Source organism: Amblyraja radiata, chromosome 16, assembly GCF_010909765.2.
Source record: "Amblyraja radiata isolate CabotCenter1 chromosome 16, sAmbRad1.1.pri, whole genome shotgun sequence".
Classification (NCBI taxonomy): domain Eukaryota; kingdom Metazoa; phylum Chordata; class Chondrichthyes; order Rajiformes; family Rajidae; genus Amblyraja; species Amblyraja radiata.
Genome location: NC_045971.1, coordinates 480,840 through 625,018, shown reverse-complemented (window position 1 = coordinate 625,018; position 144,179 = coordinate 480,840). Strand labels below are relative to the sequence as shown.

At 45.7% G+C, this 144,179-nt stretch overlaps 4 protein-coding genes and 2 long non-coding RNA genes across 6 annotated transcripts in view; 2 read left to right on the top strand and 4 right to left on the bottom strand.

The window, feature by feature from the left end:
* The window catches only part of ikzf3 (IKAROS family zinc finger 3), a 66,803-nt gene extending 17,347 nt beyond the window's left edge, over positions 1 to 49,456 (bottom strand). The window contains exons 1-5 of the mRNA XM_033034767.1: positions 49,064 to 49,456; positions 48,779 to 48,959; positions 31,848 to 32,105; positions 28,856 to 29,023; positions 17,857 to 17,973 (exon numbers count right to left, since the gene is read on the bottom strand). Coding sequence (XP_032890658.1) covers positions 17,857 to 17,973; positions 28,856 to 29,023; positions 31,848 to 32,105; positions 48,779 to 48,959; positions 49,064 to 49,456 — 1,117 coding nt within the window. The remainder of the gene's footprint in view (positions 1 to 17,856; positions 17,974 to 28,855; positions 29,024 to 31,847; positions 32,106 to 48,778; positions 48,960 to 49,063) is intronic.
* A 6,100-nt stretch (positions 49,457 to 55,556) lies between these two features.
* On the top strand, positions 55,557 to 76,468 carry LOC116981764. Its single transcript, XR_004414288.1, has 3 exons — positions 55,557 to 55,665; positions 70,432 to 70,436; positions 76,455 to 76,468. It is a non-coding gene; the product is annotated as an uncharacterized LOC116981764 (long non-coding RNA).
* On the bottom strand, positions 62,660 to 86,241 carry LOC116981765. The gene is made up of 3 exons (XR_004414289.1): positions 86,144 to 86,241; positions 63,153 to 63,204; positions 62,660 to 62,785 (listed from the first exon to the last, which is right to left on the bottom strand). It is a non-coding gene; the product is annotated as an uncharacterized LOC116981765 (long non-coding RNA).
* A 124-nt stretch (positions 86,242 to 86,365) lies between these two features.
* On the top strand, positions 86,366 to 105,203 carry zpbp2 (zona pellucida binding protein 2). Its single transcript, XM_033034819.1, has 8 exons — positions 86,366 to 86,836; positions 88,692 to 88,787; positions 91,884 to 92,009; positions 95,060 to 95,209; positions 96,315 to 96,533; positions 98,583 to 98,668; positions 100,404 to 100,581; positions 104,328 to 105,203. Exons 1-8 carry the CDS (start codon positions 86,686 to 86,688, stop codon positions 104,423 to 104,425), a joined length of 1,104 nt encoding a protein of 367 aa, XP_032890710.1. The 5' UTR covers positions 86,366 to 86,685; the 3' UTR covers positions 104,426 to 105,203.
* A 105-nt stretch (positions 105,204 to 105,308) lies between these two features.
* On the bottom strand, positions 105,309 to 114,556 carry LOC116981763 (von Willebrand factor C domain-containing protein 2-like). The gene is made up of 3 exons (XM_033034824.1): positions 113,209 to 114,556; positions 106,771 to 106,900; positions 105,309 to 105,973 (listed from the first exon to the last, which is right to left on the bottom strand). Exons 1-3 carry the CDS (start codon positions 113,575 to 113,577, stop codon positions 105,792 to 105,794), a joined length of 681 nt encoding a protein of 226 aa, XP_032890715.1. The 5' UTR covers positions 113,578 to 114,556; the 3' UTR covers positions 105,309 to 105,791.
* An 11,399-nt stretch (positions 114,557 to 125,955) lies between these two features.
* Positions 125,956 to 144,179, bottom strand: part of erbb2 (erb-b2 receptor tyrosine kinase 2) — a 37,117-nt gene continuing 18,893 nt past the window's right edge. Inside the window, exons 4-16 of the mRNA XM_033034818.1 lie at positions 143,523 to 143,706; positions 139,617 to 139,754; positions 139,408 to 139,470; positions 137,105 to 137,223; positions 134,796 to 134,937; positions 134,252 to 134,368; positions 133,124 to 133,250; positions 130,372 to 130,547; positions 129,930 to 130,020; positions 129,584 to 129,783; positions 127,960 to 128,092; positions 127,781 to 127,871; positions 125,956 to 126,105 (exon numbers count right to left, since the gene is read on the bottom strand). Coding sequence (XP_032890709.1) covers positions 125,956 to 126,105; positions 127,781 to 127,871; positions 127,960 to 128,092; positions 129,584 to 129,783; positions 129,930 to 130,020; positions 130,372 to 130,547; positions 133,124 to 133,250; positions 134,252 to 134,368; positions 134,796 to 134,937; positions 137,105 to 137,223; positions 139,408 to 139,470; positions 139,617 to 139,754; positions 143,523 to 143,706 — 1,731 coding nt within the window. The remainder of the gene's footprint in view (positions 126,106 to 127,780; positions 127,872 to 127,959; positions 128,093 to 129,583; positions 129,784 to 129,929; positions 130,021 to 130,371; positions 130,548 to 133,123; positions 133,251 to 134,251; positions 134,369 to 134,795; positions 134,938 to 137,104; positions 137,224 to 139,407; positions 139,471 to 139,616; positions 139,755 to 143,522; positions 143,707 to 144,179) is intronic.

Sequence of the window (144,179 nt, the reverse complement as noted above, 5' to 3'; positions counted from 1 at the left end):
GGGGGGCAGTGTTAGCTGTGAGGAGGGTGCTAGGAGACTGCAAGGTGACTTGGATAGGCTGGGTGAGTGGGCAAATGTTTGGCAGATGCAGTATAATGTGGATAAATGTGAGGTTATCCATTTTGGTGGCAAAAACAGGAAAGCAGACTATTATCTAAATGGTGGCCGACTAGGAAAAGGGGAGATGCAGCGAGACCTGGGTGTCATGGTACACCAGTCATTGAAAGTGGGCATGCAGGTGCAGCAGGCAGTGAAGAAAGCGAATGGTATGTTAGCTTTCATAGCAAAAGGATTTGAGTATAGGAGCAGGGAGGTTCTACTGCAGTTGTACAGGGTCTTGGTGAGACCACACCTGGAGTATTGCGTACAGTTTTGGTCTTCAAATCTGAGGAAGGACATTATTGCCATAGAGGGAGTGCAGAGAAGGTTCATCAGACTGATTCCTGGGATGTCAGGACTGTCTTATGAAGAAAGATTGGATAGACTTGGTTTATACTCTCTAGAATTTAGGAGATTGAGAGGGGATCTTATAGAAACTTACAAAATTCTTAAGGGGTTGGACAGGCTAGATGCAGGAAGATTGCTCCCGATGTTGGGGAAGTCCAGGACAAGGGGTCACAGCTTAAGGATAAGGGGGAAATCCTTTAAAACCGAGATGAGAAGAATTTTTTTCACACAGAGAGTGGTGAGTCTCTGGAACTCCCTGCCACAGAGGGTAGTCGAGGCCAGTTCATTGGCTATATTTAAGAGGGAGTTAGATGTGGCCCTTGTGGCTAAGGGGATCAGAGGGTATGGAGAGAAGGCAGGTACGGGATACTGAGTTGGATGATCAGCCATGATCATATTGAATGGCGGTGCAGGCTCGAAGGGCCGAATGGCCTACTCCTGCACCTAATTTCTATGTTTCTATGTTTCTATGTTATCACCGCTTCCACAGCCTACAATGGACCATTGTGAACTCCACATTACCTAGGTCATTGGTGTCAGCTGATTTCTTCTGTTCCTTTTCATGTCTCTAGTTTCCCTCTCCCTTGACGCTCTGTCTGAAGAAGGGTCTTGACCTGACACATCACCTATTTCTTTTCTCCTGAGACGCTGCCTGACCCCAGTATTTACTCCAGCATTTTGTGCCTCTCTACGGTGTAAACCAGCATCTGCAGTTATAGAGTCAGAGAGTGATACAGCGTGGAAACAGGCCCTTCGGCCCAACTTGTCCACACTGGCCAACATGTCCCAGCTACACTAGTCCCACCTGTCTGCGTTTGGTCCATATCCCTCCAAACCTGTTCTATCCATGTACCTGTCTAACTGTTTCTTAAACGTTGGGATAGTCCCAGCCTCAACTACCTCCTCTGGCAGCATGTTCCATACACTCACCACCCTTTGTGTGAAAAAGTTACCCCTCAGATTCCTATTAAATCTTTTCCCCTTCACCTTAAACCTATGTCCTCTGGTCCTCGATTCCCCCACTCTGGGCAAGAGATTCTGTGCATCTACCCAATCTATTCCTCTCATGATTTTGCACACCTCTATAAGATCACCCCTCATCCTCCTGCACTCTAGGAAATAGAGTCCCAGACTACTCAACCTCTCCCTATAGCTCACACCATCTAGTCCTGACAACATCCTCATAAATCTTCTCCGTACCCTTTCCAGTTTGACAACATCTTTCATATAACATGGTGCCCAGAACTGAACACAATACTCTAAATGCGGTCTCACCAACGTCTCATACAACTGCAACATGACCACCAAACTTCTATACTCAATACTCTGACTGATGAAGGCCAATATACCAAAAGCCTTTTTGACCACCTTATCTACCTGCGACTCGAGCTTCAAGGAACCATGCACCTGCACGCCAAGATCCATATGCTCTACAACACTCCCTGGAGCCCTACCATTCACTGTGTAGGTCCTGCCCACGTTAGAGTTCCTTCATACGAACTTTGAATTATTTCTATTGTAAAGTAAGAGTGTTCTAACTTGGTATAAAGGCACCAACAGGGCAGGATAACTGTTCTATAATTGACACTTCTGCAGAAGAATCACAAGCTTAGAAGCTGTACAACAGACAGAACTCATGTGAATATATTCAACTCATCTTTTGAACCGGGGAGTTTATGTGATTAATGCCAAAATGTTATAAAGAAGAATACATCTGTTAATTAACTGGAAGAACCTCGGTGACAAGTAGAAAGAATTCTGCTACTGAAATCGCTCTAAAAAATAAAGTGGCTTATTTTCCATTTATTTTATTGATGATTCAAAATAGTACTTTCAGTGATGTGGGGCGGGAACTAGTGACAGGTAGATATTTCTCCATAAGTGCAGGAAAGAGTAAAGTCAGCCTCTTTATGCCTTTCTTTATTAGACATTTCCAGCATTTGGAGATTTGACTTTAAATTGCTACTTGCTAATATTGTGTCTTCACAGTTGCAAGATGCCCAAATTAGATCGCCTATTTATTATCCCCATGTCTGCAAATATTCCCATACAACTGAGTTTAGTTTAGCCTATTATTGTCAGGTGTACCAAAGTACAGTGAAAAACTTTTGTTTGCATGTTAACCAGTCAAAAAAAAAGGTTATATATGATTACAATCAAGCTGTCCACAGTGCACAGACAACGGATACAATATTTAGTGTAAGATAAAGTCTGATTAAAGATAGTTCAAAGGTCTCCAATGAGGTAGATGGGAGGTCAGTTTCACATTCTATCTGATGAGAGACGGTTCAGTTGTCCCTGAATCTGGAGGTGTGCGTTTTCAAACCTCTGTACCTCTTGCCTGATGGGAGATGGGAAAAGTGGGAGTGACCGGGGTGAGACTGGTCTTTAATAATGCTGCTGGTCTTGCCAAGGCAGTGTGAAGTGTAGATGGTGTCAATGGAAGGGAGGTAGGTTTGTGTGATGGTCTGGACAATGTCCACACCTCTCTGACATATCTTGCTGTCTTGCCTGGAGCTGTTCTTAAACCATGCTGTGATTCATTTGTATAAAATGCTTTCTATGGCTCCTGTGCAGAACCTGGTGAGAACATGCCTTCTGAGGAAGTATTGCTTTCTTGGCCATAGGTTCGATGTGGCTGGTGATAAAGTGATAGTCATACAGCGTGGAAACAGGCTCTTTGGCCCACCATGCCCATGCCGACCAGCATGTCCTATCTACACTAATCCCACCTGCCTGCGTTCGGCCCATATCGCTTTAACCCTGTCCTATCCATGTACCTATCTAAATGTTTCTAAAATGTTGCAATAGTACCTGCCTCAACTACCTCCTCCAGCAGCTCGTTCCAAAACACCTACCACTCTTTGTGTAAAAAAATGACCCCTCAGATTTCTATTAAATCTTTCCCCTCTCACCTTAAACCTATGTCTGTTTTTTGATTCCCCAGCTCTGGGCAAAAGACTCTGTGCATTTATTCGATCTATTCCTCTCACAATTTTGTACACCTCTATAAAATCACCCTTCATCCTCCTGCGTTCCAAGGGATAGAGTCCTAGACTGCTCAACTTCTCCCTATACCTCAGGTTCACGAGTCTTGGCAACATCCTCGTAAATCTTCTCAGCACCCTTTCCAGCTTGACAGCATCTTTCCTATCATAATATGGTGTCCAAACTGCACATAATACTTTAAATGTGGCCCCACCATGTATTATATAACTGTAACATAACCTCCTAAGTTCTATACTCAATACTGATGAAGGCCGATGTACCAAAAGCCTCTTCACCTGTGACGCCACATTCACGGAACTATATTCCTGCACTTCTAGATCCCAGAAGCCAATCACTATCTCCTTTGTCTTGCTGGCACCAGAATACATGGTTCTCAACCTCTTTTCTATACTTCCTCTCATCATTATTTGATAACCAGTCCACTCCAGTGGTGTCGTCTGAGAAATTGTATTTGTACTTGTACAAATTTCCATGTAGCTGTAAGACTATTACTGTTCTGCACTCTGGTATTCTTCTCGTTGCACTATCTATTGTACTTCTGTACGGCTTGATTGTATTCATCTGCAGTATGATTTGACTGGATAGCACACAAAGTCAATAATAAAGCAATACAAATGCCAATCTTTGCCAATATGTTATCTCCAGCACATGGAGGTTTAATTGTTTGCAAGAATGAATAATGCAGCACCTGTGATGCCTGTCTCACTACTGACTTTACATCCAGACAAGGGCATTCATGGAATCCCCCACTTCTACCTCAATCTTCTAAATTACACTCATGACATACAATTGAAATACATGTTCCATGTTGTGCTCTTCCAACGTTAGTTGATGCCAGAGTTAAAAACATAAAATGGTGGAAGTACTGATCTGTGAAGAGAATCCCAGGATGACTATCCATGTTGATAGTCTTTCGTCAGTACCAGAATGAAGGGTCATTGACCTGAAATAATCCACTGTTTCCCTCATTACAGATGCTTCTGAACAGCTGAGTATGTTCTGCTTTATTTCAGATTTTCAGCATTTCGATTCATTCCTTGTGTAAACGTGCAGATACGTAAAATTGATTAAGGACGTATTAAGATTACATTATAAGCTCAAAACAAATAATAAGCCTTTGACCTCTGATTAGTATGCAGGAAGACCCATCTCAGAACAGCATGGAGCAAGCAATACTTTTCAATACTACAGAAGTATGTTTAATTACTGGAGAACTGCTGCGACGATAAACTTTAAACTGAAAAATAAAAATAATCTAACAGCATGTTAAAATGTAACAGCCTATCAGATGCTGTGACCTATATAGAGGAATGTGATGTGATCATATCTGAATGTAGTGCCCTATTTAATAAAATGGAAATTTTACATAAAGGGAAATAAAATCACATTTTTAACCTTTAGATTAATGGTAGGTACAGAGAAATGAAAGGCTGACTGGTCCAGTTAGTCATTTACTCAAATTTCAACTACACAGTCTGATGATGAAATTCATTAAGTAAGAAATCTGTTATCGGCATCAACTGATGAGATGGTTATTGCAAAAGATCGTCTTTTCCGAGAACAATACGCTGTTGGCATCACCATTTTACGATCCACACGTAGTCGAGCCATCTGCACTGAGACTGACAGGTGACAAAATGAGATGATCAGGAGCTAGCAAGAGTTTGTGAAAGGTATAGAAAAGTTAAGTAAGTTAAGCAAATGTGCCTCTATTCAAGAAGGCCTGCAGGGGAATGCTGGGAACTATAGGCCAGTGAGCTTAACATCTGTACTTGGAAAGTTACTAGAGAGTATTCTGAGGGATAGGATATACAGGCATTTAGACGGACAAGGGCGGATTAGGGATAGTCAGCATGGTTTTGTACGTGGGATGTCATGTCTCACAAATCTGATTGAGTTTTTTGAAGACGTGACCAAAAAGGTCAATGAGGGCAGATGTTGTATATATGGACTTCAGCAAATAATTCAATAAGATTCTGCATGGTAGGCAGCTCTGGAAGGTTAGATCAAATGGGAGCCAAGGACAGATAGCTGAATGGATAGAAAAATGGCTTCATGGTGAGACGGCACCTGGAGTATTGTGTGCAATTTTGATCTCCTAATTTGAGGAAGGACATTATTGCGATTGAGGGAGTGCGGCGTAGGTTCACCAGGTTTATTCCCGGGATGGCGGGACTGACATATGATGAAAGAATGGGTCGACTGGGCTTGTATTAACTGGAATTTAGAAGGATGAGAGGATATCTTATAGAAACATATAAAATTCTTAGGGGATTGGACGGGGTAGATGCAGGAAAAATGTTCCCGATTTTGGGGGAGTCCAGACCAAGGGTCACAGTTTAAGAAAAAGGGGTAGGCCATTTAGGACTGAGATGAGGGAAAACCTTTTCACCCAGAGAGCTGTAATTCTGTGGAATTCTCTGCCACAGAAGGCAGTGGAGGCCAATTCACTGGATATTTTCAAGAAAGTTAGATTTAGCTCTTAGGGCTAAGGGAATCAACGGATATGGGGAAAAAATCAGAATGGGGTACTGATTTTGGATGATCAGCCATGATCATATTGAATGGAGGTGCTGGCTCGAAGAGCCGAATGGCCTACACCTGTACCTATTTTCTATGTTTTTCTGTTTCTATGGAAGGAAGCAGAGGGTGATGGTGGAAGGTTGCTTCACGGACTGGAGGCCTGTGACTAGTGGTGTGCCTCAGGGTTTGGTGCTGAGATATTTGTCATCTATGTCAATGGTTTGGATGAGGACACACACGGCAAGATTAGCAAGTTTGCAGATTATACAAAAGTGGGTGGTTTTGCAGATAGTGAAGATGGTTGTGAAAAATTGCAGCAGGATCTGGATCGATTGGCCAGGTGGCTGAGGAATGGTTGATGGAATTTAACACAGAGAAATGTGAGGTGTTGCATTTTGGGAAGTCTAACATGGGCAGGACTTATACAATTAATAGTACGGCTCTGGGAAGTGTTGTAGAGCAGAGGGATCTAGGAGTGCAGGTGCATAGTTCCTTGTCTCAGGTAGATAGGGTGGTCAAAAAGGCTTTTGGCACATTGGCCCCTATCAGTCAGAGTAATCAATATGAAAGTTGGAAGGTCATGTTGCAGTTGTATAAGACGTTGGTGAGGCGGCATTTGGAGTATTGTGTTCAGTTCTGGGCACCATGCTATAGGAAAGATGTTGTCAAGCTGGAAAGGGTACAGAGAAGATTTACGATGATGGTGCCAGGACTAGAGTGTCTGAGCTATACGGAGAGGTTGAGTAGGCTTGGAATCTATTCCTTGGAGCGCAGGAGGATGAGGGGTGATCTTATAGTGTATAAAATCATGAGAGGAATAGACACTCATGGTCTCTAGAGTAGGTGAATCTAGGAGCAGAGGGCATAGGTTTAAGGTGAAGGTGAAAATATTTAATAGTAATCAGAGGGATAATATTTTCACACAAAGGGTGGTGGGTGTATGGAACAAGCTGCCAGAGGAGGTAGTTGAGACAGGGACTATCACAACATTTATGAAACAGTTAGACAGGTACATGGATAGGACAGGTTTGGAGGGATATGGATCAAACACGAGCAGGTGGGACTAGTGTAACTGGGACATGTTAGCCAGTGTGGGCAAGTTGAGCCGAAGGGCCTCTTTCCACACTGTATCACTCTATGACTATAAGTTGACAAGAAGATGGCAGATGGAGTATGTGGAAAAATGAGAGGTGATTCTCTTTGGTAAGAAGACAGAATAACAAGATATTCTTTTAACAGTGAAAAGTAAATATTGATGTGTGGTGAGATCTCAGCATTTTGGCTCATGGGATGTGGAGCAGAGAAATACAGAGAGGGGAAATATTTAATTGGCAAATGGAAGATTGGCCTTTATTGCAAGGTGGCCAGAGAACAAGCGTTCCTGAGTTCACTTGCAGAATTTTGTTCTGAAGGATACATTTTGGAGACAGTGTAACAAAAATCATGAGTTTGATTTGTGAGATGAGGCACTGTCATGTGTGGATAGATGGAGCAAGACTGGCCAATATACATAGGAATTGAAGAATGTTCTCATTGATTCATACTAGATTCTGACAAAAATGCAAGAGGCTTTCCCCGGTGAAGAGAATGGAATTTGACCATTTTGGACTGAGTTTTTGACTGGAAACTTATTTTTTGCTGAGTGCTGATTTTGATATTCTCTGCCACAAAGAGCTGTAATAGGCAATGGGGAAACTGATAGACTTGAAAATGAAAGGAATCAAAGAATAAGTGTATCATGTGGAAAAGTTGATTTTTACTTTAGTTTAGTTTAGAGATACAGCGCGGAAACAGGCCCTTCGGTCCTCCGAGTCCGCACCGACCAGCGATCCCCACACTCTTACACTATCCTACACACACTAGGGACAAATTACATTTATACCAAGCCAATTAATCTACAAACCTGCGCGTCTTTAGAGTTTTGTGGTATAGGATAGCTAAAAGATATGGATAGAAAATGGCTTGCAGAGAGGGAGAGGTAGCAAGAAGCAGAAACAAATAAGCACTTTCCCAAGTGGCTGTTAGTGACTAGGGAGGTACAGTAGTGTTCATTGCTTGGGCCCCAGTTATTTACACAATATATTAATGACAGAGTCAGGAACCACAGCCTAAGCATACAGAGTAGGCTATTCAGGACTGATGAGAAGAACATTCTTCACCCAATCAATGGTGAACCTGTGGAATTCTCTACCATAGATGGCAGTTGTGGCTGAATTAACCAATTGTTTAGCAGTCCGGGCCACAAGAGATGCTGGAATTTGGAGCAAAAACAAACTGCTAGAAGGACTCAGCAGGTCAAGCAACATCTGCGGACGCAAAGAGATGATCGCTGTTTTAGATCTAGACTCTGTATCAGGAAGCTGCAGCAATTACATTATTCCCTCACAGATCCTTGGTTGTTCTCTGTATGGAGTTTGCACGTCCTCCCAGTCATTTCATAGGTTTCCCCCAGATTACCCCATTCCCAGAGCTGTGCTGGTTCATTGGGCTCTGCATATTACTCCTATTATGGGTGGGTGGTCGTAGAATCAATGTTAATGGGCTTGGGAGGCAGAATGGGTTGCTGGGAATTAAGTGGAGAACCAGGAGTGTTGGAATAACTCTGAAATCCAGTATAGACTGGATGGGCCAAATGACCTCCTTCAAGGTCGTAGGGAATTATATATACTACTCATGGCTAAAGAGATTGAGGTTATGGTAAAAGACCTGGAGCAGGGACTGAATTTGGGTGATCAGTCATGATCATATTGAACAGTGGAACAGGCTCGACCTATGCTCCTATTTTCTATGTTTCAACCTCTTCTGCCAACGTCCAAAATTATGCCCACGGTTTTTTCTGATTTTACACTCTCTTTAGAATGGTTTTATTTATCTTACAACACTTCACCTAATTATCCACTGAAATACATTGCTATAGACATCACGGCTTTAAATCTCGCATGTCGTATGCCCTCCCAGTTCAATAGTCTGTCCCTTGCAACTGATCATTCTCCTCCGCACTACTTACTATACTTCCACATTTGGACATCATTAGTGTTGAGAAGGGTATTGGCCCTGTCACTGACCTGCAGGGAATATCGTACAGGTGATCCAGCCTAAAAACATTTATTTGCTGTAACTCATTATGTCTCGTTCTTTTGGCCAAATTCATATTGTCGTGTCTCACAAATCTGATTGATTTTTTTGAAGATGTGACAAAAAAGGTTGATGAGGGCAGAGCTGTAGATGTTGTTTATATGGACTTCAGTAAGGCGTTTGACAAGGTGCCGCATGGTAGGCTGCTCTGCAAGGTTCGATCGCAAGGCATCCACAGAGATATAGCTGAATGGATAGCAAATTGGCTCCATGGAAGGAAGCAGCGGGTGATGGTGGAAGGTTGCTTCTCAGACTGGAGGCCTGTGATTAGTGGTGTACCTCAGGTTCGGTGCTGGGCCCGTTACTGTTTGTCATCTACATCAATGATTTGGATGAGAACATACAGGGCAAGATTAGCAAGTTCACTGATGATACAAAAGTGAGTGGTTTTGCAGATAGTGAAGATGGTTGTGAACGATTGCAGCAGGATCTGGATCGATTGGCCAGGTGGGCTGTGGAATGGTTGATGGAATTTAATACAGAAAAGTGTGAGGTGTTGCATTTTGGGAGGTTGAACAAGGGCAGGACCTACACAGTAAATGGTAGGCCTCTGGGTAGTGTTGTAGAACAGAGGGATCTAGGAGTACAGGTACATGGTTCCTTGAAGGTCGAGTTGCAGGTAGATAAGGTGGTCAAAAAGGCTTCAGTCAGAGTATTGAATATAGAGGTTGGGCGGTCATGTTGCCGTTGGTGAGACCGCATTTAGAATATTGTATTTAGTTCTGGGCACCATGTTATTGGAAAGATATTGTCAAGCTTGAAATGGTTCAGAAAAGATTCACGAGGATGTTGCCAGGACTAGAAGGTGTGAGCTATAGGGAGAGGATGAGTAGGCTGGGTCTCTATTCCATGGAGCGCAGGAGGATGAGGGGAAATCATATAGAGGTATACAAAACCATGAGAGGAATAGATCGGGTAGATGCACAGTCTTTTGCCCAGAGTAGGGGAATCGAGGACCAGAGGACATAGGTTTAAGGTGAAGGGGAAAAGATTTAATAGGAATCCGAGGGGTAACTTTTTCACACAAAGGGTGGTGGGTGTATGGAACAAGCTGCTAGAGGAGGTAGTTGAGGCTGAGACTATCCCATCGTTTAAGAAACAGTTAGACAGGTACATGTATAGGACAGGTTTGGAGGGATATGGACCAAGCGCAGGAAAGTGGGACTAGTGTAGCTGGGACATGTTGGCCGGTGTGGGCGAGTTGGGCCGAAGGGTCTGTTTCCACACTGCATCACTCTATGACTATGATCCTCTTATTTCATGGACTTCAGTTTTGTTGCTGAGCCTATTAGAAGCTAATTAATCAATTGGCTTATGCCAATCTATATACTAAACAACTGATCAGCCCTCTCGTTAAAAAACTAAAAGAAGTATAAATTCCTCTGTATTATTTACTTTTAATGGGTACTGTACTATTTGGTTTCATATATTAATTCACAGATGTCCAAAGATATTTATTTTGCTCTAGATTATAGATTCAAACAAGATTCTCACCACTAAGGTTACACATATAGCCTGCGGTTTCTGGGTTTATCCTTGTACCTCTTTTGAAACAAGGAAGTAACATCTACAATTCTGCTGCTCCTCTGGAACCTCCCGGCAACTGGAAGATTTGGACCAGTTTCACCTCAAATTCCTCCAATGGAATAATACCATGGAATCTTTAGCGATACCCGTGGTGTCAACCAAATAAATGATTACAAGCATCTATTGGTGCTCAGATAAAGATCAAATGTGGTAATCGTACAGTGTGATGATTGCAGAACTGTTAACTGGTGCAACATGCAAGCTAATTGATAAGTAGAAACATTATATGAGTGGCAATGACAATCAATATCAGCTATGATATGGGACAGTGTAATAATAATAATAATAATAAATTTTATTTATGGGCGCCTTTCAGGAGTCTCAAGGACACCTTACAAAAATTTAGCGAGTAGAGGAAAAACATGTAAGGGAATGAAATAAATAGTAGAGACATGACTAGTACACATAGTAAAGACAGAATACAATTCAAAACACAGTATGAGGCAATTAATGCACAGATGAAAAGGGACGGGGACGTGGGGCTAAGGATAGGCAGAGGTGAAGAGATGGGTCTTGAGGCGGGACTGGAAGATGGTGAGGGACACGGAATTGCGGATCAGTTGGGGGAGGGAGTTCCAGAGCCTGGGAGCTTCCCTGGAGAAGGCTCTGTCCCCAAAACTGTGGAGGTTTGACTTGTGGATGGAGAGGAGACCGGCTGATGTGGATCTGAGGGACCGTGAGGGTTGGTAGGGGGAGAGGAGGTCAGTGAGATATGGGGGGGCCAGATGGTGGAGGGCTTTGTAGGTGAGGACCAGGATTTTGTAGGTGATCCGGTGGGAGATGGGAAGCCAGTGAAGTTGTTTGAGGACTGGAGTGATGTGATGCCAGGATTTGGTGTGGGTGATGAGTCGGGCGGCTGCGTTCTAGACCAGTTGGAGTCGGTTGATGTAGGTGCAGCTGATGCCAAGGAGAAGTGAGTTGCAATAGTCCAGTCGGGAGGAGATGAAGGCATGGATGAGTGTTTCAGCAGCGGGAGGTGTGAGAGAGGGTCTGAGTTTGGCGATGTTGCGGAGATGAAAGAAGGAGGTTTTAATGACATGGCGGATGTGAGACTCAAGGGAGAGGGTGTAATCAAAGATCACGCCAAGGTTGCGGGCCTGGGGAGATGGGGAGACAGTGGTGCCATCGATGGTGAGAGTGGGGTTATTGATTTTGCTGAGTGTTGCTTTGGAGCCTATGAGGACTAGAGGTCACAGCCTCAGAATTAAAGGACGTTCTTTAAGGAAGGAGAAGAGGAGAAATTTCTTTAGTCAGAGGGTGGTGAATCTGTGCAATTCTAAGCCACAGAAGGCTGTAGAGGCCAAGTCAGTGGATACATTTAAGCCAGAGATAGATCGCATTTTTGATTAGTACGGGTGTCAGAGGTTATGGTGAGAAGGCAGGAGAATGGGGTTAGGAGGGAGCGATAAATCAGCCATGATTGAATGGTGGAGTAGACTCGATGAGCCAAATGGCCTAATTCTACTCCTATCACTTATGACCTTATGATATTAATAAAGTCTCAGGCAACATCAATAATTAATGCAGACCGAAGCATCCTGCTGCCCGTTTCTGCTGCCAATTGATTAGCCTTCCAGCATTGCAGAGAAGGTATTGACAAATACTTTGTGCTTCTGAGGATATGGGATTTGTAAAGGTGAATGGATTTGAGACATAAAATCATCCGAGATCTTACTAGATAGCAGAGCAGAGCAGGCTCATGAAGGCTTTGGCCCTCTTTCTATTTCGTATCTACTTATGTTTGATATTATGCCAGCCACAGCTGGAGAGCTGCTGTGGGTCAGTAATTTGAGATGCGCAGTGCGGTGGTGATGAGGCAACATGAGGCAACATTAAGCCCATCTCAAGTAAAGCCAGACCGATTCTCTCTCCTCCTCTCCTGTGCCAGATCTGCAGTTGAAATCACTTGTTGCTATATTTTGGGAAGGAGTTGGCTTTTTTCCATCTGGAATCATCTTCACATAAAATAATTCATGATTTATTAATGAAAAAAATTGCAGGTGCTGTAAATTCTAAAAACAGAAAATGCTAGGGAAACTCAACAGGACAATGAGCATCAGATGTAAGAAAGAAGCAGTGTTAACCTCATTCTTTAAGAAAGGATTCATTGCTCTTTCACCAATGATTTGTCATATTCCGAACCACAGCACAGAACAAATTGTTCTGTCACAAATGCCATTAGTTGGTGTCCAGATTTGTTCGATATAAACTGGCGAAAAAAACCAGATTAAACCACCGAGGACAAGTACAAGTAAAGGAAGATGCTCGTTTCCTGCCAGACATGTAATGCGGTTGCCTTGTGATGGAGGGATATACACAGAGGTAGATTATTTTGCAATCACAACTGGCTATCTGATTAACAGTGATCACTATCAGAGGGAGCCAGAATCCTCTGATAATCATTGCATTAAAAACCCTTTTTGATTTCAGGACATGTGACAGTCTCCATAGGAAATGGTTCTTTTCTGTCTCTTGTAATTGCACATTTCAAAATAATTGCACAAAGATGTTTCACTGTTCTCAAATAGTTTAATGATGAAATGTATTTATTTGGCAAGCCCTGAGTGGCCGGGCTGATTGGGTCATTTATTTGGACAAGCCCTGAGTAGCCGGGCTGATTGGGTCATTGATTTGGGCAAGCCCTGAGTAGCCGGGCTGATTGGGTCTGCTCATCACATTTCCTGACGTCCCTCAGGAAAAATTCCCTGAGAAATTTCTGCTAGAAAAATGTTGTCTTCTTCTTGGTGCTTGCCCAATGCAGAACATCTTGGTTTGAGCGGTCTTTATACTATTTTACAATGGATGCAGATGATTTTACATCTCAGAAAAGCTTACAGCTCATCAAAGTGAATATCTGTTCTTGGTATCAGCAGGATGGGCCATTGGGTGCTGGGATCATAGATGGTTCTGACATCGCCGAAGAATCGCCATATGTTTCGGTTATCAGTGGGCTGATGGAACATCTCATTGTTTTCCATCCATCGCCTGTTTTTTAGGTCTGGGGTTTCTGCTGGATCTCAGCTTTCTGCTGGATCTGCTGGTTTCTGCTGGATCTCAGCTTTCGGGTGCCGGAGGAGACATTTCTTTTCCATTGAATCATGGTGGAGGTTTCAATTCAAGAACACTTTAATTATATCTTTCTCATCACATTGGTCCTGATGTTATCTGGTAGAGAAGCCAATAATCTCTTCGTAGGTGCTAAATATAATGGACCTCAGGGCAATATCCTGATGCTGAGGGCACTCTGTGACTCTTGTTGGTAGAATCATAGATCTTTCATGAGGCATTGTCTGGGGAGAGATATCTTACTGCTATGCTGCTACTCATGTCCAACAGGTTTCCCACCTAAACTATTGGTCAAAATGAGAAATTGTCTCATCTTTACAATTGAAAAAAAGTGACATCACAATCGACACCTGAGAATTTTCTGCCATGGCTGCTCAAAATGGAGAAAGACCATTTGAGATAATATTGAGAACCTTAAGTATATTTTTTGGCAGCACATTGATGATTAACATAAAAGTAAGAAGGAATAAACCATTTCCCAAACTGTCCACCTGCCTCCCAATCAAGGAACTCACCCTCTCCCATAGCATAATTTACCTCCCCAAAACCCACAGAATTGTAATGAAAGCTAGTCAAGGACCTTTACAATCTGCTCAAGAAGAATTTCTTCATTTCTTTGTTTTGGAGATGAAAAGATTCATGTCACTTTGCAGGTTTGTTCAGTAATTAGAGGCATAGCATTATACAGCATGGAAACAAGCCCTTCAACCCAATTTGTCACCTGACATCTATCTATCTATATACTACTAAAACTCTTATCTTGTTTGTTTCTATCTATGTCTGTCTGTGCGGGGTTCCTGAAATTACGCCAAAAAGGTACACTTAGTAGCGATGTTACAAAACCTACCTTCAGCGGCGCTCCAGATCTGCCACTGGCTGTGCGTGCAAGTCTGGCGCCTTTAAGGGGGGGGGAATTAAAATGCAGGTGTGTATCGCTTGTCGGAGAAGGATTTCCTCGGGCTGCTAGCTGATGAAAAAAAATTGATCGGACTTCCATTCCCGGTTTATTTATTTTTTTTAATCGCTGGACAATTTAATCGCTGGATTAAAGTAAAAAGTGACTTTGAACGCCCTCAACGCCTACAACGTGACGGATCGCAAAAACAGGACAAAACAAAGGGTAAGTCGTTTATTTCACATATCATCTTGCTTCTTGGGGTGGCTTTTGTCTAATTTTACGTTGCGAAAATGTTATTTGGGCCCCGGATCGGCAGTGTCTTTCCTGCCGATATGGGGTTAAAATTCACTGCAACGGCAACGTTCCAATAGATCGAATTCTAGAAACACCCACTCGCAAGATAATTTAAATCCTTGCTTTTTTGGATTATCATGTCATAAGCCGTCTAAATCGTCTATATTTTGTGTTATTCTCTCTCCACGATCATTATTTTTAAACTAAATATTCACAACAGTTTGAGTCACATGTATTGTGCAAAAAATAATAATTTTGATTATATTTTGAGTGGATGTTTCTGGATTAATTTATGGTAATTAAACATTAAATTCCTTCCATTTGGCCTATAAGTTCATGACAGTGAGATTTAAAAATCATGTTATATTGTGAATTCTTGTGTGAATGTCATTTGGACACTTAGGCTATTTAAAAATGTTAACCTTTTCTTAAGAAATGGATAAATGTTTAGATCTAGTAATTTAATTTAGATGAATTTAATTGATTAAATTGATTTGATGAAACTGATGAATATGAATTTTTTGTTGGGTATTTACTTATTTGTTTTAGCGTTTAACTTTATCATTTCTACCTTTTTTCTAAAACTGCAAATAATAGCTTGTTTCTGTTAATGCTGTTCAGTGTTTTTTTTACATTTACATTTTAAATAGATGTCTCTGAAGAAGAAATGCAAAATTGTCAATCCAAATGCCCAGCAAAAGAGACTGATTTTGACAGCATTCGCAGAGATTATCCGAATTTGGACTACTCCAAATGTGATGATCTACAGGACATTCTTAATGGGAAAGTAGTGGGCAGGAAGGCATGCGTAGTTTGAAGAACAAAAAATTGTAGTTTACAATGCCAAAATTGAAAAGTTGAGGAAAAACAAGGTGTACAGAGTTGCTTATTGGTTACAATCTGAGGAGTATGATGATGCTACTGATTATGATATGCCAATGTACCAGCTAGCAACTGATCTTCTCCATAAAGACTTGGTCTATTGCTAGAAATTGTAATTTATTTACCTACTTGTTATGGACTTACAGCATATAATACAATAATATTAAAGTTCTGATCTTGAGAATATCACATTTCTGAATTTTCAAGGCAGTCTGGTTGTTTATTACTATTTCCGTCACAACGGTCAATTTTGTAATTAGCTACAATTATGTAACTAACTAATTATATGCTTTAATTTCAGGTCATCCAAGTAAGATGTTTTATATTTGTTTCAGAATGCTTCAATCTATAATAACTGAAAATTTCAATCAGTTCTCTTATTTTTTAAGAAAGTTGTGGGCTTTTGACTGTCCTCGATCACAGCTTTTGTGTTAAGACAATGGAAAACCAAGATGCTAATTTGCGAGTATGAAAATGGCCATATCTTTTTTAATACTGAAGATATGAAAGTGAATTAGGTGTCAAATTAAACTTCTTTTTATGCTTTATCTGATGGCATAAATTGCAGACTTGATTTTTAAAATCTCAAATTTTGGTACATTGCTAACTATAGCGCTACAATTTGTGGCCCAACTTACTCACCATTGTCCTATGGTGTACTTTTGCAAGTTTCGTTCAGATTGATGGTATATTTTACAAGTTATTCACATTTTTAACTTTACAAAACCCCACTTTGAGAAAAATGTCTTCCATCTGCACTGGCAGTTAGCAGTGTATGATGTCTCAATGGGATCTCATTTACATAAACTGCCCGTCAGCAGTGTTCCGCCCACAATGACATCACATTTATATTTTTAAAAAACCCTGTTTTAAAAAACACAGCAGCTTCCACCTCACAATGACGTCAAGGGGAGTAGGGATGGGAGAAGGGTTATGGAGGGAGGGAGTGACTGAGGGTAGGGGAAAGGAGAGGGAGGGAGAGGTGAGGGAGGGAGTGGGGGATGGGAGGAGAGGGGAAAGAAGAGGGAGTGTGAACAGGAGAGGGGAGGAAGTGCTGGGGATGAGGGGGAATGGAGGAGGATAGGGGTAGGAAGAGGGATGGCAAGGCGCACTTGGGGAGGGTTGCCGTGACTCGCTTCACAACAGGGACCTCTGGCGTCACAACGGGAACCACTCAGCCGCGTGGGGTAGGGAGATAGAGGGAGAGGAGAGGGGAGAGGGGTTATGCAGGGAGGGAGTGACAGGGTAGGGGAAAGGAGAGAGAGGGGAGGGGAGGTGAAGAGGGGAAATAATTTGGAGCGGAAAGAGGAGAGGGAGGGAGCGCTGGATGAGGTGGAATGGAGGAGGATAGGGGTAGGAAGAGGGATGGCGAGGCGCAGTTGGGGAGGGATTCCGTGACTCGCGTCACAACGGGGATCTCTGGCATCACAACGGGAACCCGTCAGCCACTCCTGCGCGGTTGGGGGCTATGGTTGAGTGGTGGAATATTGCGTTCGGGGACCAGCCCTCCCATGTGACAGGGACCCATCGGGTCCCACTTGGTCTAGTATATGGCTAAAACTCTCATCTTGTTCGTTTGTTTGTTTGTATGCGCGCGTGCAAGATTCCAAAACTCCGCCAAAACGGTACACGATTGCGCTACAATTTTTGGCCCACCTTACTCACCATTGTCCTAGGGAGTCCGTTACCCAAGTTTTGTTCAAAATGATGTTATATTTTACAAGTATTGACATTTTAAACTTTACAAAAAATTATTTTAAACCACTTTTCCACTTGCCCTGCCCGTCACAATGGGATCCCGAATCTCATTAAAATAAAAAATCGTGAATGGGAGGGGGAACGTCATAATTTTTTTTAAATCGCGATTTTCATTGTGGGGGTGGGGGGGGGGAGATAGTAGAGAGGTTTCATTTGAAAAAAAACCCCCAAAAATATCAGTTAAAAAAAAACTTGGTCTAGTCTGAATTAAAAGTGCAAGCACATATTGAAAATGCATAAACATGCAGTCATCTCACCTGGAGTGCAGAGACCCATGCCCTGCAGGTAACTGTGGCAACGATCCTTATGCTCTTCCAGGGAGCTGCACTGTTTATAACTGCGCCCACAGAAGCTACACTTGTATGGTTTGTCAACTGCAAGGAGAAAATGAAAACAGTGAGACATCTCACAGGAATACAAAACAAACACATATGAACTAAGGACTATAACTAGCAACAATGTCATTTAGCAAAAAAATCAATCTGATTAAATAGCATCAGCAGGATAACAACAAAACAGGCATCTTCGTGCAATAATAAAAATAGAATGGGGAGAAAAATTCAATTGTTTCTTTGTCTCTGACTAGTGACAGATTTTGAATCTGGGATCTACTGTAAGAAACCTAGTAACTATTTGTTTCCTTGAGTCTGCTCGATAGGACAATCTCAACTGGTAACTCAACTCCATTGACGGGCTTCAGATCTATGTCTTCTGACAATATTAGCAGAATGCCACCAGTCATTGTGATAACATATTGAATTCTCCCCCAGAATCCACAACTTCTGTGAGAGCACGTTTTTTGTTTTTACTGCCTGACCTTGATATTGCAGCTGATTGGAAACAGCCTTTATGTTACAATCTATATGCAACCAAAGGCTTTCTACACCAGCTCCAGCACTATGGTGCACTGGGTTCACGTACAGTAGGTCTCCCATCATGCTGGCAATGAGGATCAGATGTACCCTCAGTGGGGTGGGGAGGGAATGGAATCAGGATCTCAATCATTGATTTAGGGCACAGGAGAGGTTTGTATTTGAGAGTGGGGAAGAGGCGATAGCAACTGGCTGTGGCAGTGAGAGAAAATGGGAATGCCAACTGGCTGGGGCCATTTGTAGAGTGTGAAGGGAACCTGCATTGAATGATGGGGATGGGGTGCAGCAGCTAGAATTGCTAAAATCACTAAAGGAATCCCCTGCATTGACTTTCAAGCATGGACCTGTAAAGCCATGAACCAGGTAAGTCTGTCTCCTGTTAAGGCAGTGACAGAGTGTTGTAATGACAAGCTCCTGCATGAACAGTTGCACAAATGAGTGCTGAATGCCCTTTAATGCCCCTGTGCATGTCCCTACACTTCTATGACAAATCTGCCATCATGAGAGAACCAAGTTTCTGATCATGTTTGACACGTTAACTTTTGACTAAATTCCTTTTGGTTGTGTACAAAATTACAAAGCTAAGCAAAATGATTTTTCAATTCATTACTTGACTTTGCACTGAAAACATTATTTCTCCACCAACAACAAATCAACATCCAAACAAAAATTGCTGCCTAACCTCTCTCAAGCTCCATGTTACTGAGGTTTGCATGTTCTCACAGTCCTTGGAGAATTAGAATGAAAAGCTAGAACATCAGACATTGATGAAACTAAGCAACATCTGACAATTGCTGGCATCTGATCTTTAAAGATCTATTTTGTCAGGAAACCGTAGATGCAGAGGGAGCATCAGAACAAAACTATCCTTCGGCCAAATCCTAGTATCACTTCACACTCTGACTAAATTTGCATGTTCAAAGTGAATGTTGCCCAGCTTGCACACTTCAGTATTTTAGAGCCCTGTGGTTTTAAACTGTCTGTATGAGCTGATAAGGCTAAAATCAATCACTCATTAGGGCTGACTTATTACAGAAAGCTTTCTATTTTTCTGCATCAGCAGTATCAGAATGAAAGATTCTAGCTTGAATATAATTCAGCACATTGAACAGACTGGAAACTGCATGCAGTGCACACATGCAAGGTTTCATGGATGCTAAAAATGAATGCCTCTTCTGCACTGGTTTCTTTTCAACTGATGCTGCTTGACTCTTCCAGAATTTCTGCTTTTCCGTCTGCACCTGTTGGTTGCAATGCAGAAGGCACACCAACATCATACTGCTGCTAATTACATTGATTAATGAAAATGAAATGAATGTTTATTGGCCAAGTATCTTCACATACAAGGAATTTGCCTTGGTGCTCTGCTCGCAAGTGACATGACATACAGTGACAATTAAGAATGACACATAAAACATTAAATATTAATAATAAAGCATTACCGATTAAACATGTGAATTAAACAAAATACCAGAGCCAAAAGGAGGCTACAGATTTTTTGTTCAAGCTGAATAGGTTTGGGTCGTGTCTGCTTTGTTAGACGGCGGGTTTGAGTCAGAACAAGCCAGGCCATCTCTTTATAAATAAAATGACAAACAGCAGTATTTTATAAATAAATACAGAATTACATGTTGCCGGAGCCATGAGGGGGCGCTGAGATGCTGGGTGAGGTGGGCATAAGCACAGCGCTACATGCCAAGGCCAGCATTCCTGACTGCGGAGAGATTAAATAACGGAGGTAGGGGTCGGGGATGGGGCCCTGGTACGTATTGAACAAAGATTGTTCGACGTACCCGACAAAGAGGCAGGTGTAGCTGGGGCCCATGCGTGTGCCCATAGCTACGCCTTGTATTTGGTTTAAATAAGGGAGATAGAAGTCGGGGATGGGGCCCTGGTACTTAAATAACGGAGGTAGTGGTGAAGGGTTTCGGCCCGAAACGTTACCTATTTCCTTCGCTCCATAGATGCTGCTGCACCCGCTGAGTTTCTCCAGCATTTTTGTGTACCCAGCATTCCTGACTGTCAGGTTGTGTTGGGTTTTAATGCAGATCTCTACATCACACACCTGACAAGTGCCTTATTGACAATGGAAAAGCCAGAGTGAGTCAAAATATGAGATGCTCACTACAGGAGTCTTGGCTTCTGACCTGGGTGTGAGAATTGGTGTGCAGTAAAGCCGGTACTGAACTAAATATTGTAACCGACAGCTTTCTCATTTTACAACACCCTTCCCCTACAAAAGCAAGCTTTCCTGAAATGACAACATATTACTAGGTTTATCACGATGCACAAGTAACAATTATAACTGGTGCGGCCACAACCTTCCTATTCTGCCTTTGTTTCAATATTCTCCAAATATATGAAAAGAAGAGTTCTTCAAATCAAACACAGGCCATACCAGACACTGGAGAAATTAAAATGCGACTGCTTTTGCATTGTTCATTAAACATATAAACATGTGCATATGTTTCCTTAATATTCTTACTGCTGATTGTTGGTGTGATGTGTGGTGGGTCTGTGCCCATCTGTACATCCCCCCCACCTCCACCCAAACCCATCTGCCCCTGGGAGATGCAAAGCTGGCACACAGATTTATACACAGGCTTTAGGTTTACGCAAATGGTTGCAGTCCCACTTGGCTGCAAGTGTTACAAAAAAACAAAATGATAGGAAGTGCCGAAATAGCAGTGTCTAATTCAGTGCAGTTTAAAAAATGAAAATCTGGTGTGGACTGCTTGCAGCTTGCCTGCCTCAGGGACAGGAACTTTACAAGACTGCCTCCTGTCATATTGCCAAGAAAGGATAACAATGGCAAGTCTATCAGCATCAAATGGATTAGTTGTCTACACTGATGATGATGGGAATAATATAAACTGTGCAGAGACCATATGATCAGTCCTTCAGGGGACAAACTGAATCATCATATTTCAAATTCAACACTCACCCCATTCCCCATTCTAATGTCATCCCACTTAACCTATACCAGATGCCGAGTACAGATAGAATACATAGACAATAGGTGCAGGAGTCGGCTATTCAGCCCTTTGAGCCAGCACTGCCATTGAATGTTATTATGGCTGATCATCCACAATCAGTACCCCATTCCTGCCTTCTCCCCATATCCCTTGATTCCATTAGCCCTAAGAGCTCTATCTAACTCTCTTTTGAAAGCATCCAGTGAATCGGCATCCACTTCCGCCTGAGGCAGAGAATTCCACAAATTCACAGACGTCCCTACAAATTCTACCCATCGGCTTTATAATTATCTCTTTGCTTGTATGTAAGAAGTTCCAGACAGTGTGCAATGTTTTCGAGCAGAGATGTTTGCTGATGATTGCACAATATTCCATTTGCAACTCCTCAGATAATGAAGCAATCTGCGTTTGCATGTAGAAAGATCTGAGCGACAGTCAGGCATGGGCTGATAAGGAGCAAAACCACTTGTTCTAGATATTAACTGACAGTTACCATTGCTGAATTACACACCATCAACATCTCATGAAGGAGGTCACCAAACACCAGAAAACTAAATATTCTGATTACGAGAGATTGGGAACTCTGCGATGAGCTCCACAAAGCTGATTCTCCAAAGCCTTTCCATCATCTATGTGAAATACTAACAGGAATGTGATGTAGAAATCTGCACATCACTTCCCTTCATCAACATCTTCACCTTGGTCCCTCAAAAAAAACTCCAGCTCCCACCCACAATAGCTTGACCTGCTATTTCTCCACCCCTCACACTAGCCCCCCTACCATCAAATCCTCACCTCCCTCCTGGTATCCAAACTCCTCAGTACCCAATGTGCCTCCAAAAATAGCCCTCCTGTAACATCCCCCTTTCCTGCATCAACATCCCTCACTCTCTCCCTCGTTCCAACATCATTCCCTCCTCCCTCCTCCTCTATTGCAGCTCTATTGCACTTTTTGTTAGGCCGCATTTGCAGTTCCTGTTGCTCCATTACAGAAAAGTTTGTGGAGGCTTTATGAGAGTGCAGAGGAGGATTTCAAGAATGTTGCCTGGATTCAGTCAGTCAGTCAGTCAATTTTATTTGTATAGCACATTTAAAAACTACTCACGTTGACCAAAGTGCTGTACATCAGTGAAGGTACTAATGTGCTACATACAATGTTACACAGACCTAACAATACATACATAAACTGTTTACAGTGCCCCCTCAGAAGGCCTCAAAAACACTAGGGAGTAGAAATAGGTTTTCAGCCTAGACTTAAAGGAGTTGATGGAGGGGGTAGTTCTGATGAGGAGAGGGATGCTGTTCCACAGTCTAGGTGCTGCATCCGCAAAAGCGCGGTCACCCCTGAGCTTGAACCTAGACCGCGGGATGGTCAGTAGCCCCAAGTCGGCCGACCTGAGGGACCTGGACGTAGAATGGTGGGTTAGAAGATTTTTGATATAGGTGGGAGCAAGCCCGTTAAGGCTTTGTATACGTATAGGAGGAGCTTGAAGTTGATTCTGTACCCTACTAGGAGCCAGTGGACAGAGGCCAGAATCGGGGTGATGTGATCCCTTTTACGGGTACCCGTCAGAAGTCTCGCTGCGGCGTTTTGAACCAATTGCAGGCGGGACAGGGATGATTGGCTGATGCCAGTGTATAGGGAGTTGCAGTAGTCAAGGCGGGAGGAGATGAATGCGTGAATGATTTTTTTCAAGGTTAGTCGAATTGGAGGAATGGTTTGATTTTAGCTATGGTACGAAGCTGGGAGAAACTAGCTTTTACCACAGAGTTGACTTGCTTGTCAAACCTTAAAGCAGAGTCAAATATCACGCCAAGGTTTTTGACGTGCGGTTTGACCAAGGAGGTTAGGCTTCCAAGGCTGCCTGTTATCGTTTTGATGGAGTCGGGGGGGGGGGGGGGGAGGGCGAGTAGGATGATCTCAGACTTGCTCTCATTTAGTTGGAGGAAGTTCTGTGCCATCCAACATTTTATGTCCTCGAGGCAGTGCATGAGGCTGATTAAATTTGACCAGCTGTTGGGTTTCAGGGGGAGATGGAGCTGTGTGTCATCTGTATAACAGTAGAAAGAAATGCCGTGCCTTTGAATGACTTGGTCGAGGGGGAGCATGTACAGAGAGAAGAGAATGGGGCCTAGGATGGAGCCTTGTGGCACCCCGCAGAAAAGGCTAGCTGGGGAAGAGAAAGAATTGCCTATGTTGGTAGAGAAACTCCTATTTTTGAGGTAGGAAACAAACTAGCTCAGGGCAGTGCCATCAACACCAACCCCGTACCGGAGACGGTCAATTAGGATGGCGTAGTCCACTGTATCAAATGCTGCACTGAGGTCGAGAAGGAGCAGGAGTCGCCGGAGTCAACGGTGAGCAGTAGGTCAGTATGTGAATGTTTGAAGTTCTTTTAAATGGAGAGACACAGTAATCTCATTGCATGTGACACATGCAATGACAATAAAGCATTCTGATTCTGATTCTGATTCTGATTGTGTACCTTCAACAAGGCAGACTCTGTGCTGGGCCCTGAAACCTGATTGGTAACTTTCCAGGATGGTATTTTGGTGAAGGTAAGACATTAGTTGATTTAGAATTACCTTTTCAAGGACCTTTGAGTGGAAAGGCAGTTTGGAAATAGGTCTGTAGTTACTAGCAAGGTGGGGTCTAGGTTAGGTTTTTTCAGGAGGGGCTGGACCACCACGTGCTTGAAACAGGTTGGAACAGCGCCAGTGGCCAGAGAACTGTTGATGATAGAGAGGATGCAGGGACCGGCTATTGCAATGATATCCTTCAGAAGGGCAGAGGGAACAACGTCAAGGGGGCAGGTTGCAGGTTTCATAGTGGAGACCAGCTTTACAAGGGAGGATAGAGTAACGGGTTGGAAACAGTCTAATTTAGAAGAACAGACCAATGAGACAGTTAGGTCACGGGTGGGAGGGGAAATATTTGTTCTAATGTTCGCAACTTTGCTGGTGAAAAATGTAGTAAATTCTTCACACTTAGCAGGGGACCCAGCTAAACTGGTACTGGGGGCAGGACATATGACAAAGGTAATAGTACTAAATAGGACCTTGGAATTATGAGCGTTTTTGGAAATAAGGTCGGAAAAGTATTGTGTTCTCGCAGACTTTACTGCTTCCTGGTATTTGAGAAGATTGTTTCTCAGAAATTCGAAGGAGATTTGAAGCTTATTACATTTATTTCCGTTCTGATTTTCTGCACTCTCTTCTTAGGGCTCTGGTGGTGTCATTGAGTCAGGGCCAACCTTTAGGCTCAGGCTTTTTCATTTTAAGAGGAGCAACAGAATCCAGGATGGAAGAGTAAGTGGTATTGAATAGAAAAATGAGATCGTCATTGCTGAGATGGGGGGGGGGGGGGGGAAGAAGCCTCGATGGTGCAGATGTCGGGATTGGAGGGTCCCAGCTACAGGGAGCAGTTGGATAGACATTCTCTGGAATGTCAGAGGTTGAGAGAAGACTTGATAAAATTATATAAAATTATGAAAGGCATAGATAGGGTAGACAGTCATAACCTTTTTCTCAGGGCAGAAATGCCTAACACTGGAGGCAATAGTTATATGGTGAGAAGGGAAAAGCTTAATAGAGATAAGCAGGACAAGTGTTTTACAGAGAGTAGTGGCAGCCTGAAACACATTGCCTGAGGTCGTGGTGGCGGCTGTTTAACTTGGCATCATGTTTGGCACTTGAAGGGCCCGTTCCTGTGCTGTACTGTTTTATGTTCTATTGAAACATTTAAAAAGGGTAAATTTCTCTGGGTCCTCCCGATTCCTACCGCATACACTAAAGTTTCTAACTTCCTACCTTGGTCTCCTTGTTCCGTAACATTGACTGCTTCACCGGTTCTTGTTTATTCTTATAAACCCTCGCCCACGCTAAGTATTTTGGATGCAAATTCAGACCAATATGGCTGCCAAATATGGCTCCCTTAATTCAAATAATAACATGTTTCTCTCTGCACATCAAAAGGAACACTATTTAAACAAAACTTGCTGCACACATCTCCTTTAGCTCCTCTCACCTTTAAACTTTGCCCTCACCTCTTTGATATTTCCACCCTGGGGAAATAGGTCTGACCACCCCATCTATCCCTTTCACAATTTTACATACTTCTATCAGTTATACCTCAACCTCCAGCATTCTAGATAAAATAATGCAAGTCTGACTTTTCCAACTCCTTGCCCTGTGCCCTGTTGTGTTAATGAGACAAAGCAGAGTTCATTTCTAACTGTGCTTGTTGCTGGCAAGTTCTCAGTTTAACAATTTACAGCCGTGCTGTTGTTGATTCATCACCTCCACATCACATAGGAAAGTTTCACATTGTCACCTACATTATACAAGCACATACTGTAAAGAGTGGGAGATTCACAATATAACAAAGAAACAGAAAATCAAAAAGAAACTGTACAGTTGCCTCCTCCTACGCTATTTATGTAACAACGTTTTCCTCCTTTTTGATTAAGTTTCCTGACTTGCCCTTCAGCTGCTGTGACTAGTTGCCCAGAAAAAATGTAAGATTTGAGTCTTTCTGGGAAAAGATTCCATCTTCAAAAAGTGGGCTCAGGCCAGGAGTCAGTCATACACCGTATTTCATGTTCAATAATAGTTATAACTATTAGAATATTTTATATATTACAAAAAATGCATGAAGGATATATAATAAAGTTACTCAAAACATCAGTAGTCACCTTTAGTAAAATGACACAAAGTGCTGGAGTAACAGACTGAAGATGGGTCTCGACCAAAACATCACGTACCCATGTTCTCCGGAGATGCTGCCTGACCCTCTGAATTACTCCCACACAAGTGTCTTTTTTTAAACCAGCATCTGTAGTTTCTTATTTCTCCATTATTCACCTTTCCCTCAGTTTTGGATTTAATCTTTATCTTAATCCCATTTTGAATACATTCAGCTGGTGCTCTGCCTTGCTCTATCCTTTCTTTCTCCTTACTGTCTGTAATCGAGTGACACTGACTGCCACAGATAGTGAGGTTACAGCAGCTGGCATGGTGGTGATCTTTAATCTGCAGGTGGCCTTTGATGTTTAGCAACCAATTCCATGTTGGAAACGATATTTGAATGAAGTTCTAAGAGTTCTTTTAACAGTTTGTAAATACTTGGCGCAGACGAGTTTGTAAAATGTATGAAGGAAATTTGGGGACAATATTTTGAAAAGCGTTACCTAATGATTGCAAGGACGCATTGCTCCTTATTGCATTGATGTATGTAGTATAATTGGATTTTGTCGCTGAAATTATTCTCATATCAAATGGAGGAGCTCTGCAGAAAATTAAGCCACTGTTGTCAGTAGGTTATAAATGTAGTTAGCTTTCCTGCAGAACCTTTGCTGCCCTAACCCTGCTAGCATTTTGCTGCCAATAAGTACATGACACTGCCATATCTGCATTAGGACATTGCATCGCCCATATTCAAGACTTAATTGGGAGTTGCTGAAACACTGTGAAATTTAGGAGGTTTGAACAGCTACTCTTTCAGCTCAGATCAATAATCTTCCAGGTTCAACCACAACTTCATCCGCAATTAAACATTCCTCACCTCATCTCCCAAAGCCAATCTCTCCCTACACAACCATATCAAACCACAACTCCACCTCCAACCTCACCTGCCACAATGCAACCCTCCTACCCCTAAACACACCATGCCTTATCTGTACCACTAATAATTACACCCCACCCTATCTCATCCCTGTGTTACCCCACCCTACCCACAACCCCACCTTATCTCCACCCCACTTTACTCCCTTACTGCCCTCAAACTATCCCACAATGACATCGTCAAACCACCCCCAGTTAGTGTGGCGGGTGCTTGGGCTGCACTGCCAGAAGTGGTGGTGGAGGCAGATACCATAATGGCATTGATGAGGCTTTTACATGGGCACATGGATTTTCAGGAAATATGGATTATGTGCAGGCAGATAAGATTAATTTATCTTGGCATCATATTCAGCACATACACAATGGGCTGAAGGGCCTGTTGCTGTGCTGTACTATTCTATGTTCTATGAACCTGTTATCCTTGGGTCAAAGAAAATTACAGTGATTTAAAGAAGGTTTTATAATTTGAGGTTTGATAGATTTGATCTCAAGCCTGATTCCTCTGGCATGGGATTATAATCAAAGGGTAGAATTTAAAATCGCTGACTGAAGGTCCAAGCAGAAGATAAGGAAGAATATTTTCAGAAAGCAAATAACTGGAATCTCATAGAGCCTATTAGCCTTCACTTAGATCAGGCAAACCTTGAAGACAAGTGCATGGAAAGTATTCAAGACTGTACATTGACAGATCAGTACATTGTAGACCCAATGAGGGAACAGGCAATTGTACATTTGCTCAGACGTAATACGCTAGCATACTAGTCATCTCACAGAAACGGATTCTATGAGAAAGAGTAATGATTAAAAAAATTAAAATAATACAAAGAATATAGGATTTCACATCCTGTTTTAAAATGACCAATTTATGTCCAAAGCTATAATCTATCCTTGAAAGTCCTGCAGGTTCTTCCCAAGCAGCGGAACTGCATCTCAATGACATTCGCTACATATAGTATGTGGCTCCTTGGTTGCGATTGTAAATGCACTCACCGGCACGATGAGGCCTCTGCCTGGTGTAAGGATCTCGAGACAACCCTGGTCATCCAAGACCTACACAGCCACCTGACATGCTGATTCCAATTTGGTGAGCACAGTAGATGCCTCAGGATGAGGCATCAATCTCTAAGACAATGTCCAGCTGTATTTGTGTGTCTGTGGTCACACATAGTATGGGAAATCAAGTAATGATAGCTGTAGTTCACAAAAATCTTCAGGTCTACATTCAAATCCATCACTAAACCAGGAAATTCAACATTTAAGCACATTTGCTAACTCATTCACTAAATTTCAGGAAATCCAAATTTTAGACAAATTTGTTGACTTGACAACTTGGGGAAAGAAGTGCATTTGTCTTATTGTTTGAAGATCATCCACAATGTTTTACATGAAGCACCGAGACTGGCATAATCCATCAAATTATCCTTAGGCCTAAAGTACATGGGAACCATCACCTTCACATTTACAGGCAGTGAGTACACGTACTAATATGTCAGAAAATACTTTGGTGCGGAGAAATAATTGATATTAACATGTTGTGAGCGGTTATAATAGAATGGTTAATAAAGTTATCATGAAAAATCACTGAAATTTACTGGTTATTGCATTTCACCTTTATCCTTTCAACTATAATTTTATTGACTTGAAATTGCTCGATTCTGCTTCCGGCCTATTTCCTCAAATGAAGCTTACATGCAAATCATGACCTTTACACACTTCTTGGAAGCTGATCTGAAACAATATCAAGATTTTTGATGACGCTAAATAATTGAATGTACAGATTAACTTACTGGAATGTGTGCGCAGGTGACCTGACAATGCATCTCTGCGTCGACAGGCATAATTACAAAGGTGACATTTGAACGGTTTTTCACTAGAGTGAAGTTTTACGTGGCGCAGGAGATTTCCTCTCTGTGTAAAGGATGCTCCACACTGATTACAGTGAAATGGACGTTCACCTACAAAAGCAAAAATGTGAAATGAATATTAATGATTTAATATGCTTTTCCGTTTTACACATATGTACATGTAGCACTATAGAGAGATCGTTGCATAATGTAAATAAATTATCACCATCAATTATTATTAATATCTTACTTGCAAAATAAACGGAATCATGAATAGGAGACTGGTATTTACTGCAAGTTGACTTCTGGAATTACACCCAATATCTCTCTTTGCCCTCAAGGACCTCCCATCTATTCAATACTGATGCACAGGATTCATGGTGACTTGGTCTTATGGATTCAGAACTGGCTTTGTTATAGAAGTCAGAGAGTTGTGATGGAAGGAAGATATTCTGGCTGGAGGTCATATACATATATATATATATATAATTGACTTGGACGTAAATGTAGATGGGTTGGTGAGTAAGTTTGCTGTAACACCAAAATTGAAGGAGTTACAGACAGTGAAGGAAAGTACAACATTGTAGTATGGCAAACTCCAACTTTATTAGGCAGGAGCTCGAGAGAGTACACTGGGAAATATTGTTATTGGGCAAGTCTACATCTGACATGTGGGAGTTGTTTAAAGACCAGTTGTTTGAAGTTCAAAACTGGCATGTTCCAGTGAGAAGGCTTGGTAAGGATGGCAAAGTGAGGGAACCTTGGATGAACAAAGAGGTTGTAAATTTGGTCAAAAAGAAAAAGGAAGCACGTGAAAGGTTTAAGAGCATGGAATCAGACAGGGCCTTTGAGAAATATAAAAAAGGAGTAAAGCAGATGATCAGAAGGGTCCACAAAGTGGCTTTGGTGAGTCAGATTAAAGAAAATCCCAAAGCTATTAATATCGATATTAAAAATAAGAAGGAAACCAGGGAAATGTTTGGACCACTCAAGGACCAAACAGAAAATGTGTGCTTGGGCATCTGGGGATGTGGGTGAGGTACTGAATAAGTACCTTGCATTTGTTTTCCCCAAGGAAAGGGACATGGAGGACACTGAGATCAATGCAGAGAATACTAATATACAAGGGCATCTTGAACTTAATGAGGAAATGTTGGGGCTCTTGAAGAGCATTAAGGTGTACAAATCTCCAGGATCCGATGGGATTTATCAAGTCAAGTCAAGTCAATTTTATTTCTATAGCACATTTAAAACCCACTCTCGTTGACCAAAGTGCTTTACATCAGTGCAGGTACTAACGTTCTACAAACAGTGGTACATAGATCTAACAATACATACATAAATACATACATACAGCACTCCCTCAGAGGACCTCAAGAAACGCTTGTGAGTAAAAATAAGTTTTAAGTCTAGACTTAAAAGAGTTGATGGAGGGGGCAGTTCTGATGGGAAGGTGCTGCAACCGCAAAAGCTCAGTCGCCCGTGAGCTTATGCCTGGACCACGGGATCCCAGGTTATTGAGAGAAGCAAGAGCAGAGATTGAGGGAGCCTTGACAGGTGGAGTAGCAGAGGACTGGAGAGTAGCTAACGTTGTTTGTTTACTTAAGATGGGAAGTAGAGAGAATCCAGGGAATTATAGGATTGTGAGACTCACGTCATTGGGAGGGAAGCTATTGGAGGGAATTCTTCAGGATAGGACTTACTCTCATTTGAGTTAATGGTTTAAGTAGAGACAGTCAGCATGAGTTTACATGTCAGCGTAGTAGAGTAGAGACAGTGGAGTTAAGTAAAGACAGTCAGCATGGCAGGTCATGTCTTACTAACTTGATTCAGCTTTTTGAAGAGGTGACAAATATGATCGATGATGGTATTGCAGTGGATATTGTTTAGTAATGATGCCCTAGAACACTTTTTTTGCAGTCTTGTCCGTTATTATGATGATGTTCACCAATCACAGCTAGATGGCAGAATTCTGACTATTTAGAACACTTGGTGAAACTAGATTATTTCAAAGTCTTTACTTGTCTTCAGATTAACTCACAATGACTGTGCCAGGTATAATACTTGGTAGCAATGAGAAATCTAGGCTACATTCATCCACTTTGTAACAAGTGAATCCCAATGCCATGAACAAGCAGTGGAAGATGCAAGTGATAATGAACAACTGGAATCAGGATAATAATAAACCTGGCAAATGTTTCAGAATTATGGATTCAAAAAAAGTTGGCCTTTCTTTACAAATTTCCTAAATCTGCGGCTGAGTAAACAAAGCCTTGCATTAATTCTCACTGCAACTCAGCTAATGCAAGGAGACAAAGTGTGCTTGCTACGTGCAGCACATGCAGCAGTATTGTTAGTAAAATTGTATACTTAATGTCCATATGCACACAAATGTCAATGAAAATGGATGACTGGAGCTTTGAAATCAGCAGGACACAAAGCAAAAGGGTTTGATTTGACATTAATATTCGGGCACAATGAGCTGAGATCAAGACCATCACATGGAGGATGAAGGTGGCTCCTGTTGAGAACAAACACTGACCAGTGAGTGCCAGAAACACCCTTCTCAGAAGCTAATTATAAAAAGGTCAGTGGCACTTCCATTGGCTCTTTATTCAAATGTTATCCAGTGATGAATATCACACAGCACTTGTAGAGGTCATTGCAAAGTGCCAGGACCAGGAAGTTTCTCAAAAGCTGTGATGTGACCTTGATGGAACCTGTGAGGAGCACAGGGCTCATGCTACAATCCTCACCCCTGTACACTCAGTTCCCATAAATAAATGTCATGGGTGAAAGGATATTCAGAAGTACAACAAAACACTGAAGTGTGATATTTGTATAAATGTTTTGCATTTAAAGTGGTTCCACTGTACATGACACTGTACATTATTGCATTATTGTCTTTTACTTTAAATTTAGTAACACCAATTACCAGTGTGGCTTCGCTTGTGTACCATGAGGACATTTGGCCCAACACATGACAGTCCACAGATATCACATGTCAGTTTTCCATTAGATGCTCTAATACCATCGGCTGTCGATGGCTGGCTGCTGAAGTGATCACCGTTTAAGTCTTCATTCTCCACCAGGCAGCTGCTGCTGTTGGTTGCTCCGTACTCCCCAGCATGGCAGCCTTCGTCACTGAGATCAAGAGCTGCTTCACTTTCATCATAAACACGCCTCACAGCACCTGCTATATAATAAGCAAGAAAAGAACTTTCAGCTTTCAGTACTCAGTGGCAGAAGCTTCAACCCGCAACTGGAAGAATTGTTCTGAATCTTTTTCTTATTTTCAATTAAACAAACTATCTAAAAGGAGACTGGAACAAATTGTACTCCAGTCCTTTACTTGTAAATTAGATTGAACTTTTGTTTATAGTATTATGTAATCATTCAGCACAGAAACAGATCCTTAGCCCATGTCAAGTACATACCTACTGTATACAAATCCAGTTCACAGATGGTTGGAGTGAAAGTTTCCTCATTTGATGAGCCAACTACATGCAAGATGTTTAGACAGTCTCACTCCAAATGTAAAGGATCTGCCGTTAGGCTGACAACATCAAGAATAGGTGTCACCATGACACAATCTGGGCTATTCTTCAAGTATTGACCCAATGTCAAAGTTACTTTAGAATGAGATTTTACAGTTATGAGATTGTTTTATGGCTCCCAAATATGAAAGAGCTCCATATAGCAAACCACAAGAATTAAATGCTTGACCTCTTTGGCAAGAGTAATGACAATAAATAGTCAATATCCTACCCAATTAATCATATTAATAAGAATAAATAATAAATATAAAATAGAACGCAGTGATGTATCATGAACAGTATCAGAGTAATGGTGGATAATGTGCAATTCCATCAGAGTGCTGAGTTACAGATCTCCTGTGAGATCTTAAATAAAGACAGGGTTAAATCTAAATGTTACAGGCTGCTTTCATCATGATTATGACGAGAATGTACAAGCCATTGTTAATAAGTTTACCGGATGACACTGGGTAGCACCAGTAATGGCTGCCTCGCCAACAGTCTGTCTGTCCCTTCCTTCTTTGTTGTAATAGTATGTGTTAAATGTATGTTTTAGAGTTCTTTAGCTTGTTTTATGTGGGGGGGTGGGGGGTGGCGGGTGGGGGGGAACTTTTTTAATCTCTTACTTCAACAGAGATGGGATTTTTTCCCGTATCGTATCTCCGTCTGCACTGCAACTTAACATCGAGTAGTTGGCGGCCTTTTGCTGGAGATTGATTTGGGAGCACCAACTGCTGGAGCCTGCGGATTTACCATCGTGGAACGGGTGATCCCTGGTGAGGGGCCGATTTTAGGAGCTCCAAGCCTCAGGAACTTCGACCCCCCCAATGTGGGAGCTTCGATCGACCCGACTGCAGATGGTTCGACTGCCCCGACCGTGGGAGAATAAGGAGGGAAGAAGATCAGACTTTATTGCCTTCCATCACAGTGAGGAATGTGGGGTATCTGCTGTGGTGATGTTTATGTCAACTTTTATGTAGTTGTTTGTTTTGTTGCTTTTTTAAAAAATATGGCTGTATGGTAATTCGAATATCACTGTTCCTTAATTGGTACACGTGACAATAAAAGACCTTTGAAACCTTTGACACTAAAGTGGGTGGTATCGTAGATAGCAAAGATGGTTACCAAAAATGACAGCAGGATCTGGTTCAGCTTGGCAAGTGAGCTGAGGAAAGGCTAGCGGAATTTAATGTTGGTAAGTGGGAAGTGGTGTATTTTGGGAAGTCAAACCAGAGTGAATGGCAGAGCCTTAGTAAGTGTTGTAGAGCAGAAATATCTAGGAGTGCAAGTACACAGTTCCTTGGAAGTGGCATCACAAGTAGATAGGGGAGTCAAGAAAGCTCTTGATACATTGGCCTTCATCAGTCATGGAACACCTTCGCTCAGCCCGCCTGAACCTACCTGATCTCCTGGTTGAGGGACACTTTAATTGTCCTTCCCATTCCTACAGACCTTTCTGCCCTAGGTCTCCTCCATTGTCAGAGTGAGGCTAAACGCAAATTGGAGGAACAGCACCTCATATTTCGCTTGGATACCTTCCAGCCCAGTGGTATGAATATTGATTTATCTCACTTTAGGTAGCCCCAGCATTCCCTCTCTCTCTCTATCCCTCCCCCACCCAAGTCGCACTAGCTTCTCGTTTTCACCCAACAAACTGCTACACTGACAATGGAGGAGACCTAGGGCAGAAACAATGGCCTGTTTCCTTTATCATTGTCACTTCTTTGCATATCTTTTATTCATTGTTCTTTATCTCTCCACATCATCGTCTATATCTCTCATTTCCCTTATCCCGAACCAGTCTGAAGAGTCTCGACCCAAAACATCATCCATTCCTTCTCTCCAGAGATGCTGCCTGTCCCGCTGAGTTACTCCAGTTTTTTTTGTCTCTCTTCTGTTGAGTATAGAAGTTGGAATGTTATTTTTCAGGTGTGCAAGACGTTTGTGAGGCCACATTTGGAATATTGTGTTCAGTTTTGGCCATTCTGCTATAGGAAGGATGTAGTTCAGTGCAGAGAAGATTTATGAGGATGTTGCCAGGACCCGAGGGCCTGAGCTATAGGGAGAGGTTCAATAGGCTGGGACTTTATTGCATGGAGCACAGGAGGCTGAAGGGTGATCTTATGGAGGTGTATAAAATCTTATAGATGGGAATAGATAGGGTGAATGCAGAGTCTTTTACCCATAGTATGGGAACCAAGAAGCAGAGGACATAGCTTTATGGTGAAAGGGCAAAGATTTAATAGGAAACTGTGGGGCGACTTTTTAACACTGAAGATTATGGATATATGGATCGAAGTGCCAGAGGGGGTTGGTGAGGAAGGTACTATAACAGCATTTAAAAGACATTTTGGTACATGGATAGAAAAGGTTTAGAGAGACTTGGGCCAAACATGGGCAGGTGGGAGTAGCATAGATGGAGCATCTTGGACTGCATGTACAAGTTGGGCTAAAGGTCCCGTGTTCTGATATATGGCTTTAGGACATGGAAACCAAAATAATTCATATTTTGAAAAGAACATTTATTCGATGTAAAAACAAGCCACTGCCACAAGCACTTTGGCAATCATCGCACCAAGTTCAGCTAATCTAGTTTATCTCACTCAGGTTGAGGTTGAAAAATCAACCCAAAATTCAATCTGTTTCCCACCCAATTCGTTGTAGTCCACAACCTACTTTGGATGTGTGCAAATGAACATGTTGACTGATTTGAACTTGCATACAATCTCCACCCTTCCTATACTCTTGCCACTGTGGTCAAAAAGCCAACTGACACTTGCTGTAATGGCTCGATGTGAATAATAAGTTCACAGGCAGGGTAACACGAGATGCATAAACATGGTCCCATGTTTGACTACATCTATCATCCGACCAAAGGTATTTGAAAAATTCCAGGAACAATTTCATACATAAATATATAATTAAAAATAAATCTATTTTATAAAGTAAGGCCGTATAAAGCTTTTGGAAAAAATAATAATAGTGTGAGAACATACTAAAACTGTAGATGCTGGAAATCTGAAATAAAAACAGAAAGTGCTGAAAACATTCAACAAGTCAGACACCATCTGTGGAGAGAGAAACGGTTACTGTTTCAGGACTGGCCCTGTCACAACAGAGGATCGTTTGACAAAGGCTCCCAGTCCTGTAGCTATTTCTCTTTTCACAGATGCTGCCTGACCTGCTGAATACTTCCAACATTTTCTTTTTTTTGACAGAGTACCAGTTGATTACCCGTGGATTTCCTTCTTTTTATCAAGTCTGCTGGTATATCATTTGAACTTTCCCTGCTATAATCTTGCTCATCCACAAAGATGACATGTTTAATGCAGTGGAATATTGTCATAGAGTTTTACAGCACAGAAACAGGCCTTTCGGCCCAGCTTGCCCATGCCGACCAACATGTCCCATCTGCACGAGTCCCAACATCCTGCATCTGGCCCATATCTCTCTAAACCTGATCTATCCATGTACCTGTCTAAATGTTTCTTAAACATTGCAATAGTCCTAGCCTCAACTACCTCCTCCGGCGGCTTGTTCCATTCACCCACCACCCTTTGTGTGAAAAAGTTACCCCTCGGGATCCTATTAAATCTCTCTACCTCCCCCCCCCCCCCCCCCCCCCCGTCACTTTAAACCCATGTCCTCTGGTTCTCGATATCATCAAATATAATCTGGCACTTACCTACATAAGGAGATTTTTATGCAATTGGCCAATTAATACAAAGTGGAGGGTATAGTAGTGAGGTTAGTTGTTTTGGGAAGTATGGGGGATGACCTACATAGTGAATGGCAGGACTCTGCAGAGCATTGTAGAGAAGAGGGATCTAGGAGTGCAGGTACATAGTTCCTTGAAAATGGAGTTACAGGCTGATTGGGTGGTCAAGGAGGCTTTTGGCACATTGGCTTACATCTGTACGAGTATAGAATTTGGGTGTCATGTTATAGTCGTACAAGACATTGGTGACGCCACATTTACAGTATTGTTTTCCTCACCCTATTATTGGAAAGATGTTAAACTGGAAAAGGTGCAGTGAAGATTTATCAGAATGTTGCCAGGACTCAGGGGCCTGAGCTATAGGGGAAAGTTGAGCAGGCTAGGACTTTATTCATGGAACGCAGGAGGATGACGGGTGATCATTTGGATGTGTATAAGATTATGAGAGGAATAGATCGGGTAAATGTGCTGAGTATTTAACTCAGAGTAGGAGAATCGAGGAACAGAGCATAGAGGTTGAAGGTGAGGTGGGAAAGATTGAATTGGAACCCGAGGGGAAGCTTTTTTTACGCAAAGGATGGTAGGTATAAGAAACGAGCTGCCAGAGGAAGTAGTTGGGGCAAGTGCCATCACAACATTTGGACAAGTACATGAACAGGATAGGTTCAGAGGGATATGGGCCAAATGCAAGCAGGTGGGACTAGTGTAGATGGGCATGTTTGTGGGCGTGGGCAAGCTAGATCGAAGGGCCTGTTTCCACCCTGTATGACTCATAAAAGTCTGTAAAAGACCAGTCCAAGATATAACTTTTAAAGAATGAGTTGGTGAGGACAGTGGGTTAGAAGTTTTGTGAGAAAATTCCAGAGCATTAGGCCGCAACAGCTGATCAAGAGATGAGAATTGGAGATGTGTTGGAGGGTTGCCTAATCTTCGAGGTTTGCAAAAAGGAAAGATAAGACTATGGAGGGATTTATAGAATGACAATGATTAAATTGGTCTGAAGCTTATTTGGGAACAATGGTTTAAAAAAAAGCCAAAAAACTCAATGGTGGCACTGAAATGAAACAAAAATGCTATAGATACTCAGCAGATCAGGCAGCTCCTGTGGAGAGAGCCAAAGTTAAAGTTTCAGGTTGATAACTTTCTGCAGAGTCTGCAAAAGTGAGAAATGACACATGCGTTAAGCTGCAGCAAGGATGATGGATAGAGAGAACAAAATGAATTACTGTGATGGGGCAGAGATCACAATTGTCAGCTAGCACAAGTATTCTGAACACCAGCTATCAGTGGGTAACAGGTGATTATTGATCTATCTGGAGGAATTAAAATAAAGGACAGTAAGGCACAAAAAAAAGATGTTGGAACGGTGATAACTAAACAGAAGATAACTAAAAAGGCAATACGGGGAGAAAAGATGAGGTACGAAGGTAAGCTAGCCAAGAATATAAAGGAGGATAGTAAAAGCTTCTTTAGGTAAGTGAAGAGGAAAAAATTAGTTAAGACCAAAGTTGGACCCTTGAAGACTGAAAAAGGTGAATTCATTATGGGGAACAAGGAAATGGCAGATGAGTTGAACAGGTACTTTGGATCCGTCTTCACTGAGGACACAAACAATCTTCCTGATATAGTAGTGGCCAGAGGACCTAGGGTGACGGAGGAACTGAAGGAAATCCATATTAGGCAGGAAATGGTGTTGGGTAGACTGATGGGACTGAAGGCTGATAAATCCCCAGGGCCTGATGGTCTGCATCCCAGGGTACTTAAGGAAGTGGCTCCTTAAATCGTGGATGCATTGGTGATAATTTTCCAATATTCTATAGAATCAGGATCAGTTCCTGTGGATTGGAGGGTAGCTAATGTTATCCCACTTTTTAAGAAAGGCGGGAGAGAGAAAACAGGGAATTATAGACCAGTTAGCCTGACATCGGTGGTGGGGAAGTTGCTGGTGTCAATTATAAAAGATGAAATAGCCGCACGTTTGGAAAGCAGCAACAGGATCTGTCTGAGTCAGCATGGATTTACGAAGGGGAAATCATGCTTGACTAATCTTCTGGAATTTTTTGAGGATTTAGCTAGGAAAACTGACAAGGGAAAGTCAGTGGATGTAGTGTACCTGGACTTTCAGAAAGCATTTGATAATGTCCCACATAGGAGATTAGTGGGCATAACTAGGGCACATGGTATTGGGGGTAGAGTGCTGACATGGATAGAAAATTGGTTGGCAGACAGGAAACAAAGAGTAGGGATTAACGGGTCCCTTTCAGAATGGCAGGCAGTGACTAGTGGGGTGCCGCAAGGTTCGGTGCTGGGACCGCAGCTATTTACAATATACATCAATGATTTGGATGAAGGGATTCAAAGTAACATTTGCAAATTTGCAGATGACACAAAACTTGGTGGCAGTGTGACCTGTGAGGAGGATGCTATGAGAATGCAGGGTGACTTGGACAGGTTGGGGAAGTGGGCAGATGTATGGCAGAAGAGGTTTGATGTAGATAAATGTGAGGTTATCCACTTTGGTATAAAAAACAGGAAGGCAGATTACTATCTAAATGGCGTCAAGTTGGGAAAAGGGGAAGTACAACGGGAACTGGGGGTCCTTGTTCATCAGTCTATGAAAGTAAACATGCAGGTATAGCAGGCAGTGATGAAAGTGAATGGCATATTGGCCTTTATAACAAGAGGAGCAAAGAGGTCCTTCTGCAATTGTACAGACCCCTAGTGAGACCGCACCTGGAGTATTGTGTGCAGTTTTGATCCCCTAATTTGAGGAAGGACATTCTTGCCATTGAGGGAGTGCAGCGTAGGTTTACAACGTTAATTCCCAGGATGGCGGGGCTGTCATATGCTGAGAGAATGGAGCGGCTGGGCTTGTACACTCTGGAGTTTAGAAGGATGAGAGGGTATCTCATTGAAACATATATAAGATTGTTAAGGGTTTGGACACGCTAGAGGCAGGAAACATGTTCCCGATGTTGGGGGAGTCCAGAACCAGGGGCCACAGTTTAAGAATAAGGGGTCAGCCATTTAGAACGGAGACGAGGAAACACTTTATCTCATAGAGAGTTGTGAGACTGTGGAATTCTCTGCCTCAGAGGGCGGTGGAGGCCGGTTGTCTGGATACTTTCAAGAGAGAGCTAGATAGGGCTCTTAAAGATAGCGGAGTCAGAGGATATGGGGAGAAGGTAGGAACGGGGTACTGATTGGGGATGATCAGCCATGATCACATTGAATGGAGGTGCTGGCTCGAAGGGCCGAATGGCCTACTCCTGCACCTATTGTATATTGTCTATTGTGATGTACTGCATAAACAAAAATGTTAGAAATACTCAGATCAGGCAGCATCGGTGGTGGAAGAAAAATAAGTATGTTACTAATAGACAGCATGCAAAACTAGCCAGTTCTGACACAACCCACAATTATTAAGCTTAATATTGAATCCTATGGGCTGCAAGATGAAGTGATGCGTCTTGAGCTTATGCCAGACTTCATTACAGAAGCTTTGAAGGCCAAAGACTGAGAAGTTAGAATGATTGTGGGATGGATAGGTGACCAGAAGCTCAGGACAACTCCTGTGGATTAAACGGAAGCCATTTTAGTCAATCAACCTGTTTAGTTTTCCAATGGAGAGAAGATGGCATTGTGAGCTAAACTTTAAAATGGAAAAAAATTGCTGCTTCATCTGAAAGCGGTTTTGGTATCTGGAGGATGGGAGCAAGGAAAAGGAAAGATAACTGTTGAAATCGCTGAGATTGCACGGGGAAATCATGGGAGAAGAGGAGATGGTGGAGACAAAAGAGTAAATCAAGAAGTCCCCTTGAAATGTTGAAAAGGGAGGGAAGGGAAAAATGATACAATAGAAATTCTTGATACAATAGAGAATCCCATTGAGGATGGCACTGGGGACGGCAGTCACTAGGTTACGACAGGAAACTGAGGACTACTTGTAACCTGAACTGTTTGCAAATGAACAAAGACCATGTGTGGGAGAGGATGGAGGATCAAAGGGACATCTGTGAGGAGAGAACGGATGGGCACAGGGAACGCGGACACAGCCGGCCTGTTTGACTCAGTGAGAGAGCCAGCTCTGCACTCCCAGTTCTGGAGGCAAGACCAGGCTGATTGATGCAGCTCTTCAAGGGGGAGGGTCAAGGAATGGGGAGAGAGAACACACGCAAACACAGGCATAAATGAGGATTTCAGCAGCAGATGAACAGAGGCCAGGATGAGTTAAGTGATTTTACTGAGGTTCACACTCAGTGCCAAGAGAGGGTGATGATGTTGATGATTAGCGAATGGAGATTGGGGATAGTAAGATGGAGGTTAAACTTTGAGCAGTCAGGGTACAGGTGTAGAGGAGTAGCTATATTCACAAATTATGTTGCCCCTCGATTGCACATAGACAACAAAAAGGAAGGGAACATATATAGATCCTTGTGGACAGCAGGAATGTGGTAGGGAGAAGACAAGGTGACAACGTGTGTAGCAAAACTGGCATGCTCATCATTTATCCACTGTTCCATCTGATTTAGGGTCAATGTATTTCCTATCTTGCACAATAGAATGAAATTAGGCTTGGATAAGAACGGTCTTATTTGATTCTCAAATGTGGCCATTGCTGTCATTTGTTCATTCTTATTTTCACTGAAAAGTAAAGGTAGGCGGGTGGGGGGAGGGGGGGCACCTGCCAGACATCTGCACGAGTGGTTAAGAAGGACATGAGAATTTGGATTTGCACGGGCAGGACATGTTTATCAAACAATGCAGGTGATGGCTGTCTATGCTGAGGAATGGAACAATTTTCCATTTTAGGTCATCTATTTCAGCCTCAAGTACTCTCACATCAGGCACAGCCTTAAACTGCCTAAACCACAATCTTACCAAAGTACCTCGCTGCATACTCCTGCGCTCACTTTATTACATTCAACAAATGAGGCTCGCAGCTAACGTAGTTTCAATGTGGCCACACTGTGGACAGCTTTGTGCTGTGGTTCCACGCTTGGGAGACTGACCCAGGTTCACCTTTAAGAGTCTGCACCAGACTCACATTTATGTCCCAGAACAGTCAGCACAATGTGGAAATTAACAGTCTATCCATATTAATAAGGATGACTCCATTTCAAAATATGGATGATAAATAATTAGGAACATGAATAGACCATTCAATCCCTCTGCCGTTCAATGGGATCATGGCTGATGTGACTGTCATAGAAACATAGAAACTAGGTGCAGGAGGAGGCCATTTGGCCCTTCGAGCCAGCACCGCCATTCATTGTGATCATGGCTGATCGTCCCCTATCCATAACCCGTGCCTGCCTTTTCCCCATATCCTTTGACTCCACTAGCCCCTAGAGCTCTATCTAACTCTCTCTTAAATCTATCCAGTGACTTGGCCTCAACTGCCCTCTGTGGCAGGGAATTCCATAAATTCACAACTCTCTCATCTTCCTGTCCTTGCCCTATTCCAGAGATTAGAAATATATCTATCTCGACCTTAAATATAACAATGCACCTTGCCCAGAGCTCTCTGTATCAATGAGTTCCAAAGACTCAAAATCCTTTCAAAAAATAAATTTCTCCTTATCTCAGTCTCAAATGTTCACCCCATATCTGTGACTATGCTCTGGTTCTGGATTCTCTCTTGAGAAGAAATAGTCTTTCAGCATTTATCCTGATAGCCCCTTAAGAATCTCCGCTCACTTCGCAACAATTCCAACATTAACAACATGGATCATTCTAATCAACTTTCTCTCAATCCCCTTCTTAATAAGAGGGACTAAAACTATTCACCATACTCTAAATGTTGTATCACTAGTACTGTAAGACTTCCCTACCTTTATACCCCAATCCCTCTAAAATAAAGGCCAGCATTCCATTTGCCATCCCTATTAGCTGCTGAAATTATTTGCTGGCTCTCTGTGTTTCTTGCAAAAGCCCACCCCAATTCTCTCTACACTGCAGCTTTCAAATGTTTTAATTCATTTAAATAATACAGTTCTTTTGTTCTTCCTTCCACATTGAATAACTTTCCATTTTCCCACATCATACTCTCTTTGCCAACATTCTGCCACAGACACATATCCATAACTCTCTGTAAACTGTTCATGTCCTTCTGGCAACTGGCCTTCCCACCTATTTTTGTGATGTCCAAAATTTGGCCACCATATATTCACGTCATTAATAAATAATGTTAACAGATGATGTCCCAGCATTGATCTATAATCAGCGATGTCAACCTGAAAATGACCTTCATGTCTTACTTGTTCAAGAAGGAACTGCAGATGCTGGAAGATCGAAGGTACACAAAAATGCTGGAGAAACTCAGCGGGTGCAGCAGCATCTATGGAGCGAAGGAAATAGGTGACGTTTCGGGCTGAAACCCTTCTTCAGACTTCTTAAGAAGGGTTTCGGCCCGAAACGTCACCTATTTCCTTCGCTCCATAGATGCTGCTGCACCCGCTGAGTTTCTCCAGCATTTTTGTGTACCTTCATGTCTTACTTGCTTCCTGTCTGTTAGTAATGCCAATGTCACCTCCAACATTGGCCTGCACTGAGATTGGATCTGGATTAGACTCATTGTTTAAGGTTAAGTTTTGAATGCCTTCATGGTAGAGACATAAGCAACAAGTTTCTTCGAGCAGCCACATTTGAGAAGATATTGGACAGTTCCTCATCTAATAAGCAGTGTAGGTTGATGTTACTCCCTCTAGCTACTGGACGCTGAATAACATTCGCTCTGTACTTGACAGCAACAAGACCCTTCTGTGGTTCCAAATATTGTATTTATCTCCTTTCTTGGTCACAGTAAGTGTCTATATGTTCCCCTGGAATGTCTTCCTCTTCCCATGTGGTGGAGATGAGGTGAGGGAAATTTGTGTCTACATTTCCTCTGCAATTAATTTTAGAAATTCAGCAATGCTATTGTCTGCTCCTGAGGCATTGTTTATTTGCTGACATCTGGCCACCGCACAAATAGGATGCTTCAGTAGTTTCCTGACAACTGACCAGGTTACAGAGTCTATGATGTTAAACTGTGGATGAGATATTTCACCACATCTGATGAAGAATGCAGCTGAATCCACAGGGATTTTGAAGAAGGACGACATTAGTACTCAATGAGAATATTCTGCCTGGCTTTGCAGTGAACCAAGATCTCAGTCTATAATTACAAATGTTTTCAGTGCAAGGTTAAAAACCGAAAATACTGTATTTATTATAGATTTCCAGCATATGCATTTTTTTTAATTTGCAATGCATGGCCAAGCTATTCCAGTTTAGAATTTCCCGTTATTCAGGTCCACAGCACAGGACATGAGGAGGACTGTCTTGTTCCACGTGATATTCATATTTGATATATCATCTTCAATGACCAGCAATGTATAGACGTCGTACATCAATTCACTGCTTATTTGCTCACTGAAACAGAACAGACAATGGCCGTTACACCAAGCATCCATAAAATAAATGTCCTCTGCTAACCCGTTCCTTCTACATATAACACTACCAGCCAACAATAAGACCTTGGAAACTGTGGATCATTTTCCACTTCTTGGGCACGTTAAATGAGGAGACACATTCTGACAAAATTGATGTTCAAGGTCCAAGTCCAACCAAAACCTTGTTGACTACCGAACAGCAGTGATCCCCACCATTCCATACTCTTCACAGAGTAAGACTACCAAAGGGAGGCACCTGAAGCACTGGAGAATACTACCAACACGAAAAATACTCGGTTTGTACACGGTCCCATCATAAGTTCTTTCAGACTAGTGTAAGGCATCCTATCATATTCTTTTAATCAGGACAGAGAATCTAGCTAATAGCAATAATCACAATCATAGAATTGTACAGTTTACCCACCACATCCATGACGACCTTTTCTGCTCATCTACATTAATCCCATTTTCCCACATTAGAACCGTATCTTTCAATGCCTTGCCTAATTATGTATCTGTCCAAATGGCTCTTCAATGTTGCATTAATAATTGTATCTGATTCCACAACCTGTTCTGGCAGAGCAATCCAGATATCAGCTGCTCTCTGTGTAAGAAAGCAACATACTCCACAGATGTACTTGAAATCTTCCACCTTTCACCTTAAAACTAAAATTGCTACTTTTATTTGATACCCCCTACCATGGGAAAAATATTTTGACTAACTATCCTCTCTATGCTTCTCGTAATCCAAAAACAGAAAATGCTGCAAATGCTCAGCCGGCCAATGTGTAACAGAGTTAATATTTCACGTTGAGGATGGTCACAGTCTGTTGTTGCTGAGAGATTGCCATAGGGAATATGCCTTTAAGGTTTGCAGCCCTTTCATTGATCACTAGCCATCAAAATTTCACAAATAGCATCCATTTGAGGTTGGTGATTTCAGGAACTCCATATGTCCCATTTAGCATGTCTTTTAGTGTAAAACACTCTAACATTCTAAGACTTTGTTTGAAGAAATTCTGAAGAAATAATTCATTTAAACCAATGAGACAGCAAGAATAAAATTGTTTATGTAATTGTAATGACATGAAATGCCTTTGTCAAGAGTGACAAGCTGAACCAGAGAGTGTACATGTGTGAAGACAACAAGCATTTAGGACATGCATCACAAAAGGCAGTGCCCTGCTCTTTGCTGTAGTTAGTGAAAGACTTCATTTTGGGCTCAGTATGCTCATCTTTACACATTGTACTTTTTACGCCCACACTTCAGTAACCAAACTTTGGCGATATGGCAGCACAGCTGAAGAGACCGAAAGTCAGGTGCATCCTTTAGCAAACGTGTTTTAACTGAAGTGTGAAGGTCACATAATGTGTAAAGGAGTTGTGTTTGATTTTCAGGAAGATTGTCCTCACACAGCAGATTTCAGTTCATGATACATATCAGTTGGAACCAGCAACTGCAAGATCTGATATGGTTTGCAACGACTGTAGTTTTCTTTCTTATGGATAATATTTCTCATGGGTCTGTACCTTCTTGGTACAATCCACCTAGGTCTCCCTCCGCTACAGTCTGCATCAAACCCGAGCTCTTCTGCTGGTTTTGCATTGAGAAACAGACAAAGGGAAGGTTTATTTGTGTACAAGGCCAACTGATTCTGTGCAATTCCAGGCACTCTCCCTGTTCTCAGCATTGTAGTGCATCAGTTCCATAGTCAAAAGTCCAATGTCCGCAATGGGTAGAGGTGAATTGGCCCTACCCTAGCTTATGGAAGGACCGTTCAGAACCCTGATAACAGATGGGAAGGAGCTGTTCCTAAGTCTGGTGGTGCGCGCTTTCAAGCTTCTGTCCAATGGGAGCACAGAGAAGGAGGAATGACCGGGGTGGGACAAGTCCCTGATTATGTTGGCTACATTTCGGAGGCAGCATGAAGTGTAGATGAAGTCAACAGTGGGAAGACCGGTCTATGTGATATCCTCTGTTTTCCTCGGAAGTAGAGGCATTGGTGTGCTTTCTAGGATGTCACATTAATATGGTTGGTCCACAACAGATCGTTGGTAATAGATCGTGGAACATAAAACTCTCAGCCATTGATGATGATTGGGGTATGTAGTCCACCACGTTGCCTGGAGTCGATAATCAAGCTGATATTGAAGAAGAGGTATTGTCATGCTACTTCTCCTTGTTGTTCACCCTTGCCTCGAGAGGAGGCGCTGATGGCTCAGCTCATCCTGGCGGCTATACTTTGGATTTGATGATGCAGCCCTGGCAGTCTCTGGCCTATCCTAGCGGCTCAGTCTTTGCTTCTTTGTGTGAGTGCAGTCCCTCGTTGTCCATGGGCAGGAAGAGGTGCTGACATGTGAGGCTTATCCCAGCCACAGTCTTAGCCTCAGTAGAGGCACTGGCTGTCTAGGGCTTCATCCAGGCAGCACAGTCTTAACCATGCGGTGGCATTGGTGGTCTCAGATATGTCCCAGTGGCTCAGTCTTCCTCTAATTGACGACTGCGGCACACAGCTAGCAGGGAGGTACCCCACTTTCTCTTCTTTCTTCTTTCCTGTTTCTTCCCTCTCCCTTTCCCTTCAATGCCTGGGTTTTATAAGAAGTAGGCTGACGAGGTTCAGTTGGGCCAATCTAGTGTCAGCTAGTTGGGCCCAGCTGTTACCACTAATGCTGAGGGTTGGCCTCTCCTGGCCTGTCAGCCAGTGATAGGGATCCGAGCGGCACCACGGGATGCGACGCTGTCACAAGCTGAAAAGGTTGCTCAGAGGCTGGCTTTCCTATACCACCTTCTGCAACCCCAAAGCCATTCCATATCCTAAAATGTACAAATAAGAACAATGGAAAACTCTTCATTGCGCAACAACATTCAAGAGGTTCCACAGGACACCAAGCAAAAGCAATCATTTGTTTGACAGTCCACTCCCCACCGTAAACATTCATTTTCTCCAGTAGCTACAGTATTCGTCACTTACAAATGCACTCTAGTTATTCACCAAGACTACTCTTAAACTTGGTACCTCGACCTCAGAGGGGGCCAAAGACAACATGTGTATGAAAACATCCACTGCCTGCAGATTCCACTCCAAGTCACACACTATCCCGACTTGGAAATATATTGTAGCGTCTGTGTTATTGCAGGATCCAAGTCCTGGATCTGCCACCAATGGAACTGTGGTAGAACCTTCACCAGAAGAACTGCAGGGGTTCAAAAAGGTGGCTCACATCACCTCCACTGGGGCAATTTGAAATGGGCAATAAATGCTGGCCTTGTTGTCAACACCCTAAATCCCAACAATGAATATTTGAGGGGAAAAAATAAATTACTCTGCACATGTAGTGATTCAGACTCCTACAGCAAGTGAGGAATTGAGCAGATGAAGGGTAGTGAGTGGGTAGTGAAGTGAATTAACAAATTGCACGCTTACGATAGATTTTCTGACAGCTGTTAAAACACAAAGAAGGAGCGGGGATTTTGAAAGAGGATATTTTCAGATGTCAGCAGAAGCAAACTAACCAGAAAACGTTACTGTGAAGAAACGACATGCAAAGAGTGACACGGTGACAAGGGTGGAAATAACAAAGGAACGATGTGTCGATGGACCCATCCCGCAGCACCATGCAGGACTTTTGACAAGATGGCAAGTGGAATCATTTATTTGGGGTGGGGTGGTGACATATGCTGCGTGAAAATTCCTCAGTATCTTCAGTGGAGAAGGGTTTATGCAGTACGCATCTTATTCCAGTCATATGATTACCAAAATATTTTTCGTAATAAAGGGTACAAGAAGTTTAATCAATTAGTTTTGCAACAACTCATCTCAAAAACATAGAACCAAAATCTTTTTTCCCACGGACTGAAATTCTTAGAAGGACAATAAAACCCATACAGTAGATTTTCCATGGGCCTCCCACTTAACTTTAAAATTGTCAAAGACTCTGAATCCTACGAAAGCCGAAACTAGTTACATAAGGTTAAACTTTACCCTAATTTTATTTTAACAAACAGTAAATTGAGCCATTGGAAATTTTTGAGATGTTGTTATGCAATGTGAAAGCCATAAAACGATGACTGATTTGAAAAGCAACGTGGGTCTTTCGCTGAGAACAATGTAGATCAAGATCCTCTAAAACCACTAAATACACCTCTCAAGCTTAAATAACAGAAACCAATCAGCATCATTTTGTTCCCTGATACGATACAATAAAACTTTATTCATCCCAGGAAGGAAAATGATCTGCCAACAGTCATAAAACGCAAAATATATGAAACATGAAATTAAAGTGACGAGGGGAAAGGATTGGGGATGTGCAAAGATTGGGGAGGGGCATGGGGGGGGGGGGGGAGAAGGGAATCTAGTCTAACCCCCGACAGAAGGGCGAGGACGTACAGTTTGATAGTCACAGGGAAGAAGGATCTCCTGTGGCGTTCTGTTCTGCATCTTGGTGGAACCAGTCTGTTGCTGAAGGTGCTCCTCAGGTTGACCAGTGTGTCATGGAGGAGGTGAACTGTATTGTCCAAGATGCTCCACAGTTTGAGGAGCATCCTCCCCTCCAAGACCACCTCCCTCCCATGAATCCCACACCACTCTACAAAGTTGCTGACTACACCTCTGTATTTAGCTTCCCTCCCCTCACTGATGCAGCCCACAATTGCAGAGACATCTGAAAATTTCTGCAGCAGGCTGGAGTCAAAGGTATATCTGAAGTTCGAGGTGTAGATGGTGAACAGGAAGGGAGAGAGCGAGGACCGTCCCGTGTCCGAGACACAGTTCTGTAGCCTGACGTATTATGGTTGTCCAGTCAGGTAGTTGGTGATCCAGGACACCAAATGCAGCGTCCACCCGCATCTTCGTCAGTTTGCTCCCTAGCAGTGCAGTGCGGATGGTGTTAAAAGCATTGGAGAAGTAAAAAAAACATGGCTCTCACAATGCTTCCCGGTTTATCCAGATGAGCATAGGAAGGATGGAGCAAGTGGATGATGGCGTCCTCAACCCCCATCTTTGTTTGGTAAGCAAACTGCAGGGGTTCCAGGTAAGGTTTAACCAGGGGTCGCAGGTGAGTGTGCATCAGCCTCTCCAGGGACTTCATCATGTGTGAAGTCAGAGTCACCGGTCTATGGTCATTGGAGGAGCTGGGACGCGCCCTCTTTGGGACACGCCCTCTTTGGGACACGTACTCTTTGGGACGCGCCCTCTTTGGGACATCACAGGAACCCTCTCCAGACTCAGGCTGAAGGTTTCCTGGAGTACCCCGCACAACAGGCTGGCACACGCCTTGAGTACCCTAGGGCTGACACCATCGGGACCTGTAGCTTTGCCTGGACGGAGCCTGCTCAGCTCCTTCCTCACCTGCTCAGCCTTGATGGTCAGGTGTGACAAAGAAAGGGCAGAGGAAGTCGACCAGGGGGATTGAGGGGGAGAGACTGTCGGGGAGCATGGGGGAGGGTGGGCAGAGGCCCCACCATCAAATCTATTAAAAACATTAGCTTGTTGGCCCAGTCCTGATTGCTTTCCCTCCCCAGGCCACTGGTCATCTTGTAGCCTGTAATGTTCCTCATCCCGCTCCACACATCCCTCATGTTGTTCTGCTGAAGTTTCAGCTCCAGCTTCCTCCTGTAGTCGTCCTTGCCCTGTCTCAGTCTCGCCTTCAGATCTTTCTGCACTTGTTCCACCTCCTCCCTGTCACCATTCCTGAAGGCCCTCTTCTTCTGGTTGAGATGGGCTTTTATGTCACTGGTGACCCAGGGCTTGTTGTTGGGGAAACAGTATACAGTCTCCTCAGGGACAACATTATCTACACAGAACTTTATGTAGCTGGTAACACAGTCCGTTAAGTCCATCAATGTCCTCTCCATGGGGACCACGGTGCGTCCCAGTCTATGTCCTCAAAATAGCGCTGTAGAGTGTCACAAACCTCCTGTGGCCACTTCCTCACTGACCTTGTGGTCACAGGCAGCCTCTGGACCATTAGCTTATACCTGGGTAGGAGGTGAACCAGGTTGTGGTCGGATCTTCCCAGTGGCGGAAGGGCTGTGGAGCCGTATTGGCATACAACAGGTCCAATGTGTTCCATATCGCTGGTGGAACAGTCAACAAACTGAGTGAAAGTGGGAAGGGTATTGTCCAAAGTCACGTGGTTGAAATCCCCTGAGATAGCGATGAAAGCACTTGGGTGTTGTGTCTGAAGTTTTGCAGTGACAGTGTGGATGACGTCACTTGCGTGCAGTGGGTTGGCGGACGGAGGAATGTAAACAGCCACAACACTAGTGTGTGGGAATTCCCTGGGCATTTAGTATGGACGGAGACCCACGGCCATCAGTTCAATGTCTGGGCTACACACACATTCCTTAACCGTGATTTGACCAGGGTTGCACTATTTGTTGTTGACGAGAATAGCAAGTCCCCCACCTTTACACCCTCTCTACAGTCCCTGTCCGCCCGAACAGTTTGAAAGCCGTCCACACTCGCCTTGGACTCAGCGATGTCCTTGTGGAGCCATGTCTCCGTGAAACCCATCACACTGGTCTCACAGTCCTTCCTCTGGGTCCTCACTAGTGAAACATATGTTTTTTAGGATAAAAACATGATGACTGTCTTAAAGTGATCTTCAGTAATTAATATATGAATGGCAGTGTACAGCGCCTTGGCTTTACATAACTACAAGCACATTGATAGAAAATGTTCATGCACACTGGGCATTCTTACAAATATCTTACAAAAAGCTAGCAAGTAGCAGCCAATTAAAAAGGTAAATTGTCTTCTTTGGAGACACAATAAATTGTATTTGCTGAAGTCTTGAGCAAAAAAAAATGCTGGAGAAATCAGCAGCATCTGTAGAGGGAATATACAGATGACACTTTGGGTTAGGACCCTTCTTCAAATGTTTTTGCTTTGTTGCCTCATGATACAAGAGTAAGGATGTCTCGCTACAATTATACACAGTAAGGCATTAGGGAGATCCACAACTGGAATATTGTATACAATTTCAGACTTATTTTCTCCGAAATGACATCCATGCTATTGAGGGGGCAAAGATTCACCATGAGATGGCAGACCCATCAGGACAGATTGAGTTGGCTAGGCCTCTCCTCTGCAAATATTAGTAGAATGAGAGGTGTGCTCAGTGAAATAAACTAAATTCCATGTGGGTATGGCAAGATAGATACAGGGGGGATGTTGCCAATGGCTAAGGGGCTTAGAATTAGGACTCAGTGTCTCAAAATACGGGGTAAACCTTTTAGGATTGAAATGAGAAGAAAGTTTTCAATGAGATTGGTGAATCATTGGAATTCTCTTCCCCGGAATGCAGTGGATGCTCAGTAATTTATGGATTTTTCAATATAAAAAGAATCAAGTGAGAGAGATAACAATTAAATAGTGTTGAGATAGATCAGCGATAATCGTCCAAATTGCAGAGCAAGTCCAAGAGGCTGACTAGCATAGTCTTGCTCCTATTTCTTATGAGCTCAATGTAGGATAGCCATGAAAGGCAGAATCGGATATTTTGGATATATGATATGAGGATGGTACTCTCATTAAACAAAGTCCTGGTTAGAGCCACAGTTCAAATTCCTTATTAATTTCTGGGCACCATATTTCCAAATGGATATATAACTGAGGTATTTAAGATGATTTAAGGATGTGTTAGGATGGATGGAGAGAATGTATTTCTTCTCACGATGAGACACCAGAGAAAGGAGCTAAATATCTGTTATAGATTGTTCAGGGGTGATGTTGGGAAAAACTTTTTCACACAAAGGGAAGTGGAAACTTACATCTCTTATTCAAAAATGCTGCCATGGTATTCATTTGAACATCTTAAGTAGTAAGATTGATAGGTCAAAAACCCTGTCAGAAAGAAACTAAAAGGTATTTTGGTCATTCTGTTGAAAGTTTAGGTCTGAAACATTAACTCTGTTTCCCTTTCCACAGATGCTGCCTGGCCCACAAAGTATTTCTGGCATTTTCTAGGTTTTATTTCAGATTTCCAGCATTTTTTTACTTTCATCTGAAATTGATGAACTTCTGTTAGGTAAAGATATTCAAGGTAAAAAATCAAGATAGGTTTACTGTATAGATGGGTGTAATTTAACTGAATAGTAAAACAGATTAAAGATAGACACAAAATGGTGGAGTAACTCAGCGGTAGACAGCATCTCTGGAGAAACCTATTTAGTTCCTCCAGCTATGCTGCTGAGTTAGTCACGCATTTTGTGTCTATCTTTGGTATAAACCAGCATCTGCAATTCCTTGTTATTACAGTACAACAGACTAAAGTGGCTAAACAGCTTCCTGTTCTTTGTTCTTATTTTCAAAACACAATAAGAAAGAAGAAAGCAGCTAGGAAAAAAATAATCCTCAACATCCAGTGAATGAAGCTTTGGCAAATAGAGTAATTTGTTCCTTCATTTTTTTTGGACCAGGAGAAAAGCAAGAAGAAAGAGAACATGAGTGAAAAAGCACAGGACTAGATCCCTCCAATAGCGTTGCTTCCATTTTAAGATAATTTGATCATTCTGGCAGATGTCTGATTCAGAATTTCAGTTTGTGGTTAAGCTTAGATCTGCCTAATGGGACTCCTCTACTCTATTGTTCTTAGTGAAGCTTCCTCCTCTCCTAAAACCAGTCAATCATGCCAGGCTTCAGCTGCATTTGCAGCACTGATCCTGTGAAAACATGACCAAGAATGTGTCAATCTATCTCACTGTAGCTAATCTTGGATTTGAGAAGCGAATTTATTGTCGCAGGACCCAAGCCAGCATTACTGTATTTCAATCTTAAATCTAATCCTGCAACATTGCAATTTTTACCCTGAGTCTTGTGCACTTGCTCAGTGCCCGAAGGCTGCAACAAGACAGCATACACCCAAGCCTGGCCTACTGGAAAACAATTCCAGTGGATGTTGCATATGCAATGCACCTGCACTTGTATCCTAACAATGGGCCTGGGATCCAGCAGCTAACTCCTGCTTGAAACCTATACGGTCCAATATTATTAATTGTTTCCCAATGGAAAAAAAATCTAAATTCAAAACTGGAATAATAAATCATGTTTTCTAATCTGCAGTTTTTCAGTTAACTCCGATTATTCCCATTGGGATAGTGGTGACATTTCAGGTCGACTGTCTACAGGCTACTGATTGCCATATATTTCCCTCATATTCTACTTCAATTTTAACCCAAGTTGGATCTGAAATGGTTTTGGGCAGAATCAAGTCTGGGCAATACATTCTGGCCTTGTGAGTGACATCCATCCAATTAATGAACACATTTCTAAGTGTTGTTTTGTGAAAATGCTCAATAATATTTGATGTTATTAGTGTCTGCTTTCTTACATCTGACACGAGTTTCAGGGTGAGGATGAATAACTGACCTTGCTCATGTCGAACAGTGGCTCCTTCTCTTTATGTTACTCAGAGAATTCCTATTTCTGCCAAGTTGACCCACAATTCCCTGTCCGGAAATGCATCTCAGCAAATGGCAGGTAAATTCTACCATTATGCTCCTCCATCTGCATCTCAATATTTGCTTCTGAAACGCTCAAATCACTCTTTAATTGTCTGAAGCAGTTTCTTTAAGAGTTCAGGGACAAAAGAGCACCACTTGTTTGTGAATAAAACAAGCTGCTGACATATTCTGAATGTTTAGTCAGCACAGTATCAGCATCAGGATTCCTGATATTTACTGTTTACAGGATAAAACAAGATAGAAAATATCATATCATGATCAGGGAAAATGACAAACTCTGAAATGTTCAGCTAGCTTGCCATTTGTTCAGTTACAGAAAATGCCCAGCTATTCAGTTACTGCAGCAAAGTTGTGATGCTGTGAGATAAGTCTCACTCCCATGAGATGGGGTTTATCTGGGCTTCAGAGACGTAGCATGCTGATAAAGACTTCCTCTCACAGTTGATATGAGCAAGTCTGCAGCAGCACTGCCAGGGCTCGTTGTGTGTGCAGTCAAGTGGCCAGGGCTTGCAGACTTCTCACCTCTCCAGTCTCACTCCCCAGCAATAAATAGAATCCTTTCCAATTGTGTATTGAATAGCATTTCACATCCATGAACCACAATGTACTTTGACGAGAAGCCTATAAGCCACAAGCACATTCACCGAACCAGGCAGCAGTCTGATAACACTGTAAAAACTACAGTGTGAAAACACTGCACACTCCATTTGCTATCTTACTTTATTTATCAAGGATATACTTCCTGTAAACTGTACATGAAACACATTTACTTCAGAATTGGAGAACAGAGTGTCTAAGGTTACTAGGCAATGGAAGTGGGTCAATATTAACTTTCAAGAGAAAATTGGACATATAATTGAAAATGAAAAATGTACAAGTTGATGAAAAAGAGCAGTTGGGTAAAAATAATGGGGATAATTCTTTGAAGGAGCCTCCACAGAAACAATGTCAAATGGATTCTTTCTCTGCTGTACTATTTCATGATTTTATTAATAGATTCCTTCTTTGAACTTTGGTTTCATGCTATCTTCTAGCACTGGAATACAACTTGTAAGTATGGGCAAATTTAAATTGTTAATTTGTACTGTCTAAACACATTCACAAATTAATTATATAATTTCAAAATACTTTCTATATCAGCTACAGTTCAGTAACTCCATGATGGTGACCAGATGAAACACAAGGCCACTGGAAATAGAACAAAAATGTCAATTGGCTCTGCTGCCTGCTCCTCCATTTAAAACATGGCCTCTGTGCCTCAGGTCTATTTAACGCAATCACCTTGCTCTCTAGCTCTCTTAGTGCCAAAAATCTATTAGTCCTAGACAGATGAACATCTATTAATCACAGCGCCAGCAACCCGGGTTCAATCCTGACCTTGGATACTGTCTATGTGGAGTTTTCACATTCTCCCTGTGACCATGTGAGTTTCCTCCTGGTGCATGGTTTCCTCGAACATCCCAAAGACGTGCGGTTCTATCAGTTAATTGGCCTCTGTAAATAGCCCCTTAGTGTGTCGGGAGTGGGTGAGAAAATGGGATAACATAGAACTAGTGCGAACGGATGATCAGTCAGGAAGGAACTGCAGATGCTGGTTTAAACCAAAGATAGACATAAAAAGATGGAGTAACTCAGCGGGTCAGACAGCATCCCTGGAGAAAAGGAATAGGTGACGTTTCGGGCCGAGATCCCTCTTCAGTCTTCGGTCTGAGGAAGGGTTTCGACGCGAAACGTCACCTGATCAATTGGTCAGTGTGAATTTGGGGGGCCGAAGGGCCTATTTCCGTGCTGTATCTCTAATCTAAACTAAGCTGTTGTACGATTCAATGAGATAATTTCACATTTGCAAAATGCTACTAAGTATAGCTCAGTCTTTCAATACCTTCACTATCACAATGAATGGGAGGGTCCTGGGAAGTGTCAGAGAACAGATATATCGAGGAGTACAAGTACATGTTTCCTTAAAAGTGGTGTCATGAGTGCTGAAGAAGGTCTTTGGCATGCTGCCCTTCATCTGTCAGGGGAATAAGTATAAACGTTGGAACGTTATGTTATAGTGGTACAAAACGTTGATGTGGCCGCACTTGCAATACTTTTATTAATTGTTCTTTATTTCTCCATAGCGTCATCTATATATCTTGTTTCCCTATTCCTAACCAGACTGAAGGGTCTTGACCCAAAACGTCACCCATTCCTTCTCTCCAGAGATGCTGCCTGTCCCGCTGAGTTACTCCAGCTTGTTGTGTCTATCTTGGAGTATGGTGTTCAGTTCTGGTCAACCTGCAGTGGGAAAAATGCCATTAAACTGGAAAAAGTGCAGAGATTTACAAAGATGTTGCCTGGACTCAGGGGCCTGAGCTAGAGGTTGGGCAGGCTAGCCTATTCCTTGGAGCGCAGGAGGCTGAGGGTTAATATTATAGAGGTGTATGAAATCCTGAAGGGAATGGATAGGGTGACTGCATAGAATCTTTTCACAAGGTATGGAAATCAAGAAATAGAAGGCATACGTAGGTTTAAGGTGAGAGGGGAAATATTTAGCAGGAATCTGAGGGCAACTTGTTCACAGAGGGTGACAGGTATATGGAATGAGCTGCCAGGTATAATTACAACATTTAAAAGACATTTGGACAGGTACACGGAGAGGAAAGATTTGTCAAGAAGAATGTTTTCAAGCTGGAAAGTGTACAGAAACGACTTACAAGGATGTTGGCAGGACTAGATGGTCTGAGCTATAGGGAGAGGTTGAGTAACCTGGGACTTTATTCCATGGAGCACAGGAGGATGAGGGGTGATTTTATTGAGGTGCATAAAATCATGAGAGGAATAGATCGGGTAGATGCACAGAGTCTCTTGCCCAGAGTAGGTGAAGGTGCCATCAGTGCAGAAAAGTAGTGTCATATCGAACGGAACAGACACAGAGAATCAACTGACGCACTCCTGCACTTCTTTTGCTCACATACATGTTCCAAGTTTTTATTTCATATATAATAAATTTATATTATTATTTAAAATTGAACTCCTGCAGAAGGGTCTCGACCAGCTTTTTGTGTCTATCCCTAAATACTTTGCAGGTACTCAAATTCATCCGTAGATCCATGATCCAGGCCTCTGGATGTTGTCCAATTACCTACACAAACGTTTCTATAGCTTAAGATAGACACAAAATGCTGGAGTGACTCAGTGGGACAGGCAGCATGTCTGGAGAGAAGGAATGGGTGACGTTTCATGTCGAGACCCTTCTTCTGACTGAGAGGAGGGGGAGATACAGGGATAAGGAAGTATAAGGTGCAAGAACGAGACATTAAAGGGGCTATAGATCAAGGAACATGTAGAATAGATATTTTTTAGCCAGGAGAAGGTAACAACAAAGCAGAGATAAAATGTAATCAGGGACAGTCAGACTGGTCAGAGAACTGGGAAGGGGGACGGATGGAGAGAGAGGGAAAGCAAGGGATGCTGCCTGTCCTGCCGAGTTACTCCAGCATTTTATGTCTATCTTTGGTTTAAACCAGCATCTGCAGTTCCTTCATACATGTTTCTACAGCTTGTTGCATGAGGCATATTAAAGCACTGTGAAATGAGGAGTCTAGCACATCAAATTATATCAATAATGTTTCTGCTATCTGCTTCCTTCTGCTAATATCACCTATCATCACATATATAATTTCATCAATCACTAAGGCTACTCCTGCCTTCCAGTAGTAACATCACATTGGAGGTGTCAGATAGGTCGAAAATCGTCCATTGAATGTGGAAAACACATTATTTAGTCTCACAATATAGTCTCTTCTCCAGAAGAGAAACCATGTGGGTTGGGAGATTGTTTTGCAAAGCCTCCTTTCAGGCCACAATTGTAATGCAGAACATCTTGTCACTTTAATTGTCCATTTCACTCTTGCTGAAACGTTGTTCCTCTTCCTCATATATTAATCCAATGAGGCTCAATGAAAGATCAAAGAAAAATGGCATCTTCTAACTAGATGTATTACAAATTTCCATGCTCAGAACCAGAGTTTAACCAGAATTTGCAGTCAGTTGCAAACTGCCCATGTACACCATTGGTCTTTGAACAGAAATTGCGCTTATTTTATGTGGTTTATCTGGTAAATGGCTATTGTAATGTGCCAGCTTCAAAGTTATTGGCAAAGACCAATGTCACAACTAGGCCTCCACTCAACTTGGACTCAACAAATGCAAATTAAAACTGTAACAATTCCACACAGCAGCTTCCCCAACACGAGTGCTGATTAATTGTTGCAAACTCCCACTCTGCTGCTGAAAATTGCCAGTGGACAACTGCCAACAAGTTTGAGATTTTCACATTCTAGTGCACAGAAATACCAAGCCTACTGCTATATGAGGATGAGTTACATATGTCTTTAGTTACATACGGACCTGTGCATCTTTCCCCACATAATCCAGCCCATCCAAATCATCAGTATTTTCGGTTTTCCTTCTGACTTTCAACATCATTAGTAATTCCCTTTTGTATTTTCAGCCAATGATTCTGCATGCAATGCGTCTCTCCTTTCTCACCCAAGCCAATGTGTTCCAGATTCTAACCATGGTCTGGGTGGAAGAAATTCCTCCCTGGAACCTCTCTGAACTTCCTACCTCTACTGTATGCCGTCTGGTTTAATATAGCTCTCCAATAGAAAAGGGTTTTATTGTGCATATCCTAGGCTTATTCCAAAATGCATCACCTCACACTTATGGTGTTTAAATTCCACATACTCTGTCCATATTAGCAAGACATCAACGCTGATATTGAGGAGGATAGCCTAAGATTACCCTCCTCAATATCAACTCCACCACCAATTCTCTTGTCAATTTTAAATTTATTACCGTCCCACCCCCCCCCCCCCCCCCCATGGAAGTCCCCCAGAAAATGTGGCGCCTAGGCCGGGTGAGGTGGCCAATCTCAACCACATCAGGACTATCGCGGCTGTTCGGTGGGTCAAATTCACCTCCTGTGGTCAGAGGCCTGGAACTCGGCCTGGCTGGAGCCAGTAGATCCATTCCCATAGCCAACTTCTGAGGCCGACTTTACAGGCCACTTTCGTCCCTCCCCCCCCCCCCCCCACGGCACATCCGCCTAATGCATTTTCGGCAACTTGGCAAATCGCATTAACTGGTGCCAAGGATGCCAGTGCAAGAAATGCAAGTTTTGGTGTAAATTTCAATACATTTACTATTTCTTTTATTTTAAGATTCTAAATGCTTAGCCTGCACCATTCCTATCTATCTCTCTGTCCTTGGAATCAGGCACTACATAAAGTTAGAAACCTTCTTCACACTAGGAAGTTCTTCAAGTGGCAGGATGACTTACTGCCATCTGGTTCTGTGGATTCTGAGGTGGCTCAAGAGTGCTATGCAAGATTCACAGCTTTCACTGGTCACCATGGAGCCATTGGAGCATCCAGGAAGGCAAACACAGAAGGGACACACATCCAATATAAACCACACACCTTCAATGCAGAGGATATAAACAACAGCCCATAAATATCTGAAGAAGGGTCTCGACCCGAAATGTCACCCATTCCTTCTCTCCAGAGATGCTGCCTGTCCCGCTGGGTTACTCCAGTAGTTTGTGTCTAGCCCAAATATAGCTTTGTATATGTCAGGAACTGGAATGCAGGGAGAAATTCAGGAATATTAAAAGCACCAGAGAAATTTTACTGAACAAATTGTTGGAACTGTGGGCTGACATCTCCGGGTCCTGATGGATTTTATCTCACCTATTAAAGGAAGCGGCTGAAAATGTTTCAAATCTCCCCAGATTCAGGAATGGTTCCAATAGATTGGGGAATAACAAATACATCTCCAATATTCAAAGAGGGGACAAAGGGCAGAAGTCTGGAAACTACAGACCATTTGCCATCTATTCTATCATTGAACTTTTTATGCTGTCTGTTAGCTGAGCGTCAATATACCTTGAAAATAACTGCTCAACCTGTGGAGTCAATGCAGGGATCCCGCCTCAGGTAGGTGCCCTTCAAGCACTGCACTTAACTGGTTCTTCCGCATTTTGCCCTACACCCACTACTATTTCCTGCTTCTCCTGGTTGGCAATATCGCCCAAGCTCACAATCCAGTGATTAGGTATTCAGGATATTCCCATTAAATGACTCAAGCTAACATCAAAAATGTTTTTTTTAATATTGTTAATCAAATCTTATGAATTTAATCGAACTGTAACAAATAATCTCTTGAGTGCATTTTCAAAATAACTTCTGTCATGATAATTTAAATTATTTTTCAGGATAGGTTGAGAACTGTATATAAAAGTTTCCACCCTGCCTGTGCCATCACTCAAGGTGCAATGAGAACAAGCTAGTGGTTAAATCAATCGCTTAAAGTTTGACGCAGGTTTAAACCACTCAAGGCTCTCATTGGTGATATGTACTTGGGGGTTTCCAGGAGTGTTGCTGCTAATCACAGAATGTTCAACAAATAAAAAGACTTAGATTACTGACAGTCTGGAAGTGGCATAAGTAAGGTCAGACCACAAAACCCAATACAAAATGTGATGAACAGCAAGTGCAAACAAAAGTCTGCAAGCTGAGCTCGTTTTTGCCGCTCCTCAAATTGTTTTGGAAAACAGAGAGTCCAATAGTTCTAGTCAAGAAAGTAGTAAAGGATAAAATGGCATGCCGATAATCAGATCATCATTATTGAAGTAATAACAGACAATAATAGAAAAGAATAAAAGGATTAGAAAGAATCAATGTGGATTTATGAAAATAAAATTATATTTAACAAATATATGACAGTTTTTGAGGAGGTAACCAGTAGGTTAGATAAAATGTGCACATTTTGTGAATGTAATGAATTTGGATTTTTAAAAAGCATTTGGTAAAATGCCACATAAAAAGTCACTGCACAAGAATAAGGGTTCACAGAGTTAAGCATTGCGTATTACTTTTGGAAGTCAGTCGATTAACAGTAAAAAACAGAGCAAGTCTAAATAGACACTTTCAAGCTAGGATGTAACTAGTAGATTGACTGAGGTTATTGACAAATTATATTAATGAGAAAGAATAAAATGACTGAGCATAAATGATCTACGTTTGCTGACGTTACAAAAACATGTGGGAAAGTTAAGTTATGAGATGCCTAGAAATACTTTGCTGATGAGTAATGCTAGAACGATTAACTTTAATGGAGCTAGATCTGGTTCACAGCAGAATGCACTGATGCTACCACTGTGTGTCTCACACCATTGATCATGGTGGGTCTGTAAAGACATAGAGACAGGCTAACTGAGTGCCAAAGTCAATGGGTGGAATAGAATGTGAGGAAATATGACCTTATATGCTTCTGTCGTAAGAATAAAATACACAATTAAATGATATAGTCAAAGAGATCTGAGTGCCCTTGCACAATAAGCACAGGTTACCGTACACACAGGCAAGGTAAAGTAAGATAGGTCTGAAGAAGGTTTCCGACCCAAAACATCACCTATTCTTTTTCTCCAGATATGCTGCCTGTCACGCTGAGTTACTCCAACATTTTATGTCTATCTTCGGTATAAACCAGCACCTACAGTTCCTTCCTACATGGCAAATGCAAGTTAACCTTTGTTATAAAACGTATGAATATATAAATGTGGAAAACTTGATATAACTATACAAGGCTTTGGATTCTGACATTAAATATATTTGAGGAATTTGAACCCAAGAATCAAGAATATGGGGTTCAACTGAGCAGACGAAATGAAGTGGAGGAAAAGAAAACGAGAGAAGGGACAGGGTAAAGGCTAGAAAGTAGTAGGTGCACACAGATAAGAGGAGTTTTTATGTCAGATAGTTGGACAAAGGCCAGAGAGGAAAAGACATAAGGTGTGAGACAAAAGGATTGAAGAGTGGTGAATTGTGAAGCTAGAAAAAGGAATGTTGGTGGAAGGGGAGGTGGAGGGTCAGAAGAAAGAGGGGGTGGGGGAAGAAGGATTATATTTACCTAAAATTGGAGAATTCAATGTTCATACGCCATTGGGTTGTAAGCTACCCAAGCGGAATATGAGGTGCTATTTCTCCAGTTTCCGTGTGACCTCACTCTGGCAATGGAGGGGACCCAGGACAGAAAGGAAGTACGGGAATGGGAAGCGGAGTTAAAATCGTTAGCAATTGGAAGATTCAGTGGGTCTTGGCAGACCAAGCACAAATGTTTGGTGAAACGGTTGCCGTATCTATACTTGGTCTCGCTGACAGGAGGCCCAATCGAGAACACTGGATGCAGTAGATGAGGTTAGATGAGGTGCATATAAACCTCTGTCTCACCTGGGAGGACGGCTAGGTTCCTGGATGGAGGTGAAGGAGGAGGTATAGAGACAGGTGATACATCTCCTGCAGTTGCAAGATATATTACCTGGTTTGGGTTGGAAGGGAAGAATGAACCATGGAGTTGCAGAGGGAGCAATCTCTGCAGAAAGTGGAAAGGAGTGGGGATGGGATGATGTGACTGGTCTCTGTGGAAGGCGGAACGGGGTGGTGACGGAGAGCATGTTAATTCATACATACCTTCTTAAGCCCCAGGTAGCTGAAGAACCAGCCACCAATATTTTGGATTTTAATTTCTCAATATTAACTGGAATGGTGTTAGAGTGAAGGGCAAAGTTGGGAAACATTCTGAGTCAGTATGATTCCAACTCAACGAGGCACAGTCATTGCTGGATCTGGTGTAATGAATTGGTTTGGAAACGGCTCCATCCAAGACTGCAAGAAATTGCAGAGAGTTGTGGACCTAGCCCAGGACTCAAAATGTCAACAAACCTTGTATGAAAGGGTATGTAAAGACATCCAGATATTAACGATCCAATTAGCTTAAGTAGTTGTGTAAAACTTTTTAAAATAACAATTAGGAACATATTCATAGGTAATTGGTGCACAGAGTCGGTTACAAAGAGGCAGCAAGGATATTTTTTGGCAAATAATGCCTGGCCAATCATAGAATTTTAAATGAAATTACTTAGTTAAGTTTAGATTAGTTCAGAGATACAGTGCAGAAACAGGCCCTTCAGCGCACCGAGTCCACACCGACCCACGATTCTCGTACACTAACACTGTCCTACATACACTAGAAGCAAATTAATCTACAAACCTATATGTCTTAGGAATGTGGGAGGAAACCGGAGCACCTGGATAAAACCCACCCAGGTCACAGGGAGAACGTACAAACTACATACAGACAGCACTCGCAGTCAGGATCGAACCCGGGTCTCTGGCTCTGTCAGGCAGCAAATTTACTGCTGTGGCACCGTGCCGCAACTTTGCTTAAGTTGACAAAGGAAACACAGTAGATATCATCCACTTGACTTTTCAGAGCCATTTAATAACATCCCACATTACACATGGTTAGTAAACTGATTTAAAGGATCAATACTGGCCTATCTTTCCGCACATATCTGTCTTCAGCTCATATGTTAATTCCCTAGATTCCTTATATTAAAATGCAAAGACTAAGCACTGCCAAAATACCTTTGTTTATTTTCCCCCATCGTCCCTTGACAAACTGCAAAAGTTGGGAGAGTGGAAAAAGACAAAAAAAACTAAGATCAGTTAGGTTCTTTATCATAATTGTTCCTACCAGTAACTCCATTTGTGCTGAGCTGTTTCTCATCAATGGGCTCCTGAACAGAGTTTGCCACATTGCTCTTGTCTGGAAGATCTGGAGCATCAGTTACAGTGGGAACTGTCTCAGCATCTGATAGTAATGAGGCTATGGGATACATGAAAGCCATCAGGTTTAAAGAAGTTATCCAAAATCAGTAAAATTGCTAAAATAGTTCTGTTATAAGCTTACAACAAAAGGTTTAAAAAAATACACCTCAGGTTCACATGTTAACTTTAAAACAGATTTGTGCCAACTCTTTCAATAACATTATAGTTTCAACTACATTCAAATTATCTCCACCCAAAGATGGTAATTTGAAGATTGCATCTTATGTTGAGGTTTTGTTTCTTAACTACATGCTTCCTTGTTCTGAAACTCCTTGTTCCTATTTACCATTACTTGTTAACATTTGCTTCAACTACCATAATATTCTTACCCGATTTTCTAAGAGTTTAAATAATGGTATCTTTACCTTCTGGGTGAGAGATTTCCTGATTAGCTTCCGTTACCATGTCAGACATCTTCTGAAGAAAAAAAATAAAAACACTCAAACTTAGGAATCAAATTTAGCACGATCTGTTAGAGAAAGTTCAATAAAATTCTCGATATTTTATCAATTTTAGGATGTAGGCAATGCCAGCGAGGCTCGTATTTATCCTCCATCCCTCGTAGTTCTTAATCGTTGATTGCTGAAATCCTAGATTCATAGAGTTATACGATAGAACTTTATTTATCTCAGGAGGGAAATTGATCTGCCAACAGTCATAAAACACAAGATACATGAAACATGAAAATAAAGTGACGTGTGGGAAGTCCAGGATTGGGGATGTGCAAAGATTGGGGAGAGGTGGGGGGGGGGGAGGGGAGTCGGTTTACAGAAGGGGGAGGAGTTGCACAGTTTGATAGCCACAGGGAAAAATGATTTCCTGTGGCGTTCTGTGCTGCATATTGGTGAAATCAGTCTGTTGCCAAAGGTGCTCCTCAGTGAGTCATGGAGGGGGTGAGCTGTATTGTCCAAGATGCCCCGCAATTTGAGGAGCATCCTCCCCTCCAAGACCATCTCCAGTGAATCCAACTCCACCCCCAGGACGGAGCCAGCTTTCCTGATGAACTTGTTAATTCTGTTGGCACTCGCCCTACTACCGCCGCACCCAACAGCGAAGAAGATGGCACTGGCCACCACCGATTGATAGAACATCTGCAGCATTTTACTGTAGACGTTGAAAGAGCGGAGCCTCTTCGGAAAGTACAGCCGGCTCTGTCCCTTCTTATACAGTGCCTCAGCGTTCCTAGACCATTACAGTTTACTGTCCAGGTAAATTCCGAGGTACTTGTACTCCTTGGTAAACTGCACATCCATATCCTTGATGGACACAGGGGACAGGGGAGTTCATCTCCTCCTAAAGTCCATCACTAATTCCTTAGTCTTGTCAGTGTTCAGCTGCAGGTGATTCAGCCCACAGCACTCAACAAAGTAATTGACTACACCTCTGTATTCAGCTTCCCTCTCCTCACTGATGCAGCCCACAATTGCAGAGTCATCCGGAAACTTCTGCAGGTGGCAGGAGTCCGAGTTGTATCTGAAGCCCGAGACACAGAACAGCACAGAAACAGGCCTTTGGACAACTCATCCAACCTGACCAAGGTGCCTTCTGGACCTAGTCTCATTTCCCTGCATTTGGCCCATATCCTTCTAAACCATTCCGGAGCATGAATCGGTCCCTCCAGTGAAGGTACTCACACTGGTTTGGGGTAGGAGGTTTAAGATCTAGAACTAGTGAAAATGAAGGAAAGACAATATATTTCCAAGTCAGGGTGGTGTGCAATTTATAGCAAAATCTTCATGTGATAGTGTTCCTAAATACCTGTTACCTTTGAAGTCTTAGATTTGGGAGATGTTGTCAAGAGTAGCCTTTGCAAGTAACTGGAAAGGATTTTGTGAATTATACCGCAAGGCTCAGCGCTGGGAGCCCAGCTATTTACAATATATATTAATGATTTGGACGAGGGAATTTAATGCAACATCTCCATGTTTGCGGATGACACAAAGCTGGGGGGCAGTGTTAGCTGTGAGGAGGATGCTAGGAGGCTGCAAGGTGAACCTTCTTCTTGGATAGGTTGGGTGAGTGGGCAAATGCATGGCAGATGCAGTATAATGTGGATAAATGTGAGGTTATCCACTTTGGTGGCAAGAACAGCAAAGTAGACTATTATCTGACTGGTGGCCGATTAGGAAAAGGGGAGATGCAATGAGACCTGGCTGTCATGGTACACCAATCATTGAAAGTAGGCATGCAGGTGCAGCAGGCAGTGAAGAAAGCGAATGGTATGTTAGCATTCATAGCAAAAGGATTTACATATAGGAGCAGGGGGGTTCTACTGCAGTTGTACAGGGCCTTGGTGAGACCACACCTGGAGTATTGTGTACAGTTTTGGTCTCCTAATCTGAGGAAAGACATTCTTGCCATAGAGGGAGTACAGAGAAGGTTCACCAGACTGATTCCTGGGATGGCAGGATTTTCATATGAAGAAAGACTGGATAGACTCGGCTTGTACTCGCGACAATTCAGAAGTTGAGGGGGGATCTTATAGAAACTTACAAAATTCTTAAGATGTTGGACAGGCTAGATGCAGGAAGATTGTTCCCGATGTTGGGGAAGTCCAGAACACGGGGTCACAGTTTAAGGATCAGGGGGAAGTCTTTTAGGACCGAGATGAGAAAAACATTTTTCACACAGAGAGTGGTGAATCTCTGGAATTCTCTGCCACAGAAGGTAGTTGAGGCCAGTTCATTGACTATATTTAAGAGGGAGTTAGATGTGGCCCTTGTGGCTAAAGGGATCAGGGGGTATGGAGAGAAGGCAGGTACAGGATACTGAGTTGGATGATCAGCCATGATCATATTGAATGGCGGTGCAGGCTCGAAGGGCCGAATGGCCTACTCCTGCACCTATTTTCTATGTTTCTATATCTGGGGGAATGGAGGGAATAAATTGTCTATTTAGTGAGATAGATGTTAATCCAATGTCATACTATGTCCTACATGGTATCAAACGTATTCTGCGTGATTCCAGGCAATTACAGAGTATTCCATTATGCTCCTTACTTGCATTTGTAGATGGTGGCATTTTAACGGCTGCAAGAAGATGAGTCGTACTCCATATTATGTGCAGCCTCTAACATGTTGCTGAATCTACTGTATTTCTGGGTTTGTTATGATAGTACTCTAGAATGATAAGGGTGGGCAGTTAAATTCTTGTTGGAGATGGTCACTGCTGAGTACTTTTATGATAGGTTGCGTGTGACAAATGTATCAGTCCAGACCGGTATGTAGATTGGACCTTACTGCGTGTGGGCATGGGCAGCTTTATTTTCTGGGGAGTTACAAATTGAATTGAACATTGTACAAGTGATAAAGGATTCAACAGCAAGGTATTTCAACAGCCTCTCATACGATTCTAGGATGAGTTACTGTCTCCCTAGCAACAGGGTCAAGTTGTGACAGAACAGCTGCCGGAAATTCTGAAAGGGAGTAAAAAGTCGGAGATCTAGATACATAGGTACAAACAAAATGTTTTGCAAAAAATGTAAGCTGGGGAAGAAAGTAAAAGGTATTATCTCAAAGATAGTAATTTATTCTTTACTACAATACCATAAAGCAGTATCAAAACAATGGTTAATATAGATGAATGCTTTGCACCTAAATGGTGCACCAGAGACCACTCTAGATTCCTGGGGGGGGACTAAATGGTGCACCAGAGACCACTCTAGATTCCTGGGGGGGGGGGGGGGGGAACCAGGATGGGTTTGCGGGTGTTGGGACCTGAACCAGTCAGGACGAATGTAACTCAACAGGCTGGCAGTGGCGTTTGGCAAGACTCTTAGGAAGGTTTAAATAAAAACAGAAAATGCTGGTTGGGTCATATCAGTGGGAAAATATACCAAGTCAACGTTTCAGCTTGGAGACCTTACATCAAAACTTTCAACAATGTTTAAGTTGATTTGGCAGAGAATTGTAAATCAGCAAATACATTGAGAAAGGAAACATGATTAACAATTAGCAATATAGAAGAAAATAATACAGTATTAGGTGGGATGAGACCAAGATCCCTTTCAGAAAGCATTTGATAAGGTCCCACATAGGAGATTAGTGGGCAAAATTAGGGCACATGGTATTGGGGGTAGAATGCTGACATGGATAGAGAAGTGGTTGGTAGACAGGAAACAAAGAGTAGGGATTAACGGGTCCCTTTCAGAACGGCAGGCAGTGACTAGTGGGGTACCGCAAGGCTCGGTGCTGGGACCGCAGCTATTTACAATATACATCAATGATTTGGATGAAGGGATTCGCAAATTTGTAGATGACACAAAGCTGGGTGGCAGTGTGAACTGTGAGGAGGATGCTATGAGAATGCAGGGTGACTTGGACAGGCTCGGGGAGTGGGAAGATGCATGGCAGATGAAGTTTAATGCGGATAAATGTGTGGTTATCCACTTTGGTAGCAAAAACAGGAAGGCTGATTGGCATCTAAATGGCATCAAGTTGGGAAAAGGGGAAGTACAACGGGATCTGGGGGTCCTTGTACATCAGTCTATGAAATTAAGCATGCAGGTACAGCAGGCAGTGAAGAAAGCGAAAGGCATGTTGGTCTTTATAACAAGGGGAATCGAATATAGGAACAAAGAGGTCCTTCTGCAGTTGTACAGAGCCCTCTTGAGACCACACCTGGAGTATTGTGTGCAGTTTTGGTCCCCTAATTTGAGGAAGGACATTCTTGCTATTGAGGGAGTGCAGCGTAGGTTTACAAGGTTAATTCCTGGGATGGCGGGGTTGTAATATGCTGAGAGAATGGAGCAGCTGGGCTTGTATACTCTGGAGTTTAGAAGGATGAGAGGGTATCTCATTGAAACATATAAGATTGTTAAGGGTTTGGACACGCTAGAGGCAGGAAACATGTTCCCGATGTTGGGGGAGTCCAGAACCAGGGGCCACAGTTTAAGAATAAGGAGTAAGCCATTTAGAACGGAGACGAGGAAGCACTTTTTCTCACAGAGAGTGGTGAGTCTGTGGAATTCTCTGCCTCAGGGGGCGGTGGAGACAGGTTCTTTGGATGCTTTCAAGAGAGAGCTAGATAGGGCTCTTAAAAATAGCAGAGTCAGGGGATATGGGGAGAAGGCAGGAACGGGGTACTGATTGTGGATGATCAGCCATGATCACATTGAATGGCGGTGCTGGCTCGAAGGGCCAAATGGCCTACTCCTGCACCTATTGTCTATTGTCTATTGTCTAAGATGAAATACAAGGTGACTACAAGAGCTTGACTATGCAAGCGTGAAATGACACAATAATAGAAAATAGTGTTACTGAGTTGCAAATGCAAATAACCACATGGGATTTTATGTTATGGTGATAATAGAGACTGTTCTCAAACTGGACTGGATTGGATACTACACAGAAATACAAAATATATTGGAGATGCTCAGCAAGTCAGACAAAACATCTCTGGAGAGAAACACACATCTAATGTTTCAGCTCAGCATCAGCAAATATTTTCGCCTCAGCGGGGGGGTTAAGAACTGGGGGGCAGAGAGTAATTCATAAAAAAACTGGACGGGAAAGAAAGAATGTTTTCATCAAGAGGATGTTGGGGTCGGGAACATCGTCTGAGATGCTGTATAGACAGAAAACTTCATCACATTTAAAGAGCATTGGGATGTGTACATTGAAAAGCCGTGACCAGCTGACTATGAACCTAATGCTCGAAGGTATGATTGAGTTAGGTTACTCTCTGTCAGTTGGCAAAGGTGTAATAGGCTGAATTGCCTCCCTGTGTGTCATAACTCTTCAGTGAATGATTAAGGAGAAGACCACAGTGCAAAACCAGAGGGATATTGTTATAATCAGAATAGGCAAGGCTAGAATTAAACAATAATTGAGGGAACATCACATTTCTGAGTACATTCCATTTGAGCAGGATATAGAGGCCAATATACAGGCCAATTACAATTGTCAGAACTATAGAATATGGGTACTTTAAATACATTAAATATAGATTGCCATATTAATGATACAAATGGTATTGATTTTCCAAAAGATCTTCAGGATAACTTTATCAATATATATTACATTTGGGTTTTGGGAATAAAGACAGGCCAAGTGGGAAAGAATCAGTATACAACATATAGGGAGCAACTCACAACAGAGTTATAAAGTTAACCATGGAAACAGGCAAGAAGGAATTAAGGGTAAACAGGCCACATTGGAAGATTGCCCAACACCTTCACTCTTTGTCCCTGAAAACTTCAATCAAAGCCAGAAATCTCGGGGTTATTATGGATTCAGATTTACATTTCGACAGTCACATCAAATCAGTAACAAAATCGGCCTACTATCACCTCAAAAACGTAGCAAGACTAAGAGAACTCATGTCAGCTCAAGACTTAGAAAAACTTGTACATGCCTTTATTACTAGTAGGCTAGATTATTGTAACAGTCTCCTTGCAGGTCTTCCGAAAAAAACTGTCAGGCAGCTACAGTTTGTTCAGAACGCTGTTGCTAGAGTTCTAACAAAGACCAAAACATTTGAACACATTACACCAATTCTTAAATCCTTACATTGGCTCCTGCTGCTCACCTATAAATCACTACATGGTTTAGGGCCAAAGTATATCACTGACATGCTTCCACTATATAAACCTTCTAGACCGCTAAGATCTTCTGAGACCAATATGTTAGTGATTACCAGAGTAAATGGGGCCAAGGAAAGAGCGTTCACGTCGCGGCCCTGTTTCAACCAATCTTTCCACCACCACGCACAAGAAGCACAAGAAGCGCAAGACAGACACCATTGGGCAGATGCCAAGAAGTGTGTTCAGCTCTGGCTGAACAACTTCTAATCTTGTGTGTGGACTCGATAAGAAGAAGAGAAGACCAGAGTAAATACAAAACATGGGAAAGCAGGATTTAGTTACTATGCAACAAATAGCTGGAATAAACTTCCTGAAGAGTTAAGACTTGCCTCAACTTTGACCACTTTTAAAAGAAGACTGAAAACATTGATGTTTACTTTAGCTTTCAGCTAAATCTTAACTACATTGCACTTTTAACTTTTACACTTTTTATAATACATTTTTAGCTTTTCTTTTATTTTATTTTAATTCTTCTATTTTATTTCATTTTATTATTTCATTTTATTGTATGACATGTTTTTATGTGAAGCACTTTGAGCCTGCCTCGTGTATGAAATGTGCTATATAAATAAAGTTGCCTTGCCTTGCCTTGTTCAGTGAATTGAAAGTAGATCTGAACATACTAAATTGGAACTGAAGACTGGCAAGCTACGATAAAAATGAACAAGGAATTGTACTTAAAAGGAATATTTTCTAATACAGTTAATCCATCATCCAAACAGTGGAAAGATAAGTAACCAACGCCAGAACACTTTGGGAAATACAATGGCATTAGATGATGCAGAAAAAGGAACATAAAGAAGATGTTGATTACATGAATGAGAAGCAAGCAAAAGTTAGAACACATTGAATTGCAGGATTCCCAAAAGGTTAATTTGCAAGTCGAATCGGTAGTAAAGAAGGCAATGCTATCATTTATTTCAGGAGGGCAAGAATACAAAAACAGGGATGTAACAGGGCTGAGGTTCTATAAGGCGCTGGTAAGGCCGCATTTGGAGTATTGTGAGCAATTTTGGGCCCCATATCGGAGGAAGGATGTGCTGGCTCTGAAGAGGGTCCAGAGGAGGTTTACAAGAATGATCGCATGAATGAGTGGGTTAACATATGATTAATGTTTGACGGCACTGGGCTTGTAGTTGCTGGAGTTTAGAAGGAAAAGGGGGGACCTCATTGAAACATACCGAATAGTGAAAGGCTTGGATAGAGTGGATGTGGTGAGGATTCCACTAGTGGGAGAGTCTAGGACCAGAGGTCATAGCCTCAGAAGTAAAGGATGTTCCTTTAGGAAGGAGATGAGGCAGAATTTCTTTCGGGTGGTGAATCTGTGGAATTCCTTGCCACGGAAGGCTGTGCAGGCCATCAATGGATATTTCTAAGGCAGGGATAGATAGATTCTTGATTAGTACAGGTGTCAGGGGTTAAGAGGAGAAGGCAGGAGAATGGGGTTAGGAGGAAGAGATAGATCAGCCATGATTGAATGATGGAGTAGACTTGATGGGCCGTATGGCCTAATTCTGATCCTATCAGTTATGACATAATCAGAAACTAGAGGGAACGTGATAAAAGACTTTAAAGCTTGGATAAAATGAAACCAAACTATCTTCTGTTTAAGCATTTAAATAATAAACAGTTATTTGCTGAGTGGTAAAGCTGATTAGGGACCAAAGGAAGATCTCCGCAGTTCGGTATGGCAGAAGCACAATTGAATTATCTCTGAAGATGCCACCAAAGTCACAGGGAAAAGAAGTTGTGGTTAAAATACTGGAGAGTCAAAAAATTAACAGGAAAATAACAAGGCTGGCTGTACTTTCAAAAAATAATCACCAGGTTCACGGTATATCCAAGGTATAGGGGGTGAAAAGGACAATATTATAGAAGCACTCACTCCTTTATCATACAGCACTGCCCCTCCCTTAAAAACAGGAACAATGCTGAAGATCAAAGGATTGCAAACATTGTTCCCTCATAAAAAAGAGGAAATAAAGATGGACCTATAAACTACAAGCCAGTTAGTTTATTACTGATTGAGAGATGATACGGTAAACAATAATCAAGAACAAAATTAATATAGTTATGTGGACGCTTACGTTATTAATGGAAAATTAGCATGAATTTGGTAAAGAAAAGCAGAAGGAATGGTTTGAAGAATTCCGACCTGAAATATCACCTATGTTCTCCAGCAATGCAACCTGACCCACTGAGTTACTCCAGCACCTTATGTCATTTTTCCATACACTTTATTGAGTTTTTTTAAATGAGAAAACTGTATTTTAATGTTTTTAATTCAAGCATTTTATTCAGCCAATTCCTAGCAGTCCATCTACTAATTATTTTAGTTACTAAAGCAATTCTCAATTACTCAGTAACAAATTCTTAGTTACTTTAAACAGAGTTCTTGATCTCGTACCCTGCTTCTAAACGGCCATTGTCCTTTGAAAGCAAGTGTGGATTAGTCAATCTCATCACAGGTCCCTGAAGCTTGAGATAACTCTTGTTATACATGAGTAGTTGCACGTTGTTGGTTTGAGTATAAACAGAGCAAGGGGACAGTTGACTAAAGAGCAGCCTTCCCCAGTCACAGTAGCTGGAACATCATGAATAAACACTTAAATGCCTGTCCCACTTACGTGTCCTTGGCACGCAAATTACGCGACCTCGTGGTCGCGTTGAGGCGCACGGGCATCTTATGGCCGTGCGGGGCCAGTCCCACTTAGAAGCGCATAGGGGTATGTAGTTGTGCGCGACATCGCGCGGGACTCCGAAATCTTTGTAGTGAACGAAATCTTCGCTCGCCAACGGCCTGTTGCGGAACTGACGGCCAAAGTGGGACAGGCCCAAGACCCTGGCGCGACGCAACGTCTCACCTTCAACAGCAGCAGAAGCAGGCAAACAATTGCCGAGCTCGGCCTGGGGCTCACGGCCGTTGCGGTCCGGATCCGCCCCACTTCTACTCCCAGAGCGGGGCCAAGAAAATTGATGATAGACACAAAATGCAGGAGTAACTCAGCGGGACCGGCAGCATCTCTGGAGAGAAGCAATGGGTGACGTTTCGGGTTAAGACCCTTCTTTTCAGACTGAAGAAGAGTCTCGACACGAAACATCACCCATTGCTTCTCTCCAGAGATGCTGCCGGTCCCGCTGAGTTACTCCAGCTTTGTGTCCATCTTCAAATGACGTCACGCGCTCCAGACGGCTGTGCATACGCATGTAACCGTCGCGGCTCAACGCGACCACGAGGTCGCGTAATTTGCGTGCCAAAGACACGTAAGTGGGACAGGCCCTTTACAATCCCCAGAACAACATTTTTGTGTGTAGGGTTGTCTGCATGTGTGTGGGCAACTCACCAGCTGCTCTACTGTGCCACCCTTTTAAACACGTATATGTATATGCATGTGTTTGGCCGTGTGAGCATATGTACACAGATCTACATGTATGTGTGTATCTGCATACACATGTCCCTTTTCCCCCCCTATACCTTGGATATAACCTGTGAACGAATGTACGTGTATTGGTATCGGTTTATTATTGTCACGTATACCGAAATACAGTGGAAAAACTTTGTTTTGCTTGCTATCCAGGTCAATCATACCAAGCATGAGCACATCAGTTAGTGCAAACAAAAAAAATAAGAGTGCAAAATATAGTGTTACAGTTATAGAGAAAGTGCAGATTATAAAAAGTGTAAGGGCCGCAACAAGGGCGATTGGAAGCTCAGTAACTCATCAAGAGCCTAGGGGACTACCTTGTGTTCACAACACTGCAATTTCTTGCACTCTTGGGCAGAACAGTTGCCATAGCAGCTTCAGATTGCAACCTTCACGTGGTCCGCCCTGTTTCGACGAATGCAATCAACCTGGCGTGCACATTCAAATAGAACAAGATTTCCTACAACTTTAGGCTGTGCACGCCATACGCAAGAAGAAGATGTAAGAGCTGTTGGAGAAATGTCAAGTTTCCTTAGCTTTCTGAGGAGGGGGAGGCATTGGTGTGCTTTCTTAAACATAACATCAAATTGGTTAGAACCAGAACAAATGTTTTGGTAATATTTACACCTAGGTACTTGAAGTTCTCTTCAGCACCATTGATACAGATGGTGTACTCCACCCTGCTTAGGCTGTTTCTGTCTCCCGGATCCTTTCGATTTCCGTTGAACTGGATTCTAACAAAAGTTTGCGGCTTTAGAAAATGTGGAACAGAAAGAAGCAAAGCTGATCTTCCTGCCATCTTCCTCCTAAAAGGTTGAGACCTGCCCAGATGGGTTGCCTCCTCCTTTAATCATTCGTGTTATTTTTCTTTGTGGGTTTCTGAAACCCCTGAGAATACCGAAATTTCATTCCTGTAATGCACTCTGAATACAGTAACAACTAAATGTTGTTCCGTTTTTCGTTCTGATGCAAATATGAAACTGCTGGTATCAAAGAGTTAAACCCATGACTGTTGTTCCACCTGCTCCCACCTTCATCTGTTGGTTGCTTTTGAATACATTTGCTGGTTAAAGTTGCTGAAGTCTAATGAATTCAAAATGCTAATATTTTTCAATGCCTTACAACAGTAGTCCTTGTATCAGACTTATCCCAAGGATCAGAATTCTCTCTACCTCTCCTCATCCAATGAAATTAGAGTAGCACATTTATTTTAATCACAATTTTATTTTCTGTTCAAATTACTCTGGGTACATCTTCATATAACATACATATGTTTGTATACATTATGTAGATTTGAGCACCTCAGGTTGCTGTTTTTATTTGGCTGTGTCATTGAAGTAGAATTTCTTCAGTGACAATCAGCTTGTGCGTACAATGACATCTTGTAAAGAGCCTAAATCTGACCCGCAAGGCAACACAACACATCTGTCAAATTCATACACTTAACAGCTTCCTTGAATACAGGAACAGCTTATGGCAGTGGGGTGAAGAGACAGACAATTACAAGACTCCTTCCCAGGAATACCAGAGTTAACAGTTTATATTCCACGAGATGCAATGATTGTAATGTTCATCAACATCAGCGTTACAAGGAAACCAGGCCAATGTTGGCTCGTTCTAAGGAGGCACTTCATCTCTACAAAGTACCCTCACAATATCAAGCCAACTTGAGTCATTACCCAATTACTAAAAGGTGTGGATAACACAAATTAAAACAAAAGTCTGATGAGCATTTTAGCAAAACTACACAAAATGCTGGAGTAACTCAGCGGGACAGGCAGCATCTCTGGAGAGATGGAATGGGTGACGTTTCGGGTTGAGACCCTGTGCAGCATTGGTGCTTTATTCATTTGATTCAATGCTACATTGGCACTGTCTGAAGCAATCTTTGCAGCAGCATTGATATGTAAGATGCAACGAGGGAGATTGCCAAGGATGATACTTATATGAACTCCAAGGGGACATTTGATCTTCCTCCATGTTAGTTCTATTACTAAAATGAAAGTGCGTGGAATTGGAGGTAACTGATGGACAAGGATTCGATTGATTCACAGAAAAATTACATTAGATGACATGACTTTGTATTCCAGTTGTCAAGATGTGATTAATATCTCTCAGCCACCTGTACTACTGGGTCATAAAGCAAGTACTGTACTTTAGGACCTGTACCTTAGAATCTGCTCAGGGCCAGATTAAGTTAGTGGGAAAAACCGAAGCAACTGTATTCAATGTGTGGACAACTGAGGTCAAGACTTGAGAATCAAGAAAGGTCAATGTACTTCCTAAATAGTCAAAAGCTTTGATTTGAAAAGGAGCCTAGAAGTTCAGAGTTCCAGGTACAGATAACATAAAACTGGTGAACAACTCAAAAATAATCAAACTTGAGTACAAGAGATGGATTGTTATATTACAGATGTACAAGACAGAGGTGAAACTGCACCTGGAGTATTGTGGACAGTTCTGGTCACCACACCAATGGAAATATTAAGCCATAGAGGGTGCAAAAAAGAATCACATGGATGTTGCCAGGAATTAGAATTATAAGGACAGTCTGGATAAACTAGGAGTGTTGACTGATGATCCTATAGAATTTTTGCGAGGATGTAACTAATAGAGTGGATAAGGGAGAACCAGTGGACGTGTTCTATCTGTCAGTGGACGTGTTATATCTGGACTTTCTGAAGGCTTTCGACAAGGTCCCACATAAGAGATTAGTATGCAAACTTAAAGCACACGGTATTGGGGGTTCAGTATTGATGTGGATAGAGAACTGGCTGGCAGACAGGAAGCAAAGAGTAGGAGTAAACGGGTCCTTTTCAGAATGGCAGGCAGTGACTAGTGGAGTACCGCAAGGCTCAGTGCTGGGAGCCCAGCTATTTACAATATATATTAATGATTTGGACGAGGGAATTGAATGCAACATCTCCAAGTTTGCAGATGACACGAAGCTGGGGGGCAGTGTTAGCTGTGAGGAGGATGCTAGGAGGCTGCAAGGTGACTTGGATAGGTTGGGTGAGTGGGCAAATGCATGGCAGATGCAGTATAATGTGGATAAATGTGAGGTTATCCACTTTGGTGGCAAGAACAGGAAAGTAGACTATTATCTGAATGGTGGCGGATTAGGAAAAGGGGAGATGCAACGAGACTTGGGTGTCATGGTACACCAATCATTGAAAGTAGGCATGCAGGTGCAGTAGGCAGTGAAGAAAGCGAATGGTATGTTAGCATTCATAGCAAAAGGATTTGAGTATAGGAGCAGGGAGATTCTACTGCAGTTGTACAGGGCCTTGGTGAGACCACACCTGGAGTATTGTGTACAGTTTTGGTCTTCTAATCTGAGGAAAGACATTCTTGCCATAGAGGGAGTACAGAGAAGGTTCACCAGACTGATTCCTGGGATGGCAGGATTTTCATATGAAGAAAGACTGGATAGACTCGGCTTGTACTCGCGACAATTTAGAAGATTGAGGGGGGATCTTATAGAAACTTACAAAATTCTTAAGAGGTTGGACAGGCTAGATGCAGGAAGATTGTTCCCGATGTTGGGGAAGTCCAGAACACGGGGTCACAGTTTAAGGAGGAAGTCTTTTAGGACCGAGATGAGAAAAACATTTTTCACACAGAGAGTGGTGAATCTGTGGAATTCTCTGCCACAGAAGGTAGTTGAGGCCAGTTCATTGGCTATATTTAAGAGGGAGTTAGATGTGGCCCTTGTGGCTAAAGGTATCAGGGGGTATGGAGAGAAGGCAGGTACAGGATACTGAGTTGGATGATCAGCCATGATCATATTGAATGGCGGTGCAGGCTCGAAGGGCCGAATGGCCTACTCCTGCACCTATTTTCTATGTTTCTATATCTGGGGGAATGGAGGGAATAAATTGTCTATTTAGTGAAATAGATGTTAATCCAATGTCATACTATGTCCTACATGGTATCAAACGTATACTGCGTGATTCCAGGCAAGTACAGAGTATTCCATTATGCTCCTTACTTGCATTTGTAGATGGTGGCATTTTAACGGCTGCAAGAAGATGAGTCGTACTCCATATTATGCGCAGCCTCTAATATGTTGCTGAATCTACTGTATTTCTGGGTTTGTTATGATAGTACTCTAGAATGATAAGGGTGGGCAGTTAAATTCTTGTTGGAGATGGTCACTGCTGAGTACTTTTATGATAGGTTGCGTGTGACAAATGTATCAGTCCAGACCGGTATGTAGATTGGACCTTACTGCGTGTGGGCATGGGCAGCTTTATTTTCTGGGGAGTTACAAATTGAATTGAACATTGTACAAGTGATAAAGGATTCAACAGCAAGGTATTTCAACAGCCTCTCATACGATTCTAGGATGAGTTACTGTCTCCCTAGCAACAGGGTCAAGTTGTGACAGAACAGCTGCAGGAAATTCTGAAAGGGAGTAAAAAGTCGGAGATCTAGATACATAGGTACAAACAAAATGTTTTGCAAAAAATGTAAGCTGGGGAAGAAAGTAAAAGGTATTATCTCAAAGATAGTAATTTATTCTTTACTACAATACCATAAAGCAGTATCAAAACAATGGTTAATATAGATGAATGCTTTGCACCTAAATGGGGCACCAGAGACCACTAGATTCCTGGGGGGGGGGGGGGGGACCTAAATGGTGCACCAGAGACCACTAGATTCCTGGGGGGGGGGGGATCAGGATGGGTTTGCGGGTGTTGGGACCTGAACCAGTCAGGACGAATGTAACTCAACAGGCTGGCAGTGGCGTTTGGCAAGACTCTTAGGAAGGTTTAAATAAAAACAGAAAATGCTGGTTGGGTCATATCAGTGGGAAAATATACCAAGTCAACGTTTCAGCTTGGAGACCTTACATCAAAACTTTCAACAGTGTTTAAGTTGATTTGGCAGAGAAATGTAAATCAGCAAATACATTGAGAAAGGAAACATGATTAACAATTAGCAATAGAGAAGAAAATAATACAGTATTAGGTGGGATGAGACCAAGATCCCTTTCAGAAAGCATTTGATAAGGTCCCACATAGGAGATTAGTGGGCAAAATTAGGGCACATAGTATTGGGGGTAGAGTGCTGACATGGATAGAGCGGGCAGTGCATCATCCTCGCCCACACCACAACCAACTCGACTGCACTTGGTGAGACCACACCTGGAGTATTGCGTACAGTTTTGGTCTCCTAATCTGAGGAAAGCCATTCTTGCCATAGAGGGAGTACAGAAAAGGTTCACCAGGCTGATTCCTGGGATGGCAGGATTTTCATATGAAGAAAGACTGGATAGACTCGGCTTATACACGCTAGAATTTAGAAGATTGAGGGGGGAATCTTATAGAAACTTACAAAATTCTTAAGGGGTTGGACAGGCCAGATGCAGGAAGATTATTCCCGATGTTGGGGAACTCCAGAACACGGGGTCACAGTTTAAGGATAAGGGGGAAGTCTTTTAGGACCGAGATGAGAAAAACATTTTTCACACAGAGAGTGGTGAATCTGTGGAATTCTCTGCCACAGAAGGTAGTTGAAGCCAGTTCATTGGCTATATTTAAGAGGGAGTTAGATCTGGCCCTTGTGGCTAAAGGGATCAGGGGGTATGGAGAGAAGGCAGGTACAGGATACTGAGTTGGATGATCAGCCATGATCATATTGAATGGCGGTGCAGGCTCGAAGGGCCGAATGGCCTACTCCTGCACCTATTTTCTATGTTTCTATATCTGGGGGAATGGAGGGAATAAATTGTCTATTTAGTGAAATAGATGTTAATCCAATGTCATACTATGTCCTACATGGTATCAAACGTATACTGCGTGATTCCAGGCAAGTACAGAGTATTCCATTATGCTCCTTACTTGCATTTGTAGATGGTGGCATTTTAACGGCTGCAAGAAGATGAGTCGTACTCCATATTATGTGCAGCCTCTAACATGTTGCTGAATCTACTGTATTTCTGGGTTTGTTATGATAGTACTCTAGAATGATATGGGTGGGCAGTTAAATTCTTGTTGGAGATGGTCACTGCTGAGTACTTTTATGATAGGTTGCGTGTGACAAATGTATCAGTCCAGACCGGTATGTAGATTGGACCTTACTGCGTGTGGGCATGGGCAGCTTTATTTTCTGGGGAGTTACAAATTGAATTGAACATTGTACAAGTGATAAAGGATTCAACAGCAAGGTATTTCAACAACCTCTCATACGATTCTAGGATGAGTTACTGTCTCCCTAGCAACAGGGTCAAGTTGTGACAGAACAGCTGCAGGAAATTCTGAAAGGGAGTAAAAAGTCGGAGATCTAGATACATAGGTACAAACAAAATGTTTTGCAAAAAATGTTAGCTGGGGAAGAAAGTAAAAGGTATTATCTCAAAGATAGTAATTTATTCTTTACTACAATACCATAAAGCAGTATCAAAACAATGGTTAATATAGATGAATGCTTTGCACCTAAATGGTGCACCAGAGACCACTCTAGATTCCTGGGGGGGGGGGGACCTAAATGGTGCACCAGAGACCACTCTAGATTCCTGGGGGGGGGGGGACCTAAATGGTGCACCAGAGACCACTCTAGATTCCTGGGGGGGGGGGGGGGGGGGGGGATCAGGATGGGTTTGCGGGTGTTGGGACCTGAACCAGTCAGGACGAATGTAACTCAACAGGCTGGCAGTGGCGTTTGGCAAGACTCTTAGGAAGGTTTAAATAAAAACAGAAAATGCTGGTTGGGTCATATCAGTGGGAAAATATACCAAGTCAACGTTTCAGCTTGGAGACCTTACATCAAAACTTTCAACAGTGTTTAAGTTGATTTGGCAGAGAAATGTAAATCAGCAAATACATTGAGAAAGGAAACATGATTAACAATAAGCAATAGAGAAGAAAATAATACAGTATTAGGTGGGATGAGACCAAGATCCCTTTCAGAAAGCATTTGATAAGGTCCCACATAGGAGATTAGTGGGCAAAATTAGGGCACATGGTATTGGGGGTAGAGTGCTGACATGGATAGAGCGGGCAGTGCATCATCCTCGCCCACACCACGACCAACTCGACTGCACTTGGTGAGACCACACCTGGAGTATTGCGTACAGTTTTGGTCTCCTAATCTGAGGAAAGCCATTCTTGCCATAGAGGGAGTACAGAAAAGGTTCACCAGACTGATTCCTGGGATGGCAGGATTTTCATATGAAGAAAGACTGGATAGACTCGGCTTATACACGCTAGAATTTAGAAGATTGAGGGGGGAATCTTATAGAAACTTACAAAATTCTTAAGGGGTTGGACAGGCCAGATGCAGGAAGATTATTCCCGATGTTGGGGAAGTCCAGAACAAGGGGTCATAGTTTAAGGATAAGAGGGACGTCTTTTAGGACCGAGATGAGAAAATCATTTTTTACACAGAGAGTGGTGAATCTGTGGAATTGGCCGGAGACGTCCGAGACAGGATTGTGTCGAGACACAGATCTGGGGAAGGGTATAAAACAATTTTGGCAGCATTGCAGGTCCCGACGAGCACAGTGGCCTCCGTCATTCTTAAATGGAAGAACTTTGAAACCACCACGTCTCTTCTTAGAGCTGGCCACCCGGCCAAACTGATCAATCGAGAGAAAAGGGCTGTGGTCAGGGAGGTGACCAAGAACCCGATGGTCACTCTGACAGAGCTCCAGAGTTCCTCTGTGGAGATGGGAGAAAATTCCAGAAGGACAACTATATCTGCAACACTCCACCAATCAGGCCTTTATGGTAGAGTGGCCAGATGGAAGCCACTCCTCAGTAAAAGGCACATGACAGATCGCTTGGAGTTTGCCAAAAGGCTCCTTAACAAGATTCTCTGGTCAGATGAAACCAAGATTGAACACTTTGGCCTGAATGCCAAGTGCCACGTCTGGAGGAAACCAGGCACCGCTCATCACCTGGCCAAAACCATACCTACGGTGAAGCATGGTGGTGGCAGCATCATGCTGTGGGGATGTTTTTCAGCGGCAGGAACTGGGAGACTAGTCACGATCGAGGGAAAGATGAACGGCGCAAAGTACAGAGAGATCCGTGATAAAAACCTGCTCCTGAGCATTCAGAACCTCAGACTGGGGCAGAGGTTCTCCTTCCAACAGAACAATGCCCCTAAGCACACAGCCAATACAACACAGGAGTGGCTTCATGACAAGTCTGTGAATGTCCTTGAGTGGCCCAGCCAGAGCCCGGACTTGAACCCGATAGAACATCTCTGGTGGGACCTGAAAATAGCTGTGCATCGACACTCCCCATCCAACCTGACAGAGCTTGAGAAGATCTGCAAAGAATGGGAGAAATTACCCAAATAATGGTGTGCCAAGCTTATAGCATCATACCCAGGAAGACTTGAGGCTGCAATCGCTTCCAAAGGTGCCTCAACAAAGTACTGAGTAAAGGGTCTGAATACTTATGTAAATGTAACATTTCAGTTATTTATTTTTAACTAATTTACAAAAAATTTTAAACACCTGTTTTTGCTTTTTCATTATGGGGTATTGTGTGTACATGGATGATAAACAAAAATGAATTTAATCCATTTTAGAATAAGGCTGTGACGTAACAAAATGTGGAAAAAGTGAAGGGGTCCGAATACTTTCTGAATGCACTGTGTATATATATATATATATTTATATACTTATTTATATTTATATATATTTATATATATTTATATAAATATAAATATAAATATAAATATATATATATATATATATATATATATATATATATATATATGTGTGTGTGTGTGTGTGTGTGTGTGTGTGTGTGTATTTGTGAGCATGTGTATGTATACACACACTGATTTTTTTTCTCTTTCATTTATTATATTGTTTACAGTGTATTATGTTTACATAATCTGTTGTGCTGCTGTAAGTAAGAATCTCATTGTTCTATCTGGGACACATGAGAATAAAACACTCTTGACTCTCTTGTTTTCCCTCCGGCAAAGAAGGTTGGGACATAACCTTATAAAGGTTTATGAAATCATGAAGGGCATAGATTAGATGAATGATCATGGTCTTTTTCCCAAGGTAGAGTAGTCTAAAACTAGAGGGCATAGGTTTAAGGTGAGAGAAGAAAAGGGGACGTGAGGGTTAAGATTTCCACACAGAGGGTGGTGGGTATATGGAACAAACTGGCAGAGGAAGTGGTAGAGGTGGGTACAATTACATTGTTTAAAAACATTTGGATAGGTACAATGTGTAGGAATGAACTGCATATGCTGGTTTACACTGAAGATAGACACAAAATGCTGGAGTAACTCAGCGGAACAGGCAGTATCTCTGGATAGATTAGGTGACATTTTGGGTCGAGACCCTTCTTCAGGTTGAGCTATTGATACATTGGTACACTAGGAAATGTTTAAAGATATAGAATAAAAGCAGGCAAAAATACTAGCTCAGGAAAGTGCCTTCACTGGCATTGATGAATTGGTTCAAAGGGCCCACGTTCGTACTGTACAACTCGGTATAACTCTATGACTCTATTGATAATGTAACATTGCTTTATCTTAAGACGCATGGAATACAAAGAGGTGGGAGTCATATCGTAGTTAAAGTGCTGGTTAGACATGCAGATATAATATATTTAATGTAGTCTGAAGAAGGGTCTCGACCCGAAACGTCACCTATTCCTTCGCTCCATAGCTGCTGCCTCACCCGCTGAGATTCTCCAGCATTTATGTCTACCGTACATTTAATGATGGTCATTTTCTCAGAAAGGATTTACAAGCATGGGCAACCATCATCAGGACATATTCACGAGAATAATATTGAGGCTAAATAGTTTAATCTTGAAGATTGGCTGTATTGAACAGTACTTATAAAGCATTGAACAAAGATATAGTCGATTAAAGAAATTGATAGGAATAGGTCTGAAAAAGCAATCCAGAACAAGACGACAACATTTAAACAGGAACAAATTCAGGAATAAATCCTTCTTGAAGGATAGTGAAAATCTGTCACTCCCCGGTTGGAAAATTTCTATTGGGTATGCTCTTCATTGTATTTGAGATTTAAAATGTTATGTTAATGTGAAGTAATAAAGTCGTCTACAAAATGCTATTCACGTTTGACAACACTTTTCAGCTTCATTTCTGTTCCATCGGAGTGGATCACTGTGGTTAGACTGATTCCTGGGATGTCAGGACTGTCTTATGAAGAAAGACTGGATAGACTTGGTTTATACTCTCTAGAATTTAGGAGATTGAGAGGGGATCTTATAGAAACTTACAAAATCCTTAAGGGGTTGGACAGGCTAGATGCAGGAAGATTGCTCCCGATGTTGGGGAAGTCCAGGACAAGGGGTCACAGCTTAAGGATAAGGGGGAAATCCTTTAAAACCGAGATGAGAAGAACTTTTTTCACACAGAGAGTGGCGAATCTCTGGAACTCCCTGCCACAGAGGGTAGTCGAGGCCAGTTCATTGGCTATATTTAAGAGGGAGTTAGATGTGGCCCTTGTGGCTAAGGGGATCAGAGGGTATGGAGAGAAGGCAGGTACGGGATACTGAGTTGGATGATCAGCCATGATCATATTGAATGGCGGTGCAGGCTCGAAGGGCCGAATGGCCTACTCCTGCACCTAATTTCTATGTTTCTATGTTTCTATGTTACTTAGGCAGCAACAGGTCATGAATCTGAGCATTTCTAATTGGAGAGCAGCTGAACACCCAAGATTTTTCTGAGAATTTTTGGATGGGATAGCTCATATCCCAATTTTTTAAAAGAATGTTTTATGTAAAGTCAATTTTATCTGAAGACCTAAACTAAAAAAAACAACAAAAACTAAACCTTGGAAATCATAAACATCGATAAAAAGCTGGAATCATTCAGCTAGTGAAATGTGCATTTATGGGAGAGCAAATGCAGGGTATGCTTCAGAGGAATTGTCTAAGGTCACCACCGATTCCTGCTTTCCAAGAGGTCCTTGTCATTCCATTCCAGAATTGTATACATCCAGACAGCTATAATGTGATGTGTAAGAAAGAACTGCAGATGCTGGTTTAAATCGAAGGTAGACACAAAATGCTGGAGTAACTCAGCGGGTGAGGCAGCATCTCTGGAGAGAAGGAATGACGACTTTTTGGGTCTAAAGAAGGGTCTCGACCCGAAGCGTCACCCATTCCTTCACTCCAGAGATGCTGCCTCACCCGCTGAGTTACTCCAGCTGTTTGTGTCTAGCTATAATCAGATGATCATTTCAGATTTCACCTAGGCCAGGATAGTGAAATTTTACGAATAATATTTTTCTGGAAACTGACACCAGAGAATGTTGGAGATTGGTGTACAATTATTTCGGACTCTCTATTTTGCACTGTTTGACAACATCTCCATGATGCACAAAACAGTTAAATGATGGAGAATCTCTAACACACTCAAGTGCCAACGAATCATAGCATTATTGGATAAATATATTCAACTAATGCCGAGAAATAATTCTTAAAATCCAGCATGTTAAGTGTAAATAATCAAGAAACAAAATAATGATTATAAATTATCCACTCTTGAAGTTGAGAACACAAGTGACTTCTGTTCTCTGGAATTATTATAGTTGTTTTCACTTCTGGATATATTTATTATAAATCATTATCATGAGTAACAAAAGCCAAGATTTGCTGCGTGAGAGCCATGCCTTTGGTTTATTACAGACAACCCGCCTCCTCTATTTCCTATTGCCCTGGCTTTCCCTACCTATCGCCCCAGCGCCTCCTGTGGGCGAGAAATTATGCTAAAATAGTGTTGACGAGGATTAGGAAGTACAAGCCACCATATCGTGCCAAGTGGTTCCATTTGATTCGGCTTCAAAAAGCTACAAGGGATAATCTCACATGACAGGTTTTCTTAGAAACTATCAACAAGTTCAAATTTTACCATCATCTTAATTGGGTTACGTCAAGTGTTCTCTTGGATGGAGGTCATAAATAATGGTGCTCACTCAACTCATTCCAAAGAGGATGCAAGTTCGGGAATCTAGCCGGAGCCAATTTGATTTACCAACAAATCATTATAAAATACAGATTGTTTAAGAAGGAACTGCAGATGCTGGAAAATCGAAGGTAGGCAAAAATGTTGGAGAAACTCAGCGGGTGAGGCAGCATCTATTGATAGTATATTAAATGTAGACTGAAGAAGGGTTTCGGCCCGAAACGTTGCCTATTTCCTTTGCTCCATAGATGCTGCCTCACCCGCTGAGTTTCTCCAGCATTTTTGTTTACATAAAATACAGGCCATGTTTTACGTTAGAAACAATGAGCACTCATTACTTTTTAGAGAAAATACTTCCAATTAAAAAGGCATTCCAAAAGTAACATTCCACGGTGAAATTCACAATTACTATTCGCATGATCTGAGTACACTGAGTACGAGAAACCTTCTTAATTTTCCGTACCATTCCAGACCAACCGTCCCGTGTTAACTGCGCTTTAGAAGTCTACGAACGTTCGTTTCTGGCACCGTTAGGTGAAAACGCACTTGTTTTGTATATTATTAAGATGAAGTCCACATTGGACCTTCACTAATCATGGATGCTCGAAGTCTCAGCAAGACCAGTCAACATCTGCGGCTTTTGAGAACAGGATTGCACCCGAAGCATCCCTTGTTCCGTCCCATCGACGAATGCTGAATGATTTTCCCTCTTTATTTCCGATTTCTAGCATTTTGTACATATAATTTAGGCCTCCAGAGGAAGTTGGTTTTACAAGAAACATTCTGCAAAAGACTATTGCATAATTCGAATACATTGAAATGTCTTAAATATTTTAAATCGTAATAACACATCCAGATGTATCACACACACGAACCCGGCGAAGTAAACATAAGTTAAATTAATCGTCTCTTTTCAAGAAAGTAACACTCCATCGTGTTTCGCTACAGAATCAACCACACGTTATTTACAACGTCCTTAAATACATAAACATTGAAATAACAGCATTTTTCAAATATCACGCAAGACCTTCGCAACTTTAAACTTTTGTTCTCGTCCTTTCCGCTAACCCTTCGATCTAATATCAACTTAAAGTAAAATCAAGTTAATATCCTGTTTGTACTACTGCGGACTGCCACAATTTGAGATCTACTGTTTAAGCTTCGACCAACATCAGATCGCGTTTTTGTCACGGGATGCTTATGCGGAAATTCTAACCAAAGCAACTGAAACAAAGCAAATACAAACTGGTTGATAAATTCACCACCTCTATGTAACGTTGTCCTTATTATTACCATCCAAGACTATTCCCACCCTTCAAATTTGTATATATAAAAGTTGATGTAATCCTACAAAATAACCCACAGGACGTGCCTATAATTATTCCCAATCCCAGTCAGGAATGCCGATGCGCTGGAGGCTAACCTGCGCTCTGTCGCTGTTTGGTCAACTCCACGTGTCTGCAGTGCTGTTGCAATTTCACATGGAAACATTCACACCGAGTGTCAGGCGGGAGAATCCATCCACGCACGCTTCCGCTCTTCCGTGACGCCAGCACGTAACTGGGATAATGTGCGTAAAGACGCGGATACCAGGTCTCTGGATGGAGCGCGTGCCCGCGCGGTGGGCGGGGCAAGGGCGTGCACGACGCGCGTCGCCTCATCGTTCCCCCCCCGCGCCCGCCCGCACTTAGGAGGCGGCGCCTGTCAGCGGGAGGGACAAGAGCGACAAGATTGGCAGATCGTCCTCTATCTCGTCAATGTTTATATGAATCTTTCTGGCCAAAGCCGTCAAAGTGGAGAGGTTTGGGGGCAGCGGGAGCGGGAGCGGCCACCGGCGAGAGGGAGCGGCCACCGGCGAGAGGGAGCGGCCACCGGCGAGAGGGAGCGAGCGGGCGACGACGACGACGACGACGACCAGCGCTCGCGCTGTCTGCGCAGCCGCAGTGAAGCGGCGCCGCCCTGCGCATGCTCGGTGGCTTCCCGCGCGGGCGGGCGCGGCGGTTGGTGCGCGGCCTACTCTGTCGGGCTTCGCCGACCATGAGGGGCAGTGAAGCCGGCGGCCTAACGCGTCCGCTCCGGCTCGCCGCCCTCGCCATCATTCTCTCCGCCGTGCCAGGTGAGCTACTACCCCCCCGCCAGGCCACTCGCCACGTCCCCGCCACACGCTGCAACAGCCGCTGGGGATTTGAAAGTTAACAGTGTGGTGGGGAACGGGCCTCGGGCTGAAGGGCATCGTGTCCTCGGCCCCGGGTACCCGTCTCCTCCGCACCACGATCGCCACCCTACGCGGCCTGCCCCCCCTTTCACTCCCCCGCCCCATATTCTCCACCAACTCTCATCCTCTAAACAATTCCCATCCAAGCCGTTCTTCCTCTACTCTGACCATTGTTTTTCTGCTGGCAACTCTCAACCAGCTGATCCACTGGAAGTAACTTTGCTATCAGGCTGCATGTGTAGAGAATACACTGTTTCCGTGGCTGCCCTTCGTGTCCTTCCACCAGAGTCTACATGAACTGGAGATATTTTGGTTGAGCTTCTTTGTAATTGTCTTCGTTACTGCAACTATGTAGGGTTACATTTTGGCTTTCCCTTATTTCCACTATAAACATTTTGGTAGTTCTTGAATGATTATTATTTTAAGCCCAGGAGTTACATTATGATCTTCAGTATAACTTGATTTATATGGTGTAAAAGATTATATTTGGTTTTTAAATCTGCCTCTTGATCAGTTCAGATAGGTCACCTGCCCACTCATTCACAGGCCAAAATAACAATTACATTGCCAGGCCCTGTATGTCAGTGGAGTTGAAGGAACTCTCTCCTATTTACAATTACTGGTTAGTTGTGTGCAGGTGAGAAACAGGAAGCCATTAGCAGAATATTGGTGGGTACAAGGAACTGCAGATGCTTGTTTACAAAAAAGATAGAAATGAAGTGCTGGAGTAACACCGCAGGCCAGACACCATCTCTGGTGAAAGTTTGTGTCTCCTTTTCTCTCTTATATGGAAAATATATGAATTAGTTACACAGTGAATGGTAGGCCTCTGGGAGTGTTGTAGAGCAGAGGGATCTAGGAGTACAGGTGCATGGTTCCTTGAAGGTCGAGTCGCTGGCAAATAAGATGGTCAAAAAGGCACATTGACCTTCATCAGTCAGAATATTGAGTATAGGAGGTCATGTTGCAGTTGTATAAAATGTTGGTGAGACCGCATTTAGAATATTCTGTTCAGTTCTGGGCATCATGTTATAGGAAATATATTGTCAAGCTTGAAAGGGTTCAGAGAAGATTGACGAGGATGTTGCCAGGACTAGAGGGTGTGAGCTATCAGGAGAGGTTGAGTAGGTTGATCTTATAGAGGTGTATAAAATCATGAGAGGAATAGATTGGGTAGATGCACAGTCTCTTGCCCACAGTAGGGGAATCGAGGACCATAGGTTCAAGGTGAAGGGGAAAAGATTTAATAGGAATCTGAGGGGTATCTTTTTCACGCAAAGGGTGGTAGGTGCATGGAACAAGCTGCCAGAGGAGGTAGTTGAGGCTGGGATTATCCCAATGTTTAAGAAACAGACTGGTACATGGATAGGACAGGTTTGGAGAGATATGGACCTAGTGCGGGCAGGTGGGACCAGTGTTGCTGGGATGTGTTGGCGAGTTGGGCCGAAGGGCCTGTTTCCACACTATCACTCTATACTTTGCGAGCTGGGAATTTCCGTTGTAGATCTGTATCTGATGGGAAGACAGTGGCTGAATGACAACCATCTGAAAACATTGCAAAACTCTGATCTTCACTACAAAATGGATCCTTAGTTTTAATTTCTGAAATCAGTGTGCAATTTTGTATTCATGTATAGGGATTTACAAAATATGTTCATCCCGAAAGACAGAAATGGAATAGGGCTAGTGAACTACTGTTGAAAGATTAACCAGCAGGGAGAAATAATACAACTGTTTGTACTTTGTTTCAACATAGGCAAATCTGATGAGTTCATTAAAACCACAGACAATAACAATGAACTCTCTGGACATCAAACCATCACACAAATTTATGGCAACAGCAACAAACCAGGTAACTAATACCATAAGATAGACACAAAAAGCTGGAGTAACTCAGTGGAACAGGCAGCAACTCTGGATCGAAGGAACTAATAACATAAGTGAGTGACCAAGGATCAATGACTGGCAGTTACAAATGAGAACTGTACAACGTAAGGCTGAAAGATTAAAGGAGCAGAGACATATAACCTCACAACAGTAAACAAAATCAAGTCTTAATTAATATTTTATTAATGTATTGAAATGCTTTTTGGACAAAGGGACATTAATAAGATCCATTTACATTTATTTGAGTTTAACCCGATCTTTGTTGCCTGTCAAGCTGTATAAATTGAGTTTATTATGACTAATTTAGCACCAAACATTTTCACATTTTTGTTTTAAACTTATTTATTCCTTAAAATACTTTCATATCAATTGCTTTGAATGTTTGCCATTACTCCTTGGGGCAAGGCCAATTTTATAGTATTAGAAACTTGCAGAGGTTGATTTGGAGATGATTGTTTACAGGTAAGGTGACATCTGGCAAGTGGGAGCTTTTAATGGTGAGATTGGGACAGCGTATCAGTTTTGGAGTGAAGGGCAGGATTAATAGGTTTAGGAAACCTGGTTGACAAACGATATTAGAGTCAGAGTGACACAGTGTGGAAACGGGCCCTTTGGCCCAATTTGCCCACACCGGCCAACATTGTCCCAGCTACACTAGTCCCACCACCCTGCACTTGGTCCATATCCCTCCAAACGTGTCCTATCCATATACCTGTCTAACTGTTTCTCATAGGATGGGATAGTCCCAACCTCAACTACCTCCTCTGGCAGTTTGTTCCATACACCCACCACCCTTTGTGTGAAAAAGTTACCCCTCGGATTCCTATTAAATCTTTTCCCCTTCATCTTGAACCTATGTCCTCTGGTCCTCGATTCCCCTACTCTGGGCAAGAGACTCTGTGCATCTACCCGATCTATTCCTCTCATGATTTTGTACACCTCTATAAGATCACCCCCTCATCCTCCTGCGCTCCAAGGATTAGTGACCTAGCCTACTCAACCTCGCCCTGTAGCTCACACCCTCTAGTCCTGGCAACATCCTCGTAATTCTTTTCTGAACCCTTTCAAGCATGACAATATCTTTCCTATAACATGGTGCTCAGAACAGAACACAATATTTTAAATGCGGCCTCACCAACGTCTTGTACAACTGCAACATGACCTCCCAACCTCTATACTCAATACTCTGACTGATGAAGGTCAATGTGCCTAAAGCCTTTTTGACCACCTTATCTATGTGCGACTTTACCTTTAAGGAACCATGCCCCTGCACACCTAGATCCCCCTGCTCTACAACACTCCCCAGAGGCCTATCATTTACTGCGTAGGTCCTGCCCTTGTTAGAAGTCTCAAAATGCAACACCTCACACTTCTCTGTATTAAATTCCATCAACCATTACTCAGCCCACCTGGCCATCGCTCCAGATCCTGCTGCAATCTTTCACAACCATCTTCACTATCTGCAAAACAACCTACTTTTGTATCATCAGCAAACTTGCTAATCTTGCCTTGTATGTTCTCATCCAAGTTATTGTAGCTCTAGTCAGAAATAAGGAGGCATATGTCAGGCGGAGACTGCTGGGATGAATCAAATCCTTTGAATATGAGTATAGATAAGAAGGGTAAAAAGAGGACGTGAAATATTCCAACAGAGAATGTAAGGAAAGTCTACAGAAATTCTACAGGTATATTTAGGAAATAGGTAACAAGGGCAGTTCTGATCGTCCAGCAATAAGAAGGGTGACATTAATCTGGACAACATGCACAAAAGATTCACTTGGATGTTACCAGGACTCACCAGGATGTTACCAGGAGCTTCAGTTATATTGAAAAACTGCTAGTTATTCCTGGGGCTCAGCAGGTGAATGGTCACTTTTTTCTCGGGGTCGAACAGATGGCATAGGTTTAAGCTGAAAGTAGAAATATTTAAGAGGGGCATTTTTATGCAGAACTGGTGTTTATATGGAATGAGCTGCCAGGAGCACATTCCCTTAGGGGAAGGTACAATGGTGACTAGTTAAAAATAAACATTTAGACATGTAGATGAATAGGAGAGGATTAGAGGAATATATAAAACCTGGTCTGCATGAACGAGTTGGACCATTTCCATTAAATAAGCATGTGCACTACATCCAGCTTTGTCTTTCTTTAACTATTCTTAGTTTTATCTCAGAATCCCTATCAGTATCAATGCTGTTTTATTAGTCTATGCCTTAAAGTGTATGACCGCCTCAATATCCATGTGGATGTATCAGTATCTATAATGTAACGGTAATGCTCTCACTTTCTTGTGTTGCTGTCCTTCAATTCATGAAGACAGGAAATCACAGGAGTTACATTGGACAAAAATGTTCAATGTGGCATGGTTAATAATCCCTGTAGATAAAATGTAATGTTCTCAATTTCCATTTTGCTGTTTTAATGGATATTAACTGGATAGTCACATTCAAATGGCCTTTGTTGCTGAGCCAGTGCACTGCATTCCCATCCAACTCAGCTAAAAATATAAGTTGCAATAACATATTTGCTGGATTAGCTTACTAAGAGCTGGCCATTGGGATCAGATGAGAGAAATGGTCATTGAGGTACCCTAATAGTATTTTTATTGGTCAGGAGAAGAAAAGGGAGAGCGTGTATAAAATAAGGATGCAGTCTTTTGTAATAACTACAAGGGCTCCCTGTGTGATGGAAGACCTGACTTACGGACATCCAGGTTTATGCAAATTCTCCCTAAAATATAACAGAATTTTTCAAAATAGTAATAATAATGATACTAAAAGTGGATACAGTATCTGCTCTCTTAATATAATTATGGATATTATTATGGTGAATATAAAAGATATTTCATGAAATGAAAGAATTACAGTAAGTGTGTGCAGAGTAGTTGTAGAATATGAGTAGCTACAGAAAACTGATGTTTCTGGCTTTCCGTAAAACGAGTTCGCTGACCATTCTCAAGAATGAACCTTTATGTTGCCTGGGGACTGCCTATAAATCATTCCATTGTACATTAAATATTCCAATTACATAATCCATGACATTTCTCATTACTTTATTCCAGTAAAGGTTTATGTGAAGATGTACACTGATAGTCCATCTCTTCTCTGTACAACTGAGGAACTGTCAGAAAAAGAATTAGTAGATCCATATTTCATATGGGTGGGTCCAACAGGAAGAAACATTAAAGGTGAGATTCTTTTGTATTCCAGCATCAACTTTATCCAGCAATTCTATTCTATTACAATATTGAGAGGTTGTGATTAATGAGTTGAGTTTATTTCTAGATGAAAGTTGGTTATAGCTACAGTGCCATAAATAACTAAGAGTTTTGTTGATAGTATTTAGGTTTATTATTATTATCACGTGTATTGAGATACAATAAAAAGCTTTTGTGTTACTAAAGTCAAATCAGATGATACTATTTATGAATAAAATCAAGTCAAACACGAGTACAAAAGGTAGAGTAAAGAGAAAAATACCAGATTGCAGAATATAGTTTCTCAGCATTGGAACATACCAATTTCAGTGAAAAAGTCCAATGTCCGCAATGAGGTAGGTTGTAAAATCTGTAATGTACCCAAGCTTATGGAAGGACTCTGATAAGAGTGGAAAAAGTTGTTGATGAGAAGGGATATTGTGGTGGGTTGTAGACCTTGCAGGGTAACATGGAATTAAAGGTGCTCTTGAAATTATTTTTGAAGTTGATATATTAGCGACAATTATGGGTAAACAAATATGTACTAAGAATGAGATTTGAATGAGGATATGAAGTCACCTATCAGACGATTGTGGTGATGTTTCCAAATGGGCTCTGTCCAGAATTAATCATTTAAAACAAACCAAAGGGCAACTTATCCCATATAAAGTTGCCTTCTATTTTGGGAAGTACAACATAAAAGGCTGTGGAGCATAGCTGTGTGGCAAAACATTGACTCATTCTTCTGCTATGTGATGTCTGGTTGTCAATTTCCTCACCCTTTATATTCTGTAATGTGCCCTAAATAATCACTGCAATCCTTAAGTTAGCATTTGGCATCCGTTTATTACTTCACTCGGGTGCTGATAAGCAATACAATTACAAACAATACAATACAATTCAATTTATTGTCATTTGGACCCCTTGAGGTCCAAACGAAATGCCGTTTCTGCAGCCATACATTACAAACAAATAGACCCAAGACACAACATAATTTACATAAACATCCATCACATTGCTGTGATGGAAGGCCAAAAAAACTTTTCTCTCCACTGCACTCCCCCCCCCCCCGATGTCGGAGTCAAAGTCAAAGCCCCCGGCGGGCGATGGCGAATTGTCCCGTGGCCATTAAAGCCACGCCGGGTGATGCAAGGTCGCGCACCGGGTCTTGATGTTAGAGCCCCCGGCGCGCGCTCGCAGAGTCCCGCAGCCATTCCAAGCCGCGCGGGGCGATGGTGTAAGGCCCCGCTCCAGGAGCTCTTCAACCCCGCAACTCGGGCGGGAGAAGTCGCCGTTGCGGGAGCCCGGAAAAGCGGTCTCCCTCCAGGGACCCGCGGGCTCCCGGTGTCACTGTCCGCCAAACCCGCAGTTGCAGCCACCGAATCTCCGGGGGTCGGGTCGCAGCAGCGTCCACCACAGCTCCACCCGCTCTGGACTCGGCCAGCTCCGCGACGGTGAGGTGAGTAGTCAGCACCACAGCCCCCGGTCTTCCTGTTGGAGGCCGCTCCTCGTTGCAGCCCCAACGACAACGGAGACCCGACAAAGAAAAGGTCGGGTCTCCCGTGCAGGGAGAGATTTAAAAGTTACCCCCTCCCCCCCACACCATCCCCACCCCCCCACACACATACCCCAACAAAAAATAACAAAAACTACATAAAAACATAGACATAAAATAATAAAAACGCAGACGGACTGCAGAGGCCGCTGCTGACGAGAGTCGCGCAGCAGCTAATATTGCAACAAGCATTATGAAACCACTCCTTCAAATGTTTAAAGAATAAATTTGTGGATGAGTAAAATGTTGCTTTTGATACAATACAATACAATACAATTTATTTGTCATTTGGACCCCTTGAGGTCCAAACGAAATGACGTTTCTGCAGCCATACATTACAAAACAAAAAGACCCGAGACACAACACAATTTACACAAACATCCATCACATCGCTGTGATGGAAGGCAAAAAAAACCTTATCTCTCCACTGCACTTCCCCCCCCCCCCCCCCCCCCCGATGTCAGAGTCAAAGACAAAGCCCCCGGCTGGCGATGGCGATTGTCCGGCGGCCATTAAAGCCACGCCGGGTGATGCATGGTCGCACACCGGGTCTTGTTGTTAGAGCCATTCCAAGCCGCGCGGGGCGGTGCTGTAAGGCCCCGCTCCAGGTGCTCTTCAACCCCGCAACTCGTGCGGGAGAAGTCGCCGTTGCGGAAGCCCCGAAAAGCGGTCTCCCAGCAGGGACCCGCGGGCTCCCGGTGCCGCCGTCCGCCAGACCCGCAGTTGCAGCCTCCGAATCTCCGGGGGTCGGGTGGCAGCAGCGCTCCACCACCGCTCCACCTGCTCCGGACTCGGCCAGCTCCGCGACGGTGAGGTGAGTAGTCGGCAGCTCCACAACTGGAGCCCCAGGTCATTCCTGTTGGAGGCCGCTCCACGTTGCAGCCCCAACGACAACGGAGACCCGACAAAGAAAAGGTCTGGTCTCCCGTGCAGGGAAAGATTTTAAAGTTACCCCCCACCCCCCCCCCACCCCCCCACACACATACCCCAAAAAAAACCCAAAAAAAACTACATAAAAACGAGACAAAAAAATAAATAAAACACAGACGGACTGCAGGCGGACGGACTGATATAATTGTTTTGTTTAAAGATACAGCATGGAAACAGGCCCTGCAGCCACCGAGTCCTCTTCATTAATTTAAGAAACCACCCTATTTATGAACCCTATTTACTCGGTCATTTCATTCAGCATACATATATAAATAATAAAACATTTTAAAAACAAAATAATCCCACCATTGGATCGTGAATATGCGTACATTTCATCAGGAATGTGCAGGAGTTGAGGATCATGCCACTGGCTCACTCCTCTAACTTCCAAGCTTATTATGTTCAGGTTTTTTTGGTGATCTGCAATGAACCACAAATAAGATGTCAGTGTACTTGGAGATCAGGAAAATTTCATAAGAATGTGTTTCAATTCAGTTTCTCTCAAGAAATACATGTCTAAGATTTTTACAATATTTTGCTTTGTGTTTCATTTCAGGGGAGACTTACGCAAGGATATCTGTAACAGGACGACTTATACTGAAATCCTTTGACAAGTCCATGTCAGGAGATTACACGTGTACAGTATCCTACAAGGATGTGGATTTAAATAAGGAAATATTTCTTGATATGAAATTCTCAGTATATGGTAAATACTCTGGGATTGCACTGGGATATTAACTGGAACTTCCGAATTTCCACACTTTCAGCTTTTGTTCGAAAGTATATTCTATTCAGAAAATGTATAGTTATACAATGTGGGACAATCATTTGGTGTAATTCTCTGTACGCAGCACATCATTATGTTTGCTTATATTATTTACACTATGTCAACGTAACATCAATTTTCATTTTCTAACCATTCCAACAGCAATACGTTTCAGCAGTTATTACAGTGTCAAACAGTAAAATGGCCTTTGGAGGAAATGCACCAAGCTTCAGTGCATCTCTTAGCATGAACATGCACATGTCAAGTTTTCATATACTGGAAGACCAGCAAGTTTTAAGCAGAATCAGTGCATATTTCATTGATTTTCCATCCACAGTCCGTGTTTGTCTCATTATACATCCTTGCAAACAGCCTGTGGAGCACAACATGATGAAGCAGCTGCTTGGGATGAACGTTAACAAAGACCATTGCATCCTTGCCAGACATTCTCCGAAAACAGCGCAACCCAGAAGGAGATGGGTGGAAATGTAGAAGCCTCAAGGGAAGTGTGCAGTGGCATTGAGACTTAATGTGCATGACTGACAGTGACGGCTCGACTCACCACCTACGTAGTCTTAGTGCTTCTATAAAAGTACTGATCATGAGGCATTCTGCCAAATGGCTTTAGTCTACCTGTGGGAAACCATCGGACAGACCTCAGCTTTTTGCACTGTAGGTTCAATAGTTACAGAGTCTCCTGTCAGATCATGGCCACAATGTTCGCACAAATGATGGGAAAAATATATTTCAGTCTCTGGAATTGTAAGGGTAACGATCTCTGGGAATGAGCTCTCTGAGCATGAACAGCTATTGGCAACACACTCATTGAGGTGAGCTGTCATCAGTGAGCATAAGGTGATGGGGGAGAAGGGCAGATGAGCATTGGGGGGCAGTGAAGCATCAGGATGCATCAGTGTGACTGGGATATGGATGGGATGTGCGTGAATTATTATGGGGAGTGCTGGACTTGTGAATTAACTTATCACTGGTGTTGAATAATCTATTTTTAGCAATACTGAGAATCTTTTTGATTGAAATCTTGCAGGCTATCGTGAACCAGACAATTCGTATACATTTTCAACACGGTATCACACCAATGAATGCCATGATCCCGCTAACAATCACTTCTTTCGGAAGCTCAAGTCAGTGGAAAAGGAGCTAATTGCGGACCTGACCAGTAGAATAACTGATGTAGAAATGAAATGCCATGTTGTCAAAGTACCACGTAAAGGATTAGTAACTGAACTCTTCATTATGTTTAAACGTAAGTTTTGTTTTGCATGGGACAGCTGGAGATTGAAAGTTTTTAGATGTTAAATGTTTGGATCAATTTTCCCTAAAATATTGAAGATTAAAATGTACTAAGGATAAGTTATATTTGTATATAGGTGTGATTTAAAAAAAATATATAGTAATCTTGCAGAGTAGGTGGAATTTTCATAAAGAAAGAAAGGCCGTTTCACTATATCGTGTGTTTCCATACCGAGAATGGAATACAACACGATTGATGAATTAGGGAACACTTTGTATTATGTCGGCCAAATTGATTTTAATGAGATTTTGGTCGGGAAATAGAGAATTACTTAAAAGTTACTTCGGAAAGTAACATGCAGAAAAAAGGCTGTACTGCAAATAAATAGTCTTGGAGAGAGAAGGGAGAACGTTACTATCGAGCCTTCTCACCTGCGTCTACTAAGATCTACATTGTAGTTCCCCACAGTTGGCAATTGAAAGTGACAAGCAATCGCTTTTGTTCTCGTGCAGTGATACCCGTTTAAACAATATAACATATAGCCTTTAATATTTGCAAGAACACAAATGTAAGCCTATTTCAAAAGACCATGCTTTTTGAAAATACTACAGGAGTAAAAAACGCTTTTGCTGAGAGTCTGAAATTCTCTCGTCCCTAAACCTGTTTCACCATTGGCCACCTTCAATTTAAACCAGCATCTGCAGTTCTTTCTTTCACCATTGACACAATGGATTTCTTGACACAATATTCTATAATGCAAGGTTTCTTATGAACACAACTATCACGTTATAACAGAACTACTTGCATAAGTATGCAATATTTTGCTAAATAATTGTTTTGAATAAGCACAGATTTTTACTGATAATTCAAAGATTAACTTCACAGCACCTGAACAAATCCTTTAGACCAGGAATCATCAAGTCAGAGTTTATATAAATTACTCTTTGGGGGTGCAAAATGTCAAATATCCCTAACTATTCAATTCCTTACCTTGGTCACATTGTTTCAAAGCTTCTGTAATGGCTGTTGGATTATACCATTTATTTCTACTTGTGCTGCTAACTAAATGGAATGGTACGGTGGGGCTGGGGTAGAGTTGTAAATTGTCCCTAGTGTGTAGAATGGTGCTAATGTACGGGGATTGCTGGTCGGCGCGGACTTGGTGGGCCAAAGGGCCTGTTTCTCTAAACTAAACTAAAAATCCACCTTACTACCAAAGCCATGTGCATTCACAATGTCCACGGGGATCTATGCTCTATTTTCTGTTGCTTTCTTATGCCTGTCTGCTCTGCCCTTGATACACACTTGTTATCATTGCCCCTGTCACTACCCTTTTCCATTCCCCTTGCCGTTCTAAGCACCTGGATCACTGGGCTTAGCTTTACTCTATTCTGATTCCCTTCCCCTGCAGATAGAAACATAGAAAACAGGTGCAGGAGTAGGCCATTAGGCCCTTCGAGCCTGCACCGCCATTCAATATAATCATGGTTTAACTTCACAGGACCTGGTTTGAACCTTCCCAAACAGCAATAGCCACAATGCACTGTGGTCCCACTTTTCTGGTTTTGGTGCCTTGCTGAAATTCCTCCTCTCTGGCTTGTGGAGGTCCCACCTCTCCCAGAGGTCTCATGAATCTAAAGCGTGATGTCTGATAGTCCAACAAGCCTTCACCATTCTCTTCAGCAAATTTAACATCATTTGTGCCATCTGGATTATCTTGATTTCCGTCCAATAAGCCATTGCATTTATACTCTCCACCCCTCTTTAATTTTTAATTTAAATCATGTTTGATTTCCCACTTTTCTAGTTTTGATATGGGTTTATTAACCTGAAACAGTAACTTTGTCCTCCACACTACTGTCCACCTTTCTCTGTTTATATTTCAGATTTATAGCACCTGCAGTTTTTACTTTTAAATAACTTCTTAATTCGGTTTGTCTTTTTTTCAAAGTTGCACTGGATCCTTGAAACTAAACTAATATCTAAGTTTAAAGAGATGCTGAGTTGCAGAACAAAATTCAGCACAGTTTAAAACATAAACCTTTTTTTACAAATCTACAGTGGATCCTTTTGGCTATGGATGGGAAGAAATTTGCAAAAAACTCGTACATGACTGCGAGGATGAAACAAACAGAAGGGTAGAGAAGGTAAGTTTAAGAAGTGTAAAAATATAATGATGAGAATACTTCAAGTCTAAGCTGTATGAAGGTGCTCAGACACTCAGTATAAGCTCACCATGTTCCTTTGAAATAATTTTGCCCCCCATTTAAACCAAGATTTTAATTTAACATTGAAGGGTACAGTTCAGTTTCAGACCAAAAACTAGACCGTATCATTTTTAGATGGTAGCATTTTGAGTCGGGGAAAGTATGGAAGGAATTCTGCCCTTTTTCAGGTGTTGCCCAGCAATCTGTGATAGTCCACTGTACATTGAAGATGTCATATAGCAAACCTTCAGAAGGAATGGGGAAGTGACAAGGCAGTGACAAAATCTCAACGGTATTGCCTTAGTGCTGAATCCCAATAAGTAACTCTGATCCCTGTTCCCATTCAAAGGTGCATTGAACTTTATAAGTGGTCATCTAACTAGCTATTAATGGGCTCCAGTAAAATTATTTGAATTTTTGCATTCACTTTTCTGTACAAGCCTTCTGAGATTGGAATTGTCTCATGTCCGACATAGCTATGAAGGTATACATAGTATGGATATGTTAGTCAATCTACTTAAACTTGCATTGGCTTCAAAAAAGAACAACAGAAGCCAAAATACAAACAAGAACAGGCTTAGATTTACCAGATATGGTTTGCCAAACCTGGTAAGATTGATTTAAATTAACTTCAAAAAAGACAAAATGTGACTATGGATAAAATGGCAAAGGAGGAGCAAACAGAATTCAAGTATTTACATTATTTAAAATACATCTGAATACTCATTATACACTCATGACTAGGCAAATACCAATCCAACTCAAAGTATAATTTTGCAGATGACACCACTGTAGTGGGTCGGATATCAAATGGTAACGAGCAAGAAAGTGAGAGTCTCGTAATCTGGTTCCTAGATGACAACGTCTACAAGACAACGCAGATTGTGATTGACTTCAGGAAGGAAAGCAGTACACACACCCTGGTATACATTTATGGCGCCCAAATAGAAATGGTAGATAGCTTGAAGGAATATCATCAAAGCAATGGCCAAGAAAGCACACCAACGGCTCTACTTCCCTCAAAGGCTTAGGATGCTTGTCATGTCCTCCATCCAAAACCACAAGAAACTGCAGAGAGTTGGGGCAGAGAGTAGCCCAGACCACTGTGCACTCCAGCCTCCCATTGACTCCATCTTCAGAATCTTCCTCTTCTCCCATCAGGCAAAAGATGCACAAGTTTGAAAACGCATATCTTCAAATTCGGGGACATTTTCTTCCCAGCTGTTATCAGGCAACTGAACCATCCTCTCACCAACTAGAGTGCGGTCCTGTACTCCCATCTACCTGATCGGAAACCTTTGAATTATCTTTCAGACATTCTCTTGTACAAAATATTGTTTTCTTTATCTGTACACTGGATGGTTTGATTGTAATCATGTTTAGTCTTTGACTGGATAGCATGCAACAACGTGCTTTTCACTGCGCCTCTGTACATGTGACATTAATAAACTAAACTAAACTTTAGCTTCTAGCATTTAGGGGTTACATCCAATACTGGTATTTTGGTAAGATCGGTATTTGCATCAGTATCATATTGTACAATAAAACCACATAGTACAAAGTACACATTATCTGTGGTAACTGAAAGTCCCTATACATTTGGACTTTATCGCCTTCCATCCTGTGTAAAATTGTCCTGCCATTTCTACTCCATTTGTGCTTGATTTAATTTCAGGCCCGAGGTCGTATTGAGGCTTTCTTCAAGAAACAGAGTATTGCACTGGACCTTATGAAGGATAACATGCCTACATTTTACTACATTGAAAATTCTCTGAAAACAACGCGAGTGGATCATTGTCGGCCAGGATTTGGGAAAAACAAGTTAACCCATTTAGATTGTGCCGAGTGCTGTGGTGAGTCCTGAGCTGCTGGTTGTATTAGTTACTGACTGTATAGACATCTTATATCCTTCCTATTGTAAGGCATCCATAGTGTTTGTTGAGCAACAAACGTCTTGGCTAAAGTTTCACTTTCCTGCTTTTATACTTGGTGGCCCAAATATAAATCCAAAACATCATTTATGATATTTTCAAAACTATCGCATCTATTTGGATATTATCCATACAGTTCCGTTTAGTTTATCGTGTACCAAAGTAGAGTGAAAAGCTTTTGTTGTGTGCTAACCAGCCAGCAGAAAGACAATACATGATTACAATTAAGCCATCCACAGTGTACATAATAAGTGTACTGCACATACTAAATTGTAAATAGGAACTTGCCCTTGAACATCTACTGTAGTAATGTATGGACACTGATCATAGAGTCACACAGCACAGCAACAGGCCCTTCGGCCCAACCGTCCCATGCCGATCAAGATGTCCCATATACAATAGGCACACCTGCTTGTGTAGGGCCCATATCCTTCTAAACCTTTCCTATCCATGAACCTGTCCAAATGTCTTTAAAATTATAGCATCTGCCTCAACTACCTATTTTGGCAGCTCGTTCTATATAATAAGCTGCTTCTTGGGTTCCTATTATATCTTTTCCCTTTCACCTTAAACATATATCCTCTGGTTCTTGATTACCCTACTCTGGGTAAAAAAACTGCATTCACTCTATATATCCCTCTCATGATATTACATTCCTCTATTAGATCACCCCTCATCTTCCTGCAGTCTAAGGAATAAATTCCTAGCCTGCCCAAATTCTCCCTATATCTCAGGCACTAAGTCCCGGCAACATCCTTGTTTATCATCCCCGCACTTTTTCCAGCTTAATGACATTCTTGCTACAGCATGGTGATCAAAACTGAACACATACGCCAAATGTGACTTCACCAATGTCTTGTACAACTGTAATGTTACATCCCAACTCCTTTCTCTTACTGTAACTTTCTCTCTTTTCTAGTTCTACTTTGTGGTGGTGGTAGTTTACATAGATACATAGACAACAGGTGCAGCAGTAGGGCATTTGGCCCGCTATTCAATGTGACCGTGGCTGATCATCCACAATCAGTACCCAGTTCCTGCCTTCTCCCCATACCCCTTGATTGCGCTATCCCTAAGAGCTCTATCTAACTCTCTTGAATGCATCCAGTGAATTGGCCTCCACTGAGCTTAATGACATCTGAGGCAGAGAATTCCACAAATTCACAACTCTTTGTGTGAAAATGTTTCCTCTCATCTCAGTTCTAAATGGCCTACCCCATATTCTTAAACTGTGGCCCCTGGTTCTGGACTCCCCCAACATCGGGAACATGTATCCTCCATCTAACGTGACCAATCTCTTAATAATTTTAGATGTTTCTATAAGATCCCATCTCATCCTTCTAAATTCCAGTGAATACAAGCCCAGTCACAAACGGCAAGAGATTTGACCCACACAGAACAGTATCAGCGTGTTCAGTAACATAACACCATACTGCCACCTGTTTGTGGGTGACTGAATGTGTAATATATAACTGAGCAGCACATGTTTGGTGTACAGCTCTGACATGTACTGTGGTTTAATTTTCCTGTAATGTGGGAAACATGTTTAGCAGCCTGCAAGCAAATGGCATGAGCATGGATAGGCATGATGGTTGGCATGGACCAGGCAGGCTGAAAGAACCTATTTCTGTCAGAGGTGGGGGTGGCAAATCTAACAGCCCTTAGATGGCAGAGTTCAAGGAAAGAATGAATATGTCAGACACACAGAGAGGTGGACACAGGTTTTATTCATGTACCTGCCTAACTGCCCAGGAGCCTTATGTCAGGCACACAGAGAGGTGGACACATGTTTACTCATGTAACTGCCCAGGAGCCTTTTACATAAAAACAGTTTTCTTTCAATCTCTTGACAGAAATCAAAAGCTGCAGATTCTGGAAATCTGAAACAAGCAAAAAATGCAGATTTAGTGGAAGGAGAAACAGAATGAACCTTTCAGATCAAACATTAACTCCTGTGTCTTTTTCTAAGCCCTGTTGTTCCAACTGATTTACCACTAAATTACTGTTTCCAGTCCACTTCTGCAAAATTAATCGTTAAATTTAATGGTTCAATATTCCTTTATTCTGGTAAATTGCTTTATTCCGCTTTAGAATTATGTCCCAATTTTGTTTTGGTCTTTTCCATACCTGTGCTAAATCTGACTGCGATATGTTCACCTTCAAAAAGAATCCTCACCATTGATTCTTCTTTCACCTGCCCAACTTCATTGCCAAAAATGAAATTCAAAACTGACATAACCCCACCCATAATTGAAGAGGTCACCAAGAGGATTGACGATGACTGACTGGCAGACAGTGTCTATGTGGACTTTAACAAGCCATTTGACAATGTCCTGCTTGGTAGTCATGTCCGATAGGTACTAGGCATCTAGAGGGAGCTACCCAACGGAAGGAGTCAGAGAGTGGAGGGGTATTAAATTGAAGGCCTGGGGCCAGTGGTGTGTTGCAGGAATCCTCACTGGGTCCATTGTTGCTTGTCATCTATATTAATGATTTAGATGACAATGTAGTTAATATGTTTAGTAACTGTACAGATAATACCAGGATTGGTGGTGTAGTGGACAGTGATCACCTTGCCTTACGGAAGGAGGTCATGAAGCTGGAAATGTACCCAAAATGATTCAGGGAAGACCTTGTACAAGAGGCAAAGATAAGATGTATTCAAGAGAAAGTTAGATATAGCTCTTAGAGCTAACAGAATCAAGGGATATGGGGAGAAAGCAGGAACGGGGTACTGATTTTGGATGATATTGAATGTTGGCGCTGGCTCGAAGGACCGAATGGCCTCTATTCCTGCACTTGTTTTGTATGTTTCTAAGATGAATAGTCACATTCATTTTCTCCAGGGTAGAGGTTTCAGGTGAGAGGGTGCAATTTCCTCAGGCAGAGGATATGCATTAGGTAACGAAGGAAGCAGCAGCATCGGTACATTAGTAATGTTTAAAGGCATTTACACACTGACACAGATAGGAAATGTTGAGGGATATGGGCCAATGCAGGCTAATGTGACTAGCTCTACTAGCTCTCCTAGCCTGGATGAGTTGGGCTGAAGGGCCTGTGTCTGTGCTGTATGACTCGAGTTACAGAATGATTACTTGCTGCAGTAATACACTCAGCCTCACAGATGGACCACAGTTTATCAGCTGCTTCTCAAGCTTCAAAACCTGGAGTTTGAGCTCCACCAACTGGCGACACAATTTGCACCCGAAGCTCCCAGAGTACAGGCATGTTCTCAGCTTCCCCCTGCACACACTGCATGCAACAGATATCATGACACTGCCACCCACTGTGTAATAGATTAACTTCCTCATCAGAAATAAAGGACAACAACATCATCTCCATTCACCAAACTCAGGCAGGGCTGAACTCATCCTGTTGGTAAAATGTAAAACAGATGCCAGCTCTTCTACAGAGTTATTGCCAGGTAATCAGTTCTGGTTACTCACCTTGTTAACTATGCCGCCACCAAGCAGATTGCCACGAGCTAATATTAAAGTTAAGGTCAATGTTAGATTAAGTGCTAACTGCAAAACTAAGTAAATCTAGATAGAGGTCAACCCTAAAACTCTTAAAACGTCCCCACTTTCAGATCCAGAGCTTTGTAGTCTTGCTTGAGCTGAGCTGCCATGCAGTACATTCTAACTGTGTCTCCACATTTTCTCCCTCAGTGGTTTGTGATCACGGAATGTACAGTCCCACCAATGATGTATACTGTAAACCGTGCACCAGTGTCAAGATTAATTACTACGGAGCAACTGCCTGCTAATCACATCCGTCCTCTTTCAATTTTATATTCATCTCAACCACTGATACTGCTCTCCAAACAAAATTAATTTCACCCAGTCATAACAGTAAAATTGTCTTACAAAGGTCTATCTATATTCAAACGCTGCATTTGTGGATTCTATTTGGGAGCAACTGCTGAAAGATCTAGTTTTGTACAGATTAACAACTGTTTTGTGCTTTCCTAATTAGATTGGCATTATCTCCAGTTGGTTATCAGTAAACGCTGTCTTTACATCCCCTCCGCTAATGTTTAGCATTAGTGTAACCAGGGGGTCTGTTATCCAATGTTCCATATAATCAAATACTGAGGTTATTAAACCATCCATGAAGGATTAGGATGTATGAAAACCATCCTTAAAAATAGGACACATTTTTTAATAAACTGATTGTATTCTGAAAATAATCCTTTCTAAAATCAAATGCCAATTCTTTTACTTTGTACTTGTCGATCCGTTGTGAAATTAAGATCTGCAGCAGATGTCAGGGATTGCACTATCTTGCTAAAATGGTGCATGTAGAACTGTTTGTGGAGACAGGGATTGTGGCATTTATTAGGTTCACTGATGGACAAGGAACAAGCCACGACACCCTGTCAAAAACACTAACTTGCCAACCTTTGGTGCAGCGTGGACCTATATCAGTGATTTATTTATCATGATTTGCCGTTTCTAAGTCAATGTAAACACAGGCAAAGAGTTTGCAACAGAATGTACCACCCAACAACTTTTATTTATATTTTTACAATAAATGTCAGACAATCTGCAAGCAGGCGTGGAAATTCAGCATGAGCAGCCTTACATGTAGTGGATCAGGGCAGTATGTTTCACAGGCAGTAATGGTACAGACATGGGCTATGGCACTAAAACAGAACCATGCTAATAACGCTGAAGTATCGGTGACACTTTAGCTCCCTCAGCCTAGCTGTAACAGGGTTAAAGTTTGACCTGTTGACTTGCAGTTTCCACTGTGTTTTCATTTAAGATCAGACCTTTGGCTGCTGCTCAGCACCAAGCTAATATGTGCATCGCAGCAGTAACACGGTCGGGAGGGGGAGAGGCTGCAGAAGCTTCTGTCCAAAGATTATTTGGGGGGAAATCAGAAGGAGCAAGAGGCTACTACCTCTCCACGATCACCTCACTGAGGAGGAGCCAGCGGCAACAGCTGGAGCTTAATGCTTATTCACATCATGCAGACGGCGCTGGATAAAGCCTGGGGATTGAGCTCAGCACAGTGGGGGAAATGGATTCACCTGTTTTTCTTCTGTTTAATAATAATGGCAAGTCTCCAACAAACACAAAAGCTGGTTGAGAGGATGTGGCAGTGAAGCTGGTACCCAGATCCTGGTCTTAGTGGCGGCCTCCATTAACGGTGTAATGATGGGATTGCTTCCAGCCACGAAGGCTGCAGATTGCCTGTTGCTGGGGCTCCCACGAGCCATCCTTGTACGGACAGAAACAAACTGATATCCCATCCATTTCCACCCTCTCACCAGCGGGGATAATGGTGTTTCCTGCAAAGCAGTTGGGCCCTACAAGAATAAAACACACTCTTAGACAGGATCTATATAAATAAAAGCTTATCACACAACAAAATCCTTGCCCAAGTTGTGGAGCCTCTTCAACTTAATCAATCAGAACATGACTGACCTGGACTTTATCCCATGATACCCTGAACCAACAAAAATCAATCTTGTAAACACTGATTTATCCCAGAAACTTTGACTGAGAGATTTCAAAGCTTTCACTGCTGTTGGTGTGAAGAAATACTTCCCCATTTCCTTCCTACACACCTGAGCTCCAAATGATCCTTGTCTGGACTCCCTCAGAGATAATAGTCAGAGAGGATTTGTCGACCTTATTAATTCCTTAAACGGGTATTCTTCAATTTAGATTTGTTTTCTCCAATGCCACTGTATGTAACTGATTTCGAAAGTTATAACAATCAGTGCATTATCCCCTTTACAGAGCCCATCAAAATTCCTTCTGAGTTTGAGAAGTTTATAACTTCATAATTTAAATCATAAAAGGGCACATAAAGGTCAGATGTCCAGGAGTGATAGGGTGGGATTGAGTGCTGAGGGTGGGATCAGGTGGACAGCAGCACAGGGTGAGGGTGGAGTGGGATTCTGAACTGAGATAAACAAAGATTTGAAAACAAGTTGAGAATTTTGCAGAACTGTTACGAGAGACCACTGGAGATCAGAGTCCGTGATGGTGGGGAGTGTCAGGAATTCAAAATGCACAGAGATCAGCGTGGGGCGCTGGAGAAATGTGGACTCCTTGCTGCTAAAGAGCCTTTGACTCCACACGTACACACACTGCTTACCCTGCCTGCAGACAGGACAACACTGGTTGGGTTCATAGGAAGGGTTGACACAGTGGACAGGAGCACATTCTGCAGTCAGACAGTACACCTCGCGGTCAAATTCACAGCGGCACCTCTCACAGGCAGAAGGCTGCAGGGAAATAGCACAGATCAGAACATGATCAATTAATTCCAAGTCTTAAACGTGTCAGCTTTAAGCAACAGCCGGTCGGATTGGTGAGCACTATCAACACTTGCCAAAGATGGATTTATTCAAAGATGACGGGCATTTCTGCCATGTGGTTATCTTGGAATCCACAAAAACCCATGAACACCATTCCCTGGAGAAGAGGTTCCTGTTTAACAGAAAAAAGCAATGGAGATGTCACAGTGGAGGTACGGGACCTAGATAAATCCCCTGGGCTTGAGGCTGCTGTGGGAAGCTGGAGAAGACATTGCAGGAGCTCTGGCTGAAATATATGAATCATTGTTAAATATAATTGTGGTGCCTGATGGCTGAAGGATGTCTAATGTTATGCCTTTATTAAGAAGGCCTGTCAGGAAAAGCCTAGGAACTATAGATGGAAGCCTATATCTATGGTAGGTAAACACAAAATGCTGGAGTATTAAAAATCTATGGTAGGTAAGTTATTAGAGAAGATTCTGAGGCATCGTGCAGAGTTAGATGGGTATCAAGATTCACAATAGGATCTTGATCAGCTGGGCCAGGGGCCTGAGGTAAAGTTACTGCAGACATGTGCGAGGTATTGCATTTTGGTAGGTCAGCCAGCACCTTCACAGTGAATAGTAGTGCCCTGGGGAGTGTTGTAGAGCAGAGGGATCTTGGACTACAGGGATTTTATTCTCTAGAAGTGGCATCACGGTTAGGATAGTCAAGAAGGCTTTTGGTACATTGGCCTTCATCAGTCTGGGTTTCGAGTATAGAAGATGAGATGTTATATTACAGCTGAACAAGATGTTGGTGAGGCCACACTTGCGAATACTGTGTTCCGTGTTGGACATGCTGCTATAGGAAGGATGTCATTAACTGGGAAAAGTGCAGAGAAGATTTACAAGGATGTTGCCAGGACTTGAGATGCTGAGTTGGGTAAGCTAGGACATTAATCCTTGGAGCGCAGGAGGCTGAGTTGTGATCTTACAGAGATGTATAAAATCATGAGGGTAGATAGAGCACAGTGTTTTATCCAGGGTAAGGGAATTAAAAATAAGGACGTATGTTTCAGATGAGAGGGGAAAGATTCAATACAAGCCTGGGGGCAACTTTTTCACTCACGCTGTGGTGAGTACAAGAGCTGCCAGTTAAAGAATGTACTGTAACAGCAAAGGTACATGAATGAATAAGTTTAATGGCCAAGTATTCACATACAAGGAATTTGCCTTGGTGCTCTGCCCACAAGTGACAACATGACATACAGTGACAGTTACGAATGACACAGAAAACATTAAACATTAATAATAAAGTATTATTAATTAAACATGTTAATTAAATAAAATACTAGAGCAAAAGGAGGCTACAGATTTTTTGTTATTGAGTAGAGCTACTACGTGGGAAAAAGCTGTTTTCATGTCTGGCTGTGGCAGCTTTGACAATCCGGAGTCGCCTTTCAGAGGGAAGTGATTCAAAGAGTTTGTAGCCAGGGTGAGAGGGGTCAGAGATGATCTTACCTGCTCTCTTCCTGGCGCTTGCAGCGTACAGTTCATCAATGGAGGGAAGGTTGCAGCCAATAGCCTTCTCAGCTGATCGGACGATTCGCTGCAGCCTCCGGGTGTCGTGCTTGGTGGCTGAGCCAAACCAGACCATGATGGAGAAGGTGAGGACAGACGCTACGATGGCCGTATAGAATGGAACCATTATTGCCTGGGGCAGATTGTGTTTCCTCAGCTGCCGCAGGAAGTACGTCCTCTGTTGGGCCTTTTTGACGAAGAAAGGTTTGGAGGAATACGAGCCAAACGTGGGCAAATAGGACTAGCTTAGATGAGCCATCTTGGGTACCATGGACGAGTTGAGGGTGAAGAGCCTGTTTCCAAGCAGAATGACGATGTAACTCACTGGGTCAAGCAGCATCTCTGGAGAACATGTCAGCGTTGTTTCAGATCAGGGCTCTGAAGATTGATGGTAGTTGGGGAAGGGGGAGAGAGGAGGAAGAGAGGTGGGGCTGGCAAGTGATTGGTGGACAAAGGTCAGAGATGAAAAGACAAAAAGAGTGAGATAAGAATAGAAGAGGCATGAACTGTGAAGACAGGAAAGGATATCACTGAAGGAGAAGGGGGTGCACATCCAGGTGGGGCACAGTGAAGAGAAATTAGGAGGGTGGCGTTTACCTAAAATTAGATAATTCAATGTTCATACCATTGGGTTGCATGTTGCCTAAGTGGAATATGAGGTGCAGTTCCACCATTTTGCATGTGGTCTCACTGTGGAGGAAACCCAGGTCAGAAAGGCCATGTGGGATTGGGGAGAGGAGTTAAAATTGTTAGCAACCGGGAGATCCAACAAACCTTGGCGGACTGAGCGCAAGTGTTCAGCAAAACTGTCGCCGAGTCTAGGCTTGGTCTCAACGATGTACAGGAGATCATATTAGGAATACCGGATGCGGTTGTTGAGGTTGGAGGACGTCCACGTGGACCTTTGTCTCACCTGAATGGACTGCTGGGATCTCTAGATGGTGGCGAGGGAGAAGGTATATTGCAGGTGTTATATCTCCTGTCAAAACTCAATTTAGAGAATTTTGGATGTACATGGATATGCAGAGAATGGCTGGGATATAGAACATGCGCTGGCAGATCATGGTTGATCTTGGCATTATGTTTGGCGCAGATATTGGAGGCTGTAGGGCCTGTTCCAGTGTTGTACCTCCTGTGGTTGCGGGACAAAGTGCCCGAGGAAAGGCGTTTGGATGAGAAGCTGTGTGAAACAAGGTGCTGCAGAAGAAGGAAAGGGGTGGGGATGGGAAGATGTGGCTGGTGGTGGGATCTCCTTGAAGGTGATGGGAACGTCAGAGGATGGTGTGTTGGATGCGGAGGCTGGTGGGGTGAAAAGTGAGGAGCAGGGAGACTCTATCCTTGTTCTGTCTTGGAGAGAGGGGGGGGGGGGGGGGGGGTAAGAATAGAACTGTAGGACAGAGAGGAGATGTGGGTGAGGGATGCATCTATGACAGTAGGGTGGATGCAGCGTTTTATAAGAAATAGACATCTCAGATGTCCTAGAATGGAAAACCTGGGGCCCACCCCATCCCCAGGTACCTTCCCTTGCAACTGCAGAAGATGCAACATCTGTCCCTATACCTCCTCCCCTGACTCTGTCCAGGGACCCCAACAGTCCTTTCTGTCCACGGCCTCCTCCATTGTCAGAATGAGACAAAACGCAAATTGGAGGAACAGCATCTCATATTTCGCTTGGGCAGCTCACAGCCCAGCGGTATGAATATTGATTTTTCTCACTTCAGTTAACGCCAGCATTCCCTCTCTCTCTATCCCTCCCCACTCAAGTCGCACCAGCTTCTCATTTTCACCCAACAAACAGCTAACAATGGCCTGTTTCCTTTATCATTGTTACTTTTTTTGCACATTTCATTTTTTGTTCTTTATCTCTCTACATCATCGTCTATATATCTCGTTTCCCTTATTCCGAACCAGTCTGAAGAAGGGTCTCGACCCGAAACGTCACCCATTCCTTCTCTCCAGAGATGCTGCCTGTCCCGCTGAATTACTCCAGCATTTTGTCTATCTTTAGCTTAAACTCTCACACCTCCCGCTGCTGAAAGACTCATCCATGCCTTCATCTCCTCCCGACTGGACTATTGCAATTCACTTCTCCTTGGCATCAGCTCCACCTACATCAACCGACTCCAACTGGTCCAGAACGCAGCCGCCCGACTCATCACCCACACCAAATCCTGGCATCACATCACTCCAGTCCTCAAACAACTTCACTGGCTTCCCATCTCCCACCGGATCACCTACAAAATCCTGGTCCTCACCTACAACGCCCACCACCATCTGCCCCCTCCCCCCCCCCCCCCCCCCCCCATATCTCACTGACCTCCTCTCCCCCTACCAACCCTCACGGTCCCTCAGATCCACATCAGCCGGTCTCCTCTCCATCCACAAGTCCAACCTCCGCAGTTTTGGGGACAGAGCCTTCTCCAGGGCAGCTCCCAGGCTCTGGAACTCCCTCCCCCAACTGATCCGCAATTCCGTGTCCCTCACCATCTTCCAGTCCCGCCTCAAGACCCATCTCTTCACCTCTGCCTATCCTTAGCCCCACGTCCCCGTCCCTTTTCATCTGTGCTTGAATTGCCTCATATTGTGTTTTGAATTGAATTCTGTATTTAATTTGTGTACTAGTCATGTCTCTACTATTTATTTCATTCCCTTACATGTTTTTCCTCTACTCGCTAAATTTTTGTAAGGTGTCCTTGAGACTCTTGAAAGGCGCCCATAAATAAAATTTATTATTATTATTATTAAACCAGCATCTGCAGTTTCTTCCTACACAAACCCGTGTTGCTTGCTTCACGACACGATAGAAATTTATTTATTCCAGGAGGGAAATCACCAAGTGTTCCTATCCACCTCACCTTTGTAAACCTGGAGCCTCAACTTACGGTTGACCTCATTTACCGCGGGGTGTCCGGGGCCCAGTGTCCGGAGCCCAGTGTCGGGGGCCCAGTGTCCGGAGCGGAGTGTCGGGGGCCCAGTGTCCGGAGCGGAGTGTCGGGGGCCCAGTGTCCGGGGCCCATTGTCCGGGGCCCAGTGTCCGGAGCGGAGTGTCGGGAGCGGAGTGTCGGGGGCCCAGTGTCCGGAGCGGAGTGTCGGGGGCCCAGTGTCGGGAGCGGAGTGTCGGGAGCGGAGTGTCGGGAGCCCAGTGTCCGGAGCGGAGTGTCGGGAGCCCAGTGTCAGGGGCCCAGTGTCCGGAGCGGAGTGTCGGGAGCGGAGTGTCGGGGGCCCAGTGTCGGGAGCGGAGTGTCGGGAGCGGAGTGTCGGGGGCCCAGTGTCGGGAGCCCAGTGTCCGGAGCGGAGTGTCGGGGGCCCAGTGTCCGGAGCGGAGTGTCCGGGGCCCAGTGTCGGGAGCCCAGTGTCCGGGGCCCAGTGTCGGGAGCGGAGTGTCGGGGGCCCAGTGTCCGGAGCCCAGTGTCCGGAGCCCAGTGTCCGGGGCCCAGTGTCGGGAGCCCAGTGTCCGGGGCCCAGTGTCGGGAGCGGAGTGACGGGGGCCCAGTGTCCGGAGCGGAGTGTCGGGGGGCAGTGTCCGGAGCGGAGTGTCGGGAGCGGAGTGTCGGGGGCCCAGTGTCGGGAGCGGAGTGTCGGGGGCCCAGTGTCCGGAGCGGAGTGTCCGGAGCCCAGTGTCCGGGGCCCAGTGTCGGGAGCGGAGTGTCGGGGGCCCAGTGTCCGGAGCGGAGTGTCGGGGGCCCAGTGTCCGGGGCCCAGTGTCGGGAGCGGAGTATCGGGGGCCCAGTGTCCGGAGCGGAGTGGCCAAAGCGCCCGCGGACAGGAGCCAACGCCAAGGTGAAGCCCGGGAATTGGAGCAACCAACCACGCGATGTCCTCGCCCCTCGGCTGATATAATGCAGACATCATGCGGTCAGTCTCCCTCTCACTCATCGTCAAACTGACCTCGTCCCCAGCTCTCAGCCCGGGTTATTTTCACGCGCAAACACTGCTCATTTGCCCAGAATTTTACCTTGCGCTTTACCGGAGACTAGAACGGAGACGAGGAAACACTTTTTCTCACAGAGAGTGGCGAGTCTGTGGAATTCGCTGCCTCAGAGGGCGGTGGAGGCAGGTTCTCTGGATGCTTTCAAGAGAGCGCTAGATAGGGCTCTTAAACATAGCGGAGTCAGTGGATATGGGAAGAAGGTAGGAACGGGGTACTGATTGTGGATGATCAGCCATGATCATATTGAATGGCGGTGCTGGCTCGAAGGGCCGAATGGCCTACTCCTGCACCTATTGTCTATTGTCGAGCCGCGGCTCCTTGTGTGAATAATCCGTTACATTAATGTCACCCAAACCTCTCTCCGCGCTCCACAATCTCACCTTTAAACTATTTTTGACCCAGAATTATTGACATTCTCAGGTGTCAGTTCAACAAAGCCTGGTTTTGAACATGGTGAGAATTTCCCGCCTCTGTTTATCCGCACCTCGCCTGCGGCAACTGTAGCAACAGTTTAAAGCCGCGACATTCATCTCGTCTGGTAAACAAGCTAAGGTGGCGACAACACGTGCAGGAAGGAACTGCAGGTGCTGGATTACACAAGATAGACACAACATGCTGGAGTAACTCAGCGGGACAGGCAGCATCTCTCCAGAACGGTCCCGGCCTGAAACGTCACCCATTCCTTCTCTCCACAGATGCTGCCTGAGTTACTCCAGCACTTTGTGTCTTCAGTTTAACCAGCATCTGCAGTTCCTTCCTACCCGCTTGGGAGGGAGACTCACCCAGAACTCCTGCTGGAGGCGGTAGCTGCGGCCCCCGTATTGACACGTGTTGCGGACCTGAACACAGCGCGGGCAACAGGAACCGTAACTGAGGCGGGTGCAACGCGGGGGGAGCCGGGGGCAACGAGGCTTTCGACAAACCGGGCCCAGCGCGGTACAGACACACGGACAAGCCCCGGCACTCGGGTAGAAGCGCTCGCCCACGTCAAACACCAATCCCTGGTCGTCGATGCAGCCCTTCCCGCGGTAGTCTGGCGCGACATAATCCGCCTCCTTGGGGACCAGGTTCCTGAGCGCCCGGGGCGCGGGTAGAATGAGCAGGAAAGTGAGACTCAGAACCGCTACCCGCACCGGCTCGGTCCCGGCCATCGCTTCCCCGCCACTGCTCCTGTGGCAGACACAGACAGACACACGCCTGCCTTATACCCGCGGGCTGGGAGCTGGCAGCTGTAACCGGGACGCCAGACAGACGGCAGCGCAGCGCAGCTCAGCCCGCAAATAGACCGAGGCAGATGTATCCTCAGCGGGCGCTGCCGGCAGCTTGAGCCGCTTCCCCCCGGTGGTGGAAACATTCCCGTCACCTCTCGGCCGTCCGTCCACTCGGCCCCTCGCCTCGGTCTCTGGCCCCAGCTCTCAACCCACAGATGACCAGTGACGCGCAGTTTAAAGTTGAGAATAAAACACAAAAGAGATTAAAAATGTAGTGAGATTTATTAACCAGTGAGGCGGAGACACGTTCTCAGAACTCGGGGAAATGCTGCCAGTGCCAGCGGTCCCCTGGCGCCAGTGACGGCCAGTGGACACCGCTACTCTGGCCCAGAGATGGCCAGTAGACACCGCTACTCTGGCGCCAGTGGACACCGCTACTCTGGCCCAGAGACGGCCAGTGGACACTGCCTCTCTGGCCCTGAGATGACCAGTGGACACCGCTACTCTGGCCGAGAGATGGCCAGTGGACACTGCAACTCTGGCACCAGTGACGGCCAGTGGACACTGCTACTCTGGCGCCAGTGATGGCCAGTGGGTACCGCTACTCTGGCGCCAGTGACGACCAGTGGACACCGCTACTCTGGCGCCAGGGATGGCCAGTGGACACCGCTAATCTGGCGCCAGTGACGGCCAGTGGGCACCGCTGCTCTGGCGCCAGTGGACACCGCTACTCTGGCGCCAGTGACGACCAGTGGACACCGCTACTCTGGCGCCAGGGATGGCCAGTGGACACCGCTAATCTGGCGCCAGTGACGGCCAGTGGGCACCGCTGCTCTGGCGCCAGTGGACACCGCTACTCTGGCGCCAGAGATGGCCAGTGGACCCCTGCTACTCTGGCGCCAGAGATGTCCAGTGGGCACCGCTGCTCTGGAGCCAGTGACGGCCAGTGGACACCGCTACTCTGGCGCCAGGGATGGCCAGTGGACACCGCTACTCTGGCGCCGCCGCCCGGGAACCAAGAGCGCCCCCTCACCTAGACATTCACAGCAAACTCTAGAAAAAATACTTCTGTCAAACATATAAAACTATTTCCCAAATCAAATATACAAAAGTTAAAAACTCACGGACTCCAGCATTGTTCAAAGTCTGACAAGGGGATTGGTGCAGAGAACGTCACTCACCCAGGGGGTGCTTGTGGCAGGAAGGGGGGGGTGAGTGCAGGGGAGGGGGAGGGGATGGGGCATGGGGGGAGGGACAGGGGGGGTGAGTGGGAGGGGAGGGGTTGTGGGGAGAGGTGCAGGGGGGGTGAGTGCAGGGGAGGGGGAGAGAGGGGTGGGTAGAGGGGATGGGGCGTGGGGGGAGGGGCAGGGACACTGCCCGTCCAGTCGGAGCAGACCGACCGATGGAGTTGACCTCAGGACCCCGGGACCAGCTACTTCTCGGCAACCAGGTGACGAGCGCCATGATTGGCTCAGCAGCATTGTGGAAGCCCCAGGATTGGTGGATCGCCGCTGGGATCCAGTGGGTCTAATCTCCACTGGGATCCAGTGTCGGTGCTGCCCGCACGCGCTCTGTGTGTCAGGGTTACTGAGGCCACTCCTCCCTCTACACGCTGCTGGTCTCCGACAGGCCCAGGTACTCTGGGTTCTCTGCGGCAGCTACACGGATGTATCCGTTGGGCTGTGGGGGGCCCGGGGTCCACATTGGCTCTGCCCGCCGGTGGTCCCCGCCCCAATGGTCCTGCTCCAGGCTGTGGTGGGACAAGTACTCCGGATTCTCCACCGTCTTCCCCAACATAGCTGCCGGTGCGGACACTCCCATCCCCGATTCCCCCGCACGCTCACCCGCCTGGTTCAAGTAGCCTGGTGGGGGGGGGCAGACAGAGGGTCACACACAGCACTCCACCCCAGCCCCACCCTCCCCCCGCCCCCACCATCCCTCCCAGCCCCGCCCCCACCCCAGCACCCCCCTGCTACCCCTCCCCCCGCCACCACCCTCCCCCCCAGCCCCGCCCCCACCATCCCCCCAGCCCCGCCCCCACCATCCCCCCAGACCCGCCCCCACCCTCCCCCCGCCCACACCCTCCCCCCGCCACCACCCCAGCGCTACCCCTCCCCCCGCCATCCCCCTCCCCCCCTTGGTGGACATACCTGGAGCCTGGCAGCCCAGGGCAATGTAGGCGTCCACCTCCAGCCCGTCCAAGTCCGGCCACAGACTGGGCTGTGAGCTATAGCGCTGGACCAGGCCGTGCTCAGCGGTCGGGCAGGAACCCGTCCCCCTGTGGGCCGAGTGGTCCCCCTCGCCAGGGGGGTCTGTGCTGGCCGGGCCCGCAGCGGTCACTGTCCCTCGACCGTCCACCTCAGCAACACTCCGCGCGCTCTGCCACGAGAAACAAGCCGGTCAGCCTGGGCCTGGTCACTGCACTGAGGGGGGCGGGGTGGAGGGGGGGTGGGGCGGGGGGGTGGAGGGGGGGGGGGGTGGGGGTGGAGGTGGGGGGGGGGAGGGGGGGGGGTGGAGGGTGGGTGGGGGGAGGGGGGGGGTGGGGGGGGGTGGGGGGGGGGGGGGTTTTGGGGGTGGGGGGGGTGTGTGGTTGGGGGGGGGGGGGGGGGGTTGGGTGTGATAGCGGTGGTTAGGAGGGGTGGGGGTTGGGGTGGTTTTTGGTTGGGTGGGGGGGCGTGTGGGTGGGGTGGTGTGTGAGGTTGTTGGTCGGGTTTTGGTGGGAGGGGGGGGGGGGGGGTGTGTGGGGGGGGGGGGTTTTGGTGGGTGTGAGTGGGGGGGGGGGGGGTGGGTGTTGGTGGTTGGGTGGGGTGTGGGGGGGGGGGGGGGGGGGGGGGGGGGGGGGGGGGGGTTGGTTGGGGGGGGGGGGGGGGGGGGGGGGGGGGGGGGGGGGGGTGGTGTTGTTGGGTGTGGGGTGGTGTGGGGTGGGGGTGGGGGGTGTTTTGTTGGGGGGGGGGGGGGGGGGGGGGGGTATGTGGGGGGGGGGGGGGGGGGGGGGGGGGGGGGGGGGGGGGGGGGGGGGGGTGTGGGTGGGGGGGGGGGGGTGTTGTGGTGGGTGGGGGGGGGGGGTGGGGGGGGGGGGGGGGGGGGTGGGAGGGGGGGGGGGGGGGGGGGAGGGGGGGGAGGGGGGGGGGGGGGTGGGGGGGGGGGGGGGGGGGGGGGGGGGGGGGGGGGGGGGGGGGGGGGGGGGGGGGGGGGGGGGTGGGTGGGGGGGGCGGGGGGGGGGGGGGGGGGGGGGGGGTGGGGGGGGGGGGGGGGGGGGGGGGGGGGGGGGGGGGGGGGGGTGGGGGGGGGGGTGGGGGGGGGGGGGGGGTGGGGGGGGGGGGGGGGGGGTGGAGGGGGGGGGGGGGGGGGTGGAGTGGGGTGGAGGGGGGGGGGTGGGGTGGGGTGGGAGGGGGTGGAGGGGGGTGGGGAGGAGGGGGGGGGGGAGGAGGGGGGGGGGGGAGGAGGGGGGGGTGGGGCGGAGGGGGTGGAGTGGAGGGGGGGGGGGTGGGGTGGGGTGGAGGGGGGGGAGGGGGGTTGGGGCGGAGGGGGGGTGGGGCGGAGGGGGGGGTGGGGCGGAGGGGGGGTGGGGCGGAGGGGGGTTGGGGCGGAGGGGGGGTGGGGCGGAGGGGGTGGAGTGGGGTGGAGGTGGGGTGGAGGGGGGGGGGTGGGGTGGGGTGGAGGGGGGGGAGGGGGTGTGGGGCGGAGGGGGGGTGGAGGCAGTACCAGGTATTCCTCCGCGTCGATGAGGTCCTGCATTTCTTCGTCCTCCAGCAGCGTCCGGTAGAACTTGCTGTCAGTCGGGCTCTGTGGGACCAGACGGTCGTCGCCCTGCGGACAGACGGAGCCGTCAGCACCGGCCGGGGTCCCAACACTAGACCCCCCAACACTAGACCCCCAACACTAGACCCCCCAACACTAGACCCCCCCCAACACTAGACCCCCAACACTGAGACCCCCCAACACTAGACCCCCCAACACTAGACCCCCCAACACTAGACCCCCAACACTAGACCCCCAACACTGAGACCCCCCAACACTAGACCCCCCAACACTAGACCCCCAACACTGAGACCCCCCAACACTAGACCCCCCAACACTGAGACCCCCCAACACTAGACCCCCAACACTGAGACCCCCCAACACTAGGCCCCCAACACTGAGACCCCCCAACACTGAGACCTCCCAACACAGAGACCCCCCAACACAGAGACCCCCCCCAACACTGAGACCCCGTCCAACATTGAGACCCCACAAATACTGAGACCCCCAACACTGGACCCCCCCCAACACTGAGACCCCCACCCAACACTGAGATCCCCACAACACTAGCCCCCCAACACTGAGACCCCCACCCAACACTGAGACCCCCACCCAACACTAGACCCCCCAACACTGAGACCCCCAACACTGTGACCCCCCAACACTGACCTCAAACACCCCAAAAGCCCCTGCACCCACAGACCACAACCTCCCAGTGCCATCCTCCACCCAGTCAATCCAAACACACAATGCCACCTCACTGTTACCACCCCTACACCCTCTCTGTGCTCCCCTTCATCCCGCCCGGTACTGACCTGGATGACGATGTATCGCGGTGGGTCCCGTGCCATCCGCGTGAACTCCGTCACCAGCTGCCCGAACCGGGGCCGCGACTCCGAGTCGATCATCCAGCCTGGCAACGATGAGGGTGAGGTGGGTGAGGGTGAGGGGGGGCGAGGATGAGGGTGATGGGGGCGAGGGTGAGGGGAGGGGGTGAGGGGAGGGGGTGACGGGGGTGAGGGTGAGGGGGGTTGATGGTGTGTGTGGAGTGAGGGTGAGGGTGAGGGGGGTGAGGGTGAGGGGGGGTGAGGGTGAGGAGGGTGAGGGTGAGGGGGGTGAGGGTGAGGGGGGTGAGGGTGAGGGGGGTGAGGAGGGTTTCAGGGCCCGGACGGGGAGAATCTCCCCCGGACACAGACCCAACCGGGTACGGGATCATGTAGACTTGGACGGGGGGGCGGGGCAGGCGGGGGGGGCGGGGCAGACGGGGACGGGCAGACAGGCAGACTCACACTTGACCATAATCATGTAGACGTGGACGGTGCAGACAGGGGGCTGGGGCAGACGGTCCCCCTTCTCCAGCAGCTCATGGATTTCCCGCGCTGGGATCCCATCGTACGGCTTGGCCCCGAACGTCATCAACTCCCACACGGTCACGCCTGTACACGGGACACAGGGTTACACACCGCACATGCGACACGCACCGCCACGCCTGTACACGCGTCAAGCACCGCTACACGGACCCGAAGACAGAAACCGGTTGGAGAAGGGGGGGGGGGAGGGGTGACTGACTGAAGCATGGTACCAGCTCTGGTCCTGGCACCGTTGGGAGGTGGAGCGGGGTGGGGGGGGGGGGGGGGTGACTGACTGAAGCATGGTACCAGCTCTGGTCCTGGCACCGTTGGGAGGTGGAGCGGGGTGGGGGGGGTGACAACGGGCTGCAAGGTGTGGGGAGGTCACGGACTGATGCCGGGGTGAGGGTGGAGGCTTGAAGGGGGGAGGATGGGCATGGTTGAGTGCAGACTGACGCGATCCGTTGGGTGGGGGGGGCTGGTCCGGCAGGTCTGGTGTTGGGGGGGGGGTCCGGATGGTCTGGGGTTGGGGGGGGTCAGGGGTCCGGGGGCTGGTCCGGAGGGGTCTGGTGTTGGGGGGGGGGGGTCAGGGGGCTGGTCCGGAGGGTCTGGTGTTGGGGAGGGGGGGGTCAGGGGTCCGGGGGCTGGTCCGGAGGGTCTGGTGTTGGGGGAGGGGGGGGTCAGGGGTCCGGTCCGGAGAGTCTGGTGTTGGGGGAGGGGGAGGGGGGGGGTCAGGGGTCCGGGGGCTGGTCCGGAGGGTCTGGTGTTGGGGGGGGTCAGTGGGCTGGTCCGGAGGGTCTGGTGTAGGGGGAGGGGGGGGGTCAGGGGTCCGGTCCTGAGGGTCTGGTGTTGGGGAGGGGGGGTCAGGGGTCCGGGGGCTGGTCCGGAGGGTCTGGTGTTGGGGGAGGGGGGGGGGTCAGGGGTCCGGAGGGTCTGGTGTTGGGGGAGGGGGGGGGGGGGTCAGGGGTCCGGGGGGGGGGTCACTCCTACCGTAACTCCAGACGTCACTCTGGTGTGTGAATCTCCGGTGCAAGATGGACTCCAGGGCCATCCATTTGATGGGGACCTAGAAGACAGCAGGTGGCCGTGTCAGTGCCCGTACCAGGGTCCCCACGGAGGGTGGTCCCGTTGCCTCCCCCACCACCCAGCGCCACTGACTGGCGGCGGCGGCATTACCTTTCCACCGTCCGCATGGTACTCCGTCTCATCCGTGTCCAGCAGACGCGCCAGGCCAAAGTCGGTGATCTTCACGTGGTTCAAACTCTTCACCAGTACGTTCCTGGCAGCCAGGTCACGGTGAACCAATCGAACATGGTCTTCAAGGTAACTCATCCCCTGTGGGTGGGTGGGTGTAACGTCTAGTTATTAATATACCCACGCCGGCCCACAATGGTAACTGGATTTCAATTCCCCTGCCACTGTGTATCTCTGAATTATAAATCTGCTACTTCATGCAAAATATTCCCTGTAAATAACTCAGGGGAACCATGTTAATGATCTCCTCACATTCCCGGCTATGCTTCCCCATGCTGGCTTTCACTGGCTCTCTCTGTGTCTCTATGCCCTGTCTCTACCCAGGGTGAGGCAGCGGTCACTGCTCACGTACATGGCAGACCCCGTGTGCTGACGTACCTTGGCGATCTGCACGCACCAGTTGAGGAGATGCTGTGAGCCGATGCGGTCCTTGTTCTCTCGCACGTAATCCAGCAGTGAGCCGAAGGGCATGAGCTGAGTGACCAGCTGTACGGTGGAGGTCAGGCAGATGCCCAGCAGTCGGCACACGTAGGGGCTGCTCACTCCCGCCATGATGTACGCCTCCTGCAAGACCAACACCTCAGCACAGCTGACCAACGCAGCCACCCTCCCCCTCCAGCCCGACCCTCCACACATCCACCCCCTCACCAGCCCGACCCTCCATACACATCCACCCCACACCACAAGCACCTGGAGCCAACTCCCGTGGCTCGAGCTCTTGACCGAGTACCGACTGCTCTACCAACTCACTGCTGAGCCGCTAGGATGTGAAGCAGCTTGGTGGAGCGGGGACTGTGGTGGGGACAGTGTGGGGCTGTCAGTGAGTGTGGAGCTGACACACGGGGGGAGTAAGTTAGTACTGGGACGCGCACATTACCACAGGGCATCAGACTTACAATGTAATGCATGTGGTGATCCCAACTTTACTGCAATGCCACAAATCTGAACTCGTTTGAAGAGCAAGGTGACAAAACCATGCGTCAGTGGAGAGGGGGTTGACCAAAGGAGAAGAGACAGAACTAGGCTACATGCTACAAGAGACAGGGACAGCAGTGGGAAATCATCTTCACCTCTTCACCATCAACTGCCCACAATTCATTTGCACAGACGGCTGTGGAGACAATGGATAATTTGATAGATTCTTGTTTAGTACGGGTGTTTGAGGTTGTGGGGAGAAGGCAGGAGAATGGGGTTGAGAGGGAGAGATAGATCAGCCATGATTGAAATGCGCAGTAGACTTGATGGGCCGAACGGCCTGATTCTGCTCCTGGAACTTGTGACCAACTAGTGAGGGAATCATCTGAGAACAAAAGCTGCCATCCTGACTTCAGTGGAAGAGGGAGTAGGTGGTGAGAGGGGGGAGGGTAACGTGGGCAGGAACAGGAGGCACAGATGTGTAACTCCAGGATCAGCATCTATTTACTCAGATCATGTCCACCCCTCCCCTCCCGCTCATTGGCCACACGTACATCCAGGATCTCTTTGTTTGCTTTGGGGGACGTTCCCTCGCGTAGAACTTTAATGGCCACCTGTATCCTGACGTCTTCATCCTCCGGCATCCAGACTCCCTGCAGTCAAGGAGAAGGGGAAGCACCCGGTCAGGAAGCAGCCAATCCAGCTGACCACCCCCTGGATACACCCACGGCTAAATCTAGCAGCTGTTCCACAACAGAACAGCACAGCACAGGAACAGGCCCTTCGGCCCACAATGTCCATGCCGAACATGATGCCGTCTGCATGTGACCCACGTCCCTCTAATCTCTGCACTTCCACGCACCCATATAAAAGCCTCAAACACCATCATCGTGCCTGACTCCACCATCAGACAGCACGTTCCAGCAAGTTTCGCCACCACACTGTGTAATCAAACCTGCCCCACACATCCACTTTAACCTGTGCCCTCTGACATTTCCAACTTGAGAAGACGATTCTGACCTCATCTATCTCTCTTATAATTCTGTTTACTTATCAAATGTCCCCTCAATCAAGGACAAACAGTGCGAGTTTGCCCAACACTGTTAATAGCCTATAATCCAGGCAGCGTTCTGGGGAATCTCTTCTGCACCCTCTCCAAAGGAACCTTACTCTTCCTGTAATGGGTTGACCAGAACTGCATGCAATACAACAAAGATGTATAAAGCTGTAAGATGACTTCCTGAATCTTATATCATTGGCCTGACTGATGAAGGCAAACATATCATCCCCCTTCTTCACATCTTGTGTTGCCGCTTTCAGGGAGTTATGAAGCCAAAGATCCTTCTGTACATTAATGCTGTTGCCCCATACATTCGAACTTCCAAAGTGCAACACCTCACATTTACTCAGATTAAACTCCATCTGCCATTTCTCCACCCATATCCATATGATCCATATCCCACTGTGGCATTTATATATATCACAAACAACAGAGGTCCCAGCACAAATCCACTGGTCACAGACCTCCAGCCAGATTAACACAGGTCTCCCACAACTCAGCTCTATTGGTCACTCAGTTCTGAATCCAAACAAGCACGTCACTGTGGATCTCATGCAACTTAATCTTCTGGATCAGTCTACCATGAGGGATTTTATCAAATACCTTACTGTAATGTGTCCATGTAGACAACATCCACTGCCTCATCAATCACACGTCAGTAAGACAAGCGTGTTGCCCCTCTCACTGTATCCCCAGCATCTGTGGAGATGGGAGCAGCGTGGACTCTACAAGTCAGTGAATGCATACATGAGTAGATTGGAAGCAGACTCCCCGCCTGCCGAGATCCATTACCTTGTAAACCGTTCCAAAGGCTCCAGATCCCAGAACCATGACTTTCTTCATTTCCGTTTCCTTTAGGATTCGTATCTGCGCCTGGTTTGGTACGACCCCACTTGGACTCACGGGTTCGACGAGCTAAGAGGCAGAACATCACGACCACGGTAAATAACAGCAAACACACCATCCATCAACATTGACACGGTCTGCCTGAGCAGCGACATGCCAGGCATGTGACCCGTGACCATCGGCACGCCAGACACCAGTGCAACATACCTGGCATGTGACCCAGCACTTAGTTTAGTTTAGAGATACAGCGCAGAAATAGGCCCTTCGGCCACCGTTCCCCGCACACTAACACTATCCTGCACACACTAGGGACAATGTCACTGAAACCAATTAACCTACAAATCTGCTCTTCTATAAACTGATGTGGGAGGAAACTGGAGCACCCAGAGGAAACCCACGTGGTCACAGGGAGAACGTGTAAACTCTGTAGTCAGGATGGAACCCAGGTCCCTGGCGCTGTGAGGCAGCAACTCTACCGCTGGGCCCTTTCAGAACCTGTGAAGCTGCTCTATTCTGTAACCTGTGGCAATTGTTACCTCCAACACAATCAGTAAACGTGGTGTGGCCCAACTGCAGGTGAATCTGCATGAACACTCCTCTTAATAGAACACAAAGTGCTGGCGTGTCAGGCAGCATCTGCGGACAGCATGGATAGGTGAGGACCTTGGTCACCACTCACCTTGTTCTGTTCCATGAGGCTCATCCTCTTGTGCTTCTGGCTGAGGTAGATCTTGCGTCTCCACCAGACGATGAAGAGGATGATGAGTACCATGAAGAGCAGAGCGCCCACAATGCCGGCCACCACCGACGTCACCTGGCTGTGGAGAAGCCCAGAGATCCATCAATGCTGCACCCAGTGACCCGGCCATATGTCAGCATCAGCTGAACGCCTGCAGAGCTCAGCCCCATCCATCCAAGTCCCAGTCTCACAAAGTGGAGACATTTGCTTTATATTCAGAAGATCAGTGGCCAGAGTGGTGTGAGCGGGTATTTCCTGCTGCGTTCATGTAATGACATGAAGAGCAGAGACGAGACGAGTGCACGGTGCTCTCTTGTCTAGTCCCAGCCCCACAGCAACATCCCTGTGATCCTGCAATGAAGCAGAGGCTGGGGAACGGCAATCAGAGCATCATTAAAGCTCAGGATGCAACTGGAGAAGTTTGTAAGATTCATTGGAGACAAATGAAATGTCCTCAGTTTGCTGAGGAAGTAGAGGCGTTGGTGTGACCTCAGCTGATATCAGTGTTTGATCCACAACACATGATTGATAATATTAATGCCAATAACCAGAGTCTCGCACCCATTCCCACTTTGACACCATTGATGCTGTTTGGAGGATTTACTCCACCATGCTTCCTGATGTTGATACCTAGCTCCTCTAACTTGTAGCCATTGGGGGAGAGGGTGTTGTCCAACTTCCTTAGAGGAGCCAGCTGTCTCCCTAAATGCCACCTGACAGAGGGAATGATCAGGGGGGGATTACCTGTGTTCTAACTGGATGTGCAGCTGAAGGTGTTGCTGTTGTTACCTGACAGACCCCACCAACTAGCGTTGTTACAAAACCCACCATCAGTGGCGCTCCAGATCTGCCTGTGCGTGTGCGTGCGATTCCGGAGGCTTTGGGGGGGGCAGGATTAAAAACGCAGGTTTGCATTGGTTGTCGGAGAGGAATTTGCTCGGACTATTAGCTGATGAAGAAAATCCGTTCTGCGATCCCGCCCCCGTATTTTTTTTTTTAAAGTTGCTGGTCGATTGCGCTGCTGGATTGAAGTTAAATGCGACTAAAAACGCCTTCAACATCACGGATCGCAAGTGCAGGACAAAATAAAAGGTATGTCGTTTATTTAACATATTATCTTGCTTTTTCGTGTGGCTTCATTTTAATCCGCTGATGCGAAAAATGTTATTTAGGCCCCGATGCAAATCGGCCGTGTGTTGCTTAAATCACGGCAGCGGCAACATTCCAATCGATCACATTCCAGAAACATCCACTCTCAAGATAATCAAATTCATTATTTGTTTTGCACAATCATGTCATAAGAACAAATCATCTATATTTTGTGTTATTGTCTATCCATGATCAATACTTTCATACTAAATATCCACAGTACAGTTTTAGTCGGATGTACTGTGCAAAAAAAATAATGATTTTGATTATCTTGAGAGTGGATGTTTCTAGATTAATTTATGGGAATTAAACATTAAATTCCTTCCATTTGGCCTAGAAATTCATGACAAAATGAGATTTAAAAATCATGTTATATTGTGGATTCTTGTGTGAATGGGATCAGTTATTTGTTATTTGGATACTTTGGCTATTAAAAACATTATATTTAGCCTTTTCTTAAGAATGGGATAGATGTTTCGATCTAGTAATTACATTTAGATGAATTTAATTGATTTGATGACACTGATGAATATGATTTTTTTGTTGGGTATTTACTATTTGTTTTAACGTAACAATAATATTAAAGTTCTGATCTTGAGAATATCACATTTTTGAATTTTCAAGGCAGTCTGGTTGTTTATTACTATTTCCGTCACAACGGTCAATTTTGTAATTAGCTACAATTAGGTAACTAACTAATTATATGCTTTAATTTCAGGTCATCCAAGTAAAAGATGTATCATATTTGTTTCAGAATGCTTCATTCGATAATTTCATTCAGTTCTCTTATTTTTTAAGAAAGCTATCGGCTTTTATGTCAATTGACTGTCCTCGACTAACACAGATTTTGTGTTAAGTCAATGGAAAAGCAATAGGGAACAAGATGCTCATTTCTGAGTATGAAAATGACCATAACTTTTTTAATACTGAAGATATGAAGTGAATTAGATATCAAATTAAACTTCTTTTTATGCTTTATCTGATGCGGTAAATTACAGGCTTGGTTTTTAAAATCTCAAAATGTTGTGACATTCCTACACCAACAAGTGTCCCGTGGCTGGCTCTTCTGTCACCCAGCGGGGTGCCCAATGCAGACTGCTCACCTGTGAGTGCAGGTGGTTACCTGTGAGTGCAGGTAGTTACCTGTGACTGGGCTCCTCGGGGCATCCGTCAGCACTGGTTGTACATCTGCAGAACAGAAGAGAATTACTTACAGAGCAAGTACAGAGTTTGGAACTGTGGCCGAGCCACTGGTGGGCATTCACTTACGAGTGGCTGCAGTTAGTGGGGCAGAGTTGGCAGAGGCCTTGTTCGTCAGGGTATTTCCAGATGTGCCCATGTACCCCAGTCGGGCATTTCTCCACACATTGCTTGCCATCCTTGTAATGCCTGCATGTCACACAGGCATCAGCGCCCTGCGGGTGAGAAGGAAAGGTCACCCCAAAGAAACACCATAGCCTTTCTCATTTACAAAATCACATCGAATCAATTATTTACATCAATATTTGCACAACAAACAAAAACAGAACACCCACCACCATAATACACAAATTGCCAAATATTCTCATTATTAAACATCACAGTAATATATTACAATGCTGATTCAGGATACAGTCCAACCCCCGCGGTGCCCAGTGGTGCCAACAGTGTCCATTGGTGCTGCGGCCCTCCACGGTGGCCAGCAGTGCCCAATTGTGCCCAGCGGTGCCCAGTGGTGTCCAGCGGTGCCCAGTGGTGTCCAGCAGTGCCCAGCGGTGCCCAGTGGCCTCCAGCGGTGCCCAGCGGTGCCCAGTGGCCTCCAGCGGTGCCCAGTGGTGGCCAGCGTTGCCCAGTGGTGCCCAGTGGTGGCCAGCGTTGCCCAGTGGCCTCCAGCGGTGCCCAGTGGTGGCCAGCGGCCTACAGCGGTGCCCAGTGGCCTCCAGCGGTGCCCAGTGGTGGCCAGCGTTGCCCAGTGGTGCCCAGTGGCCTCCAGCGGTGCCCAGTGGTGGCCAGCGTTGCCCAGTGGCCTCCAGCGGTGCCCAGTGGTGGCCAGTGGCCTCCAGCGGTGCCCAGTGGCCTCCAGCGGTGCCCAGTGGTGGCCAGCGGTGCCCAGTGGTGGCCAGCGGTGCCCAGTGGCCTCCAGCGGTGCCCAGTGGTGGCCAGCGGTGCCCAGTGGTGGCCAGTGGTGTCCAGCAGTGCCCAGAGGCCTCCAGCGGTGCCCAGTGGTGGCCAGCGGTGCCCAGTGGTGGCCAGCGGTGCCCAGTGGCCTCCAGCGGTGCCCAGTGGTGGCCAGCGTTGCCCAGTGGTGGCCAGTGGTGCCAACAGTGTCCATTGGTGCTGCGGCCCTCCACGGTGCCCAGCAGTGGCCAGTGGCCTCCAGCGGTGCCCAGTGGCCTCCAGCGGTGCCCAGTGGTGGCCAGCGGTGCCCAGTGGTGGCCAGCGGTGCCAGGACCCTCCACGGTGTCCATACACAATGCGGGTTCAAGGTTCTCCCGGGCACCGACATAACCCCCGGAACAGGGGCAGGGCCAAGAAACACCACACCAAGCATAAACAACAAGTGGGTGTATAAAATCATCAGGGGAATGGATAGGTGAATGTACAGGGTCATTCGCTCATAGGAGAATCAAGAACCACAGGACATAGGTTTAAGTTGAGAAGGGAAAGATTTAGTAGGGACCGGAGAAGCAACTTTCTCACTCAGAGGGTGGTGGGTGAATAAAACAAGCTGCTGGAGGAGGTAGTTGAGGCAGATAGTAGAACTACATTTAAATAACATTTGGACAGGTACATGGACAGGAAAGGTTTAGAGAAACATGGGCTAAATATAGGCAGATGGGACTGGCATAGATGGGACATCTTGGTCAACATGGCTGAGTTGGGCCGAAGGGCCTGTCTCTGTGCAGCTACCTGGAATGAACAGCTCTGTTACTGAGCTACTGAGAACAGGAGATGTCACCAACACACCCCCCCCCCCCCCCCCCCCCCCGACGATCAAGACTGAGCTCTCCACCACTGGGCAGACCATAAAGCAGATACCTGAGGAGCTGTCACCTATTAGTGAGCTACCTGCCCTCGCTCGCCCCCTCACACCTGCCCTGCTGAAGGTACCTTGTCGCTGCAGCTCAGGCTGTCGTTCTGAGGGAGACACTCTGCATGACATGCGATACAGGACGATTCACTCAGATACTCCCGAACCAGCCTGGGAAAGGAGAAACAAGGCAGGGTTTACAACGCTGCCCAGACACACTCCCTTGGCCACAGCAGCACCCTACCTGCAGCACACCTACCCCATGTACAGGTTGCACGTCTCCACACACCTCTGCGCACGCAGGTAGTGGGTACAGGTCAGGCACTGTGTCGGCCCAGGACCCCAGCAATTGCCCGCCGTACAGAGGGCGTAACAGGAATGCCCCTCAGCCTCTGCAAGAGAACAAACACAGGTGAATCACAGTCGCTGACCTCTGACCCATTCACTGCAGCAGCTGAGGGAACGGGACACAGCGAGGTCTGGAGTGACTGGCCATTTACACAGTTCACAGCCGGGGGGAATGGCCACTCGCACAGTTTATACTGATGGATTATTTCAGCTAACACTGATTCCCTCCACACCACACCAGCAGATTGTTGAACTAGCCTGCACGACACAACAGACCATGGCACATCACCACTTGCACCGTCAGACACCTGCCTTCTAGTTCAGTATTTTCCCACTAATGTCTAGTTTCTTTGTGACGTTTTATTTTGACAGTTTTGCACAATGTATGTTTAATTGATGTTGTGAATGTTGTGGCCTATGAGCTGCTGTAACACAACTCTCACCGAGCGGGCAGTGCATCATCCTCGCCAACACCACAACCAACTCGACTGCACTTGGTGAGACCACACCTGGAGTATTGCGTACGGTTTTGGTCTCCTAATCTGAGGAAGGACATTCTTGCCATAGAGGGAGTACAGAGAAGGTTCACCAGACTGATTCCTGGGATGTCAGGACTTTCATATGAAGAAAGATTGAGATTCAGAAGTTTGAGGGGGGATCTTATAGAAACTTACAAAATTCTTAAGGGGTTGGACAGGCTAGATGCAGGAAGATTATTCCCGATGTTGGGGAAGTCCAGAACAAGGGGTCACAGTTTAAGGATAAGGGGGAAATCTTTTAGGACCGAGATGAGGAAAACATTTTTCACACAGAGAGTGGTGAATCTCTGGAATTCTTTGCCACAGAAGGTAGTTGAGGCCAGTTCATTGGCTATATTTAAGAGGGAGTTAGATGTGGCCTTTGTGGCTTAAGGGATCAGGGGGTATGGAGAGAAGGCAGGTACAGGATACTGAGTTGGATGATCAGCCATGATATTGAATGGCGGTGCAGGCTCGAAGGGCCGAATGGCCTACTCCTGCACCTATTTTCTATGTTTCTATGCCAACATAGAAAGAGTTGGCTCTGAGCTGCGAGGGGTCCAGTCACGTGGGGTCCCTGGTTCCATCCTGACTACGGGTGCTGTCTGTGTGGAGCTTGTACGCTCTCCCCGTGACCCTGTGGGTTTTCTCCAGTTTCCTCCCACACTTTGAAGACATGCAGGTTTGTAGGTTAATATCCCCTAGTGTGTAAGCAGTGAAACTGGGACAACATAGAACTAGTGTGCAGGTAATCATTGGTGTGCACGGTCTCAGTGGGCCGAAGGGCCTGTTTCCACACTGTATCTCTAAAACAAAAGAATGACCCTGTATTTCTATGGCCACCTCAGTCTATGTTGATATTAAGAGCATTTTCACACAACACTCTGAAGGGCATTCCAACACCAATTAAGTGGTTTAAGCATCTGGCTTGCTCTGTTTAATCTGACCATGTTTTCCAGACACCCTTTGTAAAGGATGTAACTATGGGGACTGCTTACCCCAATAGCCATTACTTACCACAAACATCTTGTGGCCTGTTGGCTGTTATCAGCTCCTCCTGGTGCTCCTTCAGATACAGCTGTCTCCAGGGAATAGTCTTGACATAACAGAGGTGAGGGTTGTGGTGAATGAATACCAGCCCATTACTGATCTCTTTTAGAGAGCGTAGTCCGAGTGAATGTATCTGTAGATTCTGCACTAACAATGCATAAGCACCGCTGTAACCAGATCAAAGCAAAGACAAAAATGAAGCCAGTTGACAAGCTGTGCCCTGCCTGCATCAGCAAGCAGGGCAAGTGCAAAGTACTATAGCACTGGACGCAGGAAGTGTAATGACAGGGCTGGAATTGTGTCGGCAGCTCACCTGTATAGCACTCGTCCCCGGATCGTGGCAAGGTTCTCAAAGGCCTTCAGGCTGGTGAAATTCTGTGGCCAAGCCTCGATGTATAAATACCCTGTAGAGCAAGAACAACGCTATCACAGGCTGCTGTCATTGCATGTACAGTACAGTGTTGTGAAGGGGGCAGGCATTGGCTGCAATGTCCTCTTGCAGTGACAGGGTAGATGAGGGGGGGGGGGGGGGGGGCACAGTCTCACTTAGAGGAATTGGCCATGGAGGACAGAGCTGGTTAGAAATATCTTCACAAAGAGGATCATATAACTGTGGAATTCTCTCCCCAAGGACTTTAGATCAGGAATATATTCAGGGCAGAGAATGGCTTTGGACATTGGGAAAGGCAAGGGGTTGTGGAATGGGTCACCCATTACCGTACTGAGCCATGTAGCACAAGGAATCAATGGCCTGCCTCCTCCCAGCATCTCACATTTGACTAGGACACAAGAGCAGGGAGTGGTGGGTGAAGATGGAGTGGCTCGCACTAATACAAGAACCATCAGAGTGCTCCTACCTGTGATCTCAGTCAGAACGTCGAATACCTTCAGCTTCCTCACATCCAGGGGTTCAGTCTTTGCAGCCGGGTCACTGAAAGGATGACAGTAAACATCAGACAAGCAGCTCTGGCACATCAACGTCTAACCTTCACCATCTTGTCCCTCTGTGACCACTTCAGCCCTTTCCTTCTCTCTATGATGCAGCTGCCCTTGATGTGGGCATCAGACACAATCACCTAATGTCTGTATCTGGAGCACTGCCAGAGTCACCGTGATGTACAGCATGGAAACAGGCCATTCGGACCACTATGCCCATGCTGGCCAGTGGGCACCCATCCACATTAATCCCATCTTCCCGCAGCTGGCCTCAGCTAAACACCTGAACTATGATCAGAACTATGCTTCCCTCCACCACTGTGCTGCACATACTCACCACTCTCTGGGTGACAAAGATCCCCCTCAGCTCCCTTCTAAGGTGCTACCCCCCACTCTAAATCCATGTCCTCGAGTTTTATCTATGTCTGGAATGGAGGCCGGGAGCCAGGAGCCTGAAGCGTTACTTGGATACAGCACGGTGTACATCTTTGATGCTCGGTGACCGGGAGCTGGGAAGAGTGGTGGGGGCTGACTGGAATGATGCAGTAATGCTCATCTTCAGGCTGGGAGCTGGAGCTCAGAGGCAGCCTCTCAGGCCTCGGTCACACACTGGAGACCCCCTCACCTCCCGACTGGCAAAACAGAGTACAGGGCCAGACAGCACTGGACACCTGGGGGAGGGACAGCAGGCAGAATTCTTTCCACACATCTCTGTGAATGAGATCTTGCAGCCAAAGTATTCTAGATCCTGACTTCCAGTAGCCACAGACCCTCAGCATAGTGAGGGCGAGAGGAGAAAATAATATACCTATATGTATCCGCACACACATACACATGCGCATATACACACGCGAACACACACACACATACACATGCGCATATACACACGCGAACACACACACACATGCGCATATACACACGCGAACACATACACATGCGCATATACATACGCGAACACACACACATACACATGCGCATATACACACGCGAACACACACACACATACACATGCGCATATACACACGCGAACACACACACACATACAAAATTCTTAAGGGGTTGGACAGGCTAGATGCAGGAAGATTGCTCCCGATGTTGGGGAAGTCCAGGACAAGGGGTCACAGCTTAAGGATAAGGGGGAAATCCTATAAAACCGAGATGAGAAGAATTTTTTTCACTCAGAGAGTAGTGAATCTCTGGAACTCCCTGCCACAGAGGGTAGTCGAGGCCAGTTAATTGGCTATATTTAAGAGGGAGTTAGATGTGGCCCTTGTGGCTAAGGGGATCAGAGGGTATGGAGAGAAGGCAGGTACGGGATACTGAGTTGGATGATCAGCCATGATCATATTGAATGGCGGTGCAGGCTCGAAAGCCGAATGGCCTACTCCTGCACCTAATTTCTATGTTTCTATACACATGAGCATATACACACGCGAACACACACACACATACACATGCGCATATACATACGCGAACACACACACATACACATGCGCATATACACACGCGAACACACACACACATACACATGCGCATATACACACGCGAACACACACACACATACGCATATACACACACGAACACACACACATGCGCATATACACATGCGAACACACACACACATGCGCATATACACACGCGAACACACACACACATACACATGCGCATATACACACGCGAACACACACATACACATGCGCATATACACACGCGAACACACACACACATACACATGCGCATATACACACGCGAACACACACACATACACATATACACACGCGAACACACACATACACATATACACACGCGAACACACACACACACATACACATGCGCATATACACACGCGAACACACACATGGGCATATACACACGCGAACACACACACACATACACATGCGCATATACACACGCGAACACACACATACACATGCGCATATACACACGCGAACACACACCCATATACACACGCGGACACGCACATATACAAACGCACATATACAAACGCGGGCACACATACACACGCGGACATGCATATAGACAAGCACATAGACACGCGGACATGCACACACACATACACCCGCGGACACGCACACATGTGGACACGAACACACATATACACACGCAAACACACATATACACACACGAACACACATATACACACGCGAACACACATATACACACGCGAACACACATATACACATGCGGACACACACATAGACACGTACATATACACACGCGAACACACACACACGCAGACGGACACACACGTACATATACACACGCGGACACACACACGCAGATGGACACACACGTACATATACACACGCAGACACACAGATATAGACACACATACACATGCAGACGGACACACACATGCCCAATCACACATGCATGCACATACACAGGCTGCAAACTACATGGGGTCATGGTGGTGTCAGGAGACCAAGAGGTAACTTCTGAAAGACCTGCATGCCTAACCTCTGCCACACGCTGAAGTTAAATTTACCATCAACAACTCGCCCTGCCCTAGCGAAGAAGGGTGATGCAGTCCACAGCCACTGTACTCACCCAGAGAAGGTCTCAGCCAGGAAGACCAAGCTGCCAAAGATCTTGCTGCAGCCTTTGAAGGAATCAATATTTCTGGAGGTCACTGCCCGCACATTCTTCAGGTTACTCACCCCTAAGCCGCTGCACACTGTGAGAAGAGTTAGTGAGGACTGAGCAAGGTGACGAACTTCAAACAATCATCTTCCATCACCACAAAATAAATGTCATCTATTCAACAGTGGTGCTGAGAAAGTGTCCATGATGCTTGTTTGATGCATTCACACTAACATCAGCACAGAGAAAGTGGGGGGGGGGGGGGGGGGGGAGCTGTGAGATGGGGGGGGGGGGGGGGGAGTGCTGTGAGATGGGAGGGGGGGGGGAGCTGTGAGATGTGGGAGCTGTGAGATGGTGGGGGGGGGGGGAGCTGTGAGATGGGGGGGGGGGGGAGCTGTGAGATGTGGGAGCTGTGAGATTGGGGGGGGGGGAGCTGTGAGATGGGGGAGGGGGGGTGAGCTGTGAGATGGGGGGGAGTGCTGTGAGATGGGGGGGGGGAGCTGTGAGATGGGGGGGTGAGCTGTGAGATGTGGGAGCTGTGAGATGGGGGGGGGGAGCTGTGAGATGGGGGAGGGAGTGCTGTGAGATGGGGGGGGGGGGGGAGTGCTGTGAGATGGGGGGGACTGTGCGATGGGGGGGGGGGAGCTGTGAGATGGGGGGGGGAGTGCTGTGAGATGGGGGGGGGGAGCTATGAGATGGGGGGGGGGGGTGGAGTGTGAGATGGGGGGGGGGAGCTGTGAGATGGGGGGGGGGAGCTGTGAGATGGGGGGGAGTGCTCGTGAGATGGGGGGGGGGACTGTGCGATGGGGGTGGAGCTGTGAGATGGGGGGGGAGCTGTGAGATGGGGGGGGGGAGCTGTGAGATGGGGGGGGGGGGAGCTGTGAGATGGGGGGGGGAGTGCTGTGAGATGGGGGGGAACTGTGCGATGGGGGGGGAGCTGTGAGATGGGGGGGCAGGGCTGTGAGATACGGGGGCAGTACTGTGAGATGGGGGGGCAGGGCTGTGAGATACGGGGGCAGTGCGGACTCGCAAGGGGCTGGTCCTCAAGCAATCCACGGCACATTCACCCCATCACGCCGCGCCATGTGTACTGACCTCTAGGACACGGTTCACTGCACTTCTCACATTTGTATCGATCTCCTTCCATCACCTCCTTGGTGTCGTTGGGACAGTCCAGCGTGCACGAGCCCACGTTCGTGGCCAGGTAATTATCTGGCAGGTTTAACAGAGAGAGGGAGAGAGAGAGAGGGAGGGAGGGAAGGAGGGAGGGAGGGAGGGAAGGAGGGAGGGAGGCGGGAGGGAGGTGGGTGTGGATCAGGCCGAGGGGAAGGAGGTAAAGTTCCACGGTGACACAGCAGTGAGGTCAGGACAGAGAGAGTGGAGGGAGGGACAAGAGAGGTTGCGGTAGAGATTGAAGGCAGAGGAGAGTGAGTGAGTGAGTGAGTGAGTGAGTGAGTGAGTGAGTGAGTGAGTGAGTGAGTGAGTGAGTGAGTGAGTGAGTGAGTGCATAATGGCACCAGAAAGAAGTGGAGTAAGGAAGGGTGAAGGGTGTGGAGAAGACATGTTACAACATTGTCAAAGATACATTTAGATAAATAGATGAGGAATTATGACTGCCAGAGTAGCGGAAGCTTCTTACGCGGACACTTTTTGACGCAGTTGGCTCCAAAGATGTACGTTGCCTCAGGGTTGGGCTTCATCTGATAGGTTTGCATATCATAGTTGCTGAGAGGGGGACAGTCCCTACGGCACATCCCCGCATTGTTGAAATGGTGGCAGGCCTGGAAACACAAGGCAGCGAGCGGTCAGACACAGGACTGGCGCAATGGGGGGTCCTCAATGCCCATGAACGTATCCTCATAGCCCATGCATGTCTTCAGCACTGCATGGAGCAGCTGGCAGGAATATTTACAGACAGCTTTGACCTCTCTCTGCAGCATTCCAAGGGTTTTGAGTTGTTTAAAGGCCACTATTATTGGAGTGATATCGTGCCTTGATCACAACGTCGGGTGACCCTGACCCACATTATGATTGCTGTACACTAGCCCCAGCTGCCCAGACAGCCACCTGGTGCCACAACAGGTCCCCTGCAGATGCTACCTCTCTGGCCCTCATCACCGCTATCTCTGGATAATAAGGATATTTGCGGTAGACACCTACATTGACCACAGCTGCCATCAGCGCCATAATTACAACCAAACATCTCCAAATCCATGGACCTGGGAGTCAGCAGCCACTCTGGATCCTAGATCTCCCGACCCGTCGATGACCAATGAGGATAAAATATCCTCCACGATAATTGTCCGGGTCGTGTTGGGCCGCTAGAAGGGGTTCTCCGCCCCTCACTATGCTCCCTGTACACCCACCACTGTGTGGCCTAATTCAGCTCAAACTCCATGTACACGTTTGCAGATGACACCACTGTAGTAGAACGGATCTCAAACAATAAGAAGATGGAATATGGGAAGGAGATGGAGGTTTAGTAACATGGTGTCAGGACAATATCCACTCCCTCAATGTCAGCAGGTTGAAGGAGCTAGCTATTGGCATGAGGAAGCAAGGTGCTGCACACACTCCAGTCAGCACCAATGGTGTCGAAGGAGAGATGGTCAAGAAACTCAAATATCATCAATAATTTGTCGTGGAAACACCTTGCAGCAACGGCCATCTCTACAAGAATGTGTCTACACAATGTGTCTACACAATGTCACTACAAGAATGTGTCTACACAATTCTATACTTCCAAAGAAGACTGAGGAGGTTTGGCATGTCTCCAACAACTCTAGCAAACCTCTACAGATGCTCCGTCTGTCATCCTGCTGCGATGCATCAGTGCCTGCCTTGGCATGGTGATGATTGCCAATCGTCTGTGGCCCTGCCCGCTGCTGAATGATCCATCCTCACGGCTCACCGCTTGTACTCCTGGTTGATCTGCACGCAGCATTTTATAAAGCTCTGTAACCTACATTCGTCAAATACCAACCAACGACATTCTCACCCCCACCATGACCACCATCCACCTCCTCTACAGCGTTCCCAGCCCTCCGCCCCTCTGTAACCCCTGCACCTGACCAGCCGCGTGGTCTATCCCGCCACAGTTTAATCCCTCTACTCTCCATGTATCAGCCTGGCTGAGTGAGTGAGTGAGTGAGTGAGTGGGTGAGTGAGTGAGTGAGTGAGTGAGTGGGTGGGTGGGTGGGTGAGTGAGTGAGTGAGTGAGTGAGTGAGTGAGTGAGTGAGTGAGTGAGTGAGTGAGTGAGTGAGTGAGTGAGTGAGTGAGTGAGAGTGAGAGACTCGGTGATTGGGTGAGTGGGTGAGTGAGTGTGAGTGTGAGTGTGAGTGTGGGTGTGAGTGTGGGTGTGAGTGTTAGTGTGAGTGTGAGTGTGAGTGAGTGAGTGTGGGTGAGTGAGTGTGGGTGAGAGACTCGGTGACTGGGTGAGTGAGTGTGAGTGTGAGTGAGTGTGAGTGTGGGTGTGAGTGAGTGAGTGTGGGTGAGTGAGTGTGGGTGAGAGACTCGGTGACTGGGTGAGTGAGTGTGAGTGTGAGTGTGGGTGTGAGTGTGGGTGTGAGTGTGGGTGAGTGTGAGTGTGAGTGTGGGTGTGAGTGTGGGTGAGTGAGTGGGTGAGTGAGTGAGTGGGTGAGTGAGTGAGTGGGCGAGTGAGTGGGTGAGCGAGTGGGTGAGCGAGTGAGTGAGCGAGCGAGTGGGTGTGAGTGAGCGAGTGAGTGTGGGTGAGAGACTCGGTGAGTGGGTGAGTGAGTGTGAGTGTGAGTGAGTGTGAGTGTGGGTGTGAGTGAGTGAGTGTGGGTGAGTGAGTGTGGATGAGAGACTCGGTGACTGGGTGAGTGGGTGAGTGAGTGTGAGTGTGAGTGAGTGTGAGTGTGGGTGTGAGTGTGGGTGTGGGTGTGAGTGTGGGTGAGAGGCTCGGTGACTGGGTGGTGTGTACGTACAAGGCAGTCGGTGTCCTTGGGCCCAGTACAGCCAGCAGCACATTCATTGTGGCAGCACTCGCTCGGGTACCTCCCTCTGCAGCGGGTCCGACACTCGTGGGCACAGATCTTCCGAGTCACTGAAACGGCAAAATAAAGTGTGGGTACGGCAGGCCAGGGTGACTCCCTCTCCACCTCACGCCACTCGCACTGACCGCAGCTGAACACACGGTGGATCACCGCACAGACACCGGCATCTCTGGCCTGGAGCTCTCACCCTGTCGTCGAGAATGGGACCGGCGCACTGTAGGCACACTGTCACCCGGAACTGGCGCACTGTAGCCACGACCTGTAACACGCAGCTTACACACGCTTACTCTTCCACACAAAGCAGCCTTCATGTCAATAGACAATAGGTGCAGGAGGAGGCCATTCGGCCCTTCGAGCCAGCACCGCCATTCAATGTGATCATGGCTGATCATCCCCAATCAGTACCCCGTTCCTGCCTTCTCCCCATATCCCCTGACTCCGCTATCTTTAAGAGCCTTATCTAGCTCTCTGTTGAAAGCATCCAGAGAACCTGCCTCCACCGCCCTCTGAGGCAGAGAATTCCACACACTCACCACTCTCTGTGAGAAAAAGTGTTTCTTAAACTGTAGCCCCTGGTTCTGGACTCCCCCAACATCGGGAACATGTTTGTGTTTAAGAAGGAACTGCAGATGCTGGAAAATCGAAGGTACACAAAAATGCTGGAGAAACTCAGCGGGTACAGCAGCATCTATGGAGCGAAGGAAATAGGCAACGTTTCGGGATTTTAGTGTACTTTCGGGAACATGTTTCCTGCCTCCAGCGTGTCCAAACCCCTAACAATCTTATATGTTTCAATAAGATCCCCTCTCATCTTTCTAAACTCCTGTCTGGTTCTACTTCCGAGAAGCAATGATCACTGGGAGGGGGGTGGGGGGGAGAGAGGTAGGGGAGGGGGGAGAGATAGGGGGAGGGGGGAACGGGGGGGAGAGGTAGGGGGGAGCGGGGGGAGAGGTAGGGGGAGGGGGGGGAGAGGTAGGGGGAGGGGAGGGGAGAGGTAGGGGGAGGGGGAGTGGGGGGGAGAGGTAGGGGGAGAGGTAGGGGAGGGGGGGAGATGTAGGGGAGGGGGGAGAGGTTAGGGGGAGGGGTGAGCGGCGAGGGGGAGGGGTGAGCGGGAGGGGGAGGGGGGGAGGTAGGGGGTGGGGGGGAGGTAGGGGGAGGGGGGAGCGAGGGGGAGAGGTAGGGGGAGGGGGGAGAGGCAGGGGGAGGGGTGTGAGCGGGAGGGGGAGGGGGGGAGGTAGGGGGTTGGGGGGGAGGTAAGGGAGGTAGGGGGAGGGGTGAGCGGGAGGGGAGGGGTGAGCGGGAGGGGGAGGGGGGGAGGTAGGGGGTGGGGGGGAGGTAGGGGGTGGGGGGGAGGTAGGGGAGGGGGGAGCGAGGGAGAGAGGTAGGGGGAGGGGGAGAGAGGTAGGGGAGGGGTGAGCGGGAGGGGGAGGGGGGAGAGGTAAGGAGAGGTAGGGGAGGGGGGAGAGGTAGGGGGAGGGGTGAGCGGGAGGGGGAGGGGTGAGCGGGAGGGGGAGGGGGGAGGTAGGGGGTCGGGGGAGGTAGGGGGTGGGGGAGAGGTAGGGGGAGGGGGGAGAGGTAGGGGGAGGGGTGAGCGGGAGGGGGAGGGGGAGGAGGTAAGGAGAGGTAGGGGAGGGGGGAGAGGTAGGGGGAGGGGTTGGCGGGAGGGGGAGGGGGGGAGCGATGAGCGGGGGGGGGAGGGGGGGGAGGTAGGGGAGGGGGGGAGCGAGGGGGAGGGTAGGGGGAGGGGGAGGGGTGAGCGGGAGGGGGAGGGGTGAGCGGGAGGGGGAGGGGGGGAGAGCTAGGGGGAGGGGGGGAGGTAGGGGGAGGGGGGGAGAGATAGGAGGAGGGGGAGCGAGGGGGAGAGGTAGGGGGAGGGGGGAGCGGAAGTGGGAGGGGAGAGGTAGGGGAGGGGTGAGCGGGAGGGGGAGGGGGGAGGTAGGGGGAGGGGGGGAGGTAGGGGGAGGGGGGGAGGGGGGAGGGGGGAGCGAGGGGGAGAGGTAGGGGGAGGGGTGAGCGGGAGGGGGAGGGGTGAGCTGGAGGGGGAGGGGGGGAGGTAGGGGAGGGGGGAGCGGGAGGGGGAGGGGTGAGCGGGAGGGGGAGGGGTGAGCGGGAGGGGGAGGGGTGAGCGGGAGGGGGAGGGGTGAGCGGGAGGGGGGGAGGATGGTTGGATGCTGTGTAGGTTCCACCCAGTGGGCATGGGCTGGCGTAAATGGAAACTCCTGGTGAACACTCACGTGTCTGGCAATACTCGGGCCCTGAGCTCCAGCACGACTCACACCCACGACTGCAGTTCCCACCTGAATGAAGAGAGAGAGAGAGGGAGGGAGAGAAACAGAACGGAGATGAAGAGACAGTGAGACAGTGTAAACTGGGGCAGCACAACCCCGTGCTATGTTGGGGGACGGGGGTAACTCCAGCCCCCACTCACAGACGAGTTACTCACATTTAACGGTCCTGTTGCTGTCTACCGTGCCCAGAAACGGAAACTTGTTGTTGGCATCTTGAATGTCATCCCATTGGATGGTCTCCTGGTAACACAGCCAGGGGTTGTTGCGAATCAAGATGCTCCCAGTCAGGATCTCTGTCGAATACAAAGCAGCGTGATGGACATCGTGCTTGTAGCTGGAGGCTTCACCACATTGCAGGCTAAGATTCAAGTACAGAAACCTAAACAACAGTCACTAAAGCTAAACGAGGTTGTCAGAGCCTGAACCAAGGCAGCAAGCACCAGGCTGCCACCGTCACCATCAGCCGACACACTGGTGCTCTGACACACTGAAGCTTGTCTCGGCCGGTCTCCAGCACCCAGCCTGCTCCTGCACTCAGTGACGGCTGCTCACCCCTGCATCACAACTGCCCCAGACGTTATTAACCCCGAACAGCATCTAGCTGCACTTTGTAAAGCTCATTCTTGACTCAGCATTTACTTGGCATAAGGGGTGAAACAGGAGGTTTTACGAGCTCAGGGGGTCATGTCTAACCTGGGTTTAGTGTGCATAAAATCACAGTTACAGCGCTAGAATCGTGCAATATTACATGAGAACAAACTATAATAAGGTACAACAATGGCTTTGTGATATCGGTGTGTAAATGCATCGGCTGCCGTGAGTAATATTGGTAAATGACAGTGCGGAGATTCCTTAGGTCCTTGTGGTTGAGTGAAGGGTCCGTCACACCACAGTGGGTGTTCTACACCACCGACAACAGCACGGTGACACAGCGGTGGAGCTGCTGCCTCACAGCACTGGAGACAAGGGTTCGATCCTGACTACAGGTGCTGTTTGTGCAGAGTTTATATATTCTCCTTGTGACAGGGTGGGTTCTCTGCAGGTGCTCTGGTTTCCTCCTACATCCCAAAGATGTGCAGGTTTGTCGGTTCATTGGCTTCAGTAAATTGCAGTGTGACCCCTAGCGTGTAAAATACAAAAGTGGGATAACATGGAACTAGTGTAAATGGGTGATCAATGTTTGGAGGTAGACACAGTGCTGGAGTAACTCAGCGGGACAGGCAGCATCTCTGGAGAGAGGGAATGGGTGATGTTTTGGGTCGAGATGCTTCTTCTGATCAATGGTGGGAATGGTTGCAGTGGGCCGAAGGACCTGTTTCTGTGCTGTGTCTTTGTCTCTATCTCTAACCGTGGCAATGTTTCTAAAACAAGAACACAGGCTTACAGTGAGAGTGGAGAGATGCAAGAGGGGCCACAGGGGTGACTATCAGGTGAATCATTCAAGTGAGCAGCAGCTTGGATATAGTTAGCTGGGGGTAAAGGCCTGGATATAGTTAGCTGGGGGTAAAGGCCTGGATATAGTTAGCTGGGGGTAAAGGCCTGGATATAGTTAGCTGGGGGTAAAGGCCTGGATATAGTTAGCTGGGGGTAACAGCCTGGATATAGTTAGCTGGAGGTAAAGTTGACCACCAGGGGCGTCGGGGCGATGGCTGCCCTGCCGGCAGTCTGTTCATTTTTACATTCTTTTTGTTATTTTTTAGTGTGTTAAAAGTTTGTTTTAATGTTCTTTGGTTTGTTTTCTGTGTGTCGAGGAGGGAGGGGATCGGGGGAAACTTTTTTTCAAGTTCATACCTTGCCGGAGATGTGATTATTTACGAATCACATTCTCCGGGCTCTGCGGCCTACCATCGATGGAGCTGGAGGCCCCCTCGGACTGTCGTGAGCCCCACCGTGGGGCGCGGACTTAACATCGGAGCTGATCCCTTGACTGGGATCGCTTCAACCGTGGCCTGCGGACTTACCATCAAGAACTTGCAGACTCGGGAGAGGCTAGTCGCGAGCTCCAACGTTGCGGAAGGTTTGACCAGCCCCGATGTGAGGTTCGAACGTCCGGCGCGGGGGAGCTGACATCCCCCCCGATGCAGGAACCGATCGCCTCGACGCGGAGGGCCCGAACGCCGCCGGCTACGGGAGTCAAGATCGTCCCATCAACGGAGGCTTGAGGCCCCCGACCGAGGAAGAACTAAGGGAAGGCCTTGAACTTTATTTCGTTTTCTATCACAGTGAGGAATGTGTAGGAGTCACTGTGGTGGATGTTCATGTTAAAATGTGTTTTTGAGTGATGTTGCTTTTAATTGTATGACTGACCTGGCCAATGAAATTCCTCTTATGTTGCAAAACGTTCTTGGCGAATAAAATATGTTTCTGATTCTGAAGTTTAAAAAAAGTGAAGGAGCGAAAAGTGAATTTGAGAAGGCAATTGACATAAAAGGGAATCTAAATTCCTTCTGTAGACATGTAATAGGTTGTAGACGCAGGGTGGGTGATCAGTTACTAAAAGGCAATCTGTGCCCAGGAGCTCACTGGTACTTTGTATTGGTTTTGCCAATTTGATGATGCTGCCAAGATTTTGCCCCAAAATAATGGAAGGAATGAAATTGCCAATAAGTTGGTTGTAGACAGACTAGAGCCTAAAGCAGGCAGGTCACCAGGTCTGGGTGACCAGGGGGAGAGATTGCAGACACACTTCCACTGCCCCTCTGATGGTAGCAATGCCAGTGACAAATGCATCATCACCACAGGCTCATCGGTTTAACTGCCGTGGCGCAGCGTTTAGAAACAACATCAGAAACTTGAAGCAGCTTGAATACATAAAGGACAGCGTGATGTTGACATGGTTCTACATAAAAGGCTAGAAATACAAAGGCCACTGCCAGCCTAAATTAGAAATGGAATGAAGGAGAGAAAGTAGAAAGGCAAAGCTAGCAGGTGCTTCCAGACAGGAAGGTGGTCATCAGTGACACATCCCAGCGACAACACATCACAGCGTAATGTTTCAAAAAGTGAACATCACAAGTCAGTGGGAATTACATTGAATGCAGGGAAGGTGATGTAGCAGAAGGTATATGACCAGACAATAGAGACTAAATAGCTTAATTAGAAGGATGTTTAAGAACAGGGGGATCTGGGTAGGACAAATCTCAGCCGATATTGAGCTTCATACTAGACAGAGAGAACAAGAACAGAGAGGTATGTTGAACCTACGTAGGGGAAGGCCACATTGAGCATTGTGAAGCCGAAAAGAATGCAAGAATTATTAGAGGCTGTTAGCAGACGGGTCAAGGAACCAGGGACATAGATTTAAATTGATGACCAAACGTTTCGGGCAAGAAAACCTTGTTTTATTTTATGCAAACTGGCCATGACCTGGAATCTTAGTCTGTTCCACATTTTGGAAACAGAGGCATTCAATGCCTTTAAGAGAAACTCAGACAAACACAAGCATTAATAATTGGTGTTGTTGTGGGAAAGAGCAGGAGTGGGAGTACGAGATCGCTCTGCAAAGTGCCGGGATAAACAGTGGCCTGAATCCAGGATCTGACTCTCTAAAACCAACCCCCGCTCAGAAAACTCCGACCATACTCTGGAATTCTCTGCCTCAGAGGGCGGTGGAGGCAGGTTCTCTGGATGCTTTCAAGAGAGAGCTAGATAGGGCTTTTAAAAATAGCAGAGTCAGGGGATATGGGGAGAAGGCAGGAACGGGGTATTAATTGGGGATGATCAGCCATGATCACATTGAATGGCGATGCTGGCTCGAAGGGCCGAATGGCCTACTCCTGCTCCTATTGTCTATACCCTTCTGAATTTTGTCCACCTTTTAAATTGATACAGAAGAATTCCTCAAATGCCCAGAAGAGGGGATTCTTGATTCGATAGGCTTGATTGTAATCATGTATTATCTTTTAGCTGACTGGATAGCACGCAGCAAAAGCTTTTCACTGCAGCTCGGTACACGGTACAGTAAATTAAACTAAGGTTGGAGGATTCCCCAAACAGAGATAGGAGAGAGTTCAGAAAGGTCTGATGGAAAGAGGTTGTTCGAAGCAGTGGGAGAGACGGACCTGTCAGACTCCTGAGCCGTAGCTCCCGGAGGCCAGTGGTGCCAGAGTGGAGGTTGGAGATGACGGCCAGTGCATAGCGGCCCTCGTACAGCTGGCTTCCCCGAATGATGCGCAGATTCTCCAGTGGAATGTAGTCAACCTCGTTGTGAGCAAGAAGAACATAGCCTTGCACCTCCTGAATATTCTGAGCAACAAAAACATCAACAGGATCCATGAATTTCAGAGTGGGAACAGGTCTAAAAATACACTGAAACAGCAAGCTCAAAGTGGGGAGTCTGGAGAGGAGCAGAAGAGGCAGGGGGTGAGGGGTGGGGAGAGGAGGGGACGGGTAGGGGAGAGGGAGGGGGTGAGCGGTGGGGAGAGGGAGGGATGGGTGGGGAGAGGGAGGGACGGTAAGGAAGAGAGGGGGGAAGGGGAGGGGGAGATGGGGGAAGGGGGAGGGAGGAGTAGGGGAGATAGGGGAGGGGTAGGGGAGAGCGAGGAGTGTGGGGGAGGGATAGGGGAGAGGGGGGATAGTGGGGGAGGGGTAGGGGAGAGAGGGGATAGTGGGGGGGAGGGATAGGGGAGAGAGGGGATAGTGGGGGAGGGGTAGGAGAGAGGGGGGATAGTGGAGGGAGGAGAGGGGACAGGGGGAAGGTGTGTTGTTGCAGGTTCCAG

Excerpts from the sequence above, each read along its gene's own strand:
- zpbp2 (XM_033034819.1), top strand. The coding sequence starts at position 86,686 with ATGCTCGGTGGCTTCCCGCGCGGGCGGGCGCGGCGGTTGGTGCGCGGC. Across the intron at positions 95,210-96,314 it reads TATGAAATTCTCAGTATATG|GCTATCGTGAACCAGACAAT; the intron begins GTAAATACTCTG and ends GAAATCTTGCAG. Across the intron at positions 100,582-104,327 it reads AGATTGTGCCGAGTGCTGTG|TGGTTTGTGATCACGGAATG; the intron begins GTGAGTCCTGAG and ends TTTCTCCCTCAG.
- LOC116981763 (XM_033034824.1), bottom strand. The coding sequence starts at position 113,577 with ATGGCCGGGACCGAGCCGGTGCGGGTAGCGGTTCTGAGTCTCACTTTC. Across the intron at positions 106,901-113,208 it reads GCCTCCAGCAGGAGTTCTGG|CCTTCTGCCTGTGAGAGGTG; the intron begins GTGAGTCTCCCT and ends ATTTCCCTGCAG. Across the intron at positions 105,974-106,770 it reads TTGTCCTGTCTGCAGGCAGG|GGCCCAACTGCTTTGCAGGA; the intron begins GTAAGCAGTGTG and ends TTATTCTTGTAG.